The sequence below is a fragment of the Pituophis catenifer genome, unplaced genomic scaffold (assembly GCF_029215685.1).
Source record: "Pituophis catenifer annectens isolate HBS135680 unplaced genomic scaffold, rPitCat1.0.hap2 SCAF_15, whole genome shotgun sequence".
Classification (NCBI taxonomy): Eukaryota; Metazoa; Chordata; class Lepidosauria; order Squamata; family Colubridae; genus Pituophis; species Pituophis catenifer.
In genome coordinates this window covers 1,605,469-1,745,346 of record NW_027256895.1, presented here as the reverse complement: position 1 = coordinate 1,745,346, position 139,878 = coordinate 1,605,469, and the positions used below count along the sequence as shown (strand labels likewise).

General features: G+C 47.9%; 7 protein-coding genes across 8 annotated transcripts in view; 4 read left to right on the top strand and 3 right to left on the bottom strand.

Annotated features, from left to right (window-relative positions):
* BCL6B (BCL6B transcription repressor) overlaps positions 1–8,690 on the top strand; it is a 14,828-nt gene extending 6,138 nt beyond the window's left edge. Inside the window, 4 exon segments of the mRNA XM_070953984.1 lie at positions 1,947–2,126; positions 2,391–2,521; positions 5,264–5,401; positions 6,875–8,690. Of these exon segments, the coding sequence (XP_070810085.1) occupies positions 1,947–2,126; positions 2,391–2,521; positions 5,264–5,401; positions 6,875–7,006 (581 nt within the window). The 3' untranslated portion in view covers positions 7,007–8,690.
* Positions 8,691–19,700: 11,010 nt separating this feature from the next.
* On the top strand, positions 19,701–27,197 carry LOC139324914 (monocarboxylate transporter 13-like). The gene is made up of 4 exons (XM_070954686.1): positions 19,701–19,911; positions 20,989–21,132; positions 21,917–22,663; positions 26,871–27,197. Exons 1-4 carry the CDS (start codon positions 19,701–19,703, stop codon positions 27,122–27,124), a joined length of 1,356 nt encoding a protein of 451 aa, XP_070810787.1. The 3' UTR covers positions 27,125–27,197.
* A 4,294-nt stretch (positions 27,198–31,491) lies between these two features.
* LOC139324780 (monocarboxylate transporter 13-like) lies at positions 31,492–39,378 on the top strand. The gene is made up of 5 exons (XM_070954526.1): positions 31,492–31,578; positions 35,231–35,474; positions 36,385–36,528; positions 37,705–38,481; positions 39,152–39,378. Exons 1-5 carry the CDS (start codon positions 31,492–31,494, stop codon positions 39,376–39,378), a joined length of 1,479 nt encoding a protein of 492 aa, XP_070810627.1.
* Positions 39,379–43,255: 3,877 nt separating this feature from the next.
* SLC16A11 (solute carrier family 16 member 11) lies at positions 43,256–48,378 on the bottom strand. The gene is made up of 4 exons (XM_070954694.1): positions 48,180–48,378; positions 47,557–47,700; positions 45,878–46,612; positions 43,256–43,458 (listed from the first exon to the last, which is right to left on the bottom strand). Exons 1-4 carry the CDS (start codon positions 48,376–48,378, stop codon positions 43,256–43,258), a joined length of 1,281 nt encoding a protein of 426 aa, XP_070810795.1.
* Positions 48,379–54,661: 6,283 nt separating this feature from the next.
* Positions 54,662–88,373, bottom strand: ACAP1 (ArfGAP with coiled-coil, ankyrin repeat and PH domains 1). Its single transcript, XM_070954525.1, has 22 exons — positions 88,171–88,373; positions 78,917–78,974; positions 76,943–77,062; positions 76,531–76,584; positions 76,073–76,131; positions 74,182–74,365; positions 73,981–74,025; positions 72,899–72,994; positions 70,339–70,413; positions 69,454–69,563; positions 68,681–68,732; positions 67,267–67,367; positions 66,509–66,620; positions 65,641–65,849; positions 64,723–64,792; positions 63,537–63,631; positions 62,675–62,847; positions 61,302–61,507; positions 60,347–60,456; positions 58,022–58,132; positions 57,340–57,389; positions 54,662–55,267 (listed from the first exon to the last, which is right to left on the bottom strand). Exons 1-22 carry the CDS (start codon positions 88,371–88,373, stop codon positions 55,161–55,163), a joined length of 2,400 nt encoding a protein of 799 aa, XP_070810626.1. The 3' UTR covers positions 54,662–55,160.
* A 6,022-nt stretch (positions 88,374–94,395) lies between these two features.
* Positions 94,396–112,357, bottom strand: CLDN7 (claudin 7). The gene is made up of 4 exons (XM_070954760.1): positions 112,114–112,357; positions 97,923–98,087; positions 96,282–96,366; positions 94,396–95,788 (listed from the first exon to the last, which is right to left on the bottom strand). Exons 1-4 carry the CDS (start codon positions 112,334–112,336, stop codon positions 95,617–95,619), a joined length of 645 nt encoding a protein of 214 aa, XP_070810861.1. The 5' UTR covers positions 112,337–112,357; the 3' UTR covers positions 94,396–95,616.
* A 16,420-nt stretch (positions 112,358–128,777) lies between these two features.
* SLC2A4 (solute carrier family 2 member 4) overlaps positions 128,778–139,878 on the top strand; it is a 36,307-nt gene continuing 25,206 nt past the window's right edge. The window contains exon 1 of one of the 2 annotated variants that reach the window (XM_070954681.1): positions 128,778–129,006. In XM_070954681.1, coding sequence (XP_070810782.1) covers positions 128,941–129,006 — 66 coding nt within the window. In that variant the 5' untranslated portion in view covers positions 128,778–128,940. Of the gene's footprint in view, positions 129,007–139,791; positions 139,868–139,878 lie in introns of those variants that run through there. The other variant, XM_070954682.1, reaches the window with a different exon arrangement.

Below are 139,878 nucleotides of genomic sequence, written 5' to 3'. Positions count from 1 at the left end.
GGCTTCTTGAGGAGGGGCCTCACTACCGCCTCTTTCAAGGCAGCAGGAAAGGCACCCTCACCCAAAGAAGCACCTATAATCCCCTGGAGCCAGCCTCGTGTAACCTCCCGGGAGGCCAGTACCAACCAGGAGGGACACGGGTCCAATAAACACGTGGCGGCACTAATCTTACCCAGAACCCTGTCCACATCCTCGGGAGTCACAGGATCAAACCCCTCCCAGATAACATTCTCAAGGCCTGCCCCGGTCTCCTCCCGTGGACTCATCCAATCGGAGTCCAAGCCATCCCGAATCCGAGCGACTTTATCGTGCAGGAATTGCACAAAATCCTCAGCACGACCCTGCAAGGGATCTTCCCGCACTCCCCCCCCGAAGAAGGGAGTGGGTCACCCCTAAACAGGGCGGCTGGGCGGTTCTCTGCAGATGCGATAAGAGCGGAAAAATGGTTAGATTTTGCCGCTTTTATCGCCACTAGGTAGGTCTTGATATAGGACCTCACCTGTGTCCGGTCGGAATCGGATTGACTAGTCCTCCAAATGCTCTCTAGGCGTCTTTTCCGACGCTTCATCTCTCTCAGCTCCTCAGAGAACCAAGGAGCTAATTGAGATCGGCATCGGGTCAGAGGCCGCAAAGGCACGACGCGATCCAAAGCTCCGGCGGCCGCCCTTTCCCAGGCGGCCACCAGCTCTTCAGTCGAGTCGTGTGTTAGAGTCTCAGGAAACGGCCCAAGCTCCGTCAGGAACCTTTCGGGATCCATCAGGCGCCTGGGACGGAACCATCTGGTCGGTTCCGTCTCCCTGCGGTGGGGGCAGGCGGTAGGAAAGTCTAGTTGAAGGAGTGAATGATCTGTCCATGACAAGGGTTTAATATCTAGTTCCCCTCTACCAAGATCATTCAACCACTGACCAGAGATAAAAATCAGGTCCAGAGTGTGTCCCCCTATGTGAGTGGGGCCTTGAACTAACTAGATGGGTGGATGGATAGTTTTGATATAGATGGATGGATGGATGGGTGGGTGGATAGATTATTGATAGAGAGAGAGAGAGAGAGAGAGATGGATGGATGGGTGGGTAGGTGGATAGATTAGATATAGATAGATAGATAGAGATAGATGATATGGATGGATGGATGGATGGATAGATTAAAGATAGATAGATTGATAGACAGATATAGATATAGATATAGATAGATGATATGGATGGATGGATGGATAGATTAAATATAGATAGATTAGAAAGAAAGAAAGAAAGAAAGAAAGAAAGAAAGAAAGAAAGAAAGAAAGAAAGAAAGAAAGAAAGATAGATAGATAGATAGATAGATAGATAGATAGATGATATGGATGGATGGATGGATAGATATTAAATATAGATAGTAGGTAGATAGATAGATAGATAGATAGATAGATGGATGGACAGGTGGGAGGATAGATTAGATATAGATAGATGGATGGATGGATAGATAGAGAGATAGATACACGGATGGATGGATGGATGGATAGATTAAAGATAGATAGATTGATAGACAGATATAGATATAGATAGATGATATGGATGGATGGATGGATAGATTAAATATAGATAGATTAGAAAGAAAGAAAGATAGATAGATAGATAGATAGATAGATAGATAGATAGATAGATAGATAGTAGATAGGTAGGTAGGTAGGTAGGTAGGTAGGTAGATAGATGGATAGATGGATAGATAGATAGATGGATGGACAGGTGGGTGGATAGATTAGCTATAGATAGATGGATGGATGGATGGATGCATAGAGATAGATAGATACATGGATGGATGGATGGATGAATAGATTAAAGATAGATAGATAGATAGATAGATAGATAGATAGATAGATAAATAGACGGATGGACAGATAGAAATAGATGAGAGATAGATGAGAGAGAGAGAGAGATGGAGTAAAGTCTATTTATTTCCTTGCTCCCCAGGCAGTGGATCCTCCAGCTGCCAGGCCTGTGATCTGCACTATCTCCGGGAAGAGGACGAAGAGGAAAGAGGCAGCCCAGCCCCCGGCCCGGATGCAAATGAAAAACCTTACAAATGCCATTTCTGCAGTTCTGCTTTCCGTTGCAAGGGGAGCCTGGCTAGTCACCGAGCCTTGCACGCAGGTGGGCATGCAAAGGGCATGTGGGCACACGTGTGTGCATCTCAAGGCCGGGGGGGGGGCATGGTACTGTGGTTGGACTGCATGGGAAACCACTGAGGGCTTTGTTCCTAAATTGAGTGGACTTCAATTCCCAGAATTCCCCACTCAGGGGAATTCTGGGAGTTGAAGTCCACTGAGCTACAACCCATTAGACGGACAGAGCAAAGGGCCAATGGGTGGGTTCGATACTCCAAATCCCTCCCCCTACTGTTCCTCCTGCCAACAGGGGAGAAGCCCTACCATTGCGGGATTTGCGGGGCCCAGTTTAACCGGCCGGCAAACCTCAAGACGCACTTACGCATTCACTCCGGAGAGAAACCCTACAAGTGCGAGATGTGTGGGTCCTGTTTTGTCCAGGTAAGGAGAACCCCCGGGGAAATCCCACCCCCAATCTCTGTGCCCACGTAGGTCAAAAAAGTCAAAATGGCAGCCGCCACCTCCAATCTCCCTTTTTTTTTAATGCTCAAGGGATATGGTGGCACCTAAAATTTGGAGTTTGTTTTTTTTCCATATATATATATATATATATGTATTTGTTTATGTAAGTTTTCACGGGTATGTATGTGTGTATAGTTAATATTTCGGGTTTCTTCCCGTGTAATTGTGGATATATCCCTAAAAGGGTAGAAGCGACGTTTCGGCAGAATCCCATCTGCCATCATCAGGCTTATGCCAGTAGTCATTTTGCACTAATTTCTGCCGAAACGTCGCTTCTACCCTTTTAGGGATATATCCACAATTACACGGGAAGAAACCCGAAATATTAACTATACATATATATGTATATATGTATGTATATATATATATAAATATAAATATAAATATATATATAAATATATATATATATATTGGAGGCAATGATTTATATATTGGAGGCGATGATTTGCAAGCCAAAAAGTTTGCAAAGTAACATCCTATGCCAAATAAATCATGTAGAAACATCAAAATGTGGAAACGGCGGAGTTTTATTTTATTTATCAATAAAATAAAATGAAAAGTCAGGATTGCTCCATTGGGTCCAAAGAGTTTATTTCGTTTATTTGCAGAAAGAATAAAATCCGTCCGATGCAAAAATCGGGATTGCTCCGTGGGGGTCCAAAACGTTTATTGATTTCATTTAAAAATGAATTCAACGAAAGAAAATGTGGATCGATCAGTGGGTCGAAGGAGTTGATTTTATTTTAAGAAATAAAACAAAAGAAAATCAGGATTCCTCAGTGGGTGAAAAAAGTTTCTTTTATTTTAAGAAATGATAAAATGAAACAAAATTAGGATTGTTCAGCGGCTCAAAAAAGTTCATCGATCTCATTTGAAACTGAAACCGAACCAAACCGAATACCGGAATGTTCATCGAATCAAAACGAGTTTATTTGATTTAAAGTAAAATTGAATTGAAACGAAATCCTATAAAATAAAAACCCAAAATCCGCATGGCTCCGCGCGGGGGAAAGAAACGAGGCCCCATTTAGTGAGCACCCTGCTTTTCCGGGAGTGGCTCAACCTGTCTGCCGTGTGTTCTTCGGAGGTAGACTGCCCCTGGTTGTGGAGGCTCGACTACGGGATGGAAGCGAAACCTGTGCCCGGGACACCAATGCGGCCAAGTGGTAGAATTCAGCCGGTTCGCATCGGTTCAGGAGAACCGGTAGCTGACTTTCGAAGCCGTTCGGCGAACCGGCTGTTGGAACCGGCTGATTGTTTTTCCCACCTTATGGGGTTATGCACAGGGATGAGATTCAGCCGGTTCGCATCGGTTCAGGAGAATTGGTAGCTGACTTTCAAAGCAGTTCGGCGAACCGGCTGTTGGAACCGGCTGATTGTTTTTCCCACCTTATGGGGTTATGCACAGGGATGAGATTCAGCCGGTTCGCATCGGTTCAGGAGAATTGGTAGGTGACTTTCAAAGCAGTTCGGCGAACCGGCTGTTGGAACCGGCTGATTGTTTTTCCCACTTTATGGGGTTATGCACAGGGATGAGATTCAGCCAGTTCGCATCGGTTCAGGAGAATCGGTAGCTGACTTTCAAAGCAGTTTGGCGAACCGGCTGTTGGAACCGGCTGATTGTTTTTCCCATCTTATGGGGTTATGCACAGGGATGAGATTCAGCCGGTTCGCATCGGTTCAGGAGAATTGGTAGCTGACTTTCAAAGCAGTTCGGCGAACCGGCTGTTGGAACCGGCTGATTGTTTTTCCCACCTTATGGGGTTATGCACAGGGATGAGATTCAGCCAGTTCGCATCGGTTCAGGAGAATCGGTAGCTGACTTTCAAAGCAGTTTGGCGAACCGGCTGTTGGAACCGGCTGATTGTTTTTCCCATCTTATGGGGTTATGCACAGGGATGAGATTCAGCCGGTTCGCATCGGTTCAGGAGAATTGGTAGCTGACTTTCAAAGCAGTTCGGCGAACCGGCTGTTGGAACCGGCTGATTGTTTTTCCCACCTTGTGGGGTTATGCACAGGGATGAGATTCAGCCGGTTCGCATCGGTTCAGGAGAATCGGTAGCTGACTTTCGAAGCCGTTTGGCGAACCGGCTGTTGGAACCGGCTGATTGTTTTTCCCACCTTATGGGGTTATGCACAGGTGTGAGATTCAGCCGGTTCGCATCGGTTGTGGCGAATCGGATGTTAATTTTAATCTGGTTCGCCGAACTGGTTGTTCCAAGGATTGGCTGACCCCTCCCACCCCTCCCCTCCCCTCCCAGGAGTCTCCACGCAGCCCATTTTGGATGCCAGGTAAGTGCAGGGCCCGCGCAGAGGCCTACCGAAAAACGGGCCTACCGGAAGTACCGTAAGTCCAGAAACGGGCCTGTTTCCGGCCTCCGGTGCCCACGGGAGGCCGTTTTCGCCCTCCTGGAAGCTCCAGAAAAGCCTCCGGAGCCTGGGGAGGGCGAAAACTCGGCAGGAGTTCTGAGTAGGGCCACGCCCCTATGGCCATGCCCATCCAGAAAACAAGGCAATGAACCGGCTGCTGAAATTTTTCAATCCCAGCCCTGATTATGCACCCTATGGAAGTGTGTGGGGTGGGCACAAACCCCTTTCCCTCCCCCTCCCCAAAAAGGTGGCTTCATTGGATGTTCCTCCCTGCCCTCCCTCCCCTTCCAGGTGGCGCATCTCCGAGCCCACGTCTTGATCCACACGGGCGAGAAGCCCTACCCGTGTGGCACCTGTGGCACACGCTTCCGACACCTGCAGACCCTCAAAAGCCACCTCCGCATCCACACCGGGGAGAAACCTTATCATGTGAGCGGCGAAAGGGGGCAGCTGCCCCATTGAGAGCTTGCGGGGGGGGGGAGGAACAGGTCTTCTGGAAGAGCCGGGGGGGGAAACTGGGCATCTCGGTTCTCGGTGTGGTTGAACGGAGGGTGGGTTCTTCTAGGGGGCGGGGCTTCAAGGGAAGAGTGGGGAGGGGGAAGAATCGAGTGGGGTGAAGGGTGGGGGAGCTCAGGGTTCAGATCTGAGGGTCTTGGGGTTTTCCAGTTTGGCTTGCTTCCGGAAGACGTCTCGCTGCCAGTCTCGGTAGCATCATCAGGGCTCTATGAGATGGGGAAGCGACGGTTGAGTATGACTTTTTTAGAGGGGTGTTTCTCAGGCTTGGCAATTTGGTGGGTGGACTTCAACTCCCAGAATTCCCCAGTCCTCTTCCACCTGCTCCTCTTCACAAACCCCATTTCTTTGTAGCACTGATGATATTACCTAGGTGGGTCATGAAACGTCTGCGAGAAAACCACCACACTCAGAGAGCATCAAGGACCTCACAGTCCTTTTCCTCCTCCTCTTCCTCCCCTTCGCCCCTCCTGTTTCTCCCCTTCCTCCTCCTTCTCTTTCTCTTCCTTCTCCTTCTCTTTCTCCTCTTTCTCTTTCTTTTCCTCTTCCTCCTCCTCCTCTTCCTTCTCTTTCTCTTCCTCCTCTTTCTCCTCCCTTCCTCCTTCTCTTTCTCTTCCTCCTCTCCTCCCCTCCTCTTTCCCCTCCCTTTCTCCTTTTCTTTCTCTTCCTTCTCCTTCTCTTTCTCCTCTTTCTCTTTCTTTTCCTCTTCCTCCTCCTCCTCTTCCTTCTCTTTCTCTTCCTCCTCTTTCTCCTCCCTTCCTCCTTCTCTTTCTCTTCCTCCTCTCCTCCCCTCCTCTTTCCCCTCCCTTTCTCCTTTTCTTTCTCTTCCTCCTTTCTCCTCCCCTCCTCTTTCCCCTCCCTTTCTCCTTCTCTTTCTCTTCCTCCTTTCTCCTCCCCTCCTCTTTCCCCTCCCCTCCTCCTTCTCTTTCTCTTCCTCCTTTCTCCTCCCCTCCTCTTTCCCCTCCCTTCCTCCTTTTCTTTCTCTTCCTCCTCTTTCGCCTCCTGCTCCTTTCTCTTCGTCCTCCTCCTCTTTCCCCTCCCCTCCTCCTTCTCTTTCTCCCCTCCTCCTCCTTCTTTTTCTCCTCCCCTCCTCTTTCCCCTCCCCTTCTCTTTCTCCTCCTCCTCCTCCTCTTTCTCCTCCCCTCCTCCTTCCCCTCCCCTTCTCCTTCTCTTTCTCTTCCTCCTCTTTCTCCTCCTCCTCTTTCTCTTCCCCTCCTCTTTCCCCTCCCCTTCTCCTCCTCCTCCTCCTCCTCCTCCTCCTCCTCCCCACAAACCCCCCTCCCTTTTAGCACTGATGATGTTACCTAGTTGGGTCCCAAAACGTCTCCAAGCTCCAAGAGCACCCAGGACCTCCCTCCCTTCTTCCATAACCTCGTTTCCTCTCCGCAGTGCGAGCAATGCCGCGTCCACTTCCGCCATAAGAGCCAGCTGCGCCTGCACCTGCGACAGAAACACGGCGCCGTCACCAACACCAAGATCCGCTACCAGGTGCTGGACGGCCCATACGCCACCGTCTGCTGAGGCCGGGAATCCTTGTCGCCACAAACCACGATTGCTGGTTTCCGGGCGAGGAAGGGATCCGATGCGCCGTGTTTCGCGAACGGAGAAATTTCCCTTTGAGCCTCCCTTTTCCACGTTCCACCTTTGCGGTGCAGGTAGTCCTCGACTTACGGATGGTTCATTTAGCGACCGTCCGAAGATACAACGACACTGAAAAAAAGTGACTTAGGACCGTTTTTCACACTTACGACAGTTGCAACATCCCCACTGTCAAAATTCAGGTCTCCGTCATTCCCCTTTTGCGACCTTCTGACCAGCTCAGTCAATTGAGGAATGTGGATTCGCTTAAGGACCCGGCTGATTCGTTGAACAGCCGCAACGATTTGCTTAACCACCGCGAGAAAGAAGGTCACAAAACGGGGCGCGATTCATGTTACGGCCAGAGCGATTGGCTTAACCGTCGGGGCAAGCAGTTGGCAAAAATTGGACGTGACTTACTTAACGACGGCCTCGCATAGCAACGGAAATTCTGGTCCCAATTGAGGTCGTAAATCCGAGGATTGCCTGCATGTTTCCAGAAGGTGGGGGAGGGGAGGGTTCAAAAAAGACCCCCGTTATTATTGCTCCCCGTTCTAATCTGATTCTTTCCAGCTTTGACTACAACTCCCATCTTCCCCATTGCTGGTTGGTGGGGGATGATGGGAATCGCAAGCCTAACGTTCTTGAGGGAGGCTATTCCAGAATTATCCCACCCCCTCTATTTTTGGAGAACAAGGGGAGGGGGGCTTTGAACAGGGGTTAAAACCCCCAAATTTATATCGGATTTGCCATTTTTGATTTGTTCGGTGTCGGGAATTTGAGGAGGGGGCGATATTTGCCGTGAATTTTGCTTGTTCAAAAAATCTTTTGAAGCCTTTTCTTGCAGGAAATTTGGGGTGGGGGGGACAGCATTTCAGAAGCAGAAGTGGAAAGGAATGGAAAGGCAGATTTAAACCAAGAATGCTGGTTTATTTGAAAGCATTTGGGTTTGCCCAATTCACGTCCAGTAGCAATGCCCCCCCCACCCCATAATACCACGCACACACACCCATTGGCCACAAGCCCACCTTCCCAAATCGTTTGCAGAGATGCCCCCCGTCCCCCCCGTTTCCTTTTCCGCCCCAAGATCAGAAACCGACGATATATTTTAATCCAGTTTGGCCCCGTCGCTTCTCACAGCCTTCCTCCAATTCCAGGGAAGCCCCTGCTGGGGACAATAGGGTTTGTAGTCCAACATACCTGGAGGTCTTTGGAGTGGTGTGGTGGCCTAGAGGCGCAGCGCTCGCCCCACAATCCGGAGGCTGTGAGTTCGATCCTAGGTAGAGGCAGATATTTCTCTCTCTTGGCGCAATGAGAATATATCTGCCGAACAAAACTCCGCACTGGCGACAGGGAAGGGCATCCGGCCAGTAAAACACTCAGCTCCATTCAGTTGAACAGACTCCACCCCACAAGGGATTATGGGGTCGTTAAAAGATTATGATGATATAAACCTAAATGCTGAGTGGTGCAGTGGCCTAGAGGCAGGAGGCCATGAGTTCAATCCTAGGTAGAGGCAGATATTTCTCTCTTTCCTTTCTTTGATTTTTTTTTTTTTTAATTTTAAATATCTGATTTACTTTCCCTCCTGTCCTTTTTCTGCATTATTTTGCTGGCTGAATAATGTTTTCTTTCTAGCCTTCTGTCTTTATTTTAATTTTTAATTTTATTTTTAAAATATTTTTATCGTTTGGTTCCGGTTGGTCCTTTGTGCCAACGCCCTGCGGCTACGTTTCCATTTCTTGCTCTTTAATAGTATGGGTTTGATATTGCTGGAGAGAAGGCTGCGGGAAGAAAGGAAGGAACACGCTGAGGTCTAGCACCTTGAAAAGTCATCCTGTAGTGTAGTAGAAGGTTTCATAGGGTCTTGATAAGAGAGCTGCTTTTTTACCGGTGGCTCAAAAACTGAGCAAAAAAAAAGGGAACCTTCCTAGCAGGAAAATCCAGGAAGTCCTCGACTTACGACAGTTCGTTTAATGACCGTTCCAAGTTTTACACCGACACTGAAAAAAAGAGACAACGGCCGTTTTCTCACACTTACGACCGTCACGGCAACCCCCCGGCGTTCAAAATTTGGACGCTTGGCCACCGACTCACTTTTACGACGGTCGCAATGTCCCGGGGGGGGTCTCGTCACCTCCCTTTTTGGCGACTTTCGGACAAAGCGGAGTCTAATAGGGAAGCCCGATTCACTTAACGGCCGAAGGTCGTACAATCGGGCGCGACCCACTTAACAACCGCCTGAAATTCTGGTCTCTATTCTGGTCGTACGTCGAGGACTGCCCGTGGGTTCAGAACAGGGATTGTTGGTGTGGAAGAGGGGGGGGACTCTGATTTATTTTATTTTATTTTGCAAAATGGGATTTTTGCAAAAAGGCCCGAGGTTGCAGGCCAACCTTGAAACGGAGGATTTGAGGGTCATAAAAGCGAGACACCCCTCCCAAAAGGCTGGATCCTTATTGACTGGGGGGGGTGTGAAGGAGGAGGAGATGGAGAGGCAGTTTGGAGGGGGGGCCCTCAAAGAAAGACCCCCACCCTCCAAGCTTTTCAAGTCACAGGGGCTGAAGTGCAAAGGCTCAATTGTATAGCCTGGGGGGGCACTCACTTTAATAAAGCTAACATTATTTTAAGACGCGTCTTCGTTTTTCTGCAGTTTTTCTCGACTTGGGAAATTCAGATTTTTCTCATTTTGGGGACTGGGGGGGGACCCCCCCCATGGCAAAGATGTTAGCCGAAAACATCGGGAAGGTTCTTTAAGACGGGGTCCCTTTGCCCCAAATAGGATCTGAGCTGGAAAGGTGGGGGAGAGGGAGAGACAGAGAGAAAGAAAGAAAGAAAGAAAGAAAGAAAGAAAGAAAGAAAGAAAGAAAGAAAGAAAGAAAGAAAGAAGAAAGAAAGAAAGAAAGAAAGAAAGAAAGAAAGAAAGAAAGAAAGAAAAAAACAAACAAAGAAACAAAGAAACAAAGAAACAAAGAAAGGAAGGAAGGAAGGAAGGAAGGAAGGAAGGAAGGAAGGGTGAGTGAGGGGGAGAGACAGAGAGAAAGAAAGAAAGAAAGAAAAAAAGAAAAAGAAAGAAAAAGAAAGAAAGAAGGGAAGGAAGAGAAGAGAAGGAAGGGGGAGAGTGAGGGGGAGAGAGAAAGAAAGAAAGAAGGGAAGGAAGGAAGGAAGGAAGGAAGGAAGGAAGGAAGGAAGGGTGAGAGTGAGGGGGAGAGAGAAAGAGAGAGAGAAAGAAAGAAAAAAGAAAGAAAAAAAGAAAAGAAAGAAAAAGAAAGAAGGGAAGGAAGAGAAGGAAGGAAGGAAGGAAGGAAGGGTGAGAGTGAGGGGGAGAGAGAAAGAAAGAAAGAAAAGAAAGAAAGAGAAAAAGAAAGAAAGAAAGAAGGGAAGGAAGAGAAGGAAGGAAGGAAGGGTGAGAGTGAGTGGGAGAGAGAGAGAGAGAGAAAGAAAGAAAGAAAAAGAAAGAAAAAAGAAAGAAAAAGAAAGAAAGAAGGGAAGGAAGGAAGGAAGGAAGGAAGGAAGGAAGGAAGGAAGGAAGGATGAGAGTGAGGGGGAGAGAGAGAGAGAGAGAAAGAAAGAAGGAGAGAGGAGGGGGAAGAGAAAGAATCAGAAGGCCAGAAGGGAATTTTTCCCCCATTAATATCTCTTTATTTAACCATAAGAGCCCCCATCCCCAGATATAAAATGAAGGGCCCTTTAAGAGGGCAGAAAATCCCTTTATACACAGTTCCAACATACAGCTCGTCCTTGACTTATAACCGTTCGTTTAGTGACCGTTCAAAGTTTCAACAGCACTGGAAGAAGTGACTTATGACCATTTTTTCACACTTACACCTTTGCGGCAACCCCCGTCGTCACGTGATCGAAAATTCAGACGCTTGGCAACGGACTCGTATTTATGACGGTTCGCAGTGTCCGGGGGGTATCCAGGGGTCATGTGATTCAGTTTTGCGACCTTCTGACAAGCAAAGACAACGGGGAGGCCAGATTCACTGAACAACCTTATTACTGACTGAAGAACCGCATGGATTCACTTAGCGACTGTGGCAAGAAAGGTCGCAGAATGGGGCACAATTCACTTAACAAATGTCTTCTTTAGCAATGGAAATTTGGGGGTCAGTTGAAGTCCACCTAATTTAAATCACGCTGACTGGGGAATTCTGGGAGTCGAAGTCCACTCATCTTAAATTAAACTGGTTGGGGAATTCTGGGAGTTGAAGTCCATCCATCTTAAATTAAACTGGTTGGGGAATTCTGGGAGTCGAAGTCCACTCATCTTAAATCACACTGGCTGGGGAATTCTGGGAGTCGAAGTCCACCCATCTTAAATCACACTGGCTGGGGAATTCTGGGAGTTGAAGTCCACCCATCTTAAATCACACTGGCTGGGGAATTCTGGGAGTCGAAGTCCACCCATCTTAAATCACACTGGCTGGGGAATTCTGGGAGTCGAAGTCCACCCATCTTAAATCACACTGGCTGGGGAATTCTGGGAGTCGAAGTCCACTCATCTTAAATTAAACTGGTTGGGGAATTCTGGGAGTCGAAGTCCACCCATCTTAAATCACACTGGCTGGGGAATTCTGGGAGTTGAAGTCCACCCATCTTAAATCACACTGGCTGGGGAATTCTGGGAGTCGAAGTCCACCCATCTTAAATCACACTGGCTGGGGAATTCTGGGAGTCGAAGTCCACCCATCTTAAATCACACTGGCTGGGGAATTCTGGGAGTCGAAGTCCACTCATCTTAAATTAAACTGGTTGGGGAATTCTGGGAGTCGAAGTCCACCCATCTTAAATCACACTGGCTGGGGAATTCTGGGAGTTGAAGTCCACCTAATTTAAATCACGCTGGCTGGGGAATTCTGGGAGTCGAAGTCCACCTAATTTAAATCACGCTGGCTGGGGAATTCTGGGAGTTGAAATCCACCTAATTTAAATCACACTGACTGGGGAATTCTGGGAGTTGAAGTCCACCTAATTTGAATCACGCTGGCTGGGGAATTCTGGGAGTCGAAGCCCACCCATCTTCAAGCGTGCAATTTTGAAGCGGCTTGAAACCATGAGCCCCGAGGTTCCTGCGTGCCCTCCGATCGTGCCCCCGAGCCCACCACATGAAAGTGACTCCCAATGACAGCCACACCCAAAGCCAGCTGTTCCACGCCAGCTAAGAAACTTCCTGGCATTTTGAATGCTGGCGGGGCACACCCGGGTCGGACTTCCTAGCTAGCACGGGTCCCTCGGACAGCTGCATCCTGTAACATGCCATGCCAGCCTGACCTGCACAGCTCCTCCCTCCTCTTCTGCGGGACCCCCTCCTCAAATCTCCAGCGTGTCAAAAGAAACGAATAAAATATGGAATATAGAATGAAACCAACACAAGCAGAAAAATGGGCATTTTTGAGGCCAGGAAGAAACTGGCAGCTTTTGATAATTAGGGGACTGGAGGCTGGTACAGTGGTCTACGCACCCTGTTATTAACATTAACTGCCTGCAATTACTGCTGGTTCGAATCTCTCCAAGGCTCCAGGTTGACTCAGCCTTCCATCCTTTCTAAGGTAGGTTAAATGAGGACCCAGTTTGTGGGGGCAATAAGCTGACTTTGTATAAATATACAAAAGGATGAAGGCTATTGCTTAACGCATTGTAAGCCGCCCTGAGTCTCCGGAGAAGGGCGGCATATAAATCAAATTTAAAAAAAAAAAAAAAAACATACGATGAACAGTTGCAGGAACTGGGCCTGGCTGGTCTAGGGAAGAGAAGGACCAGGGGAGACATGAGAGCATCTTCCAATATTTGAGGGGCTGCCCCAGAGAGGACGAAGGGGGTCAAAGCTATTTTCCAAAGGCCAGACAAGGAACAATGGATGGAAACTGACCAAGGAGAGATTCCACCTGGAAATAAGGAGGAATTTTCTGACAGAAAATTCCTCCTTATTGCTTAGCGCATTGTAAGCCGCCCTGAGTCTCTGGAGAAGGGCAGCTGGCCTCTGACTGGGTATGTCCGGATGGGATGACTGAGGCAGGGCTTGAGAGTGTTATCTGGGGGGAGTTCGATCCTGTGGCTCCCAAGGACATGGACAGGGTCCTGGGACGGCTGAATGCGACCACATGTTTATTGGACCCGTGTCCCCTCCTGGTTGGTACTGGCTTCCCGGGAGGTGACACGAGGCTGGCTCCAGAAGATCGTTAACGCTTCTTTGAGTGAGGGGGTCCTGCCGGCCGCTTTGAAAGAAGCGGTTGTGAGGCCCCTCCTCAAGAAGCCCTCTCTGGATCCGGCTGTTTTGGCTAACTATCGTCCAGTCTCCAACCTTCGCTTTGTTGCGAAGGTTGTTGAGAGTGTGGTGGCGCAACAGCTTCCCCGGTACCTGGATGAAACTGTCTATCTAGACCCGCTCCAGTCCGGCTTCCGACCTGGGCACAGCACGGAAACGGCATTGGTCGCGTTGGTGGATGATCTCTGGAGGGCCCGGGATAGGAGTTGCTCCTCTATCCTGGTCCTGTTAGACCTCTCAGCGGCTTTTGATACCATCGACCATGGTATCATGTTGCACCGGTTGGCGGGGTTGGGGGTGGGGGGCACCGTTCTGCGGTGGTTCTCCTCCTACCTCTCTGACCGGTCGCAATCTGTGTTGACGGGGGGGCAGCGGTCGACCCCGAGGCACCTTGCTTGTGGGGTGCCACAAGGGTCGGTCCTCTCGCCCCTTCTGTTCAACATTTATGTAAAGCCGCTGGGTGAGATCATCCGTGGCTTCGGGGTGGAGTTCCATCAGTACGCTGATGACACCCAGCTGTACATCTCCACCCCAGGCCACCCCAACGATGCCCTTGAAGTGATGTCCCAGTGCCTGGAGGCCGTGCGGGCCTGGATGGGGAGAAACAGGCTCCGACTCAACCCCTCCAAGACCGAGTGGCTGTGGCTTCCAGCGTCCCGATATAGCCAGCTGACGCCATCGCTGGCTATTGGGGGCGAATCACTCGCCCCCACGGAGAGGGCTCGCAACTTGGGCGTCCTCCTGGATGCACGGCTGTCTTTAGAAGACCATTTGACGGCCGTGGCTAGGGGGGCTTTTTATCAGGTTCGCCTGATACGCCAGCTGCGCCCCTTTCTAGATCGGGACTCTCTACGCACAGTCACTCAGGCACTAGTCACTTCCCGCCTGGACTACTGCAACGCTCTCTACATGGGGCTCCCCCTGGGGTGCACCCGGAGGCTCCAGCTGGTCCAGAATGCGGCCGCGCGGGGGATTATGGGGGCGACGAGGCGCTCCCATGTGACACCTCTCCTGCGCGAGCTGCACTGGCTCCCGGTGGTCTTCCGGGTGCGCTTCAAGGTGTTGGTGACCACCTTTAAAGCGCTCCATGGCTTAGGGCCAGGGTACTTACGAGACCGCCTTCTGCCACCAATAGCCTCCCACCGGCCAGTACGCTCACACAGAGTGGGCCTCCTCAGGGTGCCGTCCGCCAGACAATGTCGGCTGGCGACCCCCAGGGGGAGAGCCTTCTCTGTGACGGCGCCCACCCTCTGGAACAACCTCCCCCCGGAGTTACGTATAATAACAGACCTTCGGATTTTTCGTCGGGCCCTGAAAACTTATTTATTTCAACAAGCTGGGCTGGCTTGAGCTAAATTTTAAATTGGTTTTAAATTGGGTTGTTTTAATTTACGGCCAGAATATCTAATTATTTTTAATACTGTTTTTTAAATTTTGTATGCTTTGTTTTTACTTAGGCTGTGCACCGCCCTGAGTCCTATTTGGAGAAGGGCGGTATAGAAATTTAAACAAATAAATAAATAAATAAATAAATAAATAAATATAAAAAAAAATAAAAAAATAAAAATAAATAAAAATTAAAAAAAACAGTGAGAAACAATCAACCGATGGACCAGAAGTTGCCTTCAGAAGTTGTGGGAGCTTCATCCCTGGAAGCTTTCAAGAAGAGACTGGACTGCCATCTGTCAGAAATTGTGTAGGGTTTCCTGCTTGGGTGGGGGGTCGGACTAGATGACCTACAAGGTCCCTTCCGAATCTGGTCATCTGTAAATCTGTAATCTGTAGTCTGGAGAAATATGTTTTGCTATCATCGGTCAGCGGCCGACAACTGAATTTTTCTTTTTATTATTTTGTTTGGTCTTCCTTTCTCTCTTGTCTGCATCTCTATTTATTCTCTCTCTCTCTCTTTTTTTTTTTTTGCAGGAAGTGAATTCCTTTGATTTCGTTAAAAATATCTTCTCCGGAAGAGAACGAGCAAAGAGTCCCGCAGTGGGCTGAATAAACAGATCATCGGCTGCTTCCCATCTGCTTTTTGTGGTCTCGGTGACCCAGAACAGTGACGGGTGTACAGGGAGTCCGTCCTCGACTTACGACCGGCATTTTTGTTGCTAAGCGAGACATTGGTCAATAAGTGAATTTGGCCCCCCGCGTTACGATTTTTCTTGCCAGGGTGGGTTAAGCGAGTCACTGTGGTTATTAAATGAGTCACACGGTTGTTAAGTGAATCGGGCTTCCCCGCTGATCTTTGCTCATCGGAAGGTCGTAAAAAGGGGATCAGGCGACCCTGCGACCGTCATAACTATGAGTCGGTCGCCAAGCGTCTGAATTTTGACCGTGGGGATGTTGCAACGGTTGTAAATGCGAGGACCGGTCGTCAGTGACTTCTTTCCGTACTGTTGCAACACGGAACGGTCACTAAGCGAATGGTGATAAGTTGAGGAGTACCTGTCTTGTGACGTTTATTGTGACAGCAGGGATGTTGGCAACGGTCGTAAGTGAATGGCTGTGTATTCCCTCTGCTGGTCACAACGGCTGTTTGCACATTTGTCAGAGCAAAATATATGGTCGATTGCAAGCTGGAGCCCTTCCCCTCCAAGAGGATTGCAGAAAATAAGTCTAATTCCGTGTTGTTGTTGTTTTTTGCAGCACAGAAAGCTTTTCAGTTGCAAGGATTTCAACTTCTCAAATTCTCCAGCCATCCTGCTTTTTTCTCTCCCCCCCCCCCCCCCCAAATTGATTGGGATAAAAAATGACCAAGCTGGTGATTGATTTACTTGTTAGGTCTGTCTCCTGCCAGACATTCCTGCTTGGTGTGGAACGTGGTGTTTTAAAATCCACGTAAATAAATAAATGCATTCGGGAGCAAAGGGCAACACGCATCCCACAGCAAGCCCTCCCCAGCAATTCGTAGGTTGAACAGAAAACCGATGAACAAAATCAACTATTAGAAATACATAGGCTGGACTAGATCAATGCATTTCGACAGAGCCAACTTTAAAACGTGGGCTTCAGTTCCCAGAATTCCCCAGCCGGCCACAAATTCTGCCCCCTCCACACCCCCCCCGCCAGACGGAAATGTTAAGGGTCAAGGCAGCAGGTTAAAGTCCGGTTCTGATCTGCCAGGGAAGAAAAGAGCCGGCTTTGTTTGGGGGGGGCTCCCTCGGAAGGAATTCTGGCCTGGGTTTCAGTTTTAATGTTGGTCTTAACGCTCTGTTTACTCCGGTGTTTATATTGGTTTATTGTCTTGGGGGTGAGATGTCCAGAGTCACTTAGATGAGATGGGCAAGGGTAGAACTTGGAAGGATGGATGGATGGATGGATATAGCTAGATAGCTAGATAAAAATGGATGAATAAGATAGATAGATAGATAGATAGATAGATAGATAGATAGATAGATAGAATAAAATGGATGAATATGATAGATAGATAGATAGATAGATAGAATAAAATGGATGAAAGATAGATAGATAGATAGATAGATAGATAGATAGATAGATAGATAGAATAAAATGGATGAATATGATAGATAGATAGATAGATAGATAGATAGATAGATAGATAGATAGATAGAATAAAATGGATGAATATGATAGATATAGATAGGTAGATAAAATGGATGAATATGATAGATAAAAATGGATGAATATGATAGATAGATAAAATGGATGAATATGATAGAATGGATGAATATGATAGATAGGTAGAATGGATGAATATGATAGATAGGTAGATAGATAGATAGATAGATAGATAGATGATAGATAGATAAAATGGATGAATATGATAGATAAAAGGATGAATATGATATATAGAATGGATGAATATGATAGATAAAATGGATGCATATGATAGAATGGATGAATATGATAGATAGATAGATAGATAGATAGATAGATAGATAGATAGATAGACAGACAGACAGACAGACAGACAGACAGACAGACATATGGATGATAGACAGAGAGAAAGATAATAGACAGATGGATAGATGATAGAGTGACAGATAGATAGTCCAAAAGAGAGAAAGATGATAGGTGATAGATGGGTAGATGGATGGATGGATCTATCAATAGATAGAAAGAAAGATAGATAGATAAATGATAGATAGATAATGATACATATATGGATAATAGACAGACAGACGGACGGACGGATGGATGGATGGATGGATGGACGGGTGGTAGACAGACAGACAGAGGGAGGGAAGGAAGGCACCCAGGCAGGCAGGCAAGAAGAAGTGAGGAAGGATGGCGGAAGGAAGGAAGGAAGAGGAAAGAAGGAAGGGAGGATAGAAAGGATAGAAGGAAGGAAGGAGGAAAAGAGACATAGAAGGAGGAAGCAAGCAAGGAAGGAACGAGACAGGACGGGAGGGAGAGAGGCAGGGAGAAAAAGAGAAAGGAAGGAAGGAAGGAAGGTAAGAGGGGAGGGAGGGAGGAGGGAAGGAAGGAAGGAAGTCACCTTGCATTCTGAGGGCGGCAGGTGAGCCCCCCCCCCACGGTCGCCCCCTTTTGCCTTTCCCTTTGCTTCCCATCCCCCACGAGCCGACCCCCCCACCCCAGCAGATCCTCAGTGCGGCTGCGCCGATCTCACCGCCTCCCCCCCCCCATAAGGAAAGGATTCTTGGACCGCAATGAACGAGACGGAGTGGGGGGGCGTGGCTTCTGGCCCAGGCCCCGCCTCCTCGGGCTCCTGCAACATTGTAGCCGCCGCCGCTTCCTTCCTTCCTTCCTAAGCAGCTGGGGCTGCAAAGGGGGGCGCCAGGTTGGAGACCCCCCCCCGGTAAGCAAAGGGTTTGGGGGGGGCGAGGGCACAGGTGTTGGGCATCGGATGCTGCACCTGCTGGGCTTTTTTTTGGGGGGGGGGTAGATGTGGTCCATGGGGGGGAGGGAGCATGGGGTTTGCCTTTGAGGATGCTCAGGAGGGAGGGGGGTCCCCCAAATCCCAGAAGCTCTTCCTGGATCCCTGCCCAGGTTGGAAGGACCGAGGGGGGGCTGTTTTACTCGCTCTTACCCCCCTCCTTCCTCCCACCCCCCCCAACCCCCCCAATCAGGACTAATCTGTTTGCAAAATGCAAAGCTGTGGGCTTCCCAGATCCTGCAACGGGGGTGCAGGTGCCATGGGGGGCGAGAGAGAGAAAGAGAAAGGGGGTCCAATTGCAGCCGAGGGGAGAGCACTTTGCACGTCCTCAGAGGCCCCCTTGCTGGGCGGGAGGCTGGCCACAGAATACCCCAGATCCTCCCACCCTACTGCATTTTCATTCCTTCCCCACCAAGGGGGGGGATCCCAAAAATAGAGGCCAATGCCAAATCTTAAAAGTGCCCCCTCCCCAAATCTTCACATCTTACAGAAGAGGGTTGCTAAGCAGAATTATTAGGGGGTCTTTGCAAGTTTTTTTTCCCTTTGCATTCGCTCAGTCTCACTTTGAGAATGAGAGGGAGAATGGGGGGGGGGGGGCAGGAGTTTTCTGGGTACAAACCTGGAACCTTCTACTAACCAGGTTAATGGGCCTGTCCTGCAGGGTTAGGGTTCAAACTAGTCAAGGTGGAGGCCACAATTTTTGCCATCAATGCCCCTGCCTGTTTGGTGACCCACCTGGGGAAAAAAATAATAAACAAATGGCTGCCATTTTGACTTTTTTGACCTATGCTGCACAAAACTAAAAGAGAGAAACGCGAACCACAGAAAGCCAGAGAGAAAGGAAGGAAGGAAGGAATAAAAGAAAGAGAAAGAAAGAAAGAAAGAAAGAAAAAGAAAGAAAGAAAGAAGAAAGAAAGGAGTAAAAAGGGTAGAAAAGAAAGGAAGAAACAAAAAAGGGAGGAAGGAGGAAGGATGGAAAGAAAGAGAAGGGAGGAAAGAAGGAAAAGAAAGAAAAGGAGAAAAGGTGAAAAAGAGAAAAAATAGGGAAGGAGAAAAGGAAGGAAGGAAGGAAAGAAAGAGAAGGGAGGAAGGAAGGAAAAGAAAGAAAAGGAAGGAAAAAGTGAAAGTAAGAGAAAAAAGAGGGAAGGAGAAAAGGAAGGAAACAAAGGGGAAGGAAGGAAAAGAAAGAAAGAAAAAAGAAAAAGAAGGCAGAAAAGAAAGGAAGGAAAGAAGGAAGGATGGATGAAGGAAGGAAGGAACAAAGAAAGGAAAGAAAAAAAGGCAGGGAGAAAAGGAAGGAAAGAAAGAAGAGAAGGGAGGAAGGAAAAGAAAGCGAAAGAGAGAAAAAAAGGAAGGAGTAAAGGAAGGAAGGAAGGAAACAAAGGGGAAGGAAGAAAAAGAAAGAAAGAAACCCAGATTCACACAAACCCTTCCATCGATTTTGGAATTTAAACCCAATTTACTCTCATTTTCCCCCGTTTCTTCTTGCCCCCCCCTCCCTCCAAGGATCCATGCTGGTCCGGAGAGCTGTCGTCCCAGCCCCTCCGGATGGGGGCTGGGGCTGGGTGGTGGTCTTGGCTGCCTTCCTCCAGTCCGCCTTAGTCTTCGGCGTTCTGCGTTCCTTCGGCGTTTTCTTCGTGAAGTTCGTGGCTCATTTCCAAGAATTGTCCGGACGGATCTCCTGGATCACTTCCATTGGGATCGCCGTGCAGCAGTTTGCTAGTGAGTTATTGGGAGGGGGAAAGACAGGGGGATTACGGGGGGCAGGGGGGTGCAGGACACAACTGGCATTTATTCAACCCCAACAACTGTCCGCCCTACCACGCGGGGATCTCCAGACTTGGCAACTTTAAGACTTGTGGACTTCAACTCCCAGAATTCTGTGTGCTTCTCAGCCTCAGGCTAGGGAATTCTGGGAATTGAAGTCCACAAGTCTTAAAGTTGCCACGTTTGGAGACCCCAGGCCTTCAAGACAGTGCTTCTCAGCCGGTTTAAGGTGGGTGGACTTCAACTCCCAGAATTCTCTGCGTTTCGCTGTCTCAGGCTGCGGAATTCTGGGAGTTGAAGTCCACAAGTTGAAGATTGCTGGCTGAGGAATTCTGGGAATTGAAGTCGACAAGTTTTAAAAGTTGCTAGGTTTGGAGACCCCGGGCTCCAGGACAATGCTTCTCAGCGAGTTTAAGGTGAGTGGACTTCAACTCCCAGAATTCTGGGTGCTTCTCAGTCTGAGACTATGGAATTCTGGGAGTTGAAGTCCACAAGACTGAACATTGCTGGTTGAGGAATTCTGGGAATTGAAGTCCATAAGTCTTAAAAGTTGCCAGATTTGGGGACCCTGGGCTCCAGGACAATGCTTCTCAGTGAATTTAAGGTGAGTGGACTTCAACTCCCAGAATTCTGTTGCTTCTCAGTCTGAGGACTATGGAATTCTGGGAGTTGAAGTCCACAAGTTGAAGATTGCTGGCTGAGGAATTCTGGGAATTGAAGTCGACAAGTTTTAAAAGTTGCCAGGTTTGGAGACCCCGAGCCTCCAGGACAATGCTTCTCAGCGAGTTTAAGGTGAGTGGACTTCAACTCCCAGAATTCTGTGCGTTTCTCCATCTCAGGCTGCGGCATTCTGGGAGTTGAAGTCCACACAAACTGCTAAGCTTGAGAAACTACAGGGGGCCTGCAATGACCTGAGAATCCGTATCAGTATAAGAACCAAGGACAGCTTCGGCCTACCGATAGTCCTCAAACTTACGACTACAATTGAGAGAAGAATTTATATAGCTAAGCAAAGTTTGTCGTTCTTTTCAGGTCCGGTGGGAACTGCCCTGAGTTCCCACTACGGAGCTCGGCCCGTGGTTATGGTTGGTGGGTTTCTCTCCGGCCTGGGTCTCCTGTTGGCATCGTTTGCTACCCGGTTGGTGCATTTATACCTCAGCATTGGGCTCCTTTCAGGTACGTGGTTAGAAACGCCGCAGTTTCTTCGGGGCCCAATTATTGCCGTGAAATTTTCCCGCTCTTCAAAAATCCCGAATCCTTTTGCAAAGGCACCGTCGCTAATTGAGGCCCTTTCACTTTCAAATCACTGTTTCTTAAGCTCGGCAGCTTTAAGATGGGTGGACTTCAACCCCCAGAATTCCCCGACACCAATGCATTCCTTTCGATACGGAGACACCTGTTGTGGCCTGCTTACTCTCTTCTAATCCCTTCCTCTGTGATCTCTGAATTCTGGAAATTGAAGTCCACCTGTCTTTCTTTAAGCACGCTGGCTAGGGAATTCTGGGAATTGAAGCCCACTTGTTTTAAAAAGCATGCTGTCTGGGGAATTCTGGGAATGGAAGTCCACCCCTTCAATTGAGAAACTATGCTGTAGAACGGTGATGGTGAACCTTTTCTTCACTCGGGGAAAAAGTCGCGTGGAAACGTCACGTTCACGCTCAACATGGCCGCGCTATGGAAAAGCCAAACTTCCGGGGTCCAGCGCACACGCGTGCCCCACGATCAGCTGGCTGGCGTGCATGCACACACCGGTTTTCGGCACTGCCGCGTGCACGAAGCACAGCTGGTCATCGCGTGCTCATTCACGTCAGAATCCCGGAAGACAAACAGGCAGGACCGCGCGTGCTGGGCGACATGGCTTAGCACGCGTGCCATAGGTTCACCGTCACGGCTGTGGAAAACCTTCAGCAAAGTTTTAGCTCAACAGGGAAGCTTGAGGCAGCCTCTAATTTCGTTTCAGGGTTCGGCTGGGCCTTGGTCTTCACGCCATCCGTGGCCTCCGTGGCTCGCTATTTCAAGAGGCGCCGTACCCTGGCTACCAGTTTGGCCTTCACCGGCGTGGGAATCTCCTCCTTCGCTTTCTCACCTCTCTTCCAATTCCTCATGGACACCTACGCCTGGCGAGGAGCCCTGATGATCGTGGCCGCCATGTCCTTCAACCTCGTAGTCTGCGGCGCCCTGATCCGGCCCCTGACCCTGAAGGACGACGTGTCCCCTGGAAAGCTGACGGTCTCCAATCTCTTCGGCCTGCAGCTGCTTTCCCACTGCCCATTCATGCGGTTTGTGGTGGCCATCACCTTGGTCAACACAGGTTATTTCATCCCCTACGTCCACCTGGTGGCCCGGGCACGAGAACTGGGCTTTGACGAATACCAGGCCGCCTTCCTGATGTCCCTCACGGCCGCGGCTGATCTTTGCGGTCGTCTCTTCTCCGGCTGGCTGGGCAGCTGCAGGTCGTCGCGGTTGATCCACCTGCTGGTGGCCTGGACTTTCTTGACGGGCATCTCCTTGTTGCTGATCGCTTGGGGTCACACCTACCCGCTCCTCGTGGCCATCAGCCTCGGCTACGGATTCTTCTCGGGAGCCCTGACGCCCGTGGTCTTCTCCATCGTTCCGGAGATCGTGGGCATCGAGAACATCTTCAGCGCCATGGGGTTGCTGCAGATGATCGAAAGCATCGGGGGGCTCTTGGGGTCCCCCCTGTCAGGTAAGTGACACAATCTGTTCTGTCCCAGGTCCCACCTGTCCCACCACAGAACCTCTGAAGTGAACTCAAAGATTCCTTTATTAGGAGCGCCGGCAGCCCCGGCAAAAATATTTCTCTCTCACCGCCGGCTAACAAATCCGTCCATCCGGGAGATGAAGAGTTGTTTGCCACACCTATTCATCTCCACCCCCTGCTGTCAGGTTTCGAGGTCGTCTCAAATAAATTGCATTTCAAACAAAGTCTTTGATGAAAAACTCCCATTTATTAAGCACGACATTCTAATTCCGACTCGATCGCAGCCAACACTGACTTCCAAAAAACCCTCCCTTTCCGTTCCCCACTCCCCTGCACTCATTGGCCATCTTCCAAGTCACTCTACCCCTAATCTACTGCTCCAGCTCAAAGGAATTTCCCCCCTCCCATCCCGTCTCCTAGGGGATATTATCTCCAGGGAAAATAAGTAGGTGAAAAGTCAAACGTCCCTTTCCAGACGCCTCCGCTTCTCCTTCTTATGTCAGCACTAGAGTAAATGCAGCTTGAAGTGCTGACACCTGCCTTTAATCCCCAGAGCTAGGGTGGGGCTTTGCTAGCAGCGGTGGCTCTTCTGTCCCGAGGACCAGCCCATAGATTTCCACTGCTCTCCTCTCCTCTGCCTTCTGTGCATCCACGCGTCAGGCACTGGACCCAGCTGTTCCTCCTCTTCTTCATCAGTCACCTCCAGACCTAGAGGCTGTTGACTCCCCATTGGAGGGCTGATGAACGGCCCAGGCTCCGCCTCTCTCTCTCTCTCTCTCTCTCTCTCTCTCTCTCTCTCTCTCTCTCTCTCTCTCTCAGCACAATTGTGGGCGCACGTCAGAACTCGTTCTTCTCGTTTCCGCTGGTGTTGCAGGGATCCAGGTCAAAGGGGAAAGCAGATTTTTATCCCGTTGAGATGTCGGCAGGACAGCGCTGGAGGAATTCTCCAATGTTGTCGGGCGGACCCGTGGGAAACAGAGATGGCTAGGTCCTTACCGCCAGTGTCTGATCCCATGTCACATCGTGGTTTGTTTCCGGCTTCAGGCAATGGAGCAGGGGACGAGACCCTTTAGGACATTGCCTGCAGAAAACAGGAAGCAGATCAGGGTAAGGGTGCAGACGCGAGCTGACTCTGTCCAACATGGGTGGAAAAGAAAGGAGAATATTGGTAGCTCGGGGTTGAAATGAGGTTGCTTGATGCTCTCTGAGCTTGGTGCTTTTCTTGCAGTGTTGCTGGCACTGATGATGTTACCTAGTTGGGCAATGAAACGCCTACAAGAAAACCACCAAGCACCAACCAACGACCCCTCAGAGGTGGGGAAGCACTTCTCCTCTCTCGTGTCCATCAAAAGCTGGCCAGCAATATTGTTTCAAGTGTCCCGGATCTTCTCTGGAGGATTACGATGATCCAGAAGATCCAGTGCACGTTGAGTTGTGTGATTTCCCCCGGCTGAAAAGTTTTGCGGATAAAACCCCTCGCCTCCGCTCCAGGTGTGGAGCTCGGAAGGTGCAGAAGCTCCTGAGATGCCTGAGGGGACATCTGGTGGACGTAGCGAGGTGGTTTGTGAGCCTACTTGGAGAATATTAGCAGCCACGGAGAGGACTCGGAGTTGTCTCGGGGCCACGCGGTAGTCTGTAGTTCCTTTTGAAGCCAAGAGAGACACCCAAGTTTCTTTTAAGAGTTCATCCGGTTAACGCCCAGACTTCTTAAAGTCTGGATTTATCAAAATTAAAGACTAGGAAGTAGGAAGTAGGAAATTTTGGGCCGAGTTGTTGTAGATTACAACTACAACGCGGCCCCAAACTTCCGATGCTTAAGCAGGACAGTGAAATGGGCCCTTTGGCTCCGTTTTTACGACTTTTCTGGCCGCCCTCGTTACATGAATCGCTGCCGTTGTTAAGCGAGTCGTGCGGTCCTTAAGTGAATCCGGCTCCCCCCCCATTGTCTTGGCTGGACAGAAAGTCGCCAAAGGGGGATCGCGTGACAGCCCCCACCACCACTCCCGGGACGCTGCGACCGTCGTAAATAGGACCCTTCCAAATTTTTGATCACGGGACCGCGGGGATGCCGTAATGGTCGTAAGTGTGGAAAAACGGTCCGAAGTACCTTTTTTTCAGTGCTGTGGTGACTTCGGTCACTAAACGGATTGTTGTAAGCTGAGGACTGCCTGTACTTAGAAGTAGTTGGCTGCTAAAGACCAGCATTTTCCCATCTGGGGTTGGGGTGTCTTTAAGTGGCACTGCACCCCTCCAAAGAAACAGCTTGTAAGTCACTCTTTTCAATGCCGTTGTAACTTGAAACGGTCACTAAATGAGGATTACCTGTACTGGATCTGTCCAGCCTCATTGGGCCCATTTTTGGGAGAGAGAGGTGTCTTCCTTGGGTCCTGCATGACCTTAGACTCCAAAATTTGTCCCTTCTCCGTCCCCCGTTTTGTGTGGAGCAATGATCAATGGGAGCTGGACTAGATGACCTCCCAAGGTCCCTTCCAGCTCGGTTAATCTGACTGACTGAATCAATCAGAATAGAGCTGGAAGGGACATTAGAGGTCTCAGCTCCTTGCTCAAGCAGGAGACCCTATATACCCGTGATGGCGAACCTATAGCACGTGTGCCAGAGGTGGCACACGTAGCCATATCAGTGGGCACACCAGCTCAGCTCTGGGGCGCATGCGCGGGCCGGCCAGCTGATTTTCGGGCCTTCTGGGCCCACCAGAAGTAGGGAAACAGGCTGTTTCCTGCCTCCGGAGGGCCTGAGGATGTGGGGAAAGGCCCGTTTATCTTTCTCACCTGGCTCCAGATCCTCTCTATGCATCTGGGGAGGGCGAAAACAGCCTTCCCCACCCACTCGGAGGCCCAAAACGGCCCGTTTCCCAACTTCCGGTTGGACAAGAAGTGACGTTTTTTGCTTTTCCCCAGACTGCAGAGACTCCATCGCGTGCCAGGAGAAGAGGGAGTTGCGCACGCATGCGCAGGACGCATAGAATTATGGGTGAGGGCAGACACGTGCGCGAACCACCACCCCTCCTGGCACATGATGGCAAAAAGGTTTGCCTTCACTGCCATATACCATTTCAGACAAGTGACTGTCCAGTCTCTTCTTCAAAACATCCAAAACAGCCTCAAATTTCTGGTGGCGAGCTGTTCCACTGGTGAATTGATCTGGGATTACAGAATAACAGTGTCAAGTTTCGAGGTCGTCTCAAATAAATTGCATTTCAAACAAAGTCTTTGATAAAAACTCCCATTTATTGAGCACGACATTCTAATTCCGACTCGATCGCAGCCAACACTGACTTCCAGACCCAAAACCCTCCCTTTCCGTTCCCCACTCCCCTGCACTCATTGGCCATCTTCCAAGTCACTCTACCCCTAACCTACTGCTCCAGCTCAAAGGAATTTCCCCCCTCCCATCCCATCTCCTAGGGGATATTATCTCCAGGGAAAATAAGTAGGTGAAAAGTCAAACGTCCCTTTCCAGACGCCTCCGCTTCTCCTTCTTATGTCAGCACGAGAGTAAATGCAGCTTGAAGTGCTGACAAACAGAGTAAGAGAGTTGGGAGGGACCTTGGGAGGTCTTCTAGTCCAACCCCCTGGTCAAGCAGGAAACCCTATAACATTTCAGACAAATGGCTGTCCAATCTCTTCTGAAAAGCCTCCAGTGATGGAGCCACCCACAACTTCTGGTGGCAAGCTGTTCCGCTGGTTAATTGTCCTCACTGTCAGGAAATTTCTCCTCAATTCCAGGTTGCTTCTCTCCTTGATTCATTTCCATCCGTCGTTTCTTGTCCTGCCTTCTGGTGCTTTGGAGGATAGGTGGACCCCCTCCTCTTCTTTGGGGCAGCCCCTCAAATACTGGAATGCTGCTATCATATCCCCCCCTAGTCCTTCTTTTCATTAAACTAGCCAAATCCTGCAGCTGTTCTTCGTATGTTTTAATCTCCAGGCTTTTAAATCATCTTAGTTGCTCTTCTCTGCACTTTTTCCAAAAGTCTCAACATCTTTTTTGTAACACAGGGACCAAAAACTGGGTACAGAATTCCAGGCGTGCAGAATTCCAGGTGTGCAATATTCCAGGTGTGGTGATGTCTAAGTTGGTTGGTCCACATGGCTACGGGTGATGGAACTTCCCGCCGCCGTTCACCCTGAGTTACCTTCTGGCGCGGCTTCACCTTCAGCTGTTTTCTTTCAGGTTGGCTGCGAGATCTCACCGGCAACTACACGGCCTCCTTCCTCGCCGCCGGCTCCTTCCTTTTGGCCGGGAGCCTCGTCCTGACGACGGTGCCCAATTTCTCCCCCTGCCTGACCCAGCCGGATTGGCACGATGCCCGGCTTGGCAGGGAGGCTGGAGATGACAGCCACTTGACCACAGTGGCTCCCGCAGACCTCTCTCCCGAAAAGTGCCCGGGGGGGCCGGCGGCCGAGCAGACCCCCGTGAAGAGCTGATTGGCCACAGGAGTCCAAAGGTGGACGTCAATCCAGAACGGAGATGGACCAGAAACACACGCGTGTGGGCGTAATTGAGTGTGTAAATGTGCGTGCAAGAACGAGCGGCTATTCGCCGCAGCGACATAAAATCACATGTCGCTACAGATTTATCTGCCGGTGCCTTAAACCGTGGCCCCTTTAAGACTGGTGGACTTCAACTCCCAAAATTCTCTGCTGGCTGGGGGATTCTGGGAGTTGAAGTCCTCAAGCCTTAAAGGGACCGAACTTGGAACCTCCTGCCTTAAACCCCTTTTATCTGCAAAAGAGCGGGTTTTTAGGAAAATCGAACCCGGAACACGGAAACAAATGCCTTCTGTTCAACTGGGCAACCCGGCGGGCGCAGACTCATGATGCCAGTCTCGATGGACTCCCTAGCCCCTCCTCCACAGCCCTGGGATGAGATGGCCTTTGTCTTGCTACCAGCTTTCTCTGTAGGGATCCTGTTTCAAATGGATCTTCCCTTGATTGTCTTGGGACGGGAATGGGGGGGCGCTTTACTGGGGCCCTTGTGGGCGTCCGCCCACAGCAAGACCCTTCCCCCCAAAACTGCCCCCGTTAGCCAAATGTGGGCATAGTCCCTGGGGTTGGAGAGGTTAAAATCCAGCTGGGGTGGCCAAATCTCTCAGCCGAAACCTGCCTCAGCCACCTCGGTTCCTGCCACTTTCAGCAATGGGGACGCACTCGGTTTGGGTCCAAGCTCCCCCATGGCATTTCTGGCTTAATCCCCCCTTCTTCTCCTGAAATATTCCCTGCAGAAATTCCCTTGTCCAAATTCGCTTGCAGAAATTCTCTTGCAGAAATTCCCTTGTCCAAATTCACTTGCAGAAATTCCCTTGTGCAAATTCCGTGCACAAATTCGCTTGCACAAATTCTCTTGTGCAAATCCCTTGCACAAATTCCCTTGCACAAAATTATCTTGATCAGTCTTATATCTTCTCCTTGATAGCCAAACGTTCAGCCTCAGCGGAGGAAGTCCGCAGGAAATCCAAACCGCCAAGATGGCGTCCACACGGGGCTGCCATTTTGACTTTTATGACCTCCCCGCAGCCACCTCTTGCACCCTTCCCCCAGCTACTCCCACCCGCCACCCTTCCTGGTCTACTTCCTCCTTCCTGCCAGATTGATGGGGCTGCTGCCTTGGGGGGCTTCTCGAAGTGGGTGGGGAGGGCCTGCATTTGGGGGGGAATGGCCTCTACTGAGGCTATTTGGAAACTCACACTGGGGTGGTGTGGGGTTCCCCTCTCAAGTTGTGGACTTATGCAAAATGCACCCCTTCTCTTATGCATCCTCGAGGGGACCCTCGGATGTCCCCCCCGCTACCCATCTCCCCTCCATTAATGGCACCGAATTCTACGCCAAGGCTTAGCAAAGGAACAGAAACGTCGAGGTCCAAGTGCCAACTATCGGTGCCCAGCAGGGGGCAATCTGGGTGTATTTGATTACCTATCCCATAATCCCCAGCCAGTACACCTACGCTACAACGGCTGGGGTGGGGGGGGAGGCAATGTGTGATATTGTTTTAGTCTTTTTTAGTCCGGCGTTTTTCAATCTCGTCGCGTTGTACGACAGGTGGACTTCAACTCCCAGAATTACTCAGCCAGCCTAGGATAACGACGGACTGGGGGCATTCTGGGAGTTGAAGTCCACCCGTCTTAAAATGGCCAAGGTTGCAAAACTCTGCTTTAGTCTTTACACGTCTGTAACTTTACATGTCTGTGTGACTTTAGGATACACATCGCCTGTGGAAAAAACACGTTTGCAAGTATTTCCGTTAATTTTAACCTTTTTGTAAAAACTCTGGGAATAAAATGACAAGCAAAATCAGTGTGAAATCGGTTTGCACGAGTGGTTATTTTATAGCTGGTTGTGTTTTATTGGTCAAGAAACAACAGACAACAGGTAGTCCTCGACTTAACGACCGCAATGGACCAATGGAATTCCTGATTTTGTCAGCTTGCAGAGACCTTTAGCTCAGGGGTGTCAAACTGGATTTCTTGGAGGGCCGGATCAGCATTATAGTTGTCCTCCAGCTGGGGGGGAAGGGGGGAGGAGATGGGATGGAGGGCCTCCTGCAGCTCTCTTCTGGCCAAAAAGGGGCTCAGGGGGCCATGGACAGCCCCCGGGTGCTCCATTTTCGGCCTGGACGGCCTCCTGCAACACCCTGCTGGCCACTCAGGGAGCATTACCTCCCACAAAACAGTGCCCTGTTTTGTCTGGCAATGTGCTGCAGGAGGCTGTCCAGGCTGAAAACGCCTCCACCCCACACATTTTCACTAACAGAGGCATCGTGGGCCAGTCTTTTGCTATTTCCAGGCCGGTCCCGCCAGGTGGATCTAAACACCCTGCAGGGCAGATCCAGCTTGCGGGCTGTGAGTTTGACACCCCTGAGTTAGCTAAAGAAGCATCAAAGAGGAGGAAGGGTATCTCCAGGTTGAACTGTGCTGTCAAGCTGGACCCATAATTCCTTCAATTCCCCCCTCCCCAAATATCTGGTCATCGAACGAGGGATCCTCCTTGCCTCTGGGCCGCAAAACGGAAAATTCACATGGAAAAAAAGGTACAACCGAGCAACCTAGGTGGTTTTGTTTATAAGCCTCAGGTCAAGCACAAACCGCTTTCCTACCTTGATCCCTAATGTAGGGAGTCTTTGCCTTGCGACCGTTCATTTAGTGACCGAAGTTACAACGGCGCTGAAAAAAAAGCGAGTTGGGATGTTTTTCACGCTTGCTTTTCACCCCACGCTCACGTGATCAACATTCACAGTTCGTTTAGTGACTGAACTTACAACGGCACTGAAAAGAGTGAGTTACGATCGTTTTTCGCATTTTAAGACCGTTGCGGCGTCCCCCGTGGTCACGTGATCAAAATCCAGGCGCTTGGCCACCGACTCCTATTATGGACGGTCGCACTGTCCCGGGGCTCCCGGGATCCCCTTTTGTGACCTACTGACAAGCCATTGGCTCCATCTTACGACCTTCCCTGCCACAGTTCTTAAGTGAAGCACCGCGGTTGTTAAATTGGTAGTACGGTCGTTAAGTGGATCTGGCTTCCCCCATTGCTTGTCGGGAGGTCGCAAAAGCGGATCCCGTGACCCACCGCAACCATCATAAGTACATGCCAGCTCCCAAGCACCTTGAGTTTGGATCACGTGACAAACAGCCATAAGTCTCTTCTTTCGGTGCCGTTGTAGCTCCAGACGGTCACTAAAAGGACGGTTGTAAATCGAGGACTACCGGTATTTTATTGAAAATGGTCGTCGTTGAACGGCATGCGCCAAAATCTGCATTTTTTTTCTTTTTTACTGCCAGGAGAAAGTCCTGATGTCAAATTCCTGGAAAAACTCCTGACTCTGCATATTGCAAGATCTCTCAAGTTTCTTCCCTCCTCTTTTTGTAACCTTCGGCCGAATAAGGAATTTCCTAAACTCAGCATTTTTTCCTGACCTTTGAATTGGTTTAATAAACCTATCGCTCGTCATAGGGATACAGGCCGTCCTGGACTTACAACCATTCGTTTAGTGGCCAATTCCAAGTTGCAAGAGTTCTGCAAAAAGTGACATGAGCAGTCCTCACACTTATGACATTTGCAGTTCTATTCTATTCTATTCTATTCTATTCTATTCTATTCTATTCTATTCTATTCTATTCTATTCTATGTCTTAGCAAATGCCTCAATTGTGGTCGTTAAGTCGAGGACTTCTTGTACGGTGTGGCCCAGACCCAACTCCGAGTCTTACTAACTTTAACAACTGCGGTGATTCATTTAACAACTGTGGCAGAAAAGGTCATAAAATGGACCAAAGCTCACTTAACGACTGCCTTCCTTAGCAATGGAAATTTTGAGCTCAATTGTGGCTCGTACGGCGAATTGAATTTTTGTCTCGGCACGGAGCAGCGAGATTCCCACGTTATCCTAAAGTGCTTTTCTCTGTCTGTGTGTGTGCAAAAAAAAAAAAAAACAGCTTTAAAACTGGACTCATGGACAACCTACAAACCCCCAAGCAAACCGGGCTCTTTTGGACTGGGTGCACCGTGCGAATTCATCTGGATTTTTTTTTATTTTGTAGATCATGAGTTGGCCTACAATTCCCGGCACTGTGACGACTACCCTGTTTCCCTGAAAATAAGGCCTATCCCAAAAATAAGCCCTAACACTGTTTTTTTGCATGTGTACCTAATATAAGCCCTACCCCTGAGCTAAGCCGGTGCGGGGCGACTGGAGCAGCTCCAACCCTCCGCCTCGCCTCGTGGCTGCAGGACTGACGCGTCTCTCAGCCTCCTGCTCCGTTGCAGCTGTGAGCAAGTAGAAGCATTGGGCCGGCGATCATGCGGATTCCTGCTGGACGGGGCTGCTGGAACCGCCACTGCGAGGTGAGGCAGATGTCGGGGCGAGGGTGGCTGCAGGGCCCTGAGGTAAGCTCGTGTGGGGCACATGGGGCAGCTTTATTGTCCCCGCCTCGCGGCAGCGGCACCATTCAATCTTCTGTCCTGGCGCAAGCAAACAGAAGTGGACCTCCCATATGGGGAGGAGGAAATAAGACCCCCAAAAAATAAGCCCTAGTCCTTATTTTGGGAAGCAAAAGAAAATAAGGTCTTATTGTCAGGGAAAAATGGGTAGCAGCTCAGAATTATTATATTTGGAAGGGGAAGGCAAATCCCCCACCTCTCTCTTAAAGGTAAAAGTTCCTCTCGTACATATGTGCTAGTCGTTCCCGACTCTAGGGGGCAGTGCTCACCTCCGTTTCAAAGCCGAAGAGCCAGCGCTGTCCAAAGACGTCTCCATGGTCGTGTGGCCGGTATGACTCAACGCCAAAGGTGCACGGAACGCTGTTACCATCTTTCCCCGAAAATAAGACCCTGTCTTATATTTTTTTTACCCCAAAATAACGGCCTGGCCTTATTTTCGGGGAGGTCTTATTATTTTGGGGTGCATGGAGCAAGATAGGGCTCCTCTTGCTGTCTTACCTGATTTTTAGCTCTGCATTTAAATATTTTTGGGTAGGGCTTATTTTCAGGGGGGGACTTATTTTAGCGCATGCGCTCAAAAACCCGATTGGGCTTATTATCAGGGGATGTCTTATTTTCGGGGAAACAGGGTACCTTCCCACCAAAGGCTGTCCCTATTTTTCTGCTTGCATTTTTTACCTGCTTTCGAACTGCTAGGTTGGCAGAAGCTGGGACAAGTCATGGGAGCTCACCCCGTTACGCAGCCCTAGGGATTCGAACCTTTGATCGACCTTCGAGCTTTCGATTGACAAGTTCGTCTTAGCCACGGAGCCACTGAGCCCCACTCTTACTGAAGCTGTAAAGCAGGTTGCGGCCCATTTTTAGACATCCAAGGGAAAAAGCGACACACAAAACACGCACTATGTTGCGTGTAACACAATCTCAGCACAAGCGTCACGCAGAAAAACTTTCTCCCAAATTTAATGCAAGCCCTCGCCCGTCAAAAGATGCCCTCTGCTCCAGACTGGCCTTCCCTTCCTGCCATGACAATAAGTTGCTGCTTCTTTGCTTAAGAGGTGGGGAACACTGCTCCGAGCACGTGCAGAGTGCTTTTTCCCTCCTTGCTCTCCAACGTCCTAGTCCACGCCGCCTAATACCTGCAGCTCCACTCCAGGCGACGTAGAAAAATTTCCAAGAATTTTTTATGGCCTTCCGAACTGGCACCGGTCCGGTCTGTGTCTCTTCTCCGAAATCCTTCAGCCTTGCTGGCATTTCCAAGTGGAAATTCTGGCAATGAAAAGAGCAGCAAATTTATTGGCCGGCAAATAAAGAGGATTTGAGGACACGGAGCCAGACTTTGGCCGGGGGTGGGGGGACACACACACACACATACCAGAGTCGGTTCGGTTCAGCTCGGCTGCAAGCGAGGCTGTTAAATTCGACATCCGAGACCCGGAGAAGCCAGGAAGGGTCCTCTTGTCTCGTGCGCTGGCGAAGTCATCGTGGTTAAATGGTGGGTTATTTGGGACTCTGGCTCGGTGGCCAGGATTGTGAGACAGAGCGAGGGGAGGTTTAAAATTTGTGAATGTTCAACAACGCGCAAAAAACCTCATTTTGGGGGGGGAGATCTTAAAAGTCAAACTTCTAAGGATGCAACGGAGTGGAGAATTAATCGTCTTTCTGGCTGCATTAGCTCCCAGGTGTTGTAAATTTGCACGATTCCTTGAATGTGCAACCAGATTAGAGGAGGCCAGATGGAGGGGGAGGGAGAGAGAGAGAGAGAGAGAGAGAGAAAGAAAGAAAGAAAAAGAAAAAGAAAGAAAGAGAAAGAAAAAGAAAGGAAGGAAGGAAGGAAGGGAAAGAAAGAAAGAAAGAAAGAAAGAAAGAAAGAAAGAAAGAAAGAAAGAAAGAAAGAAAGAAAGAAAGAAAGAAAATAAAACTAACCAAGATGGATGCTAGTTGAGCAATTGCAGCTGTTAGCTTTCTAATATGTTTTTTTTGGGTCCAGCATTGTTTCATTGCAACAGGTTGCAAGGTAGGAGAGACATTGGGGAGAGCTTCTGGGGCAGGGAAACAGGGCAGGTGTAAACCAGGTGTAATTTAAGCTCAGGGGCAGCCAGGTGTGGGTTCAGGGGGCAAATCTTGGCCACTGGTGAGAGGGGAGCAGAAGTGATATTCAGCCGGTTCGTACCTTTAAGAGGTGCGGACTTCAACTCCCAGCATCCCCTAGCCAGCATTTGACCGGCTGAGGAATGCTGGGAATTGAAGTCTGCAGATTTTTTAGGTGCTGGCTGAGGGAATGTTGGGAGTCGGAGTCTCTGAAAAAGGTTGGCTGAGGCATTCTGGGAGTTGTAGGCGCTACCTCTTAACTTGACAGCTGAGGCATTCTGGGAGTTGAAGTCCGTCCGCGCCTCTTAAAATGGCGGCTGGGGAATGCTGGGAGTTGAAGTCTGCACGTCCTAAAGGGGCTGGCTGGGGAATGCTGGGAGTCAGAGTTGTTGAAGGTTGGGAGGTTAAGGAACGCTGCTCTAAAGGAGGGGGTTTCCAGGCCTCTAAAATGGAGAAGTTGCAGGGGGGATTTATTTTAAATCAGAGTTAAAACCAAATATCCTTTTGAAGAAATTTTAAGTTCCAAATTTGGGCTGCGGGCACCGTGAACATCCCGAGAGATGCAATATTCTTCTTTTTAAAGAAGAGACAGGACAGCTGTTTGCCCCAAATGGCCTGGGGTTGGACTAGAAGACCTCCAAGGTCCCTTCCAATAATGTTTTTTTTCCTCTCTCTTTCTCTCCCTCCCTCTTTCTCTCCCTCCCTTCCTCCCTCCTCTTTCTCTCTCCCTTCTTCCCTCCCTCTTTCTGTCCCTCCTTCCCTCTCTTCCTCCCTCTCTCCCCCTCCCTCTCTCCCTCTCTCTGTACCTCCCTCTTTCTGTCCCTCCCCTTCTGTCCCTCTCCCTCCCTCCCTCCCTCTCCCTCTCTGTCCCTCCCCCTCCCTCCCCTGTCTCTCCCTCCCTCTTTCTTTTTCTCTCCCTCCCTCTTTCCTCCCTCTTTCTCTCCCTCCCGCCCTTCCTCCCTCTTTCTTCCTCTCTCTCCCTCCTTCCCTCTCTCCCTCCCCTTCTCTTCCCCCTCTCCCTCTCTCTGTCCCTCCCCTTCTGTCCCCCTCTCTCTTTCTCTCCCCCCTCCTCTCTCCCTCCCTCCCCCTCTCCCTCTTTCTCTCTCCCTCTTTCCTCCTTTCTCTCCCTCCCTTCCTTCCTCCTCCTCTCTCTCCCTCCTTCCCTCCCTCTTTCTGTCCCTCCTTCCCTCTCTCCCTCCCCGTCTCCCCCTTTCTGTCCCTCCCTCTCTGTGTCCCTCCCTCCCTCTTTCTCTCTTCCTCCCTCCCTTCCTCCCTCCTTCTCTCTCCCTACCTCCCTCTCATTCGCTCTGTCCCTCCCCCTCCCTCCCCCTCTCCCTCCCTCTTTCTCTCCCTCCCTCCCTCTCTCCCCCTCCCTCTCCCTCTTTCTCTCCTTCCCTTTCTGTCTCCCTCCCTCCCTCCCTACTTCTCTTTCTTTCTCTCCCTCTCTCTTTCTCTCCCTCTTTCTTGTCTCTTTTCCCACTCTGTTCTTCCAATTTCTGCCGGCCGAAAGGAGCCTCCTCCTCCTCCTCCTCCTCCTCCTCCTCCTCCTCCGTCTTCTCCTGCGGTCGCAGCCGTCCCGGATGGCGGCTGGGGCTGGATGGTCGTGCTGGGGGGCTTCGTGCAGTCGGCCCTGGTCTTCGGGGTGATCCGCTCCTTCGGCGTCTTCTTCGTGGAGTTTGTGGCCCATTTCGGAGAATCGTCCGGTTCCGTCTCCTGGGTGGTGTCGCTGGGCATCGCCGTCCTCCAGTTTGCAAGTAAAGGAGAAACAGCGGTGGGGGGGGGCAGGGGGGCACAAAGCATGGATTCCCCCAGGAAAACTGGAACGAGTTTAAAATTCCCTTTTAGCTGTGCAGGTAGTCCTCGACTTACGACCAGCATTTCCGTTGCTAAGCAAGGCGATTCTTAAGTGATTTCTGTTGCCACAGTTGATAAGCAAATGCAAACGGCAGTCGTTAAATGAATCACATGGTCACTAAATGAATCTGGCTTGTGACATTGGCTTTGCTTGTCAGACGCTGTCTGGAAAAATTGCAAATTATTATTATTATTATAATTATTAATTAAATTTATTTGCCGTCCACTTCGTTGCAAAGCGAGTCTGGGCAATTCACAGACTGTTGGCGATCATGTGACCTTGAAGGGGGGGCCCACAACTCACATCACTTCCATGATGGTCCTGTGATCAAAATTTGGCCGCGTGACTCGTATTTACGACGGTCCCCGGGGTCCTGCGATCCCCTTCCGACAAAAGTGATGGGTCAGCCTGATTCACTTAAGAACCAGATTGCCCACTTCGCAACGGCGGCGTCTCACTTAACCACGGCGGCGAAAAAGATCGTAAAATGGAGCCGAACTCTCTTAAGCCCTGTCTCGCTTAGCGACAGAAATTGGGATCATAAGTTGAGGGTGACCCGTATAACATTAGGCCCGGCATCGCACCCGGGACAAACGTCAACTGCCAGTCCAAATCTGGAAAACGGGGGCATTGTCGTCTTCTCTGTTTTGGAAAACAAAACATTTTTCAGTTTGGGAGTTCTAGTATTTCTCGAGCGCGCCTAGTATCCCTCGCCGGCGCCTAGTTGGGAAAAATGTAACTGAGCGGATTGCTGGGTGAGTGGGCTCAGGGATCTCCTAATAAGCTCTTGATGCTGGTGTCTCCCCCAGGTCCTCTGGGGAGCACCCTCAGCGCCCGCTACGGGGCGCGCCCGGTTGTGATGGTCGGTGGTTTTCTGTCCAGCGTGGGGCTGTTCCTGGCGTCCTTCTCCACCAGCCTGGTCCACCTTCACCTCGCCATCGGTCTCCTCACAGGTAGTTGTGGTTGTGAACATGTCCCCTCTCCCACCCCCCGATCATTCAAAAGGGGCACAGGAAAAGCGAGAATCCCTTTGTCAACACACCGAGGTTCCAAAGGTGGCCTCTCAGAGCATGTCCAGAGTGCTTTCCCCAGTGGTGGGATTCAGCCGGTTCGCGTTGTTAAATTGCTGGCGGGCCCCACCCCTTCCAGGAGTCGTGCCCCCCACCGTGGCTTGTTTTGCTCCCAGGTAAGTGCAGGGAGGCCTATTAGGCCTAAAATGGGGCATTGGGGGGGCAGAACTCCTGGAAGGGGCGGGGCCAGCCAGCATATTTAACAACTGGTTCACACGAACCGGCTGAATCCCACCACTCCCCCGTCGCCTATTTTTGCTCCCAGGAGGCTGCAGGGAGGCCTACTAGGCCCAAAATGTGGCACTCCTGGTAGGTTTTTGCTCCCAGGGGGGTACAAGAGGCCGACGGCTGCCTGTCACACCCTCTGACCACACCCACCATGGCCACGCCCACCCAACCAGTCATTAGGGCAGAGAACCGGTTGTTAAATTATTTGAATCCCACACTGGTTTACCCCCTTGCTGCCATTAAGTTCTTGGGAAGGGGCAGCGGCGGGATGTGTGTGTCTCTCAATCCAGCTTGAAACAAACCAGCCGATCAAAATTTAAGGAAGTTGGAGGTCGAAATCTTCCGGGAAGCCAAGATGGGGCAGTTGGGGTTGGAGAAGATCAACCTTGAGTCTAAGATAGCTGACCTTCTTAGGCCACATCGCTGTGTCAACAAGTGTACTTAATTCACTGAATACTTCACTTAATAGTAATTGTGTCCAGAAAGTCGTAAAATGGGGCAAAACTTCACAACCAGCAATAAGGATCTGGGGCTCAAATGTGGTCGTACGTCGAGGACGACCTGCGTGGAAACCACCATCTCCATTAGGTTGGACCTCAGATTTCCAGAATGCCTCGGTCAGCTTCTCGTAGGCTGATGTTCTCCCCGTGTTAGAGACCCCGTAGTTCAACATCTTCTAGATTGCAACCTCACGGTGCCTGGTGCCTGGGATCGGATCGACCAGGACGGGTGGGATGAGGGGGTCCCTGTAGGTCTGATCGAACTGGGGGACCCCGCTGAGTCTAACTGTGGTCTTTCCTCCCCCCCTTCCCTCTCTCCCAATGGAGGTAGGTCTAGGTTGGGCTCTGGTCTTCACACCTTCGGTGGCCGCCGTGTCCCACTACTTTGAGAAACGACGGACGCTGGCCATGGGTCTGGCCGTCTCGGGGGCCGGCGTCTCCTCGCTGGCCTTCTGCCCGTTCTTCCAGTACCTGGTGGACTCGTACGGATGGCGGGGAGCTCTCCAGATCGTGGCAGCGATGTCTCTGAACCTGGTGGCATCTGGAGCGGTATTGCGCCCGTTGGCGGTAGAGGACGCTCAACCCAACGGCGAAAAGGACAGGGACGTCCATCAGGAGCCGAGGACCCTCGCCTCCTCCTTCTCCCTGGAGCTGCTCCACCATGGACCCTTCCTGCGTTACGTCTTGGTTTTCGTCCTGGTGGACATGGGGTACTTCGTGCCCTACGCGCACCTGGTAGCTTACGCGAGGGACGTGGGCTGTGGAGAGTATGACGCCGCTTCCATCATGTCAGTCGCCGCCGTGGCAGACATGGTGGGTCGCGTCTTTGCCGGGTGGTTGGCGGATGCCCGGGTCTTCTCGCGTTCGGTCCACGACCTAACCCTCTGGATGGCCTTGACGGGCATCTGCCTGGCCCTGGTGCCCCTCGGACACAGCTTGGAGACCCTGATGCCCCTCGGCCTCTGCTACGGTTTTTTTGCCGGTGCTTTGGTCCCGCTGCAGTTCACCACCCTGGTGGAGATCGTGGGTGCCCGCTACGTGATGGCGGGCATCGGGTACATGCATATGCTGGACAGCACGGGGGCCCTAGTGGGCACCCCTATTTCAGGTAAAAAAAAATGGGGGGTACCCCTCCTTTGTGAGAAGATCCTCTGGAGTTTTGCATTAAATGTTTGCGTTCAAACCATCGCGGGACGTTCGCTCAACAACCGCCACACACACACAAAAAATGTCATGGTACAGGTACTCCTCGACTTAAAACCATTCGCTTAGTGACTGTTCAAGGTTGGAACAGTACCGAAAGAAGCGACTTACGACCGCGTCTCGCATTTACAACCGTTGCAACATCCCCACGGTCAAAATTCAGACACTTTCCAACAGACTCCTATTTATGATGGGTTGTAGCGTCCCGAGTGGGGAGGTCACATAATCCACCCCCCCTCCTTTTGCGACCTTCTGACAAGCCAAGTCCACGGGGAAGCCCGATTTCCTTTACAACGGTGTGACTCACTTCACAAGTGCAGTGATTCACTTAACAACTGGGGCAAGAAAAGTGGTAAAATTCCCTTAAGAAATGCCTCGCTTAGCGGTAGACACGTTCCATTGTGGTCGTAGGCCGAGGACTACCTGTACTAATTGAATTCAATCATAGAGTAACATGCGTTGCAGAGAGACCTCCTTTGATCAGTGGTTGACGATTTGAGGGGTGGGGGGGAGTCCCGGGGAAAAGTCCGGTTACGCAACATCCTGAGAGCGAAACCCCGTATTTTGCATTGCAGGTTGGCTGAGGGACATCACGGGGAACTTCACCGCGTCCTTCATCTGCGCCGGAGTTGTCCTCTTGGCTGCCAGCCTACTTCTTCTCACCTTGCCCAACTACTTCTCCTGTTCAAGGGCACCCAAAGCCCATCTGCCTGGCCCGGCCAAGCCCCATGGTCCAAAGAGCCTGGAATTCAGAGGGGTACCCCAACAAGGCAGGGACCTTTACCGGATAGAAACTGGCTAATTCACCCCGACGATCAAATAGAAGTGAAGCCTTCTCCGCAAATCTTCGTACGTCCTGCAGGTCAGGAGAAGAAGCACTGATGATGTTACCTCAATGGGTTATGAAATGTCCACAAGGAAACCACCAAGCTCAGAGAGCTCCAGGGACTGCACAGTTCTTTTTCTTCTTCTCCTCCTCCTCCTCCTCCTCCTCCTCCTCCTCCTCCTCCTCCTCCTCCTTCTCTCCCCCCTACAAATTCCGCTTCCTTCCTTCCAAGTTCGGAGAACACCAAGAACCCTATAGTCTTCCTCCTCCTTTTCCTCCTCCTCCTCCTCCTCTCCCCCGCTTCTGGCACTGATGACACTCCCTAGTTGGGTTCACGAAACGTCCGTTCCTTGAATTTGTTAATTTTATTCGTCGGTTTTCTATTCAAGCTAAGAACCGTTGGTGGTGGTGGGGGGGAAAATGGGAATTTGTAGACTATGCATGCCTTCTTTTGCTCCTCGACATATTTATTTATTTACACATATTTTTTTTAAAACTCTCAACTCCTATCCACTCTGGAATTTCTGGCAGGAGACAGATTTAGCAAATAAATTACCAACTTGGTTTTTTTTTATTTTGGTCACGGTTAACTGGTGTGTGGAGATAAGTTTTAACGTCAATAGTTGTATTCTTTTTTTCGAAGGAAAAAAAAAAATCCCACACCTTAGCCAAAACTTTTTTTTTTAAATAGTTTTTATTGAATATAAATATTAAAAAAGACATACATAACATATACACAACAAACATTTATACAACATATACACAAAAAGAGTGTAATTTCTTAAGCATTTTTTCAGAGTGATGTTCTACAATTCTACTTATAATATATTCCTTCACCTCTCTTTAATCTAATATTTTTTATTACATATATATGTATCAATTGGTAATATATCCCCTATATTTTTTGTATATTTCTAATTTTTAACCAATTATACCAATTATTCCATATTTTATAATAGTCTGATTCTTCTCTTTCTTGTAATTCTTTGGTTAACCTATCCATTTCAGCGCATTCTAAAATTTTCCCTATTCCTTCTGTTTCACTTGGTATTTTTTCTTGTTTCCAATTTCTTGCGTAGGTTATTCTTGCAGCAGTTAATATGTGAATTGTAAGATATTTGATATCCTTAGGGTATGATTTGTTAAATATTCCTAATAAAAATGTTTCTGGTTCTTTTTCAATCTGTGTTTTTGTTATTTGTTCCAACCATTTTTTGATGTTAGACCAAAATTTCTTTGCTGCCGGGCACGTCCACCATAAATGATAGAAAGTCCCTTGTGCCTTTTTGCACTTCCAACAAATTGGGCTATTTTTAGGTTGTATTTTTGCCAATCTGGTTGGAGACATATGCCACCGATAAAACATTTTCAGTTGGTTTTTTTTATTTTGGTCACGGTTAACTGGTGTGTGGAGATAAGTTTTAACGTCAATAGTTGTATTCTTTTTTTCGAAGGAAAAAAAAAATCCCACACCTTAGCCAAAGCTTTCTTTATAGTTATAGTTTATTTATATTTTTTTCTAAAAGATAATTTCACTACCGATTTTTAGAGTTGTTCCAAAGCCGATCAAGAAGACGAAAGAAACAGTATTTTTATTGGACATTCTACCGGAAAAATATGATATATCTGGTCTTGTGTTGATTAAAAGCAACTCGAATTGTTATTTGCACAGCAACGGAAAAATGATGAGATTCCATCGGAGGGGAAACGTAATTAAGAAAATATTAAGAATGCGCAGAAATGGATAGATTAACGCTCACTATGAAGGATAAAGAAGAAACGGAATATTTTTTGATATGGGATATATTCTATCGATGGCTAGACAATTGAAACAGAAGTGAGAAAGGAGGAGATATAAAAAGAGGAAATGTTAATGTGGAGAGTCGTTAAGGAAGAGGGTATTAAGTATTATTGTTATTATATTATTAATAATATTATGGCGATGAATACTACAACAAATATGTGGACTATCATTGTTTAAAAATTAACTGTGCCCAGATCTCACACTGTTTGATGGAAATTGAATGTTATATAAATAAAATTAAAAAAAAAACATTAAAAAAAGAAGATGATGATGAAAGACAGAAAAACAGCAACTTCAGGAGAATAATGGACTCAAATTTTATTTTAAAATATACGGGTCGAGTGATTTTAAACAGCTCTCTGAAAAGGGACATCCGAAGTTATTGGCTCATGAGTGTGCAAAAGTTTAAAATTGTGCAAAGCTGCACACCGCAGCATGTTCTGCCTTTGGGGGGGGGTCAAGCACGGAGACCTTCATTTTACAAAAATGCCCCCCAAATATTAGTATTTTTTTACCCCAAGTTAGAGAATAAAAACGCCAGGAGAGGCATTTTGGAGCCCCCCCCCAAATACAGGTCGTCCTCGAATTACGACCACAATGCAGTCCCAAATTTTGGCTGCTGAGCGAGACTGTTGTTAAGTGGGTTTTGTCCCGTTTTACGACCTTTCTGGCCACCGTTGTTAAGTGAATCACTGCAGTTCTTAAGCGAGTCACTGCAGTTCTTAAGCGAGTCACACGGTTCTTAAGCGGATCCGGCTTTCCCCTGTTGACTTTGCTCATCGGAAGGTCGCAACCCCCCGCCCCCAGACGCTGCGACCATCATAAATACGAGTCACGTCTTTCAATACTTGAAAGCTTGAACGGTCACTAAGTGAATCAGTAACACGGTTGTTAAGTGGATCTGGCTTCCCCCATTGACTTGTCAAAAGGTCACGAAAGGGGATTGCAGGACCCCAGGACGCTGTGACCGTCATAAATACGAGTGCATTGCCGAGTGTCTGAATTTGGATCACGTGACTCTGGGGATACTGCAACGGTCGTAAGTGTGAAAAACGGTCATAAATTGATTTTTTCAGTGAGGTTGTAACTTTGAACGGTCGCTAAGCAGATGGTTGTAAGTCGAGGACTACCTGTGTAGCTCAACATCGCCCCCCGATGCCTCTCCTAAGAATGACATCATGCAAAGATGACGAGTATTGAACGTACAAGGGTTCCTTGACTTATGACGCATTGCTTAGTGACCGTTTGAAATTACGGCCGACCTTCCTGGGGGGGCGGTATTTGAGACCCGGTTCTAAAATTCCAGCGGATGTCCCCCCCCACAGTCACATGACTGCATTTCGAGGACTCAGGACATTTACAGACATTTGCAGTGTCCCATTGGTTCACTTAATGACGGCCTTATTTGATAACATGCACTGTTAAAAAAAGGGTCGTAATATAGTTAGTCCTCAACTTATGACCATTTGAAACCTTCCAGCTTGGCTTCCGACGAGGAAAATTCAGGGGGGAAGCCAGATTCGCTTAACGATGGCGTGACTTGTTTAACAACTTCTCAGCGATTGGCTGGCAAAAAAAAAAGGCATTAAACCGGGCGGGACTCGCTTAACGACCGCCTTGCTTAGCCATGGAAATTCTGCTGCCCATTGTGGTCATAAACCGAGGACTACCCCTATCAGTGGGTGACCTGATTTACAACGGTCGCGACTTACGACCGTGATGGGCAGGCCCCATGACGGTCGTACGTTCGAGGACTACACACCTGTATGATCCAACAGTTTCTAGATCATCCCACAAACTCGGGAGCTCCCTGTGGCCAAAATTTAATTTTTGTGGACGTAGCAACAGGCACACGTGTCCCCTTTCAACGTCGGACACTAGAGAAGGCACCAGAGATGGTCTTCAAGGCAGTGGATGATGGGTTTGATGCATTGGAGAAGGGGACAGGAATCCGGGGTCCCATAAGTAGGTTAGATTCCCACTCCCATCATCCTGGTTGGGTGATGGGCATTGCTGGAAGACCCCAGATAGAGGAATGTGGGGTGTCTTTCATATTTCCAAATGCCTCCTGGGCGGCATGGGGCAGGGAGTCTTCGGATGCCCCACAATGCTGGGCATCTCGTCTTGCTGGGTGCCGCGGCACCCAGACGAAGGCGAGGGAAGAGCCAGGAAAACCAGGCTGGCACAGAGGACAAAGGCACCCCCGACCAGGAACGAAGCAGTAAAGTCTCCGGTTTGGTCCCGCAGGAAGCCTGGAAAGAAAAGAAGAGACAAGAGAGGCATAAACCATCATTGGTGGCTTAATCACGGCTTGTCAAATAAACCCTTAATCTGGCTGAAAATGGAGGCTTGGGTTCACTGTTTGCAAGATTCCCAGGCTGAGCTAGAAAGCAGCTGGGATTTAGTCATGTTTCTCAAACTTGGCCATTCAAGACGGGGACTTCAACTCCCAGAATCCCCCAGCCAGCCTGCTTTAAGATGGGTGGACTTCAACTCCCAGAATCCCCCAGCCAACATGCTTTAAGATGTCTGGACTTCAACGTATCTGGATCCGTTCCAGTCGGGCTTCAGGCCCGGGTACAGCACGGAAACGGCATTGGTCACGTTGGTTGATGTTCTCTGGAGGGCTCGGGACAGGGGGTGCTCCTCTGTCCTGGTCCTGTTAGATCTCTCAGCGGCTTTTGATACCATCGACCATGGTATCATGATGCACCGGTTGGAAGAGTTAGGGGTGGGAGGCACTGTGTCGCAGTGGTTCTCCTCCTTTCTCTCTGACCGGTCGCAGTCTGTGTTGACAGGGGGGCAGAGGTCGACCCCGAGGCCCCTCATATGTGGGGTGCCGCAAGGGTCGGTCCTCTCGCCCGTCCTGTTCAACATTTATGTGAAGCCGCTGGGCGAGATCATCCGTGGTTTCGGGGTGAAGTACCATCAGTACGCTGATGACACCCAGCTGTACATCTCCACCCCGGACCACCCCAATGATGCCCTTGAAGTGATGTCCCGGTGTCTGGAGGCCGTGCGGATCTGGATGGGGAGGAACAGGCTCAGGCTCAACCCATCCAAGACCGAGTGGCTGTGGTTTCCGACGTCCCGATATAGTCAGTTGATGCCATCACTGACTATTGGGGGCGAATCATTGGCCCCCACGGAGAGGGCTCGCAACTTGGGTGTCCTCCTGGATTCACGGCTGTCTTTAGAAGAGCACTTGACGGCCGTGACCGGGAGGATTTTTCATCAGGTTCGCCTGATTCGCCAGTTGCGTCCCTTTCTGGATTGGGACTCGTTACGCACGGTCACTCATGCCCTCGTCACCTCCCGCCTGGACTATTGTAATGCTCTCTACATGGGGCTCCCCTTGAGGAGCACCCGGAGGCTCCAAATGGCGCAGAGTGCGGCCGCGCGGGTGGTAATGGGAGCGACATGGCGCTCCCATGTGACACCTCTCCTGCGCGAGCTGCACTGGCTCCCAGTGGTCTTCCGGGTGCGCTTCAAGGTTTTGGTTACCACCTTTAAAGCGCTCCATGGCTTAGGACCTGGTTATCTACGGGACCGCCTACTACCACCAATAGCCTCCCACCGGCCAGTACGCTCTCATAGAGAGGGGCTCCTCCGGGTGCCGTCAGCCAAACAATGTCGGCTGGTGACCCCTAGGGGGAGAGCCTTCTCTGTGGGGGCACCTACCATCTGGAATGGGCTCCCCCCAGAGATACGGAGGATCCCGGATCTGCGCACCTTCCGCCGCGCTGTGAAGACCTTTTTATTCCATCAGGCGGGCTTGGCCTTTTTTAAATATGTAAATTTTAATTTGTTTTTAAATTATTGGGGTGTTTTAATTTGTCTGGGCCAAAATGATTTAATTTGATTTTATCTGGTTTTTTAAATTTTTTGTATCTATGTTATTTTATTGTCTGGCTGTTCACCGCCCTGAGTCCTTCGGGAGTAGGGCGGTATACAAATCAAATAAAACAAAACATAAAACAAACTCCCAGAATCCCCCAGCCAACATGCTTTAAGATGGGTGGACTTCAACTCCCAGAATTCCCCAGCCAACATGCTTTAAGATGTCTGGACTTCAACTCCCAGAATTCCCCAGCCAACATGCTTTAAGATGGGCGGACTTCAATTCCCAGAATTCCCCAGCCAACATGCTTTAAGATGTCTGGACTTCAACTCCCATAATTCCCCAGCCAGCCTGCTTTAAGATGGGCAGACTTCAATTCCCAGAATCCCCCAGCCAACATGCTTTAAGATGTCTGGACTTCAACTCCCATAATTCCCCAGCCAGCAAAGGTTTATCAGAATTCAGCATGGATAGGATGAGAAAAAAAAATTCACATGGTTTTTGATTGAGTAACTTTCTTAGTAGATAGTGGGAATGCGGTAGAGCAGATGTAATATATCTTGAATTCAGCAAAGGGGAAAAACTACCCCACGACAAGCAAAAATGAATAAACCAGTTGGGAGGGAGGGGTGTTAGATGGTAGGACAATTAAATGGGAAATTGATATGCTGCCTGGGGCATTCTGGGAGTTGTAGTCCGCCTGTCTTAAAGGGGCCAGGTTTGCGAAATTTTAAGTAAAGACGGAAGCCATCTTGCCCAGAACAACATCGGGACTCTGCTCCCCAACGGTGAACCATACAAGCACCTCACACTAACCCTTTCCTCCTTACCTGAGAGAGGGGGTCCCAGCAGCCCCCCGACGCTCATCGACATCATGCACAGCCCCGTGGCGTTCACGACACGGCTGATGCCCACCAGCTCGGGCAAGACCCCAAAGGCCACCGTCGCGAAGCTTCCCGCGCTGGCACCGTAGAGTACAGCCAAGAGGAGCAGACTGGCATAAGAGGAGGCGGCCGGGAAGAAGAGGAGAGTGGCTCCCACCAAGGAATTGAACGCCACCAGTAGGTAGACGGGGGGCAGGAGACGCCGGTCGGCCACGCAGCCGGCTAGCAGCCGGGCCACGGCGTCGGCTAAGGCGGCTAGCGAGACCACGAAGGCTGCGCTGTACGGTTCTATGCCCAGGGCCCGTCCGTAAGCGTCCAGGTGCACGTACGGGGTGAAGTACCCAGCGGCCAGTAGGGCAGTGCCCAGGGCGAACGCCCCAAAGCCTCTCTGGGCCAAGAGGCCCACATCGAAGATGGAGGTCAACTTAGGGGGGTCTCCCCGCAAGGCCAGGGGCCGAAGGAGGGCCCCGCCGGGCACCAGGTGGAGGGTCAGGGCAGAGGCGGCCAGCAAGGTGCCCCGCCAGGCGAGACGGTCGGCCACCAGGCGCAGGAGGGGAGAGAGGGCAAAAGAGGTCAGGCCGTTCCCGGTCAAAGCCAGACCCATGGCCAGCGACCTTCGGGTGGAGAAGTAGCGTGAGAGAGTCCCCATGGTGGGGGCGAATGCCAACGCCCAGCCCAACCCTGCAGGCGGACAGAAAGAAGAAAAGGGAAGTTTTCCCCGTAAGGATTTGTTCCACGGTATTTATTTTTATCTTGATTGATTCATTTATATCCCACCTTTATTATGTTTACAAATAACTCGAGGCTCCCTCCTCCGATTTTCCCCACAACAATCCTGGGAGGTAGGCCGGGCTGAGAGGGGGACTGGCTCAAAGTCACTCAGTCGGCTTTCACGGATAAGACGGGACTAGAACTCACCGTCTCCTGGTGATTGGCCCAAAGTCACCCAGCTAGCTTTCGTGGCTAAGGCGGAACTATAATTCACTGTCTCCTGGTGATTGGGTGAAAGTCATCCAGATGGCTTTCGTGCCTAAGGCAGGACTAGAACTCACGTCTCCTGGTGATTGGCCCAAAGTCACCCAGCCAGCCTTCATATCTAGGGCGGAACTAGAACTCACCGTCTCCTGGTGATTGGCCCAAAGTCACCCAGCTGGCTTTCGTGGCTAAGGCAGGACTAGAACTCACTGTCCTCTGGTGATTGGGCGAAAGTCACCCAGCTGATTTCCAAACTTAGGGCGGGACTAGAACTCACTGTCTCCTGGTGATTGGCCCAAAATCAACCTGCTGGTTTTTGTACCTAAGCCAGAACTAGAACTCACTGTCGCCTGGTGATTGGCCCTAAGTCACTCAGCCATCTTGTATGTCTGCGGTGCAACTAGAACTCACAATTTCTAATTTTCTAGCGGCACCTCTTAACCACAAGACCAAAGTAGCTCTAGATGCAAAACTTTCAGGCAGGTGTCTCTGCAGGGAGAGGTCAAAAGAGTCAAAATGGCCACCCTGCGAGAGCAAGGGAAGCATATGGCATAAAAAGGGGTGGAGCTTCAACTAGGTGCTGGCAGCCATTTTGACCAAATCTGGGTGCAGATTGACGCACTCCGGAAAGCAGATTGTGCCCGACTCACCTGTCAGGAATCCCAGGCTCAGGTATAACTGGAATAAGGAGGTGCTGAAGGCCGCCCCAAAGATGCCCAACGAAGACAGTAGCCCACCCAGCATGACTACCGGACGCGCTCCGTAGCGGGTACTTGCCGCTGTACCCAGGGGACCTGTCCAGGAAGAGACAGAGAGGGGGTTTGGGGGTGGGGGGGTTGGAAAAGAATAGCCGGTTGTTAAACGAGTCGCACCTCGTTTTGCCACTTTTGGTCTCCACCGTCGTTAAGCGAATCATGCGGTCGTTAAGCAAAGCCGGATGACACCATCGATTTTGCTTGTCGAAAGCCTCCTGGGGAGGTCGCAAATGGGGGAATCCCACCACCGAACGCCTGAATTTCGATCACTCGACCGTGGAGATGCTGCGACGGGCGTAAGTCTGAGGACTGGTCGTAAGTCAGTGTCGTCAGTTTGAGTGGTCGCTAAGTGAATGGCCGTAATTCTATATTCTCCTTTTGAAGGCATCGCTCTCCCACTCAAAAGTTAAGTTAGGTGAGGATTGAAAAGTAGGGTCCCGGGTGCGAAAATCGCCCCCCGGCTGAATGTAGCAGGGCCTTTTTGGGGTTGGCCCCCTTGGGGGGGGGGGGAAACTTACTTGCAAACTGTTGGGTTGCCAAGGCGATGGCCGTCACCCAGGACACCTGGGCCGTGGTGGCCTCGAAAGCCCCCACCAGGTCTTCAAAGAGGACGCCGAGGGATCGCAGAATGCCAAAAGTGAGCGAGTTGGCCAGGAACCCTGCGAGGACTACCAGCCAGCCCCAGCCTCCATCTGGGGGGTCTTCCGGGGGCAGCATCTCCAGCCAGGGGTGGGGTCTTCAAGAGGGAACCTTGCAGAGAAGGGGGGGGGTCCACTCACCCCACACCTTGTCCTGGAGAGGAAGATAAAAGCATCTCTAGGTTTTTGCAAATGGACAAAATCTGGATCGGTGCAATACTAAACCTGGCCTGCGGGTGGCAGGAGCGGTCTTCCATCAACCATGGGGAACTTATAAGTTTCTTGTTATGGTGAACATGAGTTTTTGTGTATATTCTGAGCGGGAGATTGTGAATTGCTGGGTTGTGCAGACCCCAAAGCGAAGGTGGAAGAGGGATTTTATGGGTTGTTACATTCTAGACAGGCAGTCCTCCACGTACGACGATTCATTTAGTTACAACGGCACTGGAAAAAAAGTGATTTATGATCGCTTTTCATATTTACGACCGTTGCTGCATCCCCGCGGTCACGTGAGCTTGGCAACTGGTTCACATTTACGACGGGCGCAGTGTCCTGGGGTCACACGATCCCCTTTGCGACCACCTGACGAGCAAAGTCAGTGAGGAAGCCGGTTTCACTTAAGAACCGTGTGACTATGCTTAAGAAAGGGATTCGCTTAACAATGGTGGCAAGAAAGGCCGCACAATGGGGCAAAGCTCCTTTAACCAGTGTCTCGCTTAGCGTCAGGAATGTGGGCCTCCATTGTGGTTGTAAATCGAGGAATATTTGTCGTCAGCCTGCCACCTCTCCACCTCTCCATTCCCTCCCCTTTCAAGAAGAGATTGGAGTGCCGTTTGTCAGAAATGGTGTAGGGCCGTGATGGTGAACCTATGGCACGCGTGCCACAGGTGGCATGCGTAGCCATTTTGGTCCCCCCGGAAGTTGGTAAAGGGGCCATTTTCGGCCTCCGGGGGAGGGGCAAGGGCATTTTTGCCCTCCCCAGACTCCTAGAAAGGCTCCGAAGCCTGGGGATAGCAAAAAACAGGCCTTCCGGTCCCACTGGAAGTTGGCAAACGGGTCGTTTCCGGCCTCCAGAGGGCCTCCCGGGAGGGGGGGCAGGCCGTTTTCACCCTCCCCAGACTCCTAGAGAGGCTCTGGAGGCTGGGAACAGCAAAAAACGGGCCTTTGGTCCCACCGGAAGTTGGCAAATGGGCTGTTTTCGGCCGCCGGAGGGCCTTCAGATGGAGGGGGGAGGCCGTTTTCGCCCTCCCCAGGCTCCTAGAAAGGCTCTGGAGCCTGGGGAGAGAGAAAAATGGGCCTACTGGGCCCTCATGTGCCAGGATCGGAGGGAGCGGGGGGGAGGGTTCATGCACGAATAAGCAGGGGTGGGGCGCATAGAATTATGGATGTGGGCATGCACCTGCGCGACACCTCCCCCCCAGCTCCTGGCATGCGATGGCAAAAAGGTTAGCCATCACTGGGGTAGGGTCTCCTGCTTCGGGTTGGGGTTGGACTAGATGACCGACAAGGTCCCTTTCAACTCTGTTTAATTTAATCTAATCTAATCTAATCTAATCTAATCTAATCTAATCTAATCTAATCTAATCCCCCTCCTTGGAAAACAGATCCGGTCCAATATAAATAATCGAGTTGGCCAATCGAAGGATTAACAATAAACCGGGTTTTTAATTTTTTAAGCCAGAGAGAAGGAAAGAGGAGAAGTTGGAACTGGTTGGATTGGTTTTTTGGGGAGGGTGCGGTCAGCGGGAAGGGGTTGAGCTGTAACCCCATCCGTCTGAGAAAGTGCCTTTTATTTATTTATTGATTGATTTGCAAGATGGCAAATTTTAATATTAAAATTGTGGGTTTGCCCGGAATTAAGATTTATGCTGTTGTTGTTACCTGGGATCGCAGGTGAGAAAGTGGGCGGGTGGGGAGGGGGCTGCAAAACAGGGAGGAGGGTGGGGAGAGAAGGGGTTTGGGGGGCAAATGGAGACCCAAGAAACCCCCCCACCCCGTAGACTGAAGGGGGCACCCTCTATGTCTATGGGGAGGGGGGGATTGGTACCTGGTCAAGACTTAGGGGAAAGACGGACCGGACCGCAAGTCCCCAAAGCAGGTGGGGGAGCCGTGGGGCGGTGCAATTCAGCCCCTTTGGGGAGGGGGGGTGTCTCAGGTTACCTGTTCCTTCCCCCTCCCATCCCAATGAAGGTGTGGGAACTGAGACAATAGGACGAGCAAAAAACCGGCTGCAAGAAATAAGAGGAAGGTGTAACATCTTTGGGGAACCAAGGTGTGGGTCAAATTCCTCCCCCCCTTCCTCATTCCCTGACAACCCCCCCCACCCAATTCTTTACCTGCAGCAGCCGAAGGTAGAAACGCACCTTTAAGCAGGTGAGGCTTTCTCTGCCAGGAACCCGGGATGGGGGGGGGAGATGTCTGTGTTTTCTGGCACCCGCAAAGGGGCAGCTTTGGTGTTCCTGGAAAAAGCTAGAATGGTGAAGGATGGCTCTTCCCCCAAGGAGGGAGGGAGGGAGGGAGGGAGGGGCTGCCCCCCCCCAAGGATTACCAGAGGTGGCTTAGAGGTGGAGCTCTGGCCTCACAATCAAGAGGCTGTGAGTTTGATCCTAGGGAAGAGCCAGGTATTTCTCTCTCTGGGCACACTGAGAATATATCTGCCGAACAAAATTCCTCATCGGAGACAGGAAAAGCATCCGGCCAGTAAACACTCAGCTAGCTCCATTCAGTTGCCCAGACTCCACCCGGCAAGGGATTATGGGGTCGTTAAAAGAAGATGGTGACAGGGAGGGCCTGGGTGGCGCCTGCTGGCCCAGAGAAGGCCGGGCAGGGCAGGGCAGTGCCACCCGTTCATGGCTGCAACCCCAAACTTCACACCACGGTTTTGTGGCTCCCGGTGACGTCCGTTCGGTCACTTCCAAGGTTGAACTGGAATATTCTGAAGATATTCCGGTATCCTGACCGGATGCGCGACAGCAAAGATGAGAGCTCTGTTGAGCATGTGCACAGTGCTTGGCGCAAAGCAAATAGGGCCGGGGAAAAGCTGGGTTGTTGCCAGCGTGCGCTTCAAAGGAGGCCGTGCCACCGTTTTGCAGGTGGTCCTTGACTTACGACGATTCATTTAGTGACCGTTTGAATTTGGAATTGAGTTTATGTATTTATGACCATTGCAGTGTCCAGTGATTCCCGTTTTGTGACCTTTTGACATGCAAAGTCCATGGGGAACCCAGATTCGCTTAACAACCCTGTCGCTAAATTAACAACGTGATTCGCTGAACGGTGGCAAGGAAAGTCATAAAATAGGGCAACTTAACAAACATCTCGCTTAACAACAGACATTTTGGGCTAAATTGTGGTCATACATCAAGGACCCCTTGTATTTTCCGGTGTGCATCGTTCTGCAGGATTCAACTATTTATTCATTGATTGATTTATTAAATTTATACAGGCAGTCCTCCACTTACAACCGCAATTGAGCCTAACATTTCTGTTGTTAAGCGAGACCCTTGTTAAGTGAATTTTGCCCCCGTTTTACGACCTTTCTTGCCACAGTTAAGTGAACCCCTGTAGTTAGTACTAAGTTAGTAACTTGGTTGTTAAGTGAATCCAGCTTTCCCTACGGAGCTTCCTTGTTGGAAGTTCGCAAAAGGGGATCATGTGACTCCGGGACACAGCAACGTTCATAAGTCCGAGTCAGTTGCCAAGCAAATGAACGGTCGTAAGTCCAAGTCAGTTGCCAAGCCTACACATTTGTGGTGTCCCGTGGTTACATTTTATAAAGTTTTTGCTAAAACCCACCATTTACTTCCAATAAACAATTAACCACCCAGAATGAACCATCGATTCGCTTAACGACGGTGCTGCTCGCTTTACGCCTGTTGTGTTCACTTAACGACGGTCGTAAAGTTGGATCGGTCATGTGGGTGACCCGTTTTACAACCGCCGTGACTTAGCACCGTCATGGACAGGCTCCGTGACGGTTGTAAGTCGAGGAGTAACCTGTACTATGACCAAGGAAACCTGGTTTCCCACACGGGGGGTTTGATCCCTCAACCTCTGGAACTTTAAGGCCCGTGGACTTCAACTCCCAGAATTCCCCAGCCAGCATGTTAAGGAATATCTTTCGTTGCGGTCACGCCATCCACTGGATCCAGCTGTGGTATCATCAAGTGCCCATGGTCCGCCATTTTATTAAGAAGAATCTATCCTGAGACACTCTAGTTCAGGGCTGTCGAAATCAAGGCCCGCGGGTCAGATCCGGCTCGCGATGTGGTCGGATCCGGGCCCGCGGGGGCCGTCCTGGTTTACCGAATGCGAAGAGGAAAGATCAGGCCTGCGTCAGGGGCGAGATTCAGCCGGATGCGAATTTTACATCCGGTTCGCCGAACCGGTAGTTGCAAGGACTGACTGGGCCCCGCCCACTCTGCCCCGCCCGGGAGTCCCCAGGCAGCCCCCGTTTCGGGTCTAGGACTTTTCGCCTCGCCTGTTTCACCTGAAAGGTTTTCGCCTCTGCGTTATTAGCCACAAACTTTTCTCCTCGGCTGACACGCCGCCAGTCTTTCGCCCCGGCACAATCAGCCGCTGCCCCTCCGTCCCGGTCCCTTAAGCCGGGGCCCATTCGTCGAAGTACAGTTCGCGTCGGGCTTTTGGCCTCCCAGGACAATTCGCACCCAGCCCATCGGCACTGGGTCTCGGCTCTGGCGCTGCTCTCGGCAGCCTCGGGAGGCTCCGAATTGTCTCTCCTCTTTCTTTCTCTTTCTTCTTTCCTTCCTTTTCTCTTTCTTCTTTCTTTCTTTCTTTTTTCTTTCTTTCTTTTTCTTTCTTCCTTCCTTTCCTTTCTTTTTCTTTTCCCTCCCTCCCTCCCTTTCCTTCTTTCTTTTCCCTCCCTCCCTCCCTTTCTTCCTTTCCTTCTTTCTTTCCTTTTTTCCCTCCCTCTCTCCTTTTCTTTTCCTTTCTTTCTTTCTTTCTTTCTTTCTCTTTCTTCTTTCTTCCTTCCTTCTTTCCTTTCTTTCTTTCTTTCTTTTTCTTCTTTCTTTCTTCCTTCCCTGTTTTTCTTTTTCCTCCCTCCCTCCCTTTCCTTCTTTCTTTCTCTTTTCCCTCCCTCCCTCCCTTTCTTCCTTTCCTTCCTCCTTTCTTTCCTTTTTCCCCCCTCCCTCTTTTCCTTTTCCTTTCTCTTTCTTTCTTTTTTGTCCCCCCTCTCTTCTCTTTCCTTTCCTTCTTGTTTTCTTCTTTCTTTCTCTTTTCCCTCCCTCCCTTTTTCTTTTTCTTTCTCTTTCTTTCTTCCTTTTTTCTTTTTCTTTCTTTCTTTTCTCTCCTTTCTTCCTTCCTTCCTTCCCCCCCCCCCGAGTCCCTGCACTGATTGGCTGGGTGCAAATTGTCCTGGGAGGCCAAAAGCCGGACGCGAACTGTACTTCGACAAATGGGCCCCGGCTTAAGGGACCGGGACAGAGGGGCCGTGGCCGATGTGCCGGGGCGAAAGACTGGCAGCGTGTCAGCCGAGGAGAAAAGTTTGTGGCTAATAACGCAGAGGTGAAAACCTTCAGGTGAAACAGGCAAGGTGAAGAGACCGAGGCGAAAAGTCCTAGACCCATTCCAGCCCATTTTGGATGCCAGGTAAGTGCAGGGCCCACGCGGAGGCTCTGGGAGGGCGAAAAACGGGCTTCCCAGTAGTTCCGGAAGTCCAGAAACGGACCTGTTTCTGGCCTCCAGAGGCCGGGGAAGGCCGTTTTCGCCCTCCCAGAGGCTCAAGGAAAGCCTCCAGAGCTTGGAGAGGGCAAAAATGTACTCTCTCCACTGTGGTGCAATAGGTGGATAGGCCACGCCCACCATGGCCACGCCCACCATGGCCACGCCTACCCAGCAACCGGGCAGAAAACCGGTTGCTAAAATTTTGGAATCCCATGCCTGGTCCAGCGTGGCTTCAGCCCGGTCTACCCAATGCAAAAAGAAAAACATGCCAGCAGCTTGAGGAGTGGCGTCAAGCTGGCCACGCCCACCCACCTGGTCGGCCACACCCACCTGGTCGGCCACACCCACCGCGGTCAACCACAGCCCTGATGCGGCCCTCAAATGAAATGGAGTTTGGCACCCGTGCTCTAGTTAAATAAAGCCTTTGCTTTGATATCAGGATAAACTATGTCGGGGCATTCCCCCAATCTACTAAACGAAAAATTCACTTTTTCAAAGGTTTAGCTGGTGAAAAGTGGAAACGTAGGCGATTCAAGACACAACCGCGAGAAGTTGCTGAAACAAACAAGCATAAATAGAGTGCGGAAACTCCCATTTTGAGACCTTATTCCAAAGAATCTACCACGTCCCCAACAAACCATCATTCGTGCGCTCTGGAGAGCCGTGTTTAATTCCCAAATAAAATCCGCAGCTTTCCCAGCTTCCAAAAACACCCCACGTTCCCCTCTCCAGAAAACCGACACATTTCCAGACTCAGGAGAAAAAACAAAAAACAAAAAAAAATTCGATTTGGGGTGCACATCGATTCCATAACTGTCCCTTAGAATCATCCGGAGACGATAAGACAGTCCAAAAGCAATAAATTAAAAAAAAAAAAAAGGAAGATCAGAAGGAAAAAAAAAAAACAAAAAATCCAGAAAGGTCCAAAATGAAGAAATGTTCTGATCTTCGCTGTCCTGGCTTTTTTTCTTGCCAAATTCACCCCAAAGCCAACCGGGGTGGGAAGAGAATTTGGGGGAACCATGCTCAAAACTAGGTCCCCCTTGGGCATCCTGAGTCCACCTGTAACTTAATTTGATTTTTGGACAGTCCAGCCACCCCGTCGGTCCTGGCTGAAGGAAAAAGACCCATATTCCTGGCGGATTTTCCTTCTTTTGAGGAAGCTTCTCTCGAACTTCACAAGGTGGTGAGTTTGAGGTCGTAGGTCTTCCTGGCCAGCTTCTCCGGATCGTTGGATGCCATGAAGGAGAAATCTTGGAAAATGTCCAGATAGGTTTCATCGCCTGGAACCCAAAGGACAAAAGATATTTTATTATCATGCCTTGGTTGGACCACACTCGGAATACGGCATCCAGTTGTGGTCGCCACGATATGAATTAATATCATGTCCCGTCCCCCCCAAAATAAGACCGGGTCTTAGATTAATTTTTGCTCCGAAAAACGCATTATGGCTTATTTTCTGGTTAGGTCTTATTTTGGGGGGAAATACAGTATTAAATGCCTCCGTCTGCTGACGAGCTTAACTGGGGCTTATTTTTGGGGTACGGCTTATATTACAAGTATCCTGAAAAATCATGGTAGGACTTATTTTCTGGTTAGGTCTTATTTTGGGGGGAAATACAGTATTAAACGCCTCCGTCTGCTGACGAGCTTAACTGGGGCTTATTTTTGGGGTAGGGCTTATATTACGAGTATCCTGAAAAATCATGCTAGGCCTTATTTTCCGGTTGGCTCTTATTTTGGGGAAAATAACAGTATTAAACGCCTCCGTCTGCTGACGAGCTTAACTGGGGCTTATTTTTGGGTAGGGCATATATTACGAGTATCCTGAAAAATCATGCTAGGCCTTATTTTCCGGTTGGCTCTTATTTTGGGGGAAATACAGTATTAAACGCCTCCGTCTGACGACGAGCTTAACTGGGGCTTATTTTTGGGGTACGGCTTATATTACGAGCATCCTGAAAAATAATGCAAGGCCTTATTTTCCAGTTAGGTCTTATTTTGGGGGGGGAAATACTGTATTAAATGCCTCCGTCTGCTGACGAGCTTAACTGGGGCTTATTTTTGGGTAGGGCTTATATTACGAGCATCCTGAAAAATCATGCTAGGCCTTATTTTCCGGTTGGCTCTTATTTTGGGGAAAATAACAGTATTAAACGCCTCCGTCTGCTGACGAGCTTAACTGGGGCTTATTTTTGGGGTAGGGCTTATATTACGAGTATCCTGAAAAATCATGCTAGGCCTTATTTTCCGGTTGGCTCTTATTTTGGGGAAAATAACAGTATTAAACGCCTCCGTCTGCTGACGAGCTTAACTGGGGCTTATTTTTGGGTAGGGCATATATTACGAGTATCCTGAAAAATCATGCTAGGCCTTATTTTCCGGTTGGCTCTTATTTTGGGGAAAATAACAGTATTAAACGCCTCCGTCTGCTGACGAGTTTAACTGGGGCTTATTTTTGGGGTAGGGCTTATATTACGAGTATCCTGAAAAATCATGCTAGGCCTTATTTTCCGGTTGGCTCTTATTTTGGGGAAAATAACAGTATTAAACGCCTCCGTCTGCTGACGAGCTTAACTGGGGCTTATTTTTGGGTAGGGCATATATTACGAGTATCCTGAAAAATCATGCTAGGCCTTATTTTCCGGTTGGCTCTTATTTTGGGGGAAATACAGTATTAAATGCCTCCGTCTGCTGACGAGCTTAACTGGGGCTTATTTTTGGGTAGGGCATATATTACAACCTGGAATTGAGGAGAAATTTCCTGACAGTGAGGACAATTAACCAGTGGAACTCCTTGCCACCAGGAAGCTGTGAATCATTCCAACACTGGAAGTTTGGTGAAGGCATCAGAGTAGAAACCAGGAGACAGTGAGTTCTAGTTCCACTTTAGGCATGAAAGCTGGCTGGGTGACTTTGGGCCAATCACCACGAGACGGTGAATTCTAGTTCTGACTTAAATATGAAAGTCAGTTGGGTGACTTTGTACCAATCACCAGGAGACGGTGAGTTCTAGTCCTGCCTTAGGCATGAAAGAGAGTTGGATGACTTTGTACCAATCACCAGGAGACGGTGAGTTCTAGTCCTGCCTTAGGCATGAAAGTCAGTTGGGTGACTTTGTATCAATCACCAGGAGACGGTGAGTTCTAGTCCTGCCTTAGGCATGAAAGAGAGTTGGATGACTTTGTACCAATCACCAGGAGACTGGGAATTCTAGTCCTACTCTAGGCCTTAAAATCCACTTTTTTCATCTGAAAATCCACATTTGGCAAAGGAACATCCGGGTTAGAGCCGAGTCGGTCTCCCTCTTCCATCTCCCCTGTCTCCATTCCTTCTTACAGAGGGCAAGACTCACCTGACTGGCCCAAGGCCAGCTCAGCTTCCCGCATCTTGGCCAGTCGCAACCTTTAGAGAAAGGAAGGAAGAAGTCATAGACACCGAGAGTGGTACATACGCATGGTACATTTATCCTGATTATGCCCAGCCCCTCCCTCTCAAATATGGCACCCCCTCCCCTCAAAATACCCCATTAATGTAAGTCTCTACCTTGCAGGAAATTTGGGAGACTTGCATCCCAACCATATGGAGAACCTTACTATAATGGCGACTAGACTACTGCAACACGTTGTTTCCGGGGCCGCCCTAGGAGACTATTCAGAAACTCCCACTCGTTAAGACCCGAGTGGGAATCTTCCAGGCTGCTTTCAGTCCTGGTTGATCTTTACATGCTCAGAGGGCAAACAGGAAGGGACATGAAACCACGGAGAACGTGTCAGATCTTAAAACCTGGTCACGGGAACCAACCCTCCTCCCAAAATAGGAGGGTGGGTCTGGATGGCCACTAGGTGACCCCGTTCCATGCCACAAATCCACTTCTGGCACCCCGATTCATTACCCTCCTTTCTCCAAATTGCAGGGGGGGGGCAGGGCGGAGTTTCAGGGAAAGCCAAGATTGTCGAGAGACCCCCCCCCAATATATCCCACCTTCCTCCAAAGGCCAAGATTGGCACCCGCTCCCCGGCACCCCCCTCTCTTACAGGGTCACAATATCAGCGTTGGCCGAATCGATGGCGATGCCAAGGGGGTCCTTGCCTTCCCCGTCGACCGCATTCATGTTGGCACCCCGTTTCAGAAACAGGCAGGCCAGCCTGGGGAGGGGGAGGGAGAAGAAAAAAAATGGGGTACAGAGGTTGAAATAAGAGGAGAGACAGATCGTTCCGCTCCTTGGGTGAACCAAAATAAAAAAAAATAAATCTATAATTTCAGGTAGTCCTCGGTTTGCGACCACAATCGGCATTCCCGCCACTAAGCGAGGCCTTTGTGGGGCTTCGCCCCATTGTGCAAGGTTTCTTGCCGCCGCTGTTAAGCGAATCATTTAAGTGGGTTTGCTAATGAAATGTCTGCAAGAGACACCCCCTTGTCATTAAGTGAGTCACCCGGTCGTTAAGTGAATCCGGCTTCCCCGTGATCGCGCAACTGTCGTTAAGTACATGCCAGTTGCCGAGCCCTCTGGATTTTGATCACGAGGCTGTGATGGTCGTAAGTGTGAAAAACGATCATAACTCGCTTTTTTTCCCAGTGCCACTGAAACTTCGGTCACTAAGCGACCCAACGGTCATAAGTGGAGGACTACCTGCGTCATATCATAAAAACGACAAAATTTGAGTGCGAATCGCGTGTTGCAGAAACCCCCGGACTGATACATCCCAAGGACAATCTTTCCCTGGTCGACTCCAACACCCATCATCCCCGACCTCAATAGCTTTTGCAAACTTCTCATTAGGGCAAGCTCAAACCTCGGCCATTTTTTTTGAAGGGCGGACTACAAGCCCCAGAATTCCCCAGCTAAGCCAAAGCAAAGCCGGCTGGGGAATTCTGGGAGTCGAAGTCCCTCCCGTTTGAAACTTGCCGAGGTTGAAAAATAAGCCATAAGTCGGTTTTCTCATTGATATAACTTCCAACGGTCACTAAACGAACGGTTATTAAGTCGAAGGTGTAATGCAGCCTCTCTATGTATTATTCTAAGCGGCTCAGGCATTTCTTTCAAAAATCAGACCCCCACAATTTCTGGTGGCGAGCTGTTCCACTGGTTAATTGACCTGGGATTATAGAATAACAGAATAACGGAGTTGGAAGGGACCTTGGAGGTCTTCTAGTCCAACCCCTTCTCAAGCAGGAAACCCTGTAACATCTCAGACAAGTGACTGTCCAGTTTCTTCTTAAAAACCTCCAGTGATGAAAGCACCCACAACTTCTGGTGGCAGGCAGTTCCACTGGTTAATTGTCCTCACTGTTAGGAAGTTTCTCCTTAATTCCAGGTTGCTTCTCTCCTTTTTCTTCTTTCTTTCTTTCTTTCTTTCTCTTTTCCTTCCCTCCCTCTTCTCTTTTCTTTCCTTTCCTTCTTTCGTTTCCTTCCTCTTTCTTTCTTTTCCCTCCTTCCCTTTCTTCTTTCTTTTCCTTCCCTCCCTCTCTTTCTTCCTTTCCTTCTTTTCTCTTTTCCCTCCCTCCCTCCCTTTCTTTCTTTCTCTTTCTTCCTTTTTTCTTTCTTTTCTCTTTTCCCTCCCTCTCTCTTCTTTCCTTTCCTTCTTTCGTTTCCTTCCTTCCTTCTTTCTTTCTTTTCCCTCCCTCCCTCCCTTTCTTCTTGCCTTTCTTTTCCCTCCCTTTCTTCCTTTCCTTTTTCCTTCCTTCCTTCCTTCCTTCCTTTCTCTTTTCCCTCCCTCCCTCTTCTCTTTCCTTCTTTTGTTTCCTTCCTCTTTCTTTTTCCTCCCTCCCTCCCTCTTCTTCTTTCTCTCTTTTCCCTCCCTCCCTCTTTCTTTCTTCCTTTCCTTTCCTTCCTTCCTTTTCTTTCTTTCTTTCTCTTTTCCCTCCCTTTCTTTTTCTTTCTTTCTCTTTCTTTTTCTTTTTTCTTCCTTCTTTTCTTTCTTTTCCTCCCTTTCTTCTTTCTTTTTTCTTTCTTTCTCTTTCTTTCTTTCTCTTTTCCCTCCCTCCCTTTCTTCCATTCCTTTTTCCTTCCTTCCTTTCTCTTTTCCCTCCCTCCCTCCCTTTCTTTCTTTCTTTTTTCTTTCTTTTTCTTTCTTTCTTCCTTTTTCTCTCCTTTCTTTCTTTTTCTTTCTTTCTCTTTTCCCTCCCTCCCTCCCTCCCTCTCTCTCTTTCTTTCTTTTTCTCTTTCCTCTCCCAGTTGCTCTTCTCTGCACTGTTTCCAAAGCCTGAGCATCTTTTTTCTAATGTGGGGACCCCAAACTGGATGCAGGATTCCTTCCAGATGTGGCTTTACTAAGCCTTTCAAATAAATTGAAATTTAAACCCGGAGACAGAGCACCACGAGGAATAAACCAGGCGCTCGTGAGAACCACGGATCCTACCCGGTGTGGCCCAGGATGGTGGCGTGGTGCAAAGGTCCCCGGCCTTTGGAGTCGCTCTGGTTAACGTTGGCCCCGTTTTGAAGCAAAAATTCACACGCCAGCAGCGAATTCTGCAAAAAAAAACAACACAAAAATATGGGGTTCCGTAGAAAAGGGAGAGGCGGGGCAACCTGGGGCAAGCCCCTCCCCCTAGGGACATCACTCAACAAGCCCCTCCTTTATAGGCACCTGTCATGACACCCCAATGAGTTGGCATCACTGCACATGCTCAGAGGCCACAAAAAGCCGAGTTTGTGCCTTGCTTACCGGCAAAACAACAGGCTCGTTTTTTGCCGGCGAGCAAAGCCTCTGGTTAGATTTCTTTTGAATTTTCCGGGAAGCCAATTACAGGCAGTCCTCGATTTACGACCACAACATGGCCCCGAATTTCTGTGGCTAAGCGAGACAGCGGTGCCCCATTCAACGACCTCTCTGGCAATAAGTTGTTCAGAGAATCGCCGCAGTTGTGAAATTAGTCCCGAGGTCGTTAAGCGAACGGGGCTTCCCTGTTGAGTCTGCTTGTCCGACGGTCGCAAAAGAGGATCACATGAGCCCGGAGAACGCTGCGAGCGTCGTTAAGTGTGAAAAACGGTCCTAAGTCACGTTTTTCAGAGACATTCTAACTTTGGCCGGTCACTAAGCGAAAGGTTATAAGTCATAAATACGAGTCAGCTGGCAAGCATCCAACTTTCGATCACGTGACCCCACCCGGGACGCTGCGACCGTCGCTAAGTGTGAAAAACGGTCGTAAGTCACATTTTCCAGAGCTGTTCTAACTTTGACCGGTCACTAAGCGAATGGTTGTAAGTCGAGGATGGTCTGTATGCCAATCGACCTCATGGGGGTGGCACAGCCGTCGGTGATGGGGAGACCCTAACCCATCACCCACTCCCACCCCCAAGGAATGCAGACTTACGGCAGCCACGGCCTGGAGCAACGGGGTCCGGCTTTCCTGGGCCGTGTTGACCCAGTTAACGTCCGCCCCGTGAGCCAGAGCGTCCGACATGGTGGGCAAGCTAGGGGGCGCTGCGGCCGCGTGGTAGAGCAGGGCGCCTGGGTGCAAATGGCGCAGGTCCTCGGAGGCTGGAGCAGCCCGGCTCGGGGAGACCCCCTCGCGGAGCCCTGGGAGAGGAAAGTGGGGGGAGGGGGAAGCGGGAAAAATAAACAAGATGTAGAGGTCATCCTCAGTTAGCGATCACAGTGGGGACACAGCGACTCGGTCGTTAAGTGAAACTGTGACTCTGATTTCCTTGCTGTTCAGACCTGTAAGGTCAAGAAAGTGAGGACTGGTTGCCAAGATTTTTGTAAAGATTTGATAAAAAGACGGTTGGTTGGAGATGAGAAGAAGGGAAGGAAGGAAAGAAGGAAAGAGGGAGGCAGGGAGGGAGAGAGGGAAGAAGGAAAGGAAAGGAAGGAAGGAAGAAGGGAGAGAGAAGGAAGGAGGGAGGGAAGGAAGCAGAGAGGGAGGGAGGAGGGAAGGAGGGAGGGAGGAAAGGAAAGGAGGGAGGAAGGGAGGGAAGGAGGAAGCAGAGAGGGAGGGAGGAGGGAGGTTGGAAGGAAGGGAGGGAGGAGGGAGGAAGTAAGTAAGGAGGGAAGGAGGATGGAAGGAGGAGGAAGGAAGGAGGAGGAAGAGAGGGAGGGAGGGAGGTTGGAAGGATGGAAGGAAGGAAGGAGGGAAAGAGGATGGAAGGAAAGGAAGGAGAGAAGGAAGGAAGGAGGAGGGAGAAAGGGAGGGGGGATGGAAAGACAGAAGGAAAGGTAGGAAGGAAGCAGAGGGGGAGGGAGGAGTGAGAGTGAGGGGAAGGAAGCAAGGGAATGAGAAAAAGGGAAGGAAGGAGGGAGGGGGAAGGAGGAGGAGGAAAGGAAAGAAGGAGAATTGGAGGAAGGAGGGAGGGTGAAGAGAAAGGAGAGTGGGAGGGAAGGAAGGAGAGAGGAGGAAAGAGAAGGAAGGAAGGAAGGAAGGAGGGAGGGAGGAAGGAGGAAGTAAGTAAGGAGGGAAGGAGGGAAAGAGGATGGAAGGAAAGGAAGGAGAGAGGAGGAAAGAGAAGGAAGGAAGGAAGGAAGGAAGGAAGGAAGGAAGGAAGGAAGGAAGGAAGGAAGGAAGGACCCTCCAGCATGGGTCAGGTAGGCAAGCGTTGTGAGGGTGCACAAGAGACCCCGTGAAGGTGTGCAGGAGCGCAGTGTGGCTGGCGCAGCGTGAGCCCCGAGGGGACGGTGAACGGCGGAAGGAGCCTCCCTCCCTCCCACTTTGGGAGAAAGAGAAGAAGACCCCTCCCTCCTCCCTCTTACCTGGGCCCCGGCGGATGTGGCCCGGCGGCTTGGGCTTGGGAAACGGCCGCGGGGATCTCTCCTGCCCGCCGGGCTCTCTGCTGCTGCGGCTCAGGGGCGCCCCGGGGTTGGGGAGCTTGGTGATAAATTTCCTTTCCACGTATTTGGCTCGGATCCAGGCTTCCTTCTCGGATCTGGACAAAGAATGACAGCCGTCACTTTTCGGGTTTTGCTCTTCGGAAGGGAGGGATTAGGATCCGTCATCCTCTCGCACCCAGGACCTTTGGAGGGGTTGGGGGGATCGGGACTAGTGGTGGGTTTTTACCGGTTCGCACCGGTTCGGGCGAACCGCTAACAGTCGCCGAATTCGGAGTTACCGATTCGGCCTGGGTCGCCGAATTGGTAACTGGCCACACCCCCGAACCGGTTGCCAGCCGCTCGCTTACCCCGCCCACTTGCCGCCTGCTCGCTCGCTTGCCCCGCCCACTTGCCGCCTGCTCGCTCGCTTGCCCCGCCCACTTGCCGCCTGCTTGCTCGCTTGCCCCACCCAACGAGACGTGAGGTTTAGGGTAAGCTTCTCCGAATTGGACAAGACATCTGGAAGGCACCTGTAGGAGGAGGGCCAGACAGGGTGGCCCTGCGGTGTCCCAAAAGGCCATCTAGAGGCCAAGGCATGTAACTGCAGCCCTTTGGGGCAGCGGCGCCCCCTGGAGGGCAGGTGCAGAGACAGCAAAAAAGAAAAAAAAAAGTCGTTTGCCGTCACTCAACCTCCAGACATCTCTTACTACCTGGATGATGGAGACTCTTGATTGGCAATCGGGGGGTGGGGGTGGGGTGGGGGGCATTTTGATAGAAGGGGCTGGAGGGGTAGGGGGATTCTTACCTGGAACTTCCGGGTTGGGGGCGTTTCATGTTCATTTCCTCCACCCTGGCCTCGTAGATCTGATTGATCACCCGGTTGCCCAAGACGGTCATCAGCTGCAGGCGATAAGGGGAGGGGCTTAGGGAGGGGGGGCGGGGCTTCACCTCAGGGTCCACTCCGGGGACCTCGCCTCCAAGCAGTAAGGGAAGAGTAGCGGAGGAGTAAGAGGAGGCGGCGAAGGTGTCTGGCAGGAGTTCGACAGCTGTGTCCCCAAAACACTAAAAACTTCCCCTCCCTTTCCTTCCTTCCTTCCCTCCCTCCCTTTCCTTTCTTTTACTTCTCCCTCCCTACTTCTTCCTTCTTTTTCTTTCTTTCTTTCTTCCTTCCCTTTTTCTCCTCCCTTTCTTCCTCCCTTCCCTTTCTCCTCCCTCCCCTCCTTCTTCCTTCCTTCCCTCCGTCCCTACTTCTTCCTTTTTCTTTCTTCCTTCCTTTCTGTCTTTCTCTTTCTCTTTTCCTTTCTTTCTTCCTCCCTTCCCTCTTCTTTCCTTCCTTTTCATTTCTTCCTTCCTTCCCTTTTTCTCCTCTCTCCTTTTTCCTTTCTTCCCTTTTTCTCCTCCCTCCCCTCCCTGTTCTTCCTCCTTCCCTATCCCTCTTTTCTTTTCCCTCCCTTCCTTCTCTCCAATTTCTCCTCCCTCTCCTTCCTTTCATCCTCCCTCCCTTCCTTTTCCTTCCCTCCTCCCTTTTTTCTCCTTCTTCTTCTCCCTTCCTTCTTTCCTCTCTGCCTCCCTTACTCCTCCCCTTGTTCTCATTCTCTCCCCCCTTCCTTCCTCCTTCCCTTTCTTCCTCTCCACCCCTCTCTCTCTTCCTCCCTCAAAATACTGCTTCTATGGGCTGCCACCCCATATCCCCTACCCCCGTGGATCTGTGCCCCAAGGTTTCAGCATGTGCCCCCCCACCAGATCCAGATCCCTTTGCCACCCTGGGTTCGAATCTCGCCCACCTTTTAACTCAAAGGCTCGCTGTCTCTGGATGGGCCCAGAATCTCTGCAGACGTTTTCCAGAAAAACAGCCTATTCCCCCCATATCAAGGGGTCCCTCCTAGCCCCCTCCCCTCCCCACCCCAGCCCCCCCACCCAATTTCCTACTTTTCGGGCATGGTGACCTATTTCCCACCTTCCTCCGCCACCCCCTGCCTCCCCCCCCTTACCTTGACCAGCTCGGGCTCCCAGGCATCCAGCGTGAGGGACCTCACCTTGGAGAAATGCACCCCCAGACTCCTACGGCAGAGGAAGCGGGTGGAAATCAGGCATGGTTCAACAGGTGAAGACAAATCGGCCTCTTCTCTCGGGGTCCACGAACAGCCACGGCCCCCTCCCACCACCGTGGCGTCCACGTTGCAATTACGAGGCCACGCACCCACCCCCCTCGAGGTCTTTTCCTTCCAAAGAGACCCAATCCTTATCTAATGCAGGCCGTCCTCGACTTACGACCCGACGTTTCCGTTGCTAAGCGAGGCATTTGTGAAGCTTCCCCCACCCCCGACTTTGACTGCCTTTCCTGCCGGGGTTGTTAAGGGAATCTGGCTTGCCCCGTCGACTTGGCTCGTCGGACGGTCGCAAAAGGGGATCGCGGGACATAACACACCCCGGGACGCTGCGACCGTCATAAATACGAGTGTCGGAATTTTTTGATCCCGTGACCGCGGGGGTATGGCTGCGACGGCCGTAAATGTGTAAAACCGTCCCGAGCCACTTTTTTTCAGCTATGTTGCAACTTGGAACAGTCACTAAACGAACCGTTGTTAAGTCGAGGACCACCTGTAAGCCCTTTCTCCCATCTTCGGTGGCTATTTCGGGCACTCTTGTGTGTCCTTTCTTGCAACCCCAATTTTTATTCCGGCTTATCTTTGGCTTATCTCAAATTTGAACAGAATAACAGAATTGGGAGGGACCCCGGAGGTCATCTAGCCCAACCCCCTGAAGGAGGAGACCCCATCCCATTCCAGACAAACGGTTGTCCGATCCCTTCTTAAAAGCCTCCATCAAAGGGTTCCCGGGGAGGGGGGATGGAAGGGACCCCAGAGGTCATCTGGCCCAACCCCATTGGGTTCCTTGCCGTGAAGCACCTGTGGATGCCGGAGCACTCGATGCAAAGGGTGATGCCCAGGTTGATGCTGGCCCACTCGGGTGCCGCCTCCCGGCAGTCGCAGCACTGAGCGTTGCCCTCCAGGCGCTGCACCTGATCCACCACGTGTTTGTCCACCCCGCCCCGCAGTTTGCGGCTGGAGGGGGACTGCAAGGTGGCCGCCGTCATGGACGCGCTCCGCTCCAGGTGCTGTCCCCCCCAAAAGAAAAAAAAAAAAAAAAGAAGAAGCATTATCAGCAAAAGCCAGCATGCACAGGGAGAGGATTCAACCAGAATAGAGCCGGAAGGGACCTTAGAGGTCATCTAGTCTAACCTTCTGCTCAGGCGGGAGGCATGATGTGTGTTAGGAAATGAGTATTTAAGACTGCTGAATTGCATCATACTGTGTCCTGATTGGTTAGCTCTGTAGCCAATCTCCTTAAGAGGGAGCGAGAAACATGGTTTGTTTTCTTTTTGCTGTTCTTGCTCTCTGATAGCTCTGCATGCAAATCCAGAAGAACTTTTTATTGTGAATGACTGTGACGACTGGTAAGAAGACTTTGTTATTCGATTATCCCTGGACTGTCGTTTTGCTATCTCCTGCTTTATATGTGTATGACCTGGACTGTTTATTGGACTGTGCCTTACTATTTCCTGAAAGTAAACACAACTCAGTGTATCTGTGTGTTGACTGTGTTTATTCGTAACTACTCAGTCGCTTTCATGTGCACACCCTTGGTACTCAAGGGTTACTCTGCGAGTAACTTCAAATCATTGTTAAACGAACGGTCGTAAAACAAGGACCTCCGGACCCAACACCTCTTATAACGACCTCATCGCAATTTGGGCTGGAGGCCGCCAGGTCTTACCTGCCCAGGGGATTCTGGTCGGTCCTCGTTGTACGCCGAGGCGATGCTGTTTTGGACGGCGCACATCCAGGCCTGTAGGTGATGCTCCGAATCGGCCTGCAGGAGGCACGCCCTAAAGCGAGACGGAAGGAGAGGATAATTGACCCTGGACCCATCAGAGATACAGGCAGTCCTTGACTTACGACCGCAACGGAGCCCAATGTTTCTGTTGTTAAGTGAGACAGTTGCTAAGTGAATTTTGCCCCGTTTTACGACTGTTCTCGCCACAGTCGTTAAGTGAATCACCACATTGTTATATTATTATTATAATTGTTGCAGTCATTATACCGTTTTTCACACTTACGACCCTGTGATTTACATTCGGGTGCAAGTCAACGGGGGGGAAAGCTGGATTCACTTAGCGATGGGATGACTCATTTAAGAACGGCGGTGATTCACCTCACAATCGCATCAGCTTAAAGGTATAAAAATGGGACAAAATTCACTTAAGAAACGTCTCCACTTAGTGACGAAAGCGTGGGCCTCCGTTGTGGTCGTAAGCCGAGGACGACCTTCAACGAAAAGTCGAAGAACGAGAGGTGAAAAAGAGAGGAAAACGGGATTCTGGTTCTTTTTGAGGGCGAGAGAAATCTGGGGTGGGCGAGGGCTCTGCTGGCCACCCCCTTCAAGAGCATTGATGGGAAGGGCCAGGGCGCCATCTTGACTTTTTTGACCTCCCCCGTGTGAACGGCCTGGGAGGAAGAGGGGAGGGGACTCACTTGGAGGGGGAGACCACCTCGAAACAGAAGCGGCGCTCGTGATCCGGACACGGCTTGACCGTACAGAGACGGAGATCTTCCACTACCACCGTCACCACGTCCTGGGGGTTTGGGGAGGGGGGAGAAAAGGGGGGAGGAAGAAGAAGAGGATGATGTGAGGGGGTCCAGCACGTCCACAGGCCCCCCCACTCCCTCTCAGACGCTGGAGAGAAAAGCCTCCGGCATTTCCATCCATCCGACCAGCTTTCTTTCTTTCTTTCTTTCTTTCTTTCTTTCTTTCTTTCTTTCTTTCTTTCTTTCTTTCTTTCTTTCTTTCTTCTTTCTTTCTTTCTTTCTTTTTCTCTTTCTTTCTTTTTTCTTTCTGCCTTTTTTCTCTTTCTCTCATTCTCCCTCCCTTCCTCCCTCTTTCCTTTCTCTTCCTCCCATCTCCTTTTCCTATTCTTTCTTCATCCCTCCCTCCCCTTTTTTGTTCTCCTTCCTTGTCATCCCTTCCTCCCTCTCCTTCCTTTCTTCCCTCCCTCTTCTCCTCTTTATCCCTCCCTCTTCTTTTGCTTCTTCTCCTTCCTTCTTGTCCTCCCTCCCGCTCCTCTTTCCTTCCTTCCTTTTTTCCACCCTCCCTCACTTTTTTCTTTTTCTCTTTCTTTCTCCCTTTTTTCTCTTTCTCTCTCCCTTCCTTTCTCTCTCTTTCCTCTCTTCCTCCCATCTCCTTCTCCTATTCTTTCTTCATCCCTCCCTCCCCTTTTTTGTTCTCCTTCCTTGTCATCCCTTCCTCCCTCTCCTTCCTTTCTTCCCTCCCTCTTCTCCTCTTTATCCCTCCCTCTTCTTTTGCTTCTTCTCCTTCCTTCTTGTCCTCCCTCCCGCTCCTCTTTCCTTCCTTCCTTTCTTCCACCCTCCCTCAATTTTTTCTTTTTCTCTTTCTTTCTTCTTTCTTTCTGCCTTTTTTCTTTCTCTCTCCCTTCCTTTCTCTCTCTTTCCTCTCTTCCTCCCATCTCCTTCTCCTATCCTTTCTTTATCCCACCCTCCCCTTCTTTTTTGTTTTTCTCCTTCCTTCTTATCATCCCTCCCTCTCCTTCCTTTCTTCCCTCCCTATTCTCCTCTTTATCCCACTCTCTTCTTTTCCTTCTTCTTGTCCTGCCTCACTCTCCTTTTTCCTTCCTTCCTTCCTTCCACCCTCCCTCACTCTTTTTCTTTCTTTTTCTTTCTTTTTCTTTCTTTTTTCTTCTCCTCCTTCCTTTCATTTTTATTTTTCCTTTTCCTTCCTTCCTTTCCTCTTTCTTTTGTTCCTCCTCTTCTTTTTCTTGTTCTGCTTCCTTCGTTTCCTTTCCCTCCCTCTCCTCCCCTTCCTTCCTTCCTTCCCTCCCTCCCACCCAATAAAAACTGCCCCCCTTTTCCTCCAAAGAAGCCCCCAACTCACCTTGGCCTTCTTCTGATACACCAGCTGGTTATTCTGGATGGAGAACCAGCGCCTGCAATCGAGACACAGCCGGTGAGCAGGGAAGGGAGGGAGGGACAGAAGCCTGGCAGAAGAAGAGAAGGATGGACCAGAAGAGCTTCCCTAGGCCAGAGCAGTCTACCTCACCGAGAACAATGGCAGGGCCAGGCTCCCTTCAACCTCAAAGGTTAAACAGGCAGAGGTAGTCCCTGACTTAGGACCGCCGTTAAGAGCAGAATTTTTCTTGCTAAGCAAGGCGGTTGTTAACGGGGACGCTGCAATGGTCATAAGTATGAAAAACGGTCATAAGTCACTTTTTTCAGTGCCATTGTAACTTCAAACGGTCACTAAATGAATGGCTGGAAGTTGAGGAGTACCTATACTAAGAAAGTTACCCCATTCAAAAATATGGTATTTGTTCTTGTCCTATCCATGTTGAATTCTGGTAAAACCTTGCCAGCTGGGGAATTCTGGGAGTCGAAGTCCAGAAATCTTAAATCAAACTGGGGAATTCTGGGAATTGAAGTTCAGAAATCGTAAAGCAGACTGTCTGGGGAATTCTGGGAGTCAAAGTCCAGAAATCTTAAATCAAATTGAGGAATTCTGGGAGTTGAAGTCCAGAGAAATCGTAAAGCAGACTGTCTGGGGAATCCTGGGAGTTGAAGTCCACCTCTCTTAAAGATGCCCAGGTGGGCAAACACCACTCTATGAGAGGACACAGGTGTGCTCGTCCAGGGAAGGCAGCCTAAGCTCACCTGCTCCAGGTCTTGAAGGCGTTGCTGGCCCGTTTGTACAGGTATCCTTCCGTCACCACCTGGCCGGGTTCGGCCTGGATTTCTGGAACATCGTCATCTTGGCTCAAATCCTGGACAAGGTGAGAAGAGAGCATGAACCTGCCTGCAAAGGACCTTCTGTTGGCCAACAGAAGCCAAAATCCCACGTCAGCTATTTCCCACTATCGAAGGAAACTCCTCCTTTTGGGCCCAAGCAGGAGACCCTCCACCATTTCTGACCGGTCTCTTCTTGAGAGCCTCCAGTGATGGAGGTCTCACACCTTCCGAAGGCAACTTCTGCTCCATCGGTTGATTGTTCTCACTATCTGAAAAATTCTCCTTATTTCCAGGTGGAATCTCTCCTTGGTCAGTTTCCATCCATTATTCCTTGTCCAGCTTTGGAAAATAGCTTGACCCACTTCCTCCTCTCTGGGGCAGCCCCTCAAATATTGGAAGATGCTCTCCTGTCTCCCCTGGTCCTTCTCTTCCCTAGACTAGCCATGCCCAGTTCCTGCAACCGTTCATCGTATGTTTTATCCTCCGGTCCCCTCATCCTCTTTCTTACTCTTCTCTGCACTTTTTCTAGAGTCTCAACATCTTTTTTTATAGTGTGGTGACCAAAACTGGGTGCAGTACTCTAGGTGTGGCCTTACTAAGGCTTTGTAGAGTGGTATTAGTACATTCCCTTGATCCTGATTGCATCCCTCTGTTAATGCAGTTTAGGATTGCATTAGCTTTTCTGGCTGCCGCTGCACACGGCTGGCTCCTATTTAGCTGGTTGTCCACTAAGACCCCAAGATCCCTCTCACAGTAACAGCTATTAATCCTGGTTAATTATTAAGCCAGGTTTCACCCCGGGGACCTCACCTTCTGTTTTATGGCGGCATGTCTCTGCTCCATGTCCCTCTTCTCTCGGGCCGATTCCAGGACCAGTTCGTGCAGCTGGAAAAAAAACAAAAAAGACATGGAAATCTCGGGGCAAAGGGAAGGATGGCGAAACCCCCCCAAAAATCACCCTCCCTTCGGTAAAATCCCTGGGCTGGGAGGAGGGGGTCACAAACCAGGATCGAGGGGAGGGAGGGGGTCCACTTTGCAGGAAAGTCCAATTCTTGCACAAAGAAACGGCTGCAGTGAGGTTCGAAGCCAAGAACCCAGGATGGAAGTTGCAGGAAGTCCTCAACTTACGACCGCTATTGAGCCAAACCGCCCCCCAAATGTACGTCGCTAAGCGAGACATTTCTTCAAGGAGTTTTGCACCCCTTTTACAAAAGTTGTTAAGGTCGTTAAACGGTCGTTAAATGAATCCGGCTTTTCCCCCTGTGGACGTTGCTTCTCGGAAGGCCACAAAAGCGGATCGCGTGGCCTTGGGACTTGCGACCGTCGTAAATAGGATTCAACTGCCAAAACGCCCGAATTTTGACCGCATAACCACGAGGATGCTGCAAGCGGTCGTCGGCGCGAAAAGAGGTCCTAGCTCGCTTTTTTCAGCGCCGTCGTAAATTCAAACGGTCACTAAGCGAATTATTGTTAAGTCGAGGACTGGCTGCATTGATTTATTCGTTCAATTTCTATATTCTGTCCGTCTCAATCAGTGAGGGACAGTTTACAGTCCAAAAAATAAAAATAAAAATCGATATATACAGCAGCAAACAATTGAATTCTGTTTTCTTCCCTGACAAAGGCAGTCTTCAACTTACGACCGTTCATTCAGTGACCGAAGTTACAACAGCACTGGAAAAAAGTGACTTAGGACCGTTTCTCACACTTACGACCGTTGAGATGTCCCCGTGGTCACGCGATTTAAAATTGAAAGGCTTGCCGACCGACTCGTATTTATGACCGTCGCAAAGTTTTGGCGACCTTCCGACAATCCAAGTCAACGAGGAAGCCGGATTCACTGAACAACCGCGTGACTCACTTAACAACCGCAATGTTTCACTTAACCACCGAGGCAAGAAAGCTCGTAAAACGGGAGCAAAATTCACAGAACGAAGCAACAGAATTTTGGGGCTCAATGACAGTCGTAAGTCGAGGACTCCCTGTACAGGATCTGAACGAACGTGAATCTACAGGTGTCCTGTTATGCTTCATATGTAGTTGGACTACAAGTCCCATCACACCCAACCAATTGATTTTGTTTTTTCCAAACCTGGCCTGGCTTTGAACCAATCGTTAATTCTATAGCAAGGACAATTTTCACACCCCGTCAGTAAATCAGATTTTCTGTTTATTCAGGATTCTTTTTTTTCCTGGCTTGTCTCCAGCTCTCTTCCATCCATTTCCTCCTCTCTGCCCTTAATTCTGGCCCAAGGATCAGACAATCTCTCCATGCACAGACAACTGTGTTTGGCCTCCCACACCCAATTATTATTATTTATAATAATTGAATTTTTTAAAAAAATGCAATAAAGTAAAATAGGCAGCAAAACAAAATAAAAATGCAAAGTAAAATATCAATAAAATGAAATAAATAAAAAATGCAATAATATGAAATAATATGCAGTAACATGAAATAAGATCTGCAGTGAAATACAATAAAGAAGGAATCAAACACACAATAAAGTAAAGTTAGCTGGGCAATGAATTAAAATATAAGTAAAAGATGCAATAAAGTAAAAGATGCGATAAAATGTAAATGAAACACACTAGCAAATAAATAAAATTTGCAATAAAACATACAAGAAAATAAAGTAAAATGGTCAATAAATTAAAATACAAATAAAAGATGCAATAAAGCAAAATAATAAAGTATAATATTGCTGAGCACATTGTAAGCCGCCCTGAGTCTCCGGAGAAGGGCGGCATATAAATCAAATTTAAAATTTAAAAAATAGAATAGAATAGAATAGAATAGAACAGAACAGAACAAGTAAGAATGGAATGGAATGGAATAGAATAATAAAATAAAATAAAATAAAATAAAAAAATAGAATAGAATAGAATAGAATAGAATAATAGAATAGAATAGAATAGAATAGAATAGAACAGAACAGAACGAGTAAGAATGGAATGGAATGGAATAGAATAGAATAGAGTAAGTAAGAATGGAATGGAATGGAATAGAATAATAAAATAAAATAAAATAAAATAAAATAAAATAAAATAAAAAAATAGAATAGAATAGAATAGAATAGAATAGAAGAATAGAATAGAATAGAATAGAATAGAATAGAATAGAATAGAACAGAACGAGTAAGAATGGAATGGAATGGAATAGAATAGAGTAAATAAGAATGGAATGGAATGGAATGGAATAGAATAATAAAATAAAATAAAATAAAATAAAATAAAATAATAAAATAAAATAAAATAAAATAAAATAAAATAAAATAAAATAAAATAAAATAAAATAAAATAAAATAAAATAAAATAAAATAAAATAAAATAAATAAAAACAAAAACTTTCAGCACCGCTTGTCCTCCTCACCTGAGCAGCTAGGCCTTTGCGATATTCCTCCAGCTCTTTGGACGCCCGAGACCCCTGTTCCAGGAAGACGGACTGGGCCTCCATGAAGGACAAGACCTGGAAGGAGCAGAGGCATCAGAAGGGAGACCCCCCCACCCCAGCGGGGTCTCTTCAAGTAAGATTGGGCTGCCCTGAAAACGGTGCTTTGCAAACAGAGAGAGTGACAGATAAAATAGGTTAAAAAAAAACCCCAAAACCAGGAGCCTTTGGAGGAAGGAACTTTTGACGAGCTCAGAGGTGCTGTGTTTGGATTTTCTCATCCGGGATCCCGAAAACTAAAGTTCGGTTGAAATCAGAAGGGAAAAAGAGATTTTTTCCTGGCGTGAGAAAGCCAAGTCAAGGCAGATTATATCACGACTTACGACGAAAATGGAGCCCAAAATTTCCGTTGCTAAGCGAGACAGTTGTTAAAGTGAGTTTTGTCTGCTTTTTCGACCTTCCTTGGCCCCCGTCATTAAGTGAATCGCTAAAGCCGTTCAGTGAGCAACCCCGTTGTTAAGTGAATCTGGCTTCCCGATTGACTTTGCTTGACGGGAGGTCGCAAAAGGGGAATCGCGTGACTCCGGGACACTGCGACTGTCATAAATGTGAATCAATTGCCAAGCATCTGAATTTTGATCCCGTGACTCTGGGGTTGCCTCAACGGTCGTAAGTGTGAATCACTTTTTTCAGTGCCGTTGTAACTTTATACAATCACTAAACGAACTGTTGTAAGTCGAGAACTACTTGTATGTCTTAAAATGTGGTCATGTTGAGATCTGGGGACTTCAACTCCCAGAATCCCCCAGTTGCGCTGCGGTGTCACCCTGTGCCGAGTGCGAATCTCGCTCAAATCAGCTCCACCAGACACTCTGGCATCCCACAGAAGCCATCTTTGTGAATGTGTGCCAAAAACTAAGCTACACATACATACACACACACACACATCCCTTAGCAAGGCCCTCTCCTCTCCTCTCCTCTCCTCTCCGGGCAACAGGCTCAAGGCTGGGGATGATGGGACTTGCAGTCCAAGAAGACCAAAGTTGGGGAAGGGAGTTACTCACGAATTTGAGGATCTCAAATTTCTTCTTGGATTGAATCACGTTGATCTGAAAGACAGGGGAAGGGTCTGGAGTTCGATTCCCACGTCGACCCGCCACGATGGGTGCTCCAAGAGCCCTCACCGTCCGTCCGTCCGTCCCCCCTCAGACCCGGAAACGGGACCCTTGGCCAGGGGGGGGAGTCTTTCAGGACCTCTTCCCCACCTGCAGCACGTAGTCGAGGGCTCGGTTACGGAAGGTGGTGCGGGCTGCTTTGAGGGCGACCATGGCGTCTTCGGCATCGTGTTGGCGCCGACGGGGCACCTCGGCGTTATGGTGCAAGGCGCTGCCGAGACTTTCGCTGCCCCGCTCGAATTCCTTCCTGGTTTCTTTGAATTGCTTAATGTCCCTGAAAGAGAAGAAGGGTGCAGGATTCACACAATGTCTTTAACCCAGGTTAGCTGAATTCACAGAACCGGTGGTCCCAGAACAGGTTAACCTATATATATATATGTGTGTGTGTGTGTATGCTGAGAAATTAAAATCTCGGGTGTTTTCCCGCGTCATGTTAAATAAGTTAGTTAAAATGTTTAAAATTCTGGTTAAAATCCTAGCTTAAAATAATTTAATAATTTTATCCAGAATTTTAAACATTTTAACTAACTTATTTAACATGACGCGGGAAAACACCCGAGATTTTAATTTTTTGCATATACACACCCACAAAAACTTAAGACAGACATATATATATATATATATATATATATATATATATATATATATATATATAATATATTTTTATCCTGTTTTTTTCACTAATTCACGTCGGCGAGGAGACTCAATACTCTTTCTTCTGACATTTTCCTCCATAACAACAACCTTGTGAGGTGGGTTGGGCTAAGAGAGTGTCCTAACGCCACTCAGCTAGCTTTCGTGCCTAAGGCGGGACTAGAACTCCCAGTCTCCGGGTGATTGGCCCAAAATTACCCAGCCGGCTTTCATGCCCTAAGGCGGGACTAGAACTCCCAGTCTCCTGGTGATTGGCCTAAAGTTACCCAGCCGGCTTTCATGCCCTAAGGCGGGACTAGAACTCCCCGTCTCCCGGTGATTGGCCCAAAGTTACTCAGCCGGCTTTCATGCCTAAGGCGGGACTAGAACTCCCAGTCTCCAGTGGTGGGATTTAAATAATTTAACAACCGGTTCTCTGCCTGGGTAGGCGTGGCCGGGTGGTCATGTGACTGGGTGGGTGTCTCCAACTCAACGTCACTCATCACTCCCAGCCCCGCCTCCTGGCCATCCGCCTCAAAAGGCAGAGGTGGGATTCAGCAATTCTGACCGGTTCGGACTAATCCCACCACTGGCTGGACCCGCCCCTGCCCGTTTTTCGGGCTATTTTTGGGGCCATTTTTGCATGACCCTCCCCCCCGCGCTCCCCCCGCTTTTGGCACGCGATGGCCTGCTGGGCCCATTAGGCCCGTTTTTTCGCCCTCCCCAGGCTCCTAGAAAGGCTCTGGAGCCTGGAGAGAGCCAAAAATGGGCCTTTCGGTCCTACTGGAAGTCGGCAAACGGGCCATTTCCAGCCTCCAGGGGGTTGGGGAAGGCTGTTTTCACCCTCCCCAGGCGCCTAGAACGCCTCTACAGCCTGGGGAGGGCGAAAAAACGGGCCTCCTCCACCCTCCCGGAGGCCCTCCGGAGGCCGGAAACAGCGTGTTTCCCAACTTCCGGTGGACCCAGAAGGCCCGAAAATCAGCTGGCCGGCACGCACATGGACGCCGGAGCTGAGCTCGCGTGCCCACCGATATGGCTCCACGTGTCACCATCACGGCATTAGACCAAACTGACTCTGGGAAGCCAATCGGTGCATTCTAACCCCCGATATCTAAACCCAGTTTGGCCTGGTCGAACATCTTGTGGGATCACAGATATGTGGGGAGGCAGCTACCAAATGCAAAGCTAACTAACCATAGTTGGCGAGTTCAATAGGCAGAGATCCGAAACAGAGACCGGGGGATCCTGGTTCAAATCCTGTTCCGTCCCGAATAATTCCCGCCCAATAATTCCTGGGTTGCTTTCACATAACATACTAAGCCCACAGACCTCCATCAGACACACTTACTCCTTCACAAGAGTTTGCAGCTGCAGCTTGAGGGACTGTTGCGCGGTCTCCAGGAGTTCCTAGGACAAAAAAAAAAAGAGCGCTTTTAATCGAGTTGCAACCAAGTTTATTTTATTTCACACCGTTACTTTATTGCATTTATTTTTTTTTTGTTGCATTGTATTGCATATTTTATTTTATGGCATGTTTTTTTTTCTATTTTATTGCATATTTTATTCCATTATATTGCATATTTTTGGTCACGATTATTAAGTGAAACTTATCCTTAATCCTCCCTGATTTGATTTGATTTCTTTGAGAAGCAGAAGGTCACATCAAGGCAACAATATTGGGGGGAAAAAAATCTCTTATTATTATTTTGGGAGGCTTTTTCTGAGTTTTGCATCTCATTTACAGGCTTGGGATTTCCTGGTGGTCTTCCATCCTTAGCAGCTTAATAGAAAGATCAATCCCCTCACCTCTTGCTGTTCCATCATTCTGCTCAAACTTTGGGAAAACTTTTCCAGGCACTCCTAGGAGGAGAAAAAAGACATTAGAGGTTTTTTTTACTTTTAAAAGCCTCTGCCGATCCCAGCTGAGTTGCCTGATCGGCAGAGGCTTTTAAAAGAAAAAAAAATCCTCTGACGATCAGGCAACTCAGCTGGGATCGTCAGAGTCTTTTGAAAGCATTTTTTTACAACTTCTTCGCTGAAGAGGTTGTAGAAAAAATGGGTTTTAAAAGAAAAAAAAATTGGCCATGCCCACCCGGTCACATTACTCCCCCCCCACCACCAAGCCATGCCCACAGAACCGGTAGTAACAAATTTTAGATTTTACCACTGTTTTGGGGGCACCCCCGGCCTCTCCCCCACCCCCCTCAAATCCACTTACGCTCATCAACGTGTCCCCAAAGGAATTCTGGGAAAGCTCCTGGATCCCCGAGGCAAAACTTTTGCTGTGGCTGCAGAATTGGCGCCCGGATTCCAGCATGGTGCCACCCAGCTTCAGCAACTGCCAGGGAGGGCAAGAAGGACAGACGGCGGGTCAGAATTGGGACACACGGACCCCAGGAGTGAGCACCTGGGCTTTGCTCTACTGAGGGGGTGGGGGCTGGGATAACCGCACCCCCCCACCCCACCCCACGGACCGGCCCTGGCACACCCTGGGGCAGTGCCCACCCGCTCGAGGCGGCACCAGATGGGCGTTCCAGCTGGCAAGATCAGGAACAATACAGGTAGTCCTCGGCTTACGACCATTTGTTTAATGACTATTTGCAATTAGGTCCTTGCAGTAATGTCCCTGTAGATCCATGTTTTAAATTTGGGTGCTTGGTAACCAACAAGGGTGGTACCATCCCAAGGTCACGTGACTACAATTTTCCTTCCTTCCTTCCTTCCCTCCTTTTCCTTTTGTCTACTTTCCTTCCTTTCTTCTTTCCATCTTCCTTTCCTCCCTCCCTTTCTTCCTTTCTTTTCTTTCTTTTCCTTCCTTTTGTCTTCCTTTCCTTCCTTCCTTCCTTTTGTCTACCTTCCTTCCTTTCTTCCTTCCATCTTCCTTTTCTTTCCTCCCTTCCTCCTTTCCTTTCTTTCCTTTTTTCCTTCCTTCCTTTTGTCTTCCTTTCCTTCCTTCCTTTTGTCTACTTTCCTTCCTTCTATCATCCTTCCTTCCTTTTGTCTACCTTCCTTTTCTTCCTTCCATCTTCCTTTCTTTCCTCCCTCCCTCCCTTCCTTTTTTCCTTCCTTCCTTTTGTCTTCCTTTCCTTCCTTCCTTCCTTCCTTCCTTTTGTCTACCTTCCTTCCTTCCTTCCTTCCATCTTCCTTCCTTCCTTCCTTCCTTCCCTCTGTCTCTCCTTTTTTGCCCCTCTTTTTCCCTTCACTCTCTTTCCTTCCTTTTCTCTCCTTCCTACCTACCCAGAGGAATTCTGGGAGAACTCCTGGATCCCTGACACAAAAAGCTCCTGGATTGCCATCTAACGCACCTTTAACTCATTGATTAATTTAACTTGTCTTTTTTTTCCACTTTGCTGAAGTCAGGATATATTACATCGACTGCATTCCCACCATCTACTAAGAAAGTTACCCTACCCCCAAAAAATGTGATCTTTGTCTTATCCATGCTGAATTCCAGGAAACTCTTAACCGGCTGGGGAATTCTGGGAGTATCGAAGAAACACCCGTTTCGGATCTAAAAGGACCTAAATCCAGTGGTGGGATTCAGCCAGTTCGCACCTAATCGGGAGAACCGGTTGTTAACTTTCTTAGCAGTTCGGAGAACCGGTTGTTGGAAGAAATCTTATTTTGTTTTTTCCCACTTTACAGGGCTAATCCTGTAAGGAAGGCAGGAAGGAAACATTCTGGTGGCGTTTCTAGCCTAATCTTTATTGTCCTGCTTATAGAAACTGCCTCTCTGATTAACCCTTATTACATTGTAACAGTAAGGTGAAGCGCCCATCGACGTGAGTGACATTGAGTTGGCCACATCCACATGGTCACATGACCACCAAGCCACGCCTACCCAGCTGGTCATTAGGGCAGAGAACCGGTTGTTAAATTATTTGAATCCCACCACTGCCTAGATCACAAAGGATCTGAGCTGTTCTAGGACAGATTTTGCTTTAGGCAGGAAATTGCTGTCCTGCGGTGTCAAATGGTGCAATCCAGAAGCATTTAAAGGCCTGTAAACAAATATTTTGTGATGTTTCTCTTTCTTGCTCGTCTCCAATCCCCCTCCTTGCAACTTCTAGATTTTTCTCCTGGGGGGGGGAGGAGGAGGAGGGGCAAAGTATTTTGTGCAAAGTTTGCAACGTATTTGGTGCAAAAACTCAGCTGGGCTCTTAAGCTGACACGTCGTGGAAGACCTGCTCACCTTTTCCAACTGAGTTTCCAAAACCGATACTTCTAGTTCCACAGTCTCAACAGCGGCCCTGAGAGTAGGGGGAGGTTTGTGGGGAGAGGGGGGGGAGAGAAAGAAAGGAAATATGTCAGCCAGGGCGGGTCAGAAACCACTGCAGAGATATGATGAGCACGAACGCCTGGGCTTCAAAGCTGAGCCGTAGCCACAGAATCATGACACCGTACGAGTCTTGCAATTTCCGTTTGCGTCTTGCAGTGCCACGTTAGGAACAAGCAGCCACGGAAGGCATTTCTTTTTGCAGAAATTAAAAGGAGTCGGTGGGTCTGCTTCTTCGTCCTCAACCAAGCGGGCTGTCCCGATTTGGAGTTGGGACTCCATCGCCCAGAATTCTTTGCAGGAGATTCCCAGGGTGCATCTCAAAAGAGTGCCAGGCTGGGAAAAGCTGTGTGAAAACAATGTTTTTCCAACTTCAGCACGATGGACTTCAAGTCCCAGAATTCCTCCGCCAGCACATCAGTTTTCCATTTAATTATCCTGCCACGTAGTCATAATTCGTTTATTCGTTTAGCTTGTGATGTTATTTTTTTTTCACTTTCAAGATATATTACGTCTACCGCATTCCCACTATCTACTAAAAAAGTTACTCTTATCAAAAAAACAAAACAAAACAAAAAGATATTTGTTCTTGTCTAATCCATGCTGAATTCTGGTAAACCCTTGCCGGCTGGGGGATTATGGGAGTAGAAGTCCACCCCTCTTTAAAAAAGCCATGTGGGGAATTATGGGAGAAGAAGTCCATCCCTCTTCACTTCCTGAGGTTGAGAAACACTGTGGTCGAGTTACGTTGCAGGTGATTTGACTGACCGGTCCAGTCAATGAGGAATTGCAATTTCCCAGTTAGAACAATTAACCCGTGGAATGACTTGCCACCAGAAGTTGTGGGTGCTCCATCACTGGAGGTTTTTAAGACGAGATTGGACAACCATTTGTCTGAAATGGTATACTGTAGGGCAGTGATGGCTAACCTTTTTGCTGTCGCGTGCCAAAAGCGGGGGAAGAGCGGGAGGGTCGCACACGTGTGTGTCCACACCCATAATTCAATGCGCCCCGCCCCCACACGCATGCGTACGTGACCCTCCCCTTTTGGCACGCGATGGCACGATGGGTCCGGTAGGCCTGTTTTTCACCCTCCCCAGGCTCCAGAGGCTTTCTAGAAGCCTGGGGAGGGCAAAAACTGCCTTCCCCACCCCCCAGAGGCCCTCCGGAGGCTGGAAATGGCCCATTTCCTGACTTCCGGTGGGCCCAGTAGGCCTGTTTTTCACCCTCTCCGGGCTCCAGAGACTTTCTAGGAGCCTGGGGAGGGCAAAAACTGCCTTCCCCACCCTCCGGAAGCCAGAAACAGCCTGTTTCCCGACTTCTGGTGGGACCGGAAGGCCCGAAAATCAGCTGGCCGGAGCACGCATGCGCACTGGAGCTGATTTAGGGCAACGCTCATGTGCCCACAGATATGGCTCCGTGTGCCACCTGTGGCACGCATGCCATAGGTTCGCCATCCTGGCTGTAGGGTCTCCTGCTTGAACAGAGGTTGGACTAGAAGACCTCCCAAGGTCCCTTCTATTCTGTTATTCCGTATGTGATAGCATTTTCCCTTCCAGAATACCCAGGAGAAACAATTCCAGCTTTCTTTCTATCTTCTGCCCTGTTATTTCATCCAGCCATTTTTTAAATCTTGTCCCAAAATTTCCTAATCTTAGGACAGGTCCACCACATGTGGTAGAATGTCCCTTGTTTGTGTCCGCACCTCCAACAATTCGGGAGACCTATATTCGGGAACATCCTGGCCAATCTCGCTTTACATTTTGTAAAGATTTTTTTTATAAGCAGAGACGGACAGATTATCGATGGAAATGAAGGAGAGGGAGGACACCGAGTACTATTTAATATGGTTATTCTATATTATTTCATATTTTAATTATGATTTAATATGGGTATTCCTGGTTGGAGAGTAAACATAAAACTTAAGGGATGTTTTTGTCACGAGATCGAATCGTAAATAGAAGTCAAGGTCATTTAGATAAAGATATAAGTTTAAGATAAAGAGATATTTAGAAGTAGAATTTGTGTAAAGAGGTTAAATAGGCTAGAGATACCGATGCAGAAAAGTTGTTATGAGTATTGAAATTTTGATATGTTTGTTTTCGGTTGTTTATATTTTTTCATTTGTGTGTGTGTGTGTGTGTGTTTTTCTTGATTTTTTTGTGTATTATGTTTCTTTTTGTACTGTGTATTTTAATCTTTGGAAATTTAATAAATATTTAAAGAAAAAAAAAAAAAGAAACACACATCCATACAGCCTCTGCTCCGTTGCGGTCATCTCACAATTTCCTGCCTCCGTCAAGAGGTTGAATACCTTATTTATTTATTTATTTATTTATTTATTTATTTATTTATTTATTTATCATCTATCTATCTATCTATCTATCTATCTATCTATCTATCTATTTATTATGTATGTATGTATGTATGTATGTATGTATGTATGTAATTTATATGCCGCCCTTCTCCCGTAGGACTCAGTGCGGCTTATAAATGCAGTGATGAAAAGAACCCAAAGCCTCTCTCCAACTTGGCCCCTACTAAACAGGTTGGGGTTCGTTGGCCATCATCCTACAGCCAGCCAGGGTGTTGTGGAGGATGGGATTTGTAGTTCAAAAATCTACCAATGCTGGGAAGGCAGTGTCTGCAGATGTCGTAACCCTCCTGCCTTCAAAATATTCAAAATATAGAGGCTGGATAGCTCAACAGACAGAGCACTGTAATTTAACACCAGCTGTCTGCAATTAAAGTAAGATCGAATCTCGCCAGGCTCAAGGTTGACTCAGCCTTCCATCCTTTCTAAGGTAGGTAAATTGAGGACCCAGTTTGTGGGGGCAATAAGCTGACTTTGTAAAAATATACAAAAGTATGAAGGCTATTGCTTAACGCACTGTAAGCCGCCCCGAATCTCCGGAGAAGGGCGGCATATAAATCAAATTTAATATATATATATATATTGGTAGGCTTAGAACAACAAATCCCATCATGTGTGGGGTCCTGAGTGCTGTCCGAGCAGGGTGGATTTCTCGAAGACATTTCATGACCCAACTAGGGAACGACTTCAGTGCTAGGAGGGAGGGGGGATTGTGGAATGGTGGGAGGAGGAACAGGAGGATTGGGGGAGGGTCCTTGGGGCTCTTTCAGCTTGGTGGTTTTCTTGCAGGCGTTTCATGAACCATATGGGTAATGCCATCAGTGCTAGGAGGCACGTGGGTTTGCAGAAGGCAGGAAGAGAAAGAGAGGGAGGGAAGGAGGGAGGGAGGGAGGGAGGGAGGAAGGAAGGAAGGAAGGAGGGAAGGTAGAGGCTATGGGGTCTTCAGTGCTCTCTGAGCTTGATGGTTTTCTTGGAGGCATTTTATGACCCAACTAGAGAATATCATCAGTGCTAGAAGGGAGGTGAGTTTGCGCTGCAGAGGGGAGGAGGAGGAGGAGGAGGAAAAGGAGGGAGGGAGGGAGGAAGGAAGGATCATGAATGCTAAAAGGGAGGTGGGTTTGCAGAGGGGAGGAGGAGGAAGAGGAGAAGGAGGAGGAGGAGGAGGAAAAGGAGGGAGGGAGAGAGAGAGCGGGAAGAAGGAAGGAAGGAAGGATCATGAATGCTAAAAGGGAGGTGAGTTTGCAGAGGGGAGGAAGAGAAGGAAGGAAGGAAGGAAGGAAGGAAGGAAGGAAGGAAGGAAGGAAGGAAGGATCATGAATGCTAAAAGGGAGGTGAGTTTGCAGAGGGGAGGAAGAGGAGGAAGGAAGGAAGGAAGGAAGGAAGGAAGGAAGGAAGGAAGGAAGGAAAAATGGATCATCAATGCTAAAAGGGAGGTGAGTTTGCAGAGGGGAGGAAGAGGAGGAAGGAAGGAAGGAAGGAAGGAAGGAAGGAAGGAAAAATGGATCATCAATGCTAAAAGGGAGGTGAGTTTGCAGAGGGGAGGAAGAGGAGGAAGAGGAGGAGGAAGGAAGGAAGGAAGGAAGGAAGGAAGGAAGGAAGGAAGAAAGGAAGGAAAAATGGATCATCAATGCTAAAAGGGAGATGAGTTTGCAGAGGGGAGGAAGAGGAGGAAGAGAAGAAAGAAGGAAGGAAGGAAGGAAGGAAGGAAGGAAGGATCATGAATGCTAAAAGGGAGGTGAGTTTGCAGAGGGGAGGAAGAGGAGGAAGAGGAGGAGGAAGGAAGGATGGATCATGAATGCTAGAAGGGAGACGGGTTGTGGAGGGGAGGAGGACAAAAAAGAGAAGGAGGAAGAGGAGGAGGAGGAGGAGAAGGAGGACAACTGCGGGGTCCTTGGTGCTCTCTGAGCCTGATGGTTTTCCCGTTTCATGACCCAACTAGGTAACATCACCAGTTCTAGAGGGAGTGGCGTTTGCTCTCTCTTTATATCCTAGGTATCTCCCTTATTTATATCCCATCCTCCACAGCCAGCCTGAAGGCGATGGGCCCTTTTCAGCCAAGATGGCTGCCGGCCCTCCCACCCTCCCTCCACGGGGGCCACGTTAGAAAATCCAAACCAAGAAAAGAGAAGCGAAGCGAAGCCACATCCGCTGCGAAATGAACCAAAACTGCAGGAAACGTTATGAAAAAAAAACAAAAAAAAACGAAACCCTCCTGCAAAAAACGAAAAAGCAGACTCACGCACGCGGTGGGGGGGGGAACCCTGCACCCCCAAAACAAGAGGGGGTGCAGCCCCCCCCCCACTGAGCTCGGCGGGACACGGAAACCCTGGAAAAATTCTGGCAGGAGGAGCAACGTGGCACAGGTGGAAAAAAATACGACTTTTGGAAACAATTTCTCACATCCTTGGCAAGCTTCAGAAGGGAAATATATTGCTTTTTTGGCCCTTGGCATCGCGACCGGGGGGGGGGGGATGGCTCACCCGGCTTCCCCCCAACCATCATCCCCTGCCAACGCAGCCCACTCGCCTCCTGGCAGGGGATGATAGGCGCTGGAGCATGCCCCAAGCGAAGGAGGAGAGGAGAGAGGCTTTAAACAAGCCCGATCCAACAAGCCATGATGGCTAAGGAACAGCCGGTTTGCAGGCGTGGAAGTGGGGGCGGAAAACACCAAATTTTCCACCCTTAATAATGAGGAAGAAATTATATTTCCAAATAACGCACAAGATTTGGGGACCCTAAGACGGTTTGCTTGCTTTTAAAACAAAGAAACAAAAAAAATCCCTTGAAATAGATCCTAATGTAAAACACTGGCGGGTCCTCGACTTACGACGGTCTGCTTAGCGACCGAAGTTACAACGGCACCGGACAAAGGGACTTAAAAGGCCCTTTTTCACACTTGCAGCCATCCCTGTGGGATTAAAAAAAAATTCAGAGGCCTAGACACTGACTCACATTTATGACTTTTGCAGCATCCCGAGGTCGCACGATTCCCCTTTTGCGACCTCCTGAATCCGGCAAAAAAAAAAAGCCGGATTCGCTTAACGACCTCGTTACTCACTGAACAATCGCATTGATTCTCTTTAACAACGGCGGCAAGGATGGGCATAACACGGGGCGAAGCTCACTTAATACAAGTCTCGGTTAACGACGGAAGTTGGGGGGGGGGGCCGGCTGCGGTCGTAAATCGAGGGGCCCCTGGTACTGTAAATAAAAATAGAGCAGGGAAATAAGGGATGACAAAAAGGAGGGAAGAATATAAAAAAGGAAAAGAAAAGAAAGAAGCAAGCACTGATGTCCAATTGTCTTTGCGGCAATAAAAGAGTGCAAAATTGAGATTAAAACCTCAATATTTTTTTTTCCTGTTTTTAATATTGAGCAGAAATGAGTCATTTTTTGGAACAGTCGACTAATCTGATCATCATATTCAAACTTCAATTTTTTCCCCCCCCCTCTGTTTCAAACACAAAAATCCCCAAAGGGATTTCTAAGCAAAACTGGATTTATTCTTTTTTTCTCGGATTAAAACAGATTACGGGTTATCCTCTCTTTACAACCGTTCATTTAGTGTGAACGGTTCCAAGTTACGACAGCTCAGGAAAAAAAAAACCCGAGTTAGGATCCTTCTTCACACTTAATGACCTCCTCCGTCCAAGCAGACCCTACACCATTTTTGACGATTCACGACGGTGGCGCCGTGAAGTCAACGGATTCGCTTAACAACCATCGGACTCGCTGAACAACCATGGGACTCGCTTAACAACCATGGGACTCGCTTAACCACGGCAGCGATTCGCTTAACAACGGTGTCAAGGAAGGTCTCTAAACGGGGGGCAAAACCCCACTTTGAACCAATGCCTCGCTTTTAGCGACAGAAAGTCTGCGTTCCCCCCCCCTTAGGGTCGTAAGACGAGGACTGCCTGTAATTTGGCCAGCTCCATCCTTCCGCCCCCCCGTCTGTTCTTCCGTTGCGAGAACTGACCTACAGAAGATGGGGGTTGCAACATGGGAGGTGGGGCAAGGCTCAGGAGAACTCGGTGTATTTTGTATGTGTGCTTGTGTGCGTGTGTGTGTGTGTGTGTGTGTGTGTGTGACAGGAAGCCACAGGCCACAAGTTGTTCTGCAAGCGGCCGTAACAACAAGCTCATTTATGGCCCACCCGCAGCCAACTCAGGTTTTTCCGGCCTCACCGCTTCCAGACACGGCAGTTTTAATTCCCCAGCTGGCCTTTTGCAAGGAGATAAACCCTGGTTTGCGCGACAGGCCAGCCGATCATGGTTTGCGCCCCTGCCTTAGGCCCAACAGACCGAATCTCACGCTAAACCGTGGTTAGAATGGAATAACAAGAGTCGGAAGGGACCTTGGAGGTCTTCTAGTCCAACCCTCCTGTTTAGGCAGGAAACCAGACATCGCTTAATCGAGGTTGCACGACGGGCTGGTCAAAGATGGCTTCTTTGAGATTGCGTGTATTTTTTTTTTTAAAAAAAGAAAAGGTTTTATTTATTTATTCTAACAGGCGGGGCTAAACATACGAACATGTGAATGTTTTTTTTAAATGTTATCTAATTCTGGGTTTTATTTGATTGACCAAACTAAGTAATAATTTTAACGAGCAATTTTATGATGTTTGTGTGTGTCTATATTTTTCTTGAGTCCTACGGGAGAAAGGCGGTATAGAAATACAATAAATAAAGAAATTTGTTGATCAGAACGTAAAATGCAAAGAAAGCGGAAATTAAAAGGGAGGAAAAAGGGAAAAAGAGGAAAAAGGGATAGAAGGAAAAAAATAGGGGGGGTGGAAAGTGACTTCTGATTCTTTTTAGCATTGTAGAAAGATAAATCACATTACGGCCTCAATTTTTATACAATAATATACAGCGGCCATTTCTATCGCAACAAACCGATCTAAGAAATAGAGACACCCAAAGTCAAAATTTCCTTTTTTTCCCCCCCCTCCCCATCCCAAGCAAGAAGCCCAGAAACGGTTTCCAAATGGAAATAAAAATAAAATACGTTCTTTTCTTGGAATAAAGCAATCCATTGAACCGTCTTCTACTTTAGGGTTGGGGGTGTTGTGCGAATGGAGGCTTGGAACCTGCTGGTTTCCCGGGGGGGGGGGAGGGAAGGAGAGGTCTGGTGGGGGGGGAGGGCCCTCACATACATACCACTGCATGCAAACATGCGTGTTAAACCGGGTTGCATCCTAGGCCTGTCGCTGGCTTGCTGTCGGGGTACAAAACGGTTCTCGTGCGACACACAAAAGTGTGTCATGTCTACACAACCATGGAGAGAGTAGCTGAGTGTGTATACCTACCACTTGTCCTGTGGCCCACCCCCCCACAATTAACACCAATGCATAATCCTGCGTCTCCCAGTTGCAACCAGTTTGCAGGTGGAAGCTGGGGATGAGCTGGGAAGGAGGTTGGGGTAAGGGGGATGTAAGAAGAGACCCCCCCCATCCAATAGGAAGCGGATCCCCTGGCGCCCTCCGCCCCCATCTGAACCAGGGCAAAGTTGCAGAATTCAAACTCAGGGGTGCCTCCTTTGGGGGGGTCTGACAGCCCCTCACCCCACTTTGCTCCCAGTCCGCGGGACCCTCCTGGCAGAGGGAAGATACAGGGATGGGAAATGGGGAGGGGGCTGCCCTTTAAAATTGGTCATAGAGACGGGAAGGGCCAGAGCCAAGCAAAGGGAGGGAGGGAGGGGGAGAGAAATAGGGGGAGATGGAGAGAGGGGAGAGGGGGGAGATAGGGAGGAAATGGAAAGGGAGGTAGAGGGGAGAGAGGGGGAGTTGGGGGGAGAGAGGGAGGAGAGAAGGGGTGGGGTAGAGGGGAGAGATGGGGGGGAATAGGGGAGATGGGGGAGAGAGGGAGGAGAGATGGGGAGGGAGGAGAGATGGGGAAGACAGATGGAGGAGGAGAAAAATAAGGGGAGTTGGGGGAGAAAGGGAGGAAATAAAGGGGGAAGGTAGAGGGGAGAGAAATAGGGGAGATGGGGAGGGGGAGATAGGGAGGAAATGGAAAGGGAGGTAGAGGGGAGAGGGGGAGTTGGGGAGGGAGGAGAGAGGGGGTGGGGTAGAGGAGAGATGGGGAAGATGGGGGGAGAGAAATAGGGGAGAGAGGGAGGAAATAGAGGGGGAGGTAGAGGGGAGAGATGGGGAAGATGGGGGGAAATGGGGGAGATGGGGGGATGGAGAGGGGAGAGGGGGAGTTGGGGGAGAGAGGGAGGAGGAGACGGGGAGGGGTAGAGGGGTAGAGGGGAGAGATGGGGAAGATAGGGGGAGATGGGGGGATGGAGAGAGGGATGGGGAGGAAGAGGGGAGAGAAATGGGGGAGGGGGAGTTGGGGGAGAGAAGGAGAAAGGGGGAGGGGTAGAGGAGATATGGGGAAGGTGGAGGGGAGAGAAATAGGGGAGTGGGGGGGAGATAGGGAGGAAATAGAGGGGGAGGGGGAAGGGAGAGAAATGGGGGAAATTGAAAAAGGGAGAGGGGAGAGAGGGGAGTTGGGGGGAGAGGGGGAGGGGGAGTTGGGGAGAGAAGGAGGAGAGAGGGGGAAGGAAATAAGTGGGGGAGGGGAGAGAGAGAGATGGGAGGGGGCGAGAGGGGGGTCCTTGCCCCCTTTCTCCAGCCTCCCCCTCCCCCAAAGGGCTGGAGAGCCGTGGGGCCGAGGGAGGGAGGAAGGGAGGGGGGGGGAAAGCGAGGCGGAGCGGGCACCACCAGGTGCTCCCTGGACGGCGCCTGGCAGTGCCTGTGGGGAGGGGCTTGGGGGGGTTGGGGGGGGGGGTTGGCGCGGTGTCCCACCTGAAGCGGGGGGAGTCGCGGAGCCCTTCCTCCAAGCCCAGCGTGACCGTCATGCTGGCCGGCGGGGCGTCGGGGGCTGCCGGGGGGCGCGGGCGGCGGAGGCGAGGCAGGAGCCGGTGGTGAAGCCGGAGGAGCTGATGCCGGAGATGCCGCCGCGGTGCCCGCTCCGCCCCGGGAGGGAGTTGCCAGCCGCCGCCCAGCATCCCTTCGCCCGCCCCGCACAGGAGAGGAAGGCCCAGGGCGCCCCCTGCAGGCAGGGCTCTCCTCCGCCACGCCCACGGGGCCCTTGCACAAGCCCCCCCCCACAAAATACACAATATACACACACACAACCACACACACACACAAGCACACAAATACACACACACACAAATACACCCACAAACACACACAAGCACACACACACACAAACACAACCACACACACAAACACAAGCACACAAATACACACACAAACACACACACACAAGCACACAAACAAACATACAAACACAAGCACACAAATATACAGACACACACAAGCACACAAACACACAAACACACAAACACACACACACAAACACAAGCACACACACAAACACACAAGCACACACACAAACACACAAGCACACCCACAAACACACACAAGCACACACAAACACAACCACAACCACACACACACAACCACACACACAAGCACACAAATACACACACACACAATCCCACAAACCCACACAAACACAAATACCCACACACACACACACACACAAGCACACAAGCACACAAGCACACAAACACACACAAAGAAGCCTACAAACACACACACCAGCACACACACACACACACACACACACACACACAAGCAAACAAACACACACACAAGCAAAGAAGCCCACAAACACACACACAAACACAAGCACAGGCACAAGCACAGAAGCCCACAAAACACCCACAAACACACAATCACACAACCCCCACCCCCATCCCCCGTCAGGCCTGGCTTTGGCCTCACTCCACCCAGCCCAGCGTTCCAGCTCCGCCTGCGGCTCATTCTCACGTGCAACTCCCGGGTCAGAGGTGGGGAAAGAGCCCCCTCCCCTCCCCTCCCCTTCCCCAATGGACTTGTCCCCCCCCCCCGGCAACCTTTCCTCTCACCTGGCCGGCAGGTAGGACCGGCTGGCGTGGTTACCCCACAAAATTCTCCCCCACTTCCCACCCACCCACCCACCCCCGGCAAACTCGGCTCCAAATGCCGCTTTGGGAACAGGCGGGGGACGGGAGACGGGGACAATTTGCACTGCTTTCTGCCGGGATGGCCGTGGGATTTCCTCGTGGTCTCCTTTCCCAGTGCCAAATCTTAACTTTTTTTTTTCTTTTTGTTTTCTCCAAGGCCGGCTGGGTGAAAAGTGCAAAACGACCCTGGTAGGTAGGTAGGTGGCCTTGTAGGGGTTTCTGGCTTCCGCGGAGTGCTTTTCTCTCCCTCCCCGCCCTGCAAGACTCAGTTCAAAAGTATTTAAAACTCTTCCAAACAAACCGAGATCGGAAGTCTGGGCTGTCGACGCCTCTATAAAACCCACAAAATTTCCCTTCGAGCCAACTCGGCTCTGGGTGTTTCCTTGGCAAGAGGAAGCGTAAAGATTTGGATGGCTCTCCGTTCGGGGTTTCTTTCAACCTCCCAATTTCCTTGGGATTTCCTTGTGGTCTCCTTTCCATGTACCAATCTTCACTTTTTTTCCTCCCAAGGCCGGCTAGAACAAAGGTGCAAAGCTTGAAGATCAGGCCGGTTCAACCCCAGATAAAACTTTTAATAGAGAGGCAGCCCCCCCCCCACTTTTTAATCAGGAAATAACACCCCCCCCCTCGCACACACACTTAGTAATCATTAAAATAAAGATTAAGTGAGGTGTAAAGATACTAAAGCTTTCTGGATCGCCGTTTCCTTTCCTTCAAGCAGAAATGATGATATCACAAGAGCCCCCCTCATCCTTAAAGTGATCAAGATTGACAAACAGAAAACTTATCTTACCTGAATTATTTATGGTTATTATTTGTGATTAATAATTATGATTAATAATTATAATTATTAAAAACCTGATTTAGGTTGATTGCTTATTTAGTTTCCTGGGACTATCCCTGAGCGTTGTATCTTATGATTTATGATGAATTTTTTTTTTAGGATGACTATGATTGTGATTGATCACTTATGGCTTTTATGCACAGTGAGAGCTTATGCACCGGAGACAAATTCCTTGGGTGTGTCCAATCACACCTGGCCAATAAAGAATTCTAGTTTTTTTGAAGGACGGTCCCATAGAAAGGAGAGCCCACTCCCCCTCTCTCCAGCCCCAGAATGTGGGGACCAGAATCGGGGGGGGGGGATGATAGCTGACTGGGTGACTTTGGGCCGACCGCCAGGAGACGGTGAGTTCTAGTCTCGCCTTAGGCATTAAAAGCGGCTGGGTGACGTTAAAGCAATCACCAGGAGATGGTGAGTTCTAGTCCCGCCTTGGCATGAAAGCCAGTGAGTAACTTTGGGCCAATCGCCAGGAGACGGTGAGTTCTAGTCTCGCCTTAGGCATTAAAAGCAGCTGGGTGACGTTAAAGCAATCACCAGGAGATGGTGAGTTCTAATCCCACTTTAGGCATAAAAGTAACCTGGTTAACTTTGAGCCAATTGCCAGGGGATGGTGAATTCTAGTCCTGCCTTAGACATGAAAGCCAGCTGGGTGACTTTTCCCCAGTCCCTCCCTCTTAGCTCAACCTACCTCACAGGGTTGTTGTGTGGGAAATAGGAGGACGAAGGAACATTCCTCACCTTGAATGACCTACAACGTAATCAAGGCAGGATTAAAAAAACAAAATCCAGTAAATGAATAAAAGAACGTTCCGACTTTGTGGGCTGGGTGAGTCAGCGGAACAGTCTGCCACATGAAACGGTGAGGTCTCTTTTGCCACTAGGAGTCTTTGCTTCTTTATCCAGAAGATGAAGCAGCTTTGGAAAGAGCGGGGAAGAAGCAGCAATAGCAAACTGTTAATTAATCCCTGGGATTTGAAAGATTAGCAAAATTATTTGGCCAAGAGAATAAATTAATATTCTCGTCTCTGGCTGTGCGTTGCTCCACCAATGGCCTCCATACAATGCCAGCCATGGAAACCAGTCCCAACTGCATTACCCAAGTGGGCCATGGGAGGGGGCTGTTGTTCCAGAACTAGATGGGACCCAGATTAAAGATTAACAGAGAGGGAAGGGACCTTGTAGGTCATCTAGTCCAACCCCACCTCCACCCAAGCAGGAGAGCCTACACCATTTCTGATAAACGCAGTCCAATCTCTTCTTGAAAGTCTCAACCCAATATCAGGTAGTCCTCAATTTAGGACCACAATGGAGACCAGAATTTCTGTTGGACTCGGAGGTCTTCTCTTCTTGAACGCCTCCAGGGATGAAGCACCCAAAACTTCTGGTGGCAGGCAGTTCCACTGGTTAATTGTCCTCACTGTCAGGAAATTTCTCTTTTAATTCCAGGTTGCTTCTCTCCTTGGGTAGTTTCCATCCGTTGCTTCTCGTCCTGCCTTCAGGGGCTTTGGAGAATAGGTGGACCCCCTCCTCTTCTTTGGGGCAGCCCCTCAAATATTGGAAAGCTGCCATCATGTCCCCCCCCAGTCCATCTTTTCATTAAATTGAATACATCCAATTCCTGCAACCGTTCTTCGTATATTTTATCCTCCAGCCCCCTAATCCTCTTCGTTGCTCTTCTCTGCACCCTTTCTAGAGTCTCAACTTCTTTTTTTTTTTATATCGTGCCGACGAAAAACCACCAAACCAAGGGATTCGAGCCCCTATTTCTGTGGGTCAGGCAGGCATTGCCCCATCCAGTTGCTCTTCCAATTATTTATTTATTTATTTATTTATTTATTTATTTATTTATTCATTCATTCATTCATTCATTCATTCATTCATCTATCTATCTATCTATCTATCTATCTATCTCTCTATCATCTATCTATCTATCTATCTATCTATCTATCTATCTATCTATATCTATCATATTTATTTATGATCACATGTATTGATTGCCCATCTTACCATAGAGTAACTGGGCAGCTATGATTAAAAACTTAAGTATTTTTTTTCCTTCCCTAGCATTCCGTTGCAATCCTCTTTTCCAGAGATTTTGCATCCGGTGCTCCGAAGGTCAGGGACTTCTGATATTTTGCAACCTCCCGTGTTATCAGTCTAGGTATGCTGTGGGTTTTATCTAGGATTAAATAAACTCAGCTCCTTTATCTCTCTTTTTCCTTCCAATCCCCTGACTCATACATCCGAATTTAAACTGGGTTGTTTCTCTGTGTCAGAGAATATGTGTGGGCATATGCATAATTTTGTATTTATCTACTTATTTATTTTGTCATGTTTACGTAAATTACGAAATTTCATTTTAATGTATGCAGATTAGTGTACATGCAATAAAGTTATTATATATATATATATATATATATATATATATATATATATATATATACACACACACACACAATAATAATAATAATAATTTTATTTCTATACCGCCCTTCTCCCGAAGGACTCAGGGTGGTGTACACCTGATTAAAAGCACAAAGACAAACAAAATTTAAAAATAATTAAAATTATTAAATAATTGGCTCAATTATAAAACCCCCAAATTTAAAATCCCACATTTAAAACCAATTAAAATCTTTACATTGATAGCCCGGCCTGGCGGAACAACAAGGTTTTGAGGGCACAGCGAAATACATACATACATACATACATACATACATACATACATACATACATACATACATATATATGAGATATATATATCTACGCACGATATCAGACCTCCGGACTTTTCGTTGGGCCCTGAAAACACACTTATTCCATCTAGCCGGGCTGGTTTGATCCCATCCTCTCAGTTTTAATTGAATTCGGTTTTAATTGGGTTGTTTTAAATCTTGGGCCGAAATTATTTAATTGTTTTTTAAACAGTTTTTTAAATTTTATATGCAATGTTTTATCTCGGCTGTACACCGCCCTGAGTCCCGCAGGAGAAGGGCAGTATAGAAATAAAATAAAATAAAATAAAATAAAATAAAATAAATAAATAAATAAATAAATAAATCCTCTAGCACCCTAATGCTAGATAAAAAATGTACATATCTAGCATTAGGGTGCTAGAGGATATATTTATTTATTTATTTATTTTATTTTATTTCTATACTGCCCTTCTCCTGTGGGACTCAGGGCGGTGCTAGATATGTATATATGCTAGATATGTACATTTTTTTTACACATATATACATTTTTCTTTAACGTATATAAGTATTTAATAGACAGTGTATTATCTGGGTCATTTTACATGTATGTATTAATAGTAATAATAATATTCTTTACTTGTACAGTAGTGGCCAAAATTGTGGAAACCTTTTGGGGAAAAGTGTATTTTTGAGGTTGGATGGCTAATAACACCACTTTTTTGGGGGGAGTTTCAAGATAATCCTATTCCGCTGCTGGAATGGCCTGGGAATAGCCGAGACCTTCACCCAATGGAAAATCTATGGAGCCAACGAAAGAAACTGGTTAGTTAGAAGCGACCCAGCGATAAAACCCAGTTAATAGAAGCCATCATTCAATCTTGGTTTCACATTAGAACAGCTGCAGAAACTAAAAAACTTGGTTCACTCCATGGGAAGACGTTGTAAGGCCATAATTCATGTTTAAAGGTTACCCAACTAAGGATTAACTGATATGGGGATAATTTTTGTATATCTCGTTTTTTTCTATGGTGATAATTTTGGCATATCTCGTTTTTTCTACATGTTTCACTTTTCTTCTTTACACTGTAACTTCACAAAAGTTATTACATTACATTCTTGATTAAATTATTCCGTGTCTTCTTTATCCTTTATCTTGAATGTTAACCTATCCATTTCCGCACAATCGAATGTGGTTTTTTTTTTAAATTAGATTTCCCTCTGAAAACAAGGAGTTTCCTCATTGTTCCAACGTTGTGCAAATACAATTCTCGCGTCAAAACATCTAGTATTAAATATACATTCCTATTATTATTATTATTATTATTATTATTTTATTATTATTATTATTATTATTATTATTATTATTATTATTATTATTATTATCCAAGTTGACTTCTGCTAATCTAATCTAATCTAGAGGGTTTACCGAACAATTTCATTACAATCAACTCTACAATGAGGCCAAGGTTTTGTCCAAAACAGTTATTTATTATATACAAAAAAAAAATAATAATATCAATTGCCCAGTAATACAATTTTTTTTAAAAAAAAAATACACAAAATGCACACAGCACCTGAAGTAATCAGTGCTTTAAATAAAGGCTAGGTTTTACTCTAAGGAGTAGTTTGACTCTCCTTTCCGATTCCAATTTCAATTCCTCCCTTCCTCCAAACTCCCCCTCAAAAAAAGGTCAAAATCTATCCAAGCAAGCAAATCCCTTAACTCAAGGTAATCCCCCCACCCCCCAATTTTTTTTTTTTTTATGATTTTGCAATAAAAGCCAGGAACCCTATTTACTGGGAGAATCTAAGGACGGGGTAAAAAAAAATGATCCGTATTTTTAAAGGGACAGGCTCGCATCAAACGGCCCCTCGCTTAACCCAAGGTTTCCCCAGCGAATGTACATATTTACACCATTTTCGAAGTCTCCGACCGGCTTGGCAAGAGTTAGCTATAGGAGTTTTGCGCTGGGCTGCCCCACGGAGAAGGAGGAAGACCCCTTTCCCTGGGTGAGACGAGACGGGAGGGTCAAAATTCCCTGCCCAAAAGATGCCAGTCTTGTAAACATCTGCCAGAGAATTCCGGTGACTGTGACAATTCTATGGGTCGAAAGTAGCAGAGATCCCCAATGCCAATTCCTCAGAATTTGGGGAGTGGGGGAGAAAATCCCCACCGGTGGTTGGGGGCTTTCTTTAGATCAATCTGACCTTCGGTTAGGGCCACCCAAAGACCATCTTCTCCCGGTGGATCAGTTTATTAAAGGGGAAGATGAGTCCTACCCAGAAAACCTTACTAGCACTTCCTCGATCTCGTTACCTTTCAGATGCGCTGGACGCCAAAGCCCATAATCCCCAGGGTCGAAAGGATTGGCGGAAGTCTTCCGTCTCCAATCTTTCCGGGCAGCCCGAGGAAAATACATCAAGGGGTTAACAATGCCCACCCTCCTCCCCTTCAGGGCCCGATCCCCAATGAAAATATTAAAATATCGCTTAATTAAAATAGGATCCCTATTTTTTTTTTTAATGTTAAAAAAAAATCAACTGATTCAATCGAAGGAATAATAAAAACAGAGTAAAAGGCTCCCCGAGGAGGGGGGGGGGGTGGGATTTAAAAGTCTTAGATGCCCAGTTGGGCAGCAAAATCCAAACTGTTCCAGGCTCAGTGGCACATGGGTCTTGGCAGTGGCCTGGGCATCTAGACGTATTCTCGGCTACTGGGGGGTTTGGAGATGGGCATCGCTGCGGGATACTGGCGATTTTTGTACCCGGCTTCGTTTCCTGGACACGAACAGGCGAGCATCCCGCCCCCCAGCAACGACAAAGCGGCGCCTGCCCAGCCGATGAAGATGGCAGGGCCAAATTCGTACCTACGGCAGAAAAGGAGATTTACCGTCAGATGGCAAATAACGGGGGTGGGGTGTCCGGAGAGGTCCCTCCACCCCCTAAGACCCCCTCCTCACAAAGTTCCCCATTTGCCTCTCTCTGTAGCCGGGAAGTGGGGGGGGAAAGAATTTGCTGGGTGTGGGAATTCTAGATGAAAAGAACTCTTCCCCGGAGCATTTATTGGGTGCTCTCCGGACATCACCTTGCTCCGGTGTTTTTCCCACGTTCTCGTCCTGTCTTGGAAGCAGCAAGACGGGGGGGGTCGGGGGGTGCGAGGAAATGCCAGAGGTGGGGTGTGGAGGTAGGAGGGACCCCATCTCAAAAGGGGCACACTCCAAGTGGGCAGGGCCAGGGAGGAAGGGGCGGGGCTAGAAGAAGTGAATCTCGGTTTACGGTCCGGAAGTTGTTGCAAGCGAGATGCACCACATTTGCGGGGGCCGTCTACCCCCTCCACCCCAGTTTCTCTGGACAACGTACCTTTTATTCATGGGGGACAGGGGGTTGTAAAAATCTTGGACGATCTGGTTCGCGCTCCAGGAACAAGCCACCAGGGAACCCAAACCTAAGCAAGGTGGAGAATAAAAGGAAAGTCACAAAACTTGGTTTGATCTTGGTTTGATAGCTTTCTGCCCGGAGGTTGATATAAACTTGGGAACTGCAGCGAATAAATTTGATATTTTGGATGGTTTGCCATTATGGAGACCAGCAGGGTCTACTTCGGGCTTGCAAAAAAAAAAAAAAAAAGGACTAAAATATGTTCGCCACCTATACGGGAAGTCCTCGACTTATGACCAAATTGAGCCCCAAATTTCTGTGGCTAAGTCAGACACTTTTTCACCGACTTTTGTCTCCTTTTACGACCTTTCTGGCCACGGTCGTTCAGTGAATCTGGGCAGTTTTTAAGATATTAACACGGTGGTTCAGCAAATCCGGTTTCGCCATGGATTTTGCTCGCCGGAAGGTCACAAAACGAGGATCATGTGACTCCGGGACACTGCGAACGTCGTAAATAGGAGTCACTTGGCAAGAGGCCGAATTTTAATCCCGTGACCACGGGGAGGCTGCCATTCTCTCAGAACTGTGAAAAACAGTGCCGCCGTAACTTTGAACGGTCACTAAATGGACCGTTATAAATCAAGGACTACCTGTAGCTAGATTCAACCCGGTAAAAAACGTATCAGAATGATCTGCGGTTGTGCTTATTCCTTTGTCACGCTCATCAGGCTGGGCAAATCCAGTATTTAAAATTATAAGACTTCAGTACAAACTCAGCACATGGGTTAACAGAGGGAGCTGGTTGTGCGAATGCAGCTGGTGGGCGGTAAACCATGGTTTGCAATGTGCTAGAGCAGAGATCTGCAACCTTAAATACTCAAAAGAGCCATTTGGACTCGTTTCCCACAGAAAAGAAAACACCGGGAGCCACAAAACCTGGGTGGGTGTGGCCAACTCAATGTCACTCACTTTCACCAGTCACATGACCACCCCCTAGCCACGCCTACCCAGCCGGTCATTAGGGCAGAGAACCAGTTGTTAAAAAACACCAGGAACCACAAAATCCTTTTGACATCTTTCTCTCGGCTTCCTGCACCCCCTGGGAGCCAAAATGTGGCGCATGGGGACTCCTGGAAGGGGCGGGGCGGGCCAAGGCCAGCCATCAACTTAACTACCATGTCAGCACTCCAAACTACATTCGTTCCAGTGCTGACATAAGGAGGAGAAGAGGGGGCAGCTGGCAAGAGGACGCTTGACTTTTCACCTACTTATTTTCCCTGAAGATAATATCCCCTAGGAGATGAGATGGGAGGGGGGACATTCCTGGGAGCTGAAGTAGTAGATATGGGGAGAGTGATTTGGAAGATGGCCAATGAGACGCAGAGAACTGGGGAACAGGAAGTCAGTGTTGGCTTCGACATAATCGGGGACAGATTGTCGTGCTTAATAAATGAAAGATTTCATCAAAGACTATCTGTTTGGAAATGCAATTTATTTGAGACAACATCAAAACCTGACATACCGATTCGCCCAAACCGGCAGAATCCGGCACCACTGATCTCATGCCAACGGGCCGCGTCCCTGCCAGGTTGGGGACGGGAAGACGGAGGGAAGACAACTCACCTGCCACCAGGAAGATGATGCCGCCGGTCATGGCGATGCGGGCCTTGGTGACCTTGTTGTCATCTCCGCAGCGGGTACATTTCATGCCCATGGTGGCGATGCCAATGGCGATCACTCCCAGGACGATGGAGATGACCATCAGCGCCCGGGTGGCTTGTATGGAAGCTGCAGGGAAGAAAGACAGAGCCAGAAGGTCAGAGGGGGTCAGCAGCCGGATTCGGGGAGGGGTGTATAGAACTGTAATAAGTGTGGTGCGGTGGCCTAGAGGTGGAGCTCTCGCCTCACAATCAGGAGGCTGTGAGTTCGATCCTAGGTAGCGGCAGATATTTCTCTCTTTGGGCTCGGTGAGAATATATCTGCTGAACAAAACTCCTCATTGGTGATAAGAAAGGCATCCGGCCAGTAAAACACTCAGCTCCATTCAATTGCCCAGACTCCACCCCGCAAGGGATTAAAAGACCAAAAATATATATATAATAAGTCACGCTAGGAGCAACTAAGATGATTAAAAGGCCTGGAGATTAAAACGTAGGAAGAACGGTTGCAGGATAAAGAAAAGAAGAATTAGGGGTGACGTGATAGCAATATTCCAGTATTTGAGGGGCTGCCCCAAAGAAGAGGGGGGGGCGGGGTCCACCTATTCCCCAAAGGACCTGAAGGCAGAAGAAGCAACGGATGGAAACTAACCAAGGAGAGAAGCAACCTGGAACAAAGAAGAAACTTAAGACAATTAACCAGTGGAACTGCCTGCCACCAGAAGTTGTGGGTGCTTTCGTCACTGGAGGTTTTTAAGAAGAGAGACTGGACAGCCGCCTCTCTGGAATGGGGATAGGGTCTCCTGCTTGAACAGGGGGTTGGACTAAAGACCTCCGGGGTCCCTTCCAAGTCTGTTCTGATTGATTGATTGATTGATTGATTGATTGATTAAAAGGTTTGAGAATGAGGCAACCGGGAGGCTTGGCTGCAGGAACGGGGGTCACCGGCACTGCTTTCTGGATACCCCAGCACCCCCTTTTTTGTAAGCTGGTCTCTCTTGGCCTCCCAAGTCGTGCCACTCTTATGGAGAGCCACTATTCTCCAAAATCCACCCTGGCACCCCAATAGACACCCCGCTTCCTCAAAACACAACCTGGCACTCCAATTAACACCCCAGCACCCCAAAAACCAACTCCGTCGGCATCCAATGCCCACTCCCAGCACCTGATATACAGCTCGGCACCCCAATGCCCACTCCAGCACTCAAATACCCCTCGCTGGCACCCCAATAGCCATCCTGGCATCCAATACTTACCCCAGTACTCCAGGATGCACCCCAGCACCCCAATACCCATCCCTGGCTCTCCAGAACCCATCCCGACATCCAATATCTACCCCCAGTGCCCCAATGCACCCCCTCCCATCACCCCAGCCTTCCGCATTAGACGCTTCTCCCCAGAGGTGGGATCACGATGCCTGCCAGCCCCCCTTTCGGGGCCCATCGCACCCCCACGGAGGGCGGAGCTTTGGCAGACCCCTCCCAGCACAGAAAAGTCACGAAAGGCAGTGTGTTTGCATGGGTGTGGCACACACTTCGCAAGTGTTCTGGCTTAAGGCACCCAGCCTTGGGCACAGACAGGTGCCAGGGAAATGCGCCATTTCAGGGAAGGAAGCAGGGGGGGAAGGGTGCCAAGGGGCATCGGCCACGGGAGGGGGGGTGTCTTGCCCATGCTGAGAGTCAGGTGGCGAATAAATGCGAATAAATAGAAGAGGTTTCTCTCCTCTTTTGATAGGAAGGAAGGAAGGAAGGAAGGAAAGAAGGAAGGAAAAGAGAGGGAGGGAGGGAGGGAGGGAGGAAGAGAAAAAGGGAAGAAGGGAAGGAAGGAAAATGGGAAGGAAGGGAAGGGAAGGGAAGGGAAGGGAAGGGAAGGGAAGGGAAGGGAAGGGAAGGAAGGAAGGAGACAAAGGAAGGAAGGAAAAGAGAGGGAGGGAGGGAAGGAAGAAAGAGAAAAAGGGAAGAAGGGAAGGAAGGAAAATGGGAAGGAAGGAAAGAAGGAAGGGAAGGAAGGAAGGAAAAGAGAAAAAGAGAAAAAGAGAAAAAAAGAGAAAAAGAGAAAAAGAGAAAAAGAGAAAAAGAAAGATGGAGGAAAAAGGGAGAAAGAGAGAAAGGGAAGAAAAAGATAGAAAGAAAGAAAAGAGATGGAAAAAAAGGGAGGAAAGAAAAGAGAAGAAAAAAAGAGAAGGGAGGAAACAAGGGAGAAAGGAAGGAAGGAAAGGAGAGGGAGGAAGGAAAGAAAGGGCAGGAGGAAGAATAGAAGGGAGAGGAAGAAAAGAAGCAAAGAAGCAAAGAAGAAGAGAGGGGGAAGAGAGGAAGGAAGGAAAGAAGGAAGGAAGGAAAAGAGAGGGAGGGAGGAAGGGGAGGAAGGAAGAGAAAAAGGGGAAGGAAGGAAAAGGGGAAGGAAGGAAGGAGAAGAAGGAAGGAAGGAAAAGAGAGGGAGGGAGAGAAAGAAGAAAGAGAAAGAGGGAAGAAGGGAAGGAAGGAAAATGGGAAGGAGGGAAGGGAAGGAAAAGAAAAGAAAAACAGAGAAACAGAGAAAAAGAGAAAAAGAGAAAAAGAGAAAAAGAAAAAGAGAAAAAGAAAAAGAGAAAAAGAGAGAAAGAAAGATGGAGAAAAAAGGGAGAAAGAGAAAAAGGAAAGAAAAAGATAGAAAGAAAGAAAAGAGATGGAGAAAAAAGGGAGGAAAGAAAAGAGAAGAAAAAAGAAGGGAGGAAACGAGGAAGAAAGGAAGGAAGGAAGGAAAGGAGAGGGTGGAAGGAAAGAAAGGGCAGGAGGAAGAATAGAAGGGAGAGGAAGAAAGGAAGCAAAGAAGAAGGAAGGGGGAAGAGAGGAAGGAAGAAGGGAAAGAAGGAAAGGAGAGGGAGAGAGGAATGAAGGAAAGAAAGAAGAAGGAAGGCAGGAAGAAGAAAAACAGAGCCAGCCGGTATAGTGGTTATGGGGCTGGACTCGGGTTCAAGAATCCCCCCTCAGCCGCCAGGCTTCTCCAGGGGACTTTGGGCCTATTCCTCGCTCAGCCCAGTCTACTCCGCAGGGTTGTTGTTGTGGGGGGGGAAAAAGGAGGAAGCGGCCCTCTATATGCGGCGTAGAGCTCCCGGAGGGAAGGGAAGAAAAAATAAACGCCCTCATTCCTGCCAAACGTTCCATCGATTCGTCTCCCTGTAATTGATTAGCTGTCCTACCTGCCAGGGTTGGTTTTCTGCAGGGAGGAGAGCTGAGCTAATAGAAGAAGGCTGGAAACCTAATCGATAAGTGGAGATGGGGGAGGAAAAGAGGAGAACTTTGGCTACTCAAAGGGAAGGAAAAAAAAGAGAGGGCCTTCGGAAGCCACGTGAGGTGCCCACAGAGAGGGTGGGGCTGCCATGAGTCACCCCTAAGAGCACCAGAAACTCTGGGCCACCCCGTGGCACGTCGTCACCGGAGGCTCCGTCACTCGGCACCCAAGGCTGCCTGGCCGCCCGCCTTGCCACTCCCGTGGCCGCCTCCGTCCGTCCACTCGGAAAGAGCACAACACGGAGCCCCCTGGTTGGGGGTCAGCGAAGCCCCCTCTGTCCCCAGTGCTCCCCCAACGTCCTGGGTTTGCCTTGCTAACTCCCAAGTCCCTTTCTCTCTCTTTCTTTCTTTCTTTCTTTCTTTTTTTCTTTCTTTTTCTTTCTTTCTTTCCCTTCCTTCCTTTCTTTTTCTTTTTCTTCCTTCTCCTTCAATCTTTCTTTCTCTTTCTGTCTTTCTGTCTTCCTTCTTCCTTTCCTCCCATCTTTTTCTTACCATCTTTCTTTCCCTTCCTTCCTTCCTTTCGTCTCTTTTTCTTTTCCTTTCCTCCTTCCTTGCTTTTCTTTATATTTCTTTTTCTTTCCTCCTTTCTTTCTCTTTCCCGTCCTACTTCTTTCTTTCCCGTCCTTCCTTCCTTTCGTCTCTTTTTCTTTTTCCTTTCCTCCTTCCTTGCTTTTCTTTATATTTCTTTTTCTTTCCTCCTTTCTTTCTCTTTCCCGTCCTACTTTCTTTCCCTTCCTTCCTTCCTTTTTCATTCCTTCTTTCCTTTCTTTCCTTCCTTCCTTCTTTCTCTATCTTTCTATTTCTCTTCCTTCTTTCTTTCCTTCCTTCCATCATTTTCTTTCCATCTTTCTTTTCCTTCCCTCCCTTCTGTCTCTTTTTATCTTTTTCTTTTTTCTTTCTATCTTTCCTTTTCCTTTTTTTTCTTCCTTACTTTCTCTTTTCCTTCCTTCTTTCCTTTTTTCTTTTCATCTTTCTTTTCTTCATTCTTTTCTTTCTCTTTCTCTGTCTCTCTTTCTGTCTCTTCCTTCCTTCCTTCCTTCCTTCCTTCCTTCCTTCTCTATCTTTCTATTTCTCTTCCTTCTTTCTTTCCTTCCTTCCATCATTTTCTTTCCATCTTTCTTTTCCTTCCCTCCCTTCTGTCTCTTTTTATCTTTTTCTTTTTTCTTTCTATCTTTCCTTTTCCTTCTTTTTCTTCCTTCCTTTCTCTTTTCCTTCCTCCTTTCCTTGTTTTTTTCTTTTCATCTTTCTTTTCTTCATTCTTTTCTTTCTCTCTCTCTGTCTCTCTGTCTGTCTCTTTCTTTCTCCTTCCTTCCTTCCTTCCTTCCTTCCTTCCTTCCTTCCTTCCTTCCTTCCTTTCCAATCCTTATCATTGGCTTCTTTGATCCTTTCCTAGGTTTTCTGGCAATTTTTGCAGGATCATTTTAGACATTTTTAAAGACGCTTTTAGAGGCCATCGCCGCGAAGGCAAGCTGAAAAAAAACTATGAAGGGTGGTACCCCCTCAGACCCTGCTGGATGAAGAAAAGGAGACCCATCAGCTGCCTATTACATGGCATAAATCTGTTTATTGGCTGGTCCCAAAAGGGGCAGCGGCAACTTTGCAAATGAGTTACACGAGGAAGTAGGAAAAACATCCCGTCAAAAGGCAAACGGAAGAGTTGACTCACCTGCTCGAGATGGGGCGGCTCGAGACTTTGAAAAAAGTAAAGTAAACTACAGCGCAGTCAAAAGTACACTGCACAAAGTAAACTGTAAAATGAAAATTAAGGGGAAAAACGCAGGCGGTCCTCGACTTACGACCGTTTTGTGACCGTTCGAAGTTCCAACGTCACTGAAAAAAGTTTTTTCACACACAAAAAAAAAACGTGGTGAGAAAAGGTTGCAAAAAAAAACGGGGGCCAAACTCACTCAATGTCTCGCTTGGCGAGGGAAATTTGGGGAGGGGGGGTGTCGGTTGGGGCCCTAAAAGTCGAGGATCAGCTGGAACGTCCAAAGTGTGAAATAAAGTCAAGTCAAATAAAAATAAATCAAATCAATTGTGGCGGAGAAAAGCGCACGGATAAACCCGGGAGGCGTAAACGTGTTTCTCCGCCTCCGTCCATGTTTGACTCAGAAAAGCCAAAATAAATAAGTTAATTCCAAAGCAAAGAAAGGCTTGTACTATTCTTAAGCACAAACTGATCCTTCCCTAGACGGAGTAAATGACGTTCCTTGCAACCTCCTGGAGGTGTAAAACCAGCCCATAGATTTTTTTTTTTTTTAATAAAAAAAGAACCATTTGCTTGAAACAGGAGGTTGGACTAGAAGACCTCCCGAGGTCCCTTCCATCCCTGTTGTTCTCTGATTCTTCTTTCCAATCACAGCCACAAATCCTTTTCTTACTTTTGCGCCATTTTAGGCCTCCCTTCTTGAGAAACCCAGATTAATCTCGAGACGCTCCACACACCACAATCTGGGTTTAATCATAATCATAATCAATTATTTGTCAAGCATATATAAGATAACAGGTAACAGTATAAACATAATTTGGAATACATGAAACGAGTAAGTGAAAAGGAATATTAGGACAGGGACGGTAGGCGTTAAACTTAACCTTAAGTTTAGTTGCACATAAGCCACGATTGATGGGTTAACCCACCCTCATTTCCTTAAAAAAAAGGGGGAACCTCTCCAGCCCGCTGCAGTGAGTGGCTTGGCGTGGCTCAGCACAATGGAGTTGTCACTCACACACACACACAAAGACACACAAAACCAGATGGGGGAAAGGTATCCCTGCTCAGTTTCACCTTTGCTCTCTCCGCAACGGATCCAGGTAACAAAGTTTGCAGGATCCGTTTGTACACGACAACTATAAAGCCGCACCTTGTCTTAACAACTCCGTGGAAAAAGAGCCACGGCAAAAACTCAGAGTATTTGTGTGAATCAAATTCCCCCAGCCCCAAAGGCAAAATGTTTTATTATTTCTCGGTCAAATGGATATCCGTGGGAAATGGATAAAAGGACACGAAAACGTCAAGATTTCGAACCCTCGGCAGATGTGGGGTGCAAAAAAAAAGGGGGGGAGCAGGGCAGGGGGGACAAAATCAGGCCACCCCACCCACACTCAAACCTTGGGGTGTGGGGGGGAAGCCCCTCCTTGAGTTGTCACTGAATTGCAGGTCAAAGAAGCAACAGAGCCAAAGCCTACATAAACAAGCTTTTCATTAATTCATGATCGAGTTCAAATGATATCGAATAGGAGCACCTGGTGTTTTTTTCCCCCCCTTTTAATGCTGGACGGTGCCTTCCTTGTCATCTCAGCCATAGTAATTGGGGTGGGGGGTTTGCAGTCCCTGGCTTGTAGCACAAAGCCCCCCCCCACTCACCCCCAAGGAGAGTCCGAAGCCTTTTCCTGCTTCGGTAAGTTTTATGACATTATAAACTATAATGACAGTTTGTATGTCTGCCGTAAACTCCAATGTGTATCTAAGACTAAAGGCTTACTTTATTTCCTTTGGGATGAGGTCATCTGTCTTTTGTCCTTGCCTATCATCTCTCTCCTGCTTGGGTAAAGGGGGTTGGACTGGAGGACCTCGGGGGGGTCCCTTCCCAGAGGTGAAATTCAAAATTTTTCCCTACCGGTTCTGGGGCGTGGCTTGGTGGGCGTGGCAGGGGAAGGGTATTGCAAAATCTCCATTCCCACCCCACTCTGGGGCCAGCCAGAGGTGGTATTTGCCGGTTCTCCGAACGACTCAAAATTGCCGCTACCGGTTCTCCAGAATCTGTTAGAACCTGCTGGATTTCACCCCTGATCCCTTCCAATTGTATTATTCTGTTCTGTTATTCTTTCTACAGGTCAAAGGAAGTCCAGAATGGAGTATGATCTCCTGCCATGGGCACGGGATTGGACTAGATGACCTCTAAGCTCCCCTCCAATCCTATTATTATATGATCTATCTATCTATCTATCTATCTATCTATCTATCTATCTATCTATCTATCTATATCATCTATCTATCTATCTACATACCTACCTACCTATCATATCCATACATTGTATCTATCCATCCATTCATCACATCTATATCTATCTTCTCAGCTTTATCTATCTATCTATCTATCTATCTATCTATCTATCTATCTATCTATCTATCTATCTATCACCTTTCTCATTCTCTTTCTTTCTTTTTTTATCTATCTATCTACCGTATTTCCCCCCAAAAAAGACCTTGTCTTATATTTTTTTGAACCCTGAAATAAGCGCTTGGCCTTATTGCCATGTCTATCTATTTATCTATCCCTCCATTCTTTTTATGTATGTAGGTATCTATATATGTAGGTATCTATTTACCTATCAATCCTATCTATCTATCTATCTATCTATCTATCTATCTATCTATCTATCTTTACCTCTTTAACTCTATCTATCTATCTATCTATCTATCTATCTATCTATATGTATCTATCTATCATCTTTACCTCTTTAACTCTATCTATCTATCTATCTATCTATCTATCTATCTATCTATCTATCTATCTATCTTTACCTCTTTAACTCTATCTATCTACTGTATCTATCTATCTATCTATCTATCCATCCATCCATCCTCCACCCATTTTATGTATCTATATATGTATCTACCTATATCAACTATAATCTGTCCATCTCTATCATGTCTCTATCTTCCTCTCATCCATCCATCCATCCATCCAATCAATCAATCAGTCTATTATCCATTTATTTATCTATTTTCTATCTATTTCCTATCTATTTTTAACGACACCCTGCAGACACCCGCAGGAAATCCCGTAGGTAGCAATTCTTGGCAGTAAATCCAGCTGAAAACCCCCAATCTTGTGGGGCAGGCAGGGGGAGAAAAAGGGGGGGACCCTCCAAGGGGCAGCCTTCCCCCTCTTCCCCAAAATCAGGGGCCTGTCCGTCCGTCCCCCTCCGTGCTCCCCAAATGCTTTCAAAACCAACTGTGCCTGTTTCTTCCTTCCAAGGAAATGGTTCATCATCCAGCTGGGCTCCACCCTTTCCTCGCCCCACAGGGCCCTCGGTGGCAAGGTGACATCACCCCTCCCCTGCGGCAGGTGTGCCAGCAACTGCACTCGGGCACAAGGTCATCGCACACACAAAACCAAAGCAACGGTTACCCTGAACAAAGACGGCGAGCGCCGTTTCGACGAAACCAATGAGCCGCCACCGCAGAACATTTTTCTACGGCTACCCTTTTTGTGTGTGTGTGTGTGTGTCTCTGTTATTTGTGCGTGTGTAAAGGTTGAAGGAGGGGTGGGTGTCGGTGTGAGGAACCAGGATTCCTCGGCTTGGAGGAGGAGGGGTCCTCCCTGTCTTTTTCCAGGAGCCCCAAATTTCTCAACTTTCGGGGAAACCGAACGTTCGTTTAATCCACATTTTCAGCTCAAAAAATAAAACCTGATTTTTTTTTCCTTTCCCCACCCCTTTTGCAAAACACAAAACAAAACACATACACACATTTTTCTGATGCACCCTTTCTCTTAAAAGGACACCCACTTTTGTGAGTTTTTTTGGGGGGGCACCGTTACCCACCCGCCTCTGTGCCCAATTCCCACCGTCCCTCCTGGCACAACGGAGTCCAGCTTTGGATCACACCTGTGAAATGAGTCCAGGATTCCTCTGTGCCCACCCCCCCCCTCTTAAACCAAGCGCCCCCCACCCTCCAGCTTCCCTGTCCTTTGCCCTATTCCTGCCCTGGCTGGCTGACCCCAAGGTCGCCTTTATCCCAGAAGGTAAACTTCGGTTTGTTTTCCCAAGTAATGAACCCGATAAGGGTATCAGGTGTAAACTTTGGTTTTATAAACAGAGATGAGAAATTTTCAGAATGATCTCGCTGGGGCATTTCACCGAACTGGCGACGGGCATCCTGGCACCTAACTTTATGCCCGGGAAATAATGGCTTAACTCTTCCCGTTTTCTTCCCACACCTGTCACCAGAATTTTTTTACTTCCTCTCCGGCTCTTCGGGAAGTCCCGAAGACCGATTATTATTATTTTTTTTTCACACCTGCTTCACCCTTCCCGACATGCATATTAAAACATTGCTCCATTCTGGAAAAGGTCCCCTCCAAATTTCCTCATTCTAGGCCAGGCTTTTGTTTCCACGACTAAACCAGACTTGTTGAGGTCGCTCCGTTTGCCAAACTTTGTTTTTACAAGAAGTTTTGCAAAATCCTTTTGAAAGCCAAAGAGGAGAAACAACACAGAAACGCAGAAAGAGGCCAGGAAGAAACTTTGCGCTGCTCCGTTCTCTGTTTTTAAATTTCTTTGTAATTATTATTATTATGTAATTATTTTCCTTTTAAAAATTTCACGTCTTATTTTTATTTGATTATTTGCATCTCATCTGACTATTTTTATGTTATCTTTTTTATTTCAATGGACTATTATTTTATTAAGTTTATTTCATTTGATTATTTTTTTATTTCATTGGACTATTTTTATTAGATTATTTGCATCTCATTGGACTATTTTTATTTTATCTTTTTTAGCTCATATGGCTATTTTTACTTTTATCTTTTTTATTTCATTGGACTATTATTATTTTATTCGGTTTATCTCATTTATTTCATTTGATTATTTTTTATTTCATTGGACTATTTTTATTAGATTATTTGCATCTCATTGGATTATTTTTATTTTATCTTTTTTTAATTTCATTGGCTATTTTCATTTTCTCGTTTTTATTTCATTAGACTATTTTTATTTTATTGGACGATGTCGTGAAGCTTTCCTGACCTGCTCCGAAAGAGTTGCCATGATGTTTTATTTCCAGGATCCAATCTGGATCGGTCACCGGGATCCAGAGTTTTTTTTTTTTGTTTGTCTGTTTGATTTGAACATTTTTATTTTACTTGACTATTTTTATTTGATTTTATTTCATTTCATAGGATTAGTTTTATTTGGCATTTTTGTCTACCTATCGAATCCTTTCCAAGCACCTGGGATAGGCAGATGAGAACGTTTGATCGTTTTACAGATTTTATTTATTTCTGTTTCCTTTTATTCTTTGTAGTTCTATTTTGTTTTGATTTCCTGTTATTATTTTTACTTCTATTTTACTTTTATTTCATGTTATTACCTTTATTTCTATATTTTTATTTCACTTGACTGTTTTTATTTATTTTATCATTTTTGTTTCTGTTTTATTATTTTGATTTCATCGGACTATTTTTATTTATTTTACTATTTTGATTTCTATTTGATTTCACTATTTGGATTTCACTTGACTATTTTTATTTATTTTATCATTTTAGTTTCCGTTCGATTTTATTCTTTGGATTTCATTGGACTATTTTCCTTGATTTTATTCTTTGGATTTCTATTTGATTTTATTCTTTCGATTTTCGATTTTATCGTTTTTATTTTAGCAGGCCAACAAAGCTACAGCAGAATGCCAACCTAAGCAGGGGCAAAAGAAAGAAAGAAAGAAAGAAAGAAAGAAAGAAAGAAAGAAAGAAAGAAAGAAAGAAAGAAAGAAAGAAAGAAAGAAAGAAAGAAAGAAAGAAAGAAAATGGATTTTGGAGTTGGCACCCAATTCTCACCCAATTCTCTCCCACTGCATTCCATTCTCCGGTTAAAAATAACAACATTCAGATAAAATCCTAAATTCTTTGGCAAAGGAACCCCCGCATAAAAATTGGCCGCCGGACCAATGGACAGAACTGCGCTGGGCACAGACGGGATGCCATCTTGAGAAAAACCAAGTTTGTAAGGGAGGCTCCTTTAAAATCAGGAGTTGCTGAGGATGATGGTTTATTTTTCCCTCGGGAGAAAATCTCCCACGCCTCCCAATTTTCGGAGAACCAATCTGAGATTCTGCAGAACCAGCGGTGACCTCGAAGGAGATTTTGGGATTGCAATAAGAGTTATTTTGCCAACTTTTAATACCGCCCCAAAATCACTCGATAGCGGAGAGGGGCAGCCTATAAATTTAATAAATGCAATCAATCAATCAATCAAATCCAACCTGGCTGGATTTGCCAATTCAGAATTTCAGCAGCTTCATTCATTTAAAAGTGTTTTTTTTTTCTTTCTTCTTCTAATTTCGGCAACTTTTCAGATGTCTTTGAAATAACCTGGCTTTTTGTAGCATCCCTGTCAAAACCTGGCCAATTCCTGGAATAAATTAATTAATCAATCGATTGGTGCAATTTAGCGCTCCACGATAAGGTAGCGTTTCTCAAACTTGGCTACTTTTAAGACGGGCGGACTTCAACTTTTCTCCCCTCTCTTTTAATTTTTCTCCCCTTTTAATTTTTTTAAACTGAAATTTTAATTTGTTTTAAATTATTGGGATTTTTTTAATTGTCTTGGGCTAAATTATTTAATTTGGTTTTAAATTGTTTCTAACTTTTGTATTTCCGTATTTTATTCTGTGCCTGTTCACCGCCCTGAGTCCTTCGGGAGTAGGGCGGTATATAAATTTAATAAAACAAACAAACAAACAACAAACAAACTCCCAGAATTCCCCTACGCTGCTTTTATATAGCACTAAATTGCAAGCCAATTCACCTGGCTGGGGAATTCTGGGAGTTGAAGTCCACGGGGAGAGGGGGGGCTTAAAATTTGGCCAGGTTGCAAAAAAAAAAAAACCACAGCTCGAACCTGCTTTTTTTCAGCTCTTAATTTGCTACTCTGAACTCAAGTTTGAATTTGGCAAACCTGGTCACCTGGATTTTTCAGCACCCTGACCTGTGATTCTTTCCCCGCCCCAGCCAGGTGTGTTATACCGAGGGTCCCTGTTTGGGGAAAACCAGAGCCCAGCCCCATCGCCTTCTCTGCGCAAGAGAGAGCAAGCATGCAATCCCTTCCCTCCCCTCCCCTCCCCCCTTTTTGCCCCACCTTCTTCAAAGACCGCTGGGGTGGGGGGAGGGGAAGGAAGGGGGAAAGTCATCCTGAGCCTTTTGTTGCCTTTAAAGGTGTGGCTCCCTCCAGAGGGGGGGGGAGGAGGAGGAGAGAGGAAGGGAGGGGAGGGGAGGAGAAGGCCCAAGCAACTGACCCAACCTGCCCTGGCAGTTTTTTGAGAAAGGAGGAAAGAAAGAAAAAAAAAGAGAGAGAGAGAGAGAAAACTCACTGAAAAAGTGGAAGTTATTTTTTTTTCCTTCCTTCCTTTCTTTCTTTCCGAACAAGAAAAATTAAGGAAGGTAGAAAATCCAGGAACAGGTGCTTGGAAGAATTCCAAAGATTGGGAAGATGCTGGATATGGGGAGGGGGGTGGGCTGTTTGGGGAGGGATGGGCCGCCTTGTTTGCCAAAGCTGAATCGCTTAAACCAGGAATTAAATTTAAAGCACCTTGGAAATCCCAGAAATCTCAATTTAAGACTTTTTTTCTTTTTTTTTTAGAAAAAAAAGCCGGAGGGATCTTGTTGCAAATGGGGAGGGGGGTTGGGAAGAAAGGGGGGAGGGCAAAGAGGGGAGGGAGACCCCCTCCCCCACTTCCCAGAGGCGCGCTGTCCAGCAGGTTCCCACGACCCCCAACAACCATCGCAGAGAAAGAGTCGCCCAAGGGGGTATTGGGGTTGGCTTCGAGTGGCTTGGATGCCACCCACCCACCCAAAAATGGTGACTCGCTGGCCTTCCAGAGAGTAGGAAAAGAATAAGAAAAGCCCCCCACCCACGAGGGGACAGGGGGCTATTTTAGAGGGGATTGGAGAAACCCCCGAGACAAAAGTGCCCCGGGGCATGCACAGAGTGGGTTGCTTAAGGCTGGCTCCCCACGACCCACGAGAAACCCCGCTTTCTCTCCTACCCCCCCCCTCTCCCCCCGAAGAGCCCCTCCAGCTGCCGCGATCTCGGCCGGACCGCGCCCTGCGCTCTTTTGGCAGCCCCGATCCGAAAATTCCCCCCCCCACTTCCTCGCGTGTTTTTTCCCCTCCACTCACGGTTTAAAAAGGGGGGGATCACTTTCGCCTCTCTTACTCACTCTCTCTCTCTTTCCTTCTTTGTCTTTCTTTCTCTCTTTCCTTCGTTCTTTCCCTCTTTCCCTCCTCTTTTTCTTTCTCTCTCTTTCTCTCTGTTTCTCTCTCCTCTTTCTCTTTCTGTTTCTCTTTCCTTCTTTTTCTTTCCTTCTTTGTTTTTCTCTTTCCTTCGTTCTTTCCCTCTTTCCTTCTTCTCTTTTTCTTTCTCTCCTTCTCTTTCTCTCTCCTTCTCTCTCTCTTTCTGTTTCTCTCTTTCCTTCGTTCTTTCCCTCTCTTCCTTCTTTCTCTTTCCTTCTTTCTTTCTCTCTCTCTCCTCTCTCTTTCTTTCTGTTTCTCTCTTTCCTTCTTTCTTTCCCTCCCTTTCCTTCTTTCTCTCTTCCTTCTTCCTCTTTCCTTCTTGCCGTCTCTTTCTTTCTCTTTCTCTCCTTCTCTCTCTCTCTTTCTCTGTTTCTCTCCTTCCTTCGTTCTTTCCCTCCCTTTCCTTCTTTCTCTCTTCCTTCTTCCTCTTTCCTTCTTGCCGTCCCTTTCTTTCTCTTTCTCTCCTTCTCTCTCTCTCTTTCTCTGTTTCTCTTTCCTTCTTTCTCTCTCTCTTCCTTCTTTCCTTCTCTCTCTCCTTCTCTCTCTCTCTCTTTCTCTGCTTCTCTCTTTCCTTCTTTGTCTTTCTCTCTCTTTCCTTCTTTCTCTTTCTTTCCTTCTCTTTCTTCCTCTTTCTCTCTTTCCCTCTCTCTCTCTCTCTTTCCTCCGGGCGCGCCCGACAGGTGAGGTTTCCCGGCTCCCACGCGTGGGCAGCGGCGCCCGAAGGCGCGAACCAGCCCGCGGGCGGGTTGAAATCCGCGAGCGGCGGGGTCGAAAGGGCGAAGGCGCGGCCCGACAGGTAAACCCAACAGGTGTGTCTCTCTTTCTGCCCCCCCCCCACATCCCCGCGTGGGCGTCCTCCCCACTCACTCACCGCCCAGGGCCAGCATGGAGTCGTAGACCTTGCACTGGAGCTGGCCGGTGCTCTGCCAGACGCACTCCATCCACAGGCCCAGGTAGTAGGACTGCGCCGTGATGATGCTGCCGTCGGCGAAGGACGAGACCCGCCACTGGGGCAGGATCGTGGCCGTCAGGTTGGCGATCAGGCCGATCAGGGCCAGCACGAAGCCCAGCAGCTGCAAGCCCGAGTTGGCCATGGCCGGAGGGAAGGAGGAAGTCCGAGGCGGAGGGAGAGAGAGAGCGCGGCTGCCTTTACCTGCGCGCCAGGTGAGCTCACCTGCATTTATGCCCTAGGGGCGGGGGGCGGGCGGCTGACATCAGGGCCGGAGGGGGAGGCTCCAGAGCAGCCGCCGCCCGGAGCCAGGAAGGGGCCGGCCCCGCTGTTTTTCTTCCTCTCTTTCGCTCTTTCTTCCTCCTTTTTCTCTTCTCTCTTCTCCCTTTTACCTTCCGCCTTTCTTCCCTTGTCTCCTTTCCCTTCCTCTTTCCTTCTTTTCTCTTTTTCCCTCCCTCCTTTGCCTTCTTTCCCCTTCCTTCCTTTTTTCTTTCCTTTTCTCTCTTTCCTTCCTTCCTTTTCTTTCCCGTTTCTTTTATTTCTTTTCTTTTTCCTTCTTCCTTCCTTCTTCCCTCCCCTCCTTAGTCTTCCTTCTCTTCCTCCATTCCCTTCCTTCCTTCCTTTTTTCTTTCTTTCCTTCTTTCCTTCCTTCTTTTTCTCTCATTTCTTTCCTTTTCTCCCTTCCTTCCTTCTTCCCCTCCTTTGCCTTCCTTCCCTTCCTCCATTCCCTTCCTTCCTTTTTTCTTTCTTTCCTTCTTTCCTTCCTTCTTTTTCTCTCATTTCTTTCCTTTTCTCCCTTCCTTCCTTCCTCCCCTCCTTTGCCTTCCTTCCCTTCCTCCATTCTTCCTTCCTTTTTCTTTCTTTCCTTCTTTCCTTCCTTCTTTTTCTCTCATTTCTTTCCTTCTCTCCCCTCCCCTCCTGTCTTCCTTCCCTTCTTCCATTCCTTCTTCCTTTTTTCTTTCTTTCCTTCCTTCCCTTTTTCTCTCATTCCTTTCCTTCTCTCCCTTCTTTCTTTCCTCCCCTCCTTTGTCTTCCTTCCCTTCCTCTATTCCCTTCCTTCCTTTTTCTTTCTTTCCTTCTTTCCTTCCTTCTTTTTCTCTCATTCCTTTCCTTCTCCCCTTCTTTCTTTCCTCCCCTCCTTTGTCTTCCTCCATTCCCTTTCTTCCTTTTTTCTTTCTTTCCTTCCTTCTTTTTCTCTCATTTCTTTCCTTTTCTCCATTCCTTCCTTCCTCCCCTCCTTTGTCTTCCTTCCCTTCCTCCATTCCCTTTCTTCCTTTTTCCTTCCTTCCTTCCTTCCTTTTTCTTTCTCCTTCCTTTCCTTCTCTTCTCTTTCCTTCCTTCCTTCTTTCCTTCCATCCTTTGCCTTCTTTCCCTTTCTCTCCTTCTTCCCTCTCTTTCCCTCCCTCCCTCCTTCCTTCCTTCCCTCCTTCCTCACAGACTCAGTTACAACGGCAATAGGGACATCCTTGGCTGACCTGAATAACAAATTAGGGCCAGAGATCCTCATAGTAGACGTCTATCTGTGCAGTTACTAAGAGTCAAAAAACAACTTGATGACAGATAATCAATAAATTATCGAGCCGAGTTGTGTCAACCGTGGTTTCCTGAGTGCCCAGTGTGGGAAACGCAAAAGCTCCTGGACGGTGAACAAAGCACCAGGATTTCTGACCATCATATGGTTAACCAGGTTCTGCTTTGCCGGAATGAGCCAAGGGGCTCACACAACACAAACCCTTTTCTACCGTAAACCAATCACACCGACTGGATTCTCACAACACGCAGGTCACACTGACTTCCCCCCATCCAGGCGCTTGCCAGGTAAGTAAACTTCAACTCCCAGGGTTCCCTAGCCAGCAGGACGGAGAAGGGAAGGCCGAATTCAGATGCGGTTGGCTGACCTGCAATTCAAAGTGTTTTGTCCGAGCAACAAATTAACCAACCACATTTTAGTTTAGGGATTTGAGCGAGATTTGAGATGCAAAAATGGCAACCTCCACACGAGGGCAGCAAAGAGACAATGAAAAAACACTGAACCTTTGCTGCCCTCTGATGGTGAAGCCAAATGTTGCAAGCCTAGATTGAGTCATTTTATTTATTTAAGGGAATTTAGGGGTTTTATACAGCTGCCTGTTTTTGCACATGGCGACTCAAAGCGGTTTATAGCATATAAAACCTCCTATAAAAACAATAAAACTAATAATGGAGGAGCCATATAATAAATTAATATCATAATTTCTTCCCGAAAGGATCTGCTTTCAACCTTCTTAAGCGTTTTAATATCAAAATTTGGGGGTGGGCGGGTGGGAGTGGTTGCGTTGTTTTTAAAACAGAGATTATTGCAAAACTCAAAGACCCCCGTTTCTCCTCCCGTCTTCCCTTGAAAGACGGACAGGTCGTCCTCGGCTTACGACCACAAATGACGCCCCCCGCCCCAAATCTCTTTTGCTAAGTAAAACAGTTGTAAAGTGAGTTTGGCCCCATTTTGTGACGTTTCTGGACCCAGGTGTTAAACGAATGGCTGCAGTTGTTAAAGGAGTAACCCGGTTGTTAAGCGAATCCGGCTTCCCCGTCGACTTTTGCTCATCGCAAAAGGGGATCGCGTGATCCCCTGGGACACTGCGATCGTCATAAATATGAATCAGTTGTCAAATGTCCCAATTTTGACCACGAGGATGCTGCAATAATGGTGTGGAAAACGGCCAGTTTATTTGAGTGCCATTCACACGGTCACTAAACGAATCACCTGTACGGAGAATATTTGGAGTTTCGGACCTTTTACAAGGCAAACTTTAAGCCAACTCAGAACTGAAAGCAAAAATTAAATATTACCATGTTTGTTTGTTTGTTTTGGTTAACGAAGATGGTTTGTTTTTATTACTTTGGATCTCCACCTGAGCTAAATATATTTCTGAGAAATATTTATGGGCCCTGCAGAATTGCGTCTGAACATGTGGGAAGCGCGCCCGGTTTCTTCGGGGTGACGAGTTCAGATTTCGAAGAATGAATGAATCACTGACTCCGGAGTCCTCTTTTTTTTTGCCAAGTACCTGAGAACAAGGTGTGAGTACCTGTTTTACAGCTCAAGGGGATTAATCGAGGCTGATTTACGGCTTTACTTAAAGCCAAATAGAGCCTCCGTATTCCGAAGCAGTCTACATGGAACAGCACAGGGAGTCCTCGACTTACAACCAAAACCGACCTCGAAATTTCCATTGCTAACCTGAGAGAGTTGCTAAGTGAGCTTTTAACCCGTTTTACGACCTTTGTTGCCACGGGTGTTAAAACGAATCGCTGCGGTTGTTAAGTGAGTCACACGGTCATTAAGCGAAATCTGGCTTCCCCGTTGACTTTGCTCATCGCAAAAGGGCATTGTCGTAAATACGAGTCAGCAGCCAAGCGGCCGAAATTTGGATCACGTGACCACGGGGATGCGGTTAATGGTCATAAGTGTGAAAAATGGTCCTTAAGTCGTTCTTTCTCAGTGCTGTTGTACCTTTCGCTAAATGAACTGTTGTTAAGTCAGAGAACCCAGCCAGAGAAGGGGGTTCACTGTCACTCTGCGTATGCTCAGAGTTGCTCTGGTGTAGAGGGTTCCTCCAAGGGAGTTCAGGACTGCAGGAGACAGCTTCTGGCTTCGGGGTCAGTCGGTGCGTGCCTTATGGGTTTCGTGGAGTGTTTTGATTGAGTTTGTGATTGGCAGGTGGTGGCAGTGTGTGGGTGAGAGAGAGAGAGATGTTTGATTGATTGATTGAAAGACAGACAGATGAGAAAGAGAAAGGAGGGAGGGAGGGAGGGAGGGGAGAGAGATGGATGGATTGAAAGACATAGAGATAGAGAGGGAGAGAGGAGAGGGAGACAGAGAGAGAGAAAGAGAAGAAGGGAGAGATGGATGGATGGATTGAAAGACAGATAGAGAGGGAGGGAGGGAGAGGGAGGGAGGGAGGGGAGGGAGAGAGGAGGGAGGGAGGGGAGAGATGGATGGATTGAAAGACATAGAGATAGAGAGGAGAGAGGAGAGGGAGAGAGAGAGAAAGAGAAGAAGGGAGAGATGGATGGATGGATGGAAAGACAGATAGAGAGGGAGGGAGGGAGGGAGAGAAAGGGAGGGAGGGAGAGGGAAGAAGGGAGGGAGAGGGAGATGATGGATGGATTGAAAGACATAGAGATAGAGAGAGAGAGAGGAGAGGGAGAGAGAGAAAGAGAAGAAGGGAGAGATGATGGATGGATTGAAAGACATAGACAGAGAGGGAGGGAGGGGAGGGAGAGAGAGGAGAGGGAGGGAGAGATGATGGATGGATTGAAAAACAGAGAGAGAGGGAGGGGGAGGGAGAGGGAGAGGAGAGGGAGGGAGAGAGAAAGAAAGAGGGAGATAGAGAGAGATGATGGATGGATTGAAAGACATAGAGATAGAGAGGGAGAGAAGGGAGGGAGAGAGAGAAAGAAAGAGGGAGGGAGGGAGGGAGGAAGAAAGAGAGGGCGGGAGGGAGAGAGAAAGAAAGAGGGAGGGAGGGAGGGAGAGAGAGATGATGGATGGATTGAAAAACAGAGATAGGGAGAGAAGGGAGGGAGAGAGAGAAAGAAAGAGACGGGGAAGAAGGGAGGGAGAGATGAGGGATGGAATGAAAGACAAAGAGGGAGGGAGAGAGAGATGATTGATAGATTGAAAGACAGAGATGAGAAAGAGAGAGAGAGAGAAAGAAAGAGAAAAAGAGAGAGAGAGAAGAGAGAGAGAAAGAAAGAAAAAGAGAGAGGGAGAGAGAAGAGAGAGAGTGAAAGAGAGAGAAAAGAGTGAGGGAGAGAAAGACAGAGATGAGAAAGAGAGAGAGAGAGAAAGAGAGAGAAAGAAAGAGAGAGAGAGAGAGAAAAGAGAGAGAGTGACTGAGCCAGGTCTTCCAATGGGAGCCCAGTTTCGATTTCTCTCTGGCCTCTGCAGCCGTGGAGGAGGAGGCCAAATACGGAGGTGTCTTCCTGCTCCACCCTTCCTCACGGCTCACCCTCCCCGCTCCTCCTGGCCCTCATCAAAACTCACTTTTATGGCCACTTGCGGTTTCCTCCCGACAGTGAAACCGAGACGATGACAGACAGGCCCCTTGGATCCTCGTGATTGACAGTCATTAGGAAGTCGGGAGAAAAAATATCACCGCCGCTGATTCCGTCACAGGGCAAGAGTTTTCTCCTTGGGGGTGAGAAGTACCCAAAGAGCAAGAGAATGAGACCGTTGGGGTAACCGGATTTGGGCTGCAAACATCCAGATGGCCACTAGGGGGCAGCAAGAGTTTAGGTTTGTTCATCTCTCTTTCCTGCCCCCTAGTGGAAATGGGGAAGTTATGCAGGCTGGGCATGAGAAATACACAAAACCCAAAAGATATTTGGAGTGACCAGATCTGGGCTGTAAACCTCCCGATCACCAATAGGTGGCGCCAAGTCTTTGGGTTTGCCCATCTCTCTTTCCTGCCCCCTAGTGGAGATGGAGAGATTTACAGGCTGGATGTGAGAACTATACAAAGGCCAAGAGAGTTAGATAGTTGGGGTGATCAGATTCAGGCTGCCAAGTTCCCGATCGCCACTAGGTGGCAGCAAGAGTTTAGGTTTACCTGTCTGTCTTTCCTGCCCCCTAGTGGAGATGGGGAGTTATGCAGGCTGTGTGTGAGACATACACAAAGCCCAAGAGAATTAGATACCGTAGTTGGGGTGCCCAGATTCAGGCTGCAAATCTCCCGATCACCATTAGGTGGCGCCAACAGTTTGGGGTTTGCCCATCTCTCTTTCCTGCCTCCTAGTGGAGACAGGTAGATTTGCAGGCTAGATGTGGGAAATACACAAAATTCAAGAGAGACCCAGGAAGTTTGCGACTAACAATAGTTTGTTTAGTGACCATTTGAACAGCACCAAAAAAAATGACTTGTGACCTTTTTTTCACACGTACGACCATTGCAGCAACCCCCCCCCATAGTCATGTGATCAAAATTCAAGACGCTTGCCAACTGACTCGTATTTATGACGGTCCCAGCATCCCGGAGGGGGAGGGGTTTGAGTGTCCCGTGATCCCGTTTTGCGACCTTCTGTCCAGAAAGTCAATGGGGAAAACAGATTCACTTAACGACCGTCTCACTAACTTAATCACTGCAGTGATTCGCTTAACAACGATGGCAAGGAAGGTCGTAAAATGGGACAAAGCTCACTTAAGACACGTCTCGCTTAGTAAGAGAAATTTGGGGCTCAATTGTAGCCATAAATCGAGGACTAAGGCGAAGCAAGTCTCTTTAAAAGGAAGTTTTGCACAGAGTTGCAATTATAGGAAGTCCTCGACTTACGACGAATCACTTGATGACCGTTCAAAGCTACGATGGAGTTTGCCCCCCGAGATACAACTTACTTCTGACTTCCAATGGCTGCCCCAATCCTGTGGCCGCATGATTCATATTTATGACGGTCCCAGCATCCCAGGGTCAGGTAGATCCTCTTTTTGCGACCTTCCGACAAGCAAAGTTGACGGGGAAGCCGGATTCACTTAACGACCGGGTTGCTAACCACTGCAGTGATTCACTTAACAACTGTGTCAAGAGCGGTCGTAAAATGGAGCAAAACTCGTTTAATAACAAATGTCTCACTTAACATAAATGTGGGGCCCAATTGTGGTCATAAATCAAGGATTACCTGTATTTTCCAGATGGAGGGGGGGACGCAGGAGAGTGGAGCCCCTCCCTCACCTGGCTGTGTATCTGTGATTTATATTTTTGTCTAAAACCAGTGTTTATTTCCTTTTTTGGGGGGGAAAATGGCCCTTGGTGAACTTGCCTAATGGCCACAGCATTCACTTAACAACAAGTGCAAAAAATCAGGTCGGCCACATGGGTGTCTCGCTATACAACCATCACAACAGTGATCCATTACTGTCATAAATCAAGGACTATTAATATTTATTCTATTTTTCCTTCATTGGTCATATTTCTCAGACTAGGTTCTCCTGCTTGAGCAAGGGGCTGGACTAGATGACCCCTTCCAACTGTATAACTCTAACCTAACCCTAATCCTTCCCTGAGGTCTCAGCCCATGATAAACTATCATGGTTTACATAAATAATAATAATAATATGCTTCTGCTTCCAATCCGTCCCAGGGATGGCAGATGGAGGCATGTGGGAAAATCCAGTCCAGGTTTTCCTAGTGAACCCCTTACTAAAAGCCTAGCTAGAGAGAGTGAGCTAGCTTCAGAGAAAACCTGGGCTGGATTTTTAGCTGTGGATTCAGAGGTGTAATTTTGCCCTTGGCCTCTAGATGTCAGACTCGCCGCAATTGTAAATTTGTATTTACAAACATTCTCAAAACTTCCCTTTCTAATATTAATGAAAATAATGTTTTGCACATCTGGATTGCAAATATCCAGGGGTTTTGTAGTATCCCTGCGAGAATCTAGCTAACTACTGGAATAAATTGGAATTTTATTAGACAGATGCTACTTTTTTTTTTTTTAAATATAAGGTAAACTTGACAAGTTTAAAGAACAGATGGACTTCAACTCCCAGAATTCCCCAGCCCGCATGGCCAGCTGGGGAATTCTGGGAGTTGAAGTCCATGTGACTTAAAGTTGTTGCGTTTTGAGAATAACTACTGTAGGGCTCCCATATCTAAATAAACATTAGATTTGAGTTAACAACCACAATCCTAACTCTGTATTTGAGCCTTTGCAATTGTAATCTTTTTATACTTCGGACTGTTTTTACCTCTCTGTTTTTAGTATATTGCCAGAATTACTTTGCAGGAGAGAAAGCAGCATATAAATTTAATAAATCATCCCCGTAACCCTGAACAATTTCAACTAGTTTTATTCGAAGGCAATTCTCTATTTTGCTGGCCTCTTTTCAAAGCCGTAGAGCGGAATTTTATCCATAATTCCATTTTTTAAAAAAAGTAGACTGGCCTTAATTTTCAAAAAAACGAATTAGAGGATTTGCAACATGCTGATCTGTAAATTCTTTAACTGGAGATGCTTGAAGAGTTAGGTTGCTTCATCTGAAATCGTATAGGTTCTCGTGCTTGAGCAGGGGGCTGGACTAGATGACCTCCAAGGTCCCTTCCACCTGTATTCTATCTTTGTACGCAGTGCAGAGTCACTTTCAGTTATTTATTCATTTAGTGACCATTCCAAGTTACAACGGCACTTGAAAAATGGTGACGTAGGACCGTTTTTCACACTTACGACCGTTGCAGGTCACATCATCCAAATTCAGACGCTTGGCCACGGACTCGTACTTATGACGGTCGCAGTGTCCCAGGGTCCAGGCGCCATCCCCTTTCTGACGAGCCAAGTCCACGGGGAAGCCAGATTCGCTTAACGACCGTGTGACTCCCTTAACACCTGCAGTGATTCGCTTAACAACGGTGGCAAGAAAGGTCGTCAAACAGGGGAAAACTCCCTTGACAGCTCTTTCGCTTAGCAACAGAAATTTTGGGCTCCGGTGCGGTCGTAAATTGAGGATTACCTGTGCTTTCCAAACTGGGGGGGGGGGACACAGGAGAGTGGAGCCCCTCCCCCACCTGGCAGTGGTGTTCCTCAGGTGAATAGCCAAATGGGGCTGGTGGGCTGCCTGAATTCCCGCAGCCCCTGACCCTTTAATTCGGCAGCCGAATGTTTGACATTTGCTGGACGTGTCTGCATCTAAAAATACGGCGCCAGATCCATGTGCCTCATGTGCTTCAGATCGTGTTTCGTGCGCTGGCACGATGGAACCTTTCGCTCTCGGGGTTCCGGGAAGACTGGCGGGCATCTGCATGGCGCACCTGCCAATCGGCAGGTTTTTTTTGGCTCGAAAGGTGGCATTTTTAAACGTGCTTGTCCTCACCCCTACAGGAGGAAGAGGGGGGGAATGGGAATTTATTTTGCTTTCCTGAGGCAAGAACTGTGAAGATAAACTACTCCTGGCCAGGAGGCTCTACTGCCGTGATGGCGAACCTATGCCACACGTGGCACGCGGAGCCATATCTGTGAGCACATCAGCTCCAGTGCGCATACATGCGCCGGCCAGATGATTTTCGGGCCTTCCGGTCCCACCAGAAGTCGGGAAACAGTCTGTTTCCGGCCTCCGGAGGGCCTCGGGGGGGTGGTGGGGAAGGCTGTTTTTGCCCTCCCCAGGTTTCTAGAAAGGCTCTGGAGCCTGAGGAGGGCGAAAAAACGGGCTTTCTGGGCCCACCGGAAGTCAGAAAATGGGCCATTTCCGGCCTCTGGAGGGCCTCGGAAGGCCGTATTTGCCCTCCCCAGGTTTCTAGAAAGGCTCTGGAGCCTGAGGAGGGCGAAAAAACGGGCTTTCTGGGCCCACCGGAAGTCAGAAAATGGGCCATTTCTGGCCTCCGGAAGGCCTCGGGGGTGGGGAAGGCCGTATTTGCCCTCCCCAGGTTCCTAGAAAGCCTCTGGAGCCTGGGAAGGGTGAAAAACAGGCCTTCTGGGCCCACCGGAAGTCAGGAAATGGGCCATTTCTAGCCTCTGGAGGACCTTGGAAGGCCTATTTGCCCTCCCCAGGCTCCTAGAAAGTCTCTGGAGCCTGGGGAGGGCGAAAAAACGGGCCTACCAGACCCACCGTGCCATCGCGTGCCAAAAAGAGGGGGATCGCGCACGCATGCGTGTGGGGGCGGGGCGCATTAAATTATGGGTGTGGGCACACGCGTGCGTGACCCTCCCGCTCTTTCCCCACTTTTGGCACGCGACAGCAAAAAGGTTAGCCATCCCTGCTCTAGGGGCACCGATCTATAGCTTAGTTAGGTCCCCTATCTAGATTTAGCATCAGAAGCTTTTAAGGCGCTGGGCTAGAAAGTGAGGAGGTGGTGAATTCTAGTCCTGCCTTATGCGTGAAAACGAGGTACTGATTCCTTTGGGCCAAGGAGTCGGTGAGTTCTAGATCCACCCTTGGCAAGAAAGCCAGGTGTGTGGGGGGGGTGACTTTGGGCCAATCACCAGGTGTTGGTGAGTTCTAGTCCTGCCTTAGGCACGAAAGCCAGCTGGGCGACTTTGGGCCACTCCGTCTCCCTCACAGGGTTGTTATAGGGAAAATAAAAGGGATAAGGAGCATTAGGTACGTTCAGCAGTTTGAGTTACTTAAAAAATAATAAGGGCGGAATAAAAGTCTAACACAGAGAGAGAGAGAGAGAGAGAGAGAGAGAGAGAATGAATGGAGGATGAACGGATTGATGGATGGATGATAGATAATAGATAGATAGATAGATAGATAGATAGATAGATAGATAGATACAGAAAGATAATAGATAGGTGGAGAGATAATAGATACAGATTGTTAGCGATAGAGATAGATAGATAGATAGATAGATAGATAGATAGATAGATAGATAGATGATGGATGGATGATAGGTAGATAGACAGACAGATCATAGATGGAGAGATAATAGATAATAGATAGATGATAGATAGATAGATAGATAGAAGATGAATGGATGGATGGATGGATAGATAGATAGATAGATAGATAGATAGATAGATAGATAGATAGATAGATAAAGACAGAAAGATAATAGATAGGTGGAGAGATAATAGATACAGATTGTTAGCGATAGAGATAGATAGATAGATAGATAGATAGATAGATAGATGATGGATGGATGATAGGTAGATAGACAGACAGATCATAGATGGAGAGATAATAGATAATAGATAGATGATAGATAGATAGATAGAAGATGAATGGATGGATAGATAGATAGATAGATAGATGGATAGATAGATAGATAGATAGATAGATAGATAGATAGATAGATAAAGACAGAAAGATAATAGATAGGTGGAGAGATAATAGATACAGATTGTTAGCGATAGAGATAGATAGATAGATAGATAGATAGATAGATAGATAGATAGATAGATAGATAGATGGATGGATGGATGGATGTTAGGTAGATAGAGACAGACAGATCATAGATGGAGAGATAATAGATAATAGATAGATGATAGATAGATAGATAGATAGATAGATAGATAGATAGATAGATAGAACGAACATGAATGGATGGATGGATAGATAGATAGATAGGTAGAAGATGGATGCATGGATGGATGGATAGATAGATAGATAGAAGATGGATGGATGAATGGATGGAGATAGATAGATAGATAGATAGATAGATAGATAGATAGATAGATAGATAGATTAGGATATTTATTTATTTATTGGTTCGATTTATATGCCGCTCTTCTCCGGAGACTCAGGGCGGCTTACAATGCGTTAAGCAATAGCCTTCATACTTTTTGTATATACCTGCTTAGTAGGGCTTTCGCCCGCCCCCCAAGTGGTGTTCTTTTTTATACAAAGTCATCTTATTGCCCCCACAATCCGGGTCCTCATTTTACCTACCTCGGAAGGATGGAAGGCTGAGTCAACCTTGAGCCTGGTGAGAATTGAACTCACAATAATTGCATATAGATAGATATAGATAGATAGACTGACTGACTGACTGATAGACAGACAGACAGAGCTAGAGATAGAGATAGAGCTAGAGCTAGATAGATAGATAGATAGATAGATAGATAGATAGATAGATAGATAGATAGAATAGAGATAGAGATAGATAGACTGACTGACTGATAGACAGACAGAGATAGAGATAGAGCTAGAGCTAGAGCTAGATAGATAGATAGATAGATAGATAGATAGATAGATAGATAGATAGATAGATAGATAGATAGAATAGAGATAGAGATAGATAGACTGACTGACGGATAGACAGAGAGACAGATAGAGATAAGAGATAGAGATAGAGATAGAGATAGATAGAATAGAGATAGAGATAGATAGATAGACTGACTGACTGACTGATAGACAGACAGATAGACAGATAGAGCTAGACAGACAGCACAATTCCATTAATAAAGATTGCTTCCTGCAACCGCCTGGCCGAGGATGACCAGTCCCACAGATGATCCCCTGGGCAGGCGCTGGGCATGACTAACAGCTGAGAAACCAGAGACTCCGAGACGCCTAACCGGGATTAAAGCCGAAACGAAGCGAGCTGAGCACAAGGGTGTCATTCCGCCCCCTCCCCCCCCCCGAATCAAACGAAAGGGCAGATCCAGGATGGGGGGGTCGGGAGGGGGGGGGAAAGCTGGCCTGGCCCTCGGACACGTGCGAAGGGTCCGTCCGTCCTTGCCACCGCCCCAGCACGGGACGCAGCGGGCTAAAAAGGCTATTTTGAGGTGCAGGAAAAATCGGCCGCGTAAAATCTGGGGGTGGGGGGGCAGGGGGTTTGTGTGTGGAAAAATCAATCCAGGCGGTCCTCGGTTTACGACCGTTTCGCTTAGCGACCGCTGGAAGGGACAGCGGCACTGAGGAAAGCGGCTTACGGCCAAACTCCTCGCCCTTACGACCGTCGCAACATTCCCCCGCGGGTCACGTGATCCAAATTGGGGCTTAGTTGTTTTTTTTTTAACGACGGTGGCAGACACGCACTCCCCCCCTCCCCAGGGGTCAGCAAGCAAAGTCCGAGGGGGAAGCCGGATTCGCTTAATGACCCTGCGTGTGCTTCGCATTAACAACCGCAGTGATTTTGCTTAACGAGCAACGAAGATCGTAAAAACCGGGGTTCGGTGACTCGCTTAACAACCGCCGGAATTGCTGGGTCTACTGTGGTCGTAAGTCGAGGACTTCCTGGGAGTTCAGGAAGCCAAAAATGGGGAGAGGGTCGGTCGGTCCCCACCGGACGTTATGAGGAGATCTGAATGGGTTTAGCCTACAGAAGAGACCCCGGAGGCTTCTGCTATCAGGAGAATTGTTGGATAGAGGGAGTCCTCGATTTACGACCAGGACGGAGCCCAAAATTTCATGAACAGTTTGACTCCTGAAAGGAGATATTCCATCAAAGGAATATTTAATTAATATGTATTTATGATGACTATGATCATGATTGATCAGTTACAGCTTTTATGTACGCTGAGAGCGTTGTGGCACCGGAGACAAATTCCTTGTGTGTCCAATCACTCTTGGCCAATAAAGAATTCTGTTCATATTCTATTCTATCTATTCTATTCTATTCTATTCTATTCTATTCTATTCTATTCTATTCTATTCTATTCTATTCTATTCTATTCTATTCTTCTCTTCTTTTCTCCTTTCTTCTCTTCTCCTCTCCTCTCCTCTCCTCTACTCTACGCTAGTCTATTCTATTCTATTCTATTCTATTCTATTCTATTCTATTCTATTCTATTCTATTCTATTTCTATTCTATTCTATCTACTATTCTATTATTCTATTTTATACTTCTTTTCTCTTCTCTTCTTTCTCTTCTCTTCTATTTTTAATTCAATTCTATTCTATTCAATTCTATTCTATTATTTCTTCCTTTTCTCCTCTTCCCTTCTCTTTCTATTCCATTCCATTCTATCTACTGTATTTACTCTATTCTATTCTATCTTCTCTTCTCTTCTAAATTCTAATTCTGAATTCTACTATTCAATTGTTTTCTTTTCTATTGCTCTTCTCTTTTCTCTTCTATGTTCTCTTCTATACTTCTTCTCTTCTTTCTCTTCTTCTTCTATATTTAATTTAAATTCAATTCAATTTCTAAATTTAATTTAATTTAATTTAACTCTATTCTATCTATTCTATTCTATTCTATTCTATTCTATTCTATTCTATTCTATTCTATTCTATTCTATTCTATTCTATTCTATTCTATTCTATTCTCTCTTCTCCTCTCCTCTCTTTCTATTCCATTCCATTCCATTCTATATTTCATCTCTCCTAGATGCTTTTAACACATCAGAACAGGGGGCTGGACTAGATGACCTCTGAGCCTCCTCACCAGACTTAAGACCCGCTCCTCTGTTTCTTACATTAGAGCCACCAAACGAATGCTTTCCCTTCCCTAAATAGCTGGAAAAAAACAACGGTCCAAGCTGGCCAGGATTTGGGGAGGGGGGGGGCTTTTCTTCCCTTCCAGATGAAGCTCACTCTGCCCCCCCTTAAGCACCTGCTCCCCACCCACTCAATTTAAGCTAAAGCCAGGACTCTCACTCCAGTTGGTTTCTGCCACGAGGTTATTTTCGGAGCCAGCCTTGGCGCCCTGGCTTCCCTGCGGAGAGGAGTGGGAGGGGGGGAGCTCTGAAGGGCACAGTGCATGGGGGGTGGGGGGTCTTTCTCTAAATGCCCCCCTCCAAGAGGAACCAAACACAAGACCTGTTTCAAGGGAGGGGAAAGGAATAGCACGACCCTCCCTCCCCTCCCCCCTTCCCTTTCTAGCTCCAGGGCTCAAGTTACGGACCCCCTCTGCCCCGCCCTTCCCAAAGCAGCTGTGCCATCCCGTGACCACAGTGCGAGGATTGGCACGTCTTGGCCCACCCCCCTCCCCAAAGTCAGACTGGCTGGGTCCCCGCCATGCCCCCTGCCCGCTTTTCCCTGGGCAGCTCAATCATCGGGCTTCAGCTGTTGCGCGAGAAGGGGGGCCGTAACACGGATTTTTAAGGGTCGGGGGACGGCTTCTTGACCCCGGGTTAGGGGCAAGAGAGTTGCCTGAACTGCCCCCCCTCCCCACAAGTCGATAGGCCTCTGGCTGGTTTCATGGGGGGGGGGTAAGAAGAGGGAGGAAGAGAAGAGGGTTTTTTTTGGGGGGGGTGGAGAAAGAGAAAAGGGATTAAAATGGATTTTTTTCCACCTGCCTGCTTTTTTTTCCCCTTGGGGGTATTAAATAAAATGTGGACAGAGAAGGGGGAAACTTTGGGGAGGGGGCGTGCCAGGTAGATTTGGGGGTGGGGGCCGGGGGGGGGGGCATCCCAACAATGCTACCTTAAACTCTGCAATTTTTATCTCCAATGTGTTGGTTGGCTTGTTCATCATTATTTCCTTCTTCATTCTTCTCTTAGTTATTCTTTTTTTTTTTCTGTATTATTCATTTGTTCGTTCTTTTATCTATTTTTCTTATTCCTTGGCTTTCTTTGTTCTGTCCTTCTTTTTGGTTTATCCATTCTTTGTTTCTTACTTTAGGTTATTATTGATGGATTGGCTATTTGATTGATTAGTCGTTGTTTACTTATTCGTTGTTCGTTTATTTTCTTCTTTATTTCTTCTTCAGTCATTCGTTCTTGATCATTTTTTATCGATTACTCTTCTTTCTTCTTTCTTTCTTCATTCTTTGTTGTTTGTTTAGTTATTCATTACATTTATTATTCGCAAGTTTCTCCATGATTTATTTTATCTGTCTTTGGCTCTATCATCTATTTCTATCATCTGTATCTATCTCTATCCATGTATCTATCTATGTATCATTGTATCTATCTATGTATCTATCTCCATCCATCCACCCATTCATCCATCCACTTCTACCTATCTACCTACCTACACCTGTTTGTCTGTCTATCTATCCATCTTCTATCATCTATCTATCATCTATCTATCCTAATCAATCAATCAATCAATCAATCCATCCATCCATCCATCCATCCATCCATCCATCCATCTTCTCTCTCTCTCTCTCTCTACCTACCTACATATATCTGTCTGTCAGTCTATCCATCCATCTTCTATCATCTATCTATCCTAATACATCCATCCATCCATCTTCTCTCTCTCTCTCTCTCTCTCTCTCTCTCTCTCTCTCCCTACCTACCTACATATATGTCTGTCTGTCAGTCTATCCATCCATCTTCTATCTATCATCTATCTATCCTAATCAATCAATCAATCCATCCATCATCTATCTATCTATCTATCTATCTATCTATCTATCTATCTATCATCTATCTATCTATCCATCCATCCATCCATCCATCCATCCATCTATCTATCTATCTATCTATCTATTATCTATCTACCTACCTACATCTATCTATCTATCTATCTATCTATCTATCTATCTATCTATCTATCTATCTATCTATCTATCATCTACCTACCTACCTACCTACCTACCTACCTACCTACCTACATCTATCTATCTATCTATCTATCTATCTATCTATCTATCTATCTATCATCTATCTATCTATCTATCTATCTATCTATCTATCTATCATCTATCTATCTATCTATCTATCTATCTATCTATCTATCTATCTATCTATCATCTACCTACCTAACTACCTACCTACCTACCTCTATCTATCTGTCTATCTAACTATCTATCATCTACCTACCTACCTACCTATCCATCCATCTCTCTCTCTCCTGGAAGTCGATATCCCGTACGTATCCCTCCCCTCCCCGCAGCCCCTTCTCGGACTGGTTCCCTAATCGCGACCCGATCCACCTGTGGAAACCTGTCCTACCTGGCCGGGTTGTTGTGAGTGGAAAGAAAAGGCTCCGAGATGGCGAGAAACTCCAGCGACCCCGGAGGGTGGGTGGGCGAGGTGCAGAACGCGGAGTTCTCCGCAATCACAGTAATTATTATCTTAATGATTGATTAGGATCGCCCCAGGAAAGCCGCGCAGTACCAACTACCCAGGAGAGGGGGGGTCTCTCGCCGCCCCCGCGTCCCTCGCCCCCCCCAAACTCCAAGCTCTGCCCCCTCCCCCCGGGGGGCGGGACCAATGAGCGGCCGAGGGAGGGGGCAGCAGGGTACCCTGGCCGGCCCTGGCCAGACCCCGGGACTCGCCAGCCGGGCGCGGGACACCCCGCTCGCTGCTTCTTTGCAAGCGCTTCCTGGCCTCGAGGGCAGCCCCCCTCCCCGGGACCCTTTGTGACTGCCCCTCCAGCCTTGGGATTAAACTCAACGGCCGCGACCCCAGCCTCAAAAGACCCCCCACCACCCTGCCAGAAAGATGCCAGCCGGCTTCCAGCAGATCCGAAGAGAAGAGGAAGAGGAGGAGGAGGAGGAGGCGATGAAGGTGATTTGGAACGTAGGGGGTGGGAGGGGGTGAGCGGGAGACTAACAGGTCAAAAAGACCCCCCACCCCAATTTTCTCCGCGAGAGCGGAGCGCTTCGGAAAGCCTTTCGGAGCGCTTGGGCGCCCGCGGGCGCTCTCTTGCAAATGGCTCTGGAGACGGAGTCTTCTTTCGTTTTTTCCCCCCCCCCGGTGCCTTGTGCGAGGGCGGGGCTGCTCCTCCCCGCAGAGCCTCTCGGAGGTTCTCTGAGCACGTGCAGAGGGCTTTTTTCAGGACTCCCCGCCCCTCCCCCCCCCCCGCGCGTCAAATTCACATGTCAGCCGTCCAGCATGTATTGGGCATGACTTGGCATGTGAAAAATAAAAATAAAAATAAAATTTAACAGGGACGTGTTTGCGCTAGAAATCGGGCCCTGGCAGGTTTCAAAGCTCTCCGCTGTTCCTCCTCTTCCTCACTTTATGGGCTGTCAGGGAGTTGATTTAGATACAGGTTAACAGAGTTGGAAGTGGGACCTTGGAGGTCATCTAGTCCAACCCCGAGATGGCTGGTCCGGTCTCTTCTTGAAAGCAACCCAGATGGACAGTTTGAGCAGGTCGTGAGGATGGAGCTTTGGCTGGTTTCAGGGAAGAGAGGCCTCGAATCTGGGTTTCTCGTACAAGAAGCTGATCGATAAATCTGAAAGGGCAGGTTTCTAGACCTCATGGAATTCAGGAAGGAAGCCGGCGCCTGTTAAAGAGGGGTGTTTTTAATCCATTTTTGTGGTGTCTCTTGTTGGCGGTGCAAAGGAGCATTTTTCTTACAGAAATACCATTCAGGCAGTCCTCGACTTATGACGCTTCACTTAGTGACCGTTCGAAGTTCAAACGGCACCGAAAAAAGTGACTCGTGACTGTTTTTTTTCACACTTAACGACCGTTGCAGCATCCCACTGGTGACGTGATCAAAATATTTGCGATGGATTCACATTTATGACGGGATCAGGTGATTCCCCTTTTTGCAACCTTCTGATGAGCAAGGGGGGGGGGAAGCCGGGTTGGCTTAACAACCGTGTGACTCGCTTCACAACTGGCAGAGATTCGCTTAACAACGATGGCAAGGAAAGTCGTAAAGTGGGACAAAATGAATGTTTCGCTTAGCAATGTAAATTTGGGGCTCCCTGATGGTCGTAAGTCGGGGACTACCTGTCGTGATTTTCAGCTTTGCTGCATAAGGGGTGGGGGGGGGAAGGGCAAGGGCAGTCCTTTTGAAATAACTACCTTACCAATGTGGCTCAACCTTGGGAAGTTTAAGCTGTGTGGACTTCAACTCCCAGAATTCCCTGCCCACAAGTGTCTCCCCTAGCAAAGTGGTGAAATCAGGCGCGGTTCATTGAACGACCGCCTCGCTTACCAACAATGATGGGAGCTGTAGTCCAAAAGCAGAAGAAGGAGACTTGGATAGCCACAAGTCAGAAATAATATAGGTGTCCTACGAGAGCAGGGGGTCAGACTAGATGACCTCCAAGGTACCCTCCAACTCTTGTTACTGTTAAAAAGCTGTAGTCCTTGACTTGCGACCCGCAGTGGGGCGTGGGCCCAAATAGTCTGTTGCTAAGTGAGTTTTGCCCCGTTTTAAGACTTTCCTTGCCCCCGTTGTTAAGTGAATCAGTGCACACGGTTGTTAAGTGAATCTGGCTTCCCCGTTGCTCGTGAGAAAGTTGCAATAGGGGATCAGTAGTGGCCTCTGGGACACTGTGACCGTCGTAAATATGAGTCAGTTGCCAAGCGTTCCGAATTTTGACCGTACTGTGACGGTCGTAAGTGTGAAAAAACGGTCCTGTGTGACTTTTTTTCAGTGCTGTTCTTAATTTGAACGGTTACTAAACGAACTGTCGTAAGTCGAGGACTATCTGTAGCTGCAGATGAACTCCGGTTAGGTGTGGAAGCCAATTCAAGTTTAATAACGTTATGCAGTGATTCATTAATTGCAAAATGTAACTAATGTTTTCTGATTTATATGCATCATTTCTTAGCTTTGAAGGGACGGGTTTCTGAAACCTGGTGCCTTTAAGTGGGGTGACTTACTTATTTATTTTGAAATATTTATTTATTTATTTTGGAATATTTATTTATTTGTTTTGAAATCTTCCTTCCTTCCTTCCTTCCTTCCTTCCTTCCTTCCTTCCTTCCTTCCTTCCTTCCTTCCTTTCTTTCTTTCTTTCTTTCTTTCTTCTTTCTTTCTTTCTTTCTTAATGTATTTGCTGCCCCTATGGGAATCAAACAATGTTGGGCGGCTTACAGCATAAAAACATTTCAAAAAAAGACAAAAAACTCCCTCTGGACACACTGAGAATGTATCTGCTGAACAAAATTCTGCATTGGTGACAGGAAGGGCATCCGGCCAGTAAAACACACACTGCTAGCTCCATTCAGTAGCCCAGACTCCACCCCCCGCAAGGGATGATGGGGTCATTAAAAGATATAGATAGATAGACACTACAGACAGACGGATAGATGACATGGATGGATCGATGGATGGATGGATGGATCGATGGATGGATTAGAGATAGATAGATAGATAGATAGATAGATAGATAGATAGATAGATAGATAGATTATAGATGGATGGATGGATGGATTAGAGATAGATAGATAGATAGATAGATAGATAGATAGATAGATAGATTATAGATGGATGGATGGATGGATGATAGATAGATAGATAGATTAGAGATAGATAGATAGATTATAGATGGATTAGAGATAGATAGATAGATAGATAGATAGATAGATAGATAGATAGATTATAGATAGATAGATTATAGATAGATAGATAGATAGATAGATAGATAGATTAGAGATAGATAGATAGATAGATAGATTATAGATAGATAGATTATAGATAGATAGATAGATAGATAGATAGATAGGAGATAGATAGATAGATAGATAGATAGATAGATAGATGATAGATAGATAGATAGATTAGAGATAGATAGATAGATAGATAGATTATAGATAGATAGATTATAGATAGATAGATAGATAGATAGATAGATAGGAGATAGATAGATAGATAGATAGATAGATAGATAGATAGATGATAGATAGATAGATAGATTAGAGATAGATAGATAGATAGATAGATAGATAGATAGATAGATAGATAGATTATAGATGGATGGATGGATGGATGATAGATAGATAGATAGATAGATAGATAGATTAGAGATAGATAGATAGATAGATAGATAGATAGATAGATAGATAGATTAGAGATAGATAGATAGATAGATAGATAGATTAGAGATAGATAGATAGATAGATAGATTATAGATAGATAGATTATAGATAGATAGATAGATAGATAGATAGGAGATAGATAGATAGATAGATGATAGATAGATAGATAGATTAGAGATAGATAGATAGATAGATTATAGATAGATGATAGATAGATAGATAGATAGGAGATAGATAGATAGATAGATAGATAGATAGATAGATTAGAGATAGATAGATAGATAGATAGATAGATAGATAGATGATAGATAGATAGATAGATAGATAGATGGTAGATAGATTAGGATAGATAGATGATAGATGATGAATGGATGATAGATAGATAGATTATAGATAGATAGATGATGGATGGATGGATGGATTAGAGATAGAGAGAGAGAGATAATAGATGATGGATGGATGGATGGATGGATTATAGTTAGATAGATAGAGATTAGCATTTGGGGCTGTGCTGTGCATTATCTATGAGAAGCGAAAGGTTTGGTGGCGGAGGAAGTGTGAAAGGGTGTGCAAAGTGTGTCCCCAATGAAAGCAACATTGCTGGGCAGCTTTTTCATAGCTTGTGGGTGTGTTTTTTGTGCATTGCACTGGGAGAAATCTATTGTGTTGACATTGGGTTACGAGGCTGGACCCTCCCAGTTTACACACACACACACACACACACACACACACAGACACACACACGTGTGTGCACAAAAGTGCATTGCACAGGGTCCCCGTGTGACTTTCAGTGCTTGGCCGGGTGCCAGCTCTGCTTATAACTCCTGTCACCTTCGGAGACCTTTTTCCTTGAGTTGGAGTGAAGTCGGTTTCTAAAAATGGGTCTTTGAGGTTTCAAGTCCCCCCCACACCCAAGACTGGCCAGGAAAGGTTGCCCTGCAAGGGGGGGGGGTTCCTTCCTTCCTTCCTTCCTTCCTAACTCCCTCCTCCTCCCTCTTTTCCTTCCTTCTTTCCTTCCTACATTTTTTTCTAGTATGTTTTTTCATCCTATCTCACCCTTTTTCTATTTTTCTTCCTCCTTCCCTCCCTCCTTCCTTTCTTCTCTCACATATTTTCTTTCTTTTCTCAACCTTCCTTTTACTTCCTTTCTCCCTCCCTCCCTCCCTCCCTTCCTTCTTCTACTCTCCATCCATCCATCCTTCCTCCCTTCCCTCCCTCCCCTCCCGTCTCCATCCTTCCTTCCCTCCCACCCTTCTCTGTCCTTCCTTCCTTCCTTCCTTCTCTGTCCTTCCTTCCTTCTCTGTCCTTCCTTCCTTCCTTCTTTCCTTCCTTCCTTCTCTGTCCTTCCTTCTTTCCTTCCTTCCATCCTTCCCTCACATATTTTCTTTCTTTTCTCAACCTTCCTTTTACTTCCTTTCTCCCTCCCTCCCTCCCTCCCTTCCTTCTTCTACTCTCCATCCATCCATCCTTCCTCCCTTCCCTCCCTCCCTCCCGTCTCCATCCTTCCTTCCCTCCCACCCTTCTCTGTCCTTCCTTCCTTCCTTCCTTCCTTCTCTGTCCTTCCTTCCTTCTCTGTCCTTCCTTCCTTCCTTCCTTCTCTGTCCTTCCTTCCTTCCTTCCTTCCTTCTCTGTCCTTCCTTCCTTCCTTCCTTCCTTCTCTGTCCTTCCTTCCTTCCTTCCTTCCTTCTCTGTCCTTCCTTCCTTCCTTCCTTCCTTCCTTCCTTCCTTCCTTCCTTCCTTCCTTCCCTCCCTCCCTTTTCCAGAGATCCGTAGAGAAACAGCCCCAGGAGAGCCCAGTTGAGTCTTCTTGGGAAGGAGGGCCGGTTCCTAGGAAGGGCGGGGAGGAGTTTCTTTTGCTGGGTTTATCTGAGCATGACACACGCACACACACACAGTCCTCCCACGTCCTTGGCTGACCTTGAGAGAGGCCTTGCGTGTGTCTCTCTGTGTGTGTGTGTGTGTGTGTGTGTGTGTGTGTGTGTGTGTGTGTGTGTGTACACGTGTGATTGCTCTCCAGGAGAAAGAAAAAATACTTTGAATTCTTTGGGAAAGAAAGTTTCTGAGCAGCCTTTGGGGTGGGACCTCAGGCCTTCTGAGAGATTGCCTAAAATAGAGGGAAAAGCCAAATGACTCACCAAAAGGCAATGTCCCTCTGAGCATGCGCAGAGAGCCCCTCCTTTCCCCCCCCCAAGGCCTTAACGCTGCTGAAATAGGAAGGGCCCTGCCTCCCAAGAGACTTTCCGACCCCCCCCCCCCCCGGACTTCAATTCCCAGAATCCCTGAGCCCAGAGTGAGACGGCCACTGCCGCTGGCTCAGGAATTCTGGGAGTTGAAGTCCACCGGTCGTAAAGCGGGCGACCCCCTGCGGTTAGAGCAACACGGACGGTCCTCGACTTACAACCGTCCGTTTAGTGACCGCTCAAAGTTCCAACGGACTTATTTTTCACACCGATTGGCCGTGGCAGCTTCCCCTGGGATTTCCATTCAGATGCTTGATCGGTGACTCGCATTTATGACGGTCGCAGTGGGTCACGTGATTTCCCCTTGTGCAATCTTCCAAAAAGAGGAAACCAGATTCGCTTAACAACTCTTTCTTTCTTTCTTTCTTTCTTTCTTTCTTTCTTTCTTTCTTTCTTTCTTTCTTTCTTTCCTTCCTTCCTTCCTTCCTTCCTTCTTTCTTTTTTCTTTCTTTTTTCTTCTCTTGCTTTCTCTTTCTTTCTTCCTTTCTTCCTTCCTTTCTTTCTTTCTTTCCTTCCTTCTTTCCTTCCTTCTTTCCTTCCTTCTTTTTTCTTTCTTTTTTCTTCTCTCGCTTTCTCTTTCTTTCTTCCTTTCTTCCTTCCTTTCTTTCTTTCTTTCCTTCCTTCTTTCCTTCCTTCTTTCCTTCCTTCTTTCCTTCCTTCTTTTTTCTTTCTTTTTTCTTCTCTCGCTTTCTCTTTCTTTCTGCCAGTCACCTCTCCTTCTCACTTTCTTTCTTCCTCTGATTACTTTCTCTCTCTTTGTTTCTCTCTCTTTTTCTTTTTCTCGCTCTTCCTTCCTTCCTTCCTTCCTTCCTTCCTTCCTTCCTTCCTTCCTTCTTTCTTTCCTTCTTTTCATTTTTTTCTTTCTTTCTCCCTCCCTCCTTCTTCCTTTCTTTCTTCTTCCTCTCTTCCTCCCCTCTTTCTTTCTTTCTTTATTCTTCCTCCCTCCCTCCCTCCTTCCCTCTTTCTTTCTTTTTCTTTCTTCTTTCTTCCTTCCTTCCCTCCTTCCCTCTTTCTTTTTTTCTCTCCCTCCCTCCCTCTTTCTTTCTTCTTCTTTCCTTCTTCCCTCTTTCTTTCTTTTTTCCTTCTTCCCTCCCTCCCTCCCCCTTTCCTCTTTCTTTCTTCCTTTCTTTCTTACATCTTCCTCCCTCCTTCTTTCTTTCTTTCTCTTCCTTTTTTCTTTTTTCTTCCTTTTTTTCCTTTTCCTTTTTTCCTTCTTTCTTTCTTTCCTTCCTTCTTTCTTTCTCTCTCTCCCCCTCCCTCCCTCTTTCTTTCTTCTTCCTTCCTTCTTCCCTAATTCTTTCTTTCTTCCTTCTTCCTCCCTCTCCCTCTCCCCTCTTTCTTTCTTCCTTTCTTCCTTACATCTTCCTCTTTCTTTCTTTCTTTCTTTCTTTCTTTCTTTCTTTCTTTCTTTCTTTCTTTCTCTTTCTTCCTTTTTTCTTTTTTTCTTTCTTTTTCTTTCTTTTTCTTTCTTTTTCTTTTTTTCTTTCCTTCTTTCTTTCTTTGATCCTGAAGAACGGTCCTGAGTTTCCTAACAATTCTGCCAGCCACTCCTTTTTTTCCAATTTAAAAGTTTGAGCTGATAACGTTTTTCTTTTTTCCGTTTAGTCGCTCGTTGGTTTTACGACTGGAATAGCATGCATGACACACGCGTGAATGCCTTGATGGGCACGTAGGCCAGGAATTGTGTAATCCCACACCCGCTGGCATTGCAGCCTCTGGAGGAAAAGCCTTCAGGATGATTTTATTCCACACAGGTTGGACTCCCTCCTTGGGAACACAGGTAGTCCTCCACTTACGACTGTTCACTTAGTGACCATTCGGAGTTACACCACCATTGGGGAAAAAGGGACTCAGGAACCTTTTTCACACTTACGACCGCGGTTGCATCCCCGCGCTCGCATGATCATATTTACGACGGTCGCGGTGTCCCCTGATCCCCTTTTGCGACCCCTGGACAAGCAAAGTCAGCGGGGAAACCAGATTCACTTAACAACCGTGCTGCTAATTGAACGGCTGCAGTGATTCACTTAACAACATTGGGAGAGCCAAGTCGTAAAAAGGAACAAACGTCTCACTTAGCAACAGAAATTTGGGGCTCGATTGTGGTCGTAAGTTGAGGACTACTGTATCTTTAACCCCCCACCCCACCCCCAAGCAGGCAGGGAAAGGGGTTAACTGGGGGTGGCTGAGAAACCCCCCCTCTTCTATTCCTGCATGTTTACAATGGAAAGTTATTTAATTTATGACTCAGCAAAAAGATAATAAATTGGCTAATCGATTTTCCCGCGAATGGTTTTAGAGCTTTGGAGAGCTGCAGCGAATACAGGCCGTCCCCCACTTACAACGGTTCGTTTAGTGACCGTTCGAAGTCAACGGCACGGAGAAAAGTGACTTAGGACCGTTTTTCACACTTACGACGACCATTGTAACATCCCCGCCCCCCGTGGTCGTGTGATCAAACTTCGGATGCTTGAAGGTCCTTTTGGTGGTGGGGGGGCATAGAAACAGACACCAAGTATAGTTTCAAGCCCCCTCCCCCCCAGCAACGCAAAAACGGTTTCTTGGCTTTCCCTGCCAATTTTTCAGGGCCATAAACTCTTGTTTTAAAAAAAGGAGCCACAAAGGCTCTCCTTGGTTTGCAACCAGTCCCTCCATAAGGATTGGCCAAGCAGCCAGTCCTCAAGGAGGTTAGCAGCGGCCAGTCTTCAAGTGACCAAGTTACTAGTCCTCAAGGAAGGCACTCTTGCACAGGCTCAGATGCTGGCGGGCCTCGCTTCCCTGGGCTTCCCAGGGGCTTCAAATCAGCCCCTCTCCTTCCCTACGGAGGTCATTAAGGGGGGATCACCCCCCCACAAAACTCCCTCCCTCCCTCCCTCCCTCCTTCGCTGCAGATTAACTCCTTCCCCTGTTTACATTTGCCAGAGGCTTCCTGGATTTCAGTTTATCCCCTAATATGGACTTCGGTGCTGCAAATCCTCGAAGATGCAACGTGGGAGCGCTTTATTTGGGGGAAGGGACTGTCCCATTCCTCACCCCCCCCCCATAACCCCCCCCCGCTGGCCCTTCCCCAAATCCTCACCCCTTCCCACGTGTGGGAGTTGCAAGGAAGGCTTCTTAAGAAAGAGAGAAATAGGGGGGGGGGAAAGTCAAAATTGTGGCGTATATTTTGGGTGCCCCTTTCTATTGCAAGAAGACTTGCAAATTTCCTGGGGGGGGCACTCACCCCCCCCACCCTGCCCCATCTTCGGGGGTCTCCGCAGCCCTTCTTTAAACTCTCGGAGCTGTTCCCAGGAGCATAGAGACAGGCAGAAATGCAACAGGGATAAAAATCTCTCCCTGGCGAATTTCCTGCTTCGAGCCAGCCAGAGACTTTAGGAGTGGAAAAGTGACTTGCACATACCCACACAAGCACACTCACACCCACACATGCACTAATGCAAATGGGTGAATTATCTGTTTCAAGCAGGAAGTCTCAAATATGTCGGAGGCTCTTGACGGCACGAAAATATACACAAAAACCTGAAAAGAGGTGAATTTTCTGTTTTAGGCAGAAAACCCGAAAACCAGCCAGAGATTCTGACAGCCACAAAAATACACAAATACACACAAACACACAAAGAGGTGATTTTTTCTGTTTTAGGCAGAAAACTGGAAAAACAGCCAGAGATTCTGACAGGCACAAAAATACACAAATACACACAATCACACAAAGAGGTGATTTTTTTCTGTTTTAGGCAGAAAACCGGAAAAACAGCCAGAGATTCTGACAGGCACAAAAGTACACAAATACACACAAACACACAAAGAGGTGATTTTTTTCTGTTTTAGGCAGAAAACCGGAAAATCAGCCAGAGATTCTGACAGGCACAAAAATACACAAATACACACAAACACACAAAGAGGTGATTTTTTTCTGTTTTAGGCAGAAAACCGGAAAAACAGCCAGAGATTCTGACAGGCACAAAAATACACAAATACACACAAACACACAAAGAGGTGATTTTTTTCTGTTTTAGGCAGAAAACCGGAAAAACAGCCAGAGATTCTGACAGGCACAAAAATACACAAATACACACAAACACACAAAGAGGTGATTTTTTTCTGTTTTAGGCAGAAAACCAGAAAAACAGCCAGAGATTCTGACAGCACAAAAATACACAAATACACACAAACACACAAAGAGGTGATTTTTTTCTGTTTTAGGCAGAAAACCGGAAAAACAGCCAGAGATTCTAACAGGCACAAAAATACACAAATACACACAAACACACTATCGGGCACATAAACGACATTTATGCAAAGAGATCAATATTTCTGTTTTTTCAGGCAGAAAACCCCGAACCAGCCAGAGAGACACTTGACTGTTTTGTGGGTTTGTGTATGTATTTGTGTATTTTTGTCTTGTCAAGAACCTCTGACATATTTGGGGCTTCCCTGCCTGAAACAGGAACATTCACCCATTTGCACAAAACTACACAAACACACACAGTATATTGATGCAAATAGATGAATTTTCTGTTTCAGGCAAACAAAAAACAAAACAAAACAAAACAAAACACACCAAATCTGCCAGAAGGCAGGAAAAATACACAAAACACACAATGTTTACGGTAGTCAATTTGCCTCCAGAAGTTGTGAATGTCGAACACTGGAAGTTTTTAAGAAGAGAAGCCATTTGTCTGAAATGGCAAGAGAGTTTCCTGCCTAAGCAGGGGGTTGGACTAAAAGACCTCCAGGGTCCCTTCCGACTCTGTTATTCGACACATATACACACAAACTACAACTGCCACTAAGTGAGACGGGCAGCAAAATAACCCTTTCCCTCACCCCTCCTCTCTCTCTCACCCCCCCACCCCCAAATGCACACCTGCCCAAACGACATTTGTGCAAATATGTGACGGGCTGCAAAATCCCTCCCTGTGCAACACACAAAACTCTTCGGGCAAAATATTGTTTCATTTCACTCGAGATGCTTCTGCCCGGAACCGACTTTTGCAGACTTTACTTTCCCAATTATAGTAAAACTTAAATAATTGAATGAAAATACCATGTGAAAGACCCCCGCCAGTAAAGGCAAGGAGGAAATAAGAGGGGAAGGGGCTTCCTAGAGGAAGGGGCCCACAATTTGCAAACACTTTTGCAATTGTGTCTCTCTTGTTGGTGGCTTCCTCGTCCTCCCCCCACTCCTTTTTCTCCTGGCCGGGTTGCTCCTCCCTATGAAGTCAACCCTTCCTTAGAAAAATGGGGGGGGGGAGGGAAGGGAGGGAAAGGGCGGGCAATGGGGTGTGTCCTTTGCAAACTACTTTTGTGTAGTTGCCAGCGCCAGTTGCTAAGAAGTGGAATATTTTTTTTTTTTGCCGGCTGGCCTGCTACTGAGGATGGGGCTGGGGAGAAGGAGGAGGGTAGGTACTTC

Excerpts from the sequence above, each read along its gene's own strand:
- LOC139324914 (XM_070954686.1), top strand. The coding sequence starts at position 19,701 with ATGCTGGTCCGGAGAGCTGTCGTCCCAGCCCCTCCGGATGGGGGCTGG. Across the intron at positions 19,912-20,988 it reads CGCCGTGCAGCAGTTTGCTA|GTCCGGTGGGAACTGCCCTG; the intron begins GTGAGTTATTGG and ends CGTTCTTTTCAG. Across the intron at positions 21,133-21,916 it reads CAGCATTGGGCTCCTTTCAG|GGTTCGGCTGGGCCTTGGTC; the intron begins GTACGTGGTTAG and ends ATTTCGTTTCAG.
- LOC139324780 (XM_070954526.1), top strand. The coding sequence starts at position 31,492 with ATGCGGATTCCTGCTGGACGGGGCTGCTGGAACCGCCACTGCGAGGTG. Across the intron at positions 35,475-36,384 it reads CGCCGTCCTCCAGTTTGCAA|GTCCTCTGGGGAGCACCCTC; the intron begins GTAAAGGAGAAA and ends TGTCTCCCCCAG. Across the intron at positions 38,482-39,151 it reads AGTGGGCACCCCTATTTCAG|GTTGGCTGAGGGACATCACG; the intron begins GTAAAAAAAAAT and ends TTTGCATTGCAG.
- SLC16A11 (XM_070954694.1), bottom strand. The coding sequence starts at position 48,378 with ATGCTGCCCCCGGAAGACCCCCCAGATGGAGGCTGGGGCTGGCTGGTA. Across the intron at positions 46,613-47,556 it reads GAGCCTGGGATTCCTGACAG|GGTTGGGCTGGGCGTTGGCA; the intron begins GTGAGTCGGGCA and ends GTCCGCCTGCAG. Across the intron at positions 43,459-45,877 it reads GCTGGGACCCCCTCTCTCAG|GCTTCCTGCGGGACCAAACC; the intron begins GTAAGGAGGAAA and ends TTTTCTTTCCAG.
- ACAP1 (XM_070954525.1), bottom strand. The coding sequence starts at position 88,373 with ATGCTGGGCGGCGGCTGGCAACTCCCTCCCGGGGCGGAGCGGGCACCG. Across the intron at positions 72,995-73,980 it reads AATTTGAGATCCTCAAATTC|GTCTTGTCCTTCATGGAGGC; the intron begins GTGAGTAACTCC and ends TGCTCCTTCCAG. Across the intron at positions 67,368-68,680 it reads TGTATCAGAAGAAGGCCAAG|GACGTGGTGACGGTGGTAGT; the intron begins GTGAGTTGGGGG and ends CCAAACCCCCAG.
- CLDN7 (XM_070954760.1), bottom strand. The coding sequence starts at position 112,336 with ATGGCCAACTCGGGCTTGCAGCTGCTGGGCTTCGTGCTGGCCCTGATC. Across the intron at positions 96,367-97,922 it reads CATCATCTTCCTGGTGGCAG|GTTTGGGTTCCCTGGTGGCT; the intron begins GTGAGTTGTCTT and ends CACCTTGCTTAG. Across the intron at positions 95,789-96,281 it reads CTGTCCCCCATGAATAAAAG|GTACGAATTTGGCCCTGCCA; the intron begins GTACGTTGTCCA and ends TTTCTGCCGTAG.